Source organism: Sturnus vulgaris, chromosome 8 (genome assembly GCF_052056855.1).
Source record: "Sturnus vulgaris isolate bStuVul1 chromosome 8, bStuVul1.hap1, whole genome shotgun sequence".
In the NCBI taxonomy this organism is placed as follows: domain Eukaryota; kingdom Metazoa; phylum Chordata; class Aves; order Passeriformes; family Sturnidae; genus Sturnus; species Sturnus vulgaris.
Window position 1 is genome coordinate 22,706,337 of NC_142250.1, and position 125,959 is coordinate 22,832,295.

The 125,959-nt window shown below is 39.5% G+C and overlaps 3 protein-coding genes and 1 long non-coding RNA gene across 6 annotated transcripts; 1 reads left to right on the forward strand and 3 right to left on the reverse strand.

Annotated features, from left to right (window-relative positions):
- Positions 1-8,192: 8,192 nt before the first annotated feature.
- Positions 8,193-13,550, reverse strand: HHEX (hematopoietically expressed homeobox). The gene is made up of 4 exons (XM_014875430.2): positions 13,069-13,550; positions 11,282-11,460; positions 11,009-11,059; positions 8,193-9,415 (listed from the first exon to the last, which is right to left on the reverse strand). The coding sequence occupies exons 1-4, from the start codon at positions 13,445-13,447 to the stop codon at positions 9,182-9,184; spliced, it is 843 nt and encodes a 280-aa protein (XP_014730916.1). The 5' UTR covers positions 13,448-13,550; the 3' UTR covers positions 8,193-9,181.
- Positions 13,551-32,212: 18,662 nt separating this feature from the next.
- Positions 32,213-50,590, reverse strand: KIF11 (kinesin family member 11). Its single transcript, XM_014875432.2, has 22 exons — positions 50,436-50,590; positions 47,293-47,425; positions 47,086-47,183; positions 46,926-47,004; positions 46,412-46,597; positions 46,206-46,330; positions 43,577-43,667; positions 43,073-43,315; positions 42,866-42,961; positions 42,317-42,405; positions 41,722-41,809; positions 40,764-40,952; positions 39,396-39,603; positions 38,975-39,147; positions 38,565-38,687; positions 37,415-37,573; positions 36,872-37,011; positions 35,950-36,229; positions 34,605-34,827; positions 34,223-34,365; positions 33,786-33,902; positions 32,213-33,120 (listed from the first exon to the last, which is right to left on the reverse strand). Exons 1-22 carry the CDS (start codon positions 50,513-50,515, stop codon positions 32,998-33,000), a joined length of 3,186 nt encoding a protein of 1,061 aa, XP_014730918.2. The 5' UTR covers positions 50,516-50,590; the 3' UTR covers positions 32,213-32,997.
- A 1,404-nt stretch (positions 50,591-51,994) lies between these two features.
- LOC106852660 (uncharacterized) lies at positions 51,995-57,219 on the reverse strand. Its single transcript, XR_015805162.1, has 2 exons — positions 57,089-57,219; positions 51,995-55,901 (listed from the first exon to the last, which is right to left on the reverse strand). It is a non-coding gene; the product is annotated as an uncharacterized LOC106852660 (long non-coding RNA).
- Positions 57,220-57,290: 71 nt separating this feature from the next.
- Positions 57,291-111,193, forward strand: IDE (insulin degrading enzyme). Of its 3 annotated transcripts, none has more exons than XM_014875352.2 (25): positions 57,291-57,385; positions 65,675-65,859; positions 67,205-67,412; positions 68,223-68,392; positions 70,523-70,645; positions 72,010-72,122; positions 72,531-72,693; positions 73,326-73,418; positions 73,954-74,045; positions 75,613-75,693; positions 77,678-77,781; positions 84,409-84,511; positions 85,453-85,575; positions 86,204-86,286; positions 89,732-89,876; positions 92,468-92,578; positions 93,866-93,986; positions 95,462-95,553; positions 97,804-97,915; positions 98,975-99,142; positions 101,855-102,127; positions 104,129-104,190; positions 105,539-105,611; positions 107,305-107,372; positions 108,517-111,193. In XM_014875352.2, the coding sequence occupies exons 2-25, from the start codon at positions 65,700-65,702 to the stop codon at positions 108,610-108,612; spliced, it is 2,937 nt and encodes a 978-aa protein (XP_014730838.1). In that variant the 5' UTR covers positions 57,291-57,385; positions 65,675-65,699; the 3' UTR covers positions 108,613-111,193. The 3 variants fall into 3 exon arrangements, with proteins under 3 accessions (XP_014730838.1, XP_014730837.1, XP_014730836.1); XM_014875351.2 differs by lacking the exons at positions 57,291-57,385; positions 89,732-89,876 and adding exons at positions 57,537-57,687; positions 90,392-90,536 and having other exon boundaries at positions 108,517-110,457; XM_014875350.2 differs by lacking the exon at positions 57,291-57,385 and adding an exon at positions 57,539-57,687.
- The last annotated feature ends 14,766 nt before the right edge of the window (positions 111,194-125,959 follow it).

A 125,959-nucleotide genomic window follows, 5' to 3' on the forward strand; every position in this document is an offset into this window, starting at 1 on the left:
CCTTGTTACATCATTGCACTAAGAGTAAAACATGTCTAGCTCCTTCCTGAGAGTTCATCAGGTTCATGTGACTCATGTGAAATTGCTTGCAGGAATGAAGAAATTCATCCCAGATTCCTTCTGCATGGAAACCAGCTGCCTTTCTCTGAACTGATTTAAAAACCCAAGTACACAAGGACAGAACCCTTGCCACATAGGTTTTGAAAAAGGCTTCCTACATAACTGTATGCCCTTGACTGATCACTTACCTTTTCTGGGACAGGCATCCTGCAAAATGAAAATGTGTTAACCCGAAAGAATGTGCTCCTGGGATGTTTGGAAACACAAAAAATGCCACTGATTGCTAGCAGTGCTCACATCAGTACTGTGCACACTACAGCATATAGAATCCAGGAGGTGCTATGCAAAATCCTCTTTCAGCAGCTTCCAAAGTAACAAGGAGAGGCCCAGGATGAGTTGTCCTTGCTGCTCTGGAGTCCTCAGAGCATCATCACCTTGTGCTGCCATGCTGGTATCTTCAGCACCTTCAGCATGGGGCTTCTTCCTCCACAGGGATGCCAAATGCTGTCTTAGTTTACATTTATCCTTAAAACAACTTCTGTTACCTGACAGGCACTGAATAATTTCTTGCATTTATGTTTGAAACAGCTTTAATTTTAAAAAATCCTTATTTTCTACTTCTATTTTCCACCCTGTTGATAAGGTTCGAATAGAAAAAAATTTAAAATATTTAGAAGTTCAAGGTTCATTTAAGCAAACGTAAAAACACCTTCTTTGCCCTTACATACCTGGTGCATGGTAGTCGCTCAAAATCTCTCACATGGAGAAAGCTTATTCGGATGCTAAAAATATCACATGTTTACACTTCTTAATCACCATTAGCAAATGATTTTCCTAATGCTTTAGACAATATACTAGCAAAGTGCAGCTGCTTCAGCCAGAATGGTATTTTAGTGATTTTTAAGAACTTAATGAGATCAGGTAATTGACTAGTGAAGCTAAAAATTTTACCTTCAATTAAACAATCAACAGCTCAGTACATCAACATAATCATCTTTGCCCCTCCACCTCTCTGTTATTAAATCAATATGTGGGTAGCAGTTGTCTAAGAAACCACTTCCTCTGTGTTTCTAAACTAGTGTTCAGGACCCATTTTAAAGCATTTATTCAATCTGTCTGGTGTAATTTGCAAATAATGGAAAGTATGTAGTAATGCAGATTCCGTAATCAACTAAGAAAAAATAAGGCCTTAATCCATTTGTTATTTAATGGCATTATTTATCCTACATCTGTTCTGGTGCTACCAACAAATAACTTAATACTTTACATACATTTTAAAGTATCATCGTGTGTGCCTCATTTGTCAGTGCTAGATTATTCCTCATATATATAGGAAATAAGATTGTGAAGGTTGTGTTAATGAATCCTGCCATTGATAGCTCAGGAGATAGTAATGAGGCAAAAGTACCATCTTTGAAAAAAAAAAAAAGCAGAATAACAGAAAATAATTTGGTCAGGAAACCCCTTCCAAGGGTTATATTTCAACAGAGCAGTCTCATTTTGGAGTGGTCGATGATGAATCAATATAAACTGCCCTGCCCAACCACAACTGTGCATATGTGAGATATTTATTACTTCGAGCACAGGGAACTTCTGCTGTCTTGCAAAACACTCTGAAGTTGGCCATTTGCATTGTACCACATACTACTCTCAGAGGAGTTCTGGTGTCATGTCATCCATAGGCCTCCATGGCATAATTCTCTTCTCTAGAAAAGTATTTGTTTCCATGTGCAGGTAGCATATATTTTGCTACATCAAAAATACCAGGTGAAGGTTAAAAAGGGAGAAAAAACTGTACTTTTCTGTGTGATTTTTTTTAATTAAGACATAAATATATTTTAATATATGCTGATATTCACCATCTGCACTTTCTGTGAGTATACCCTGGCCACCCAGACATTCCCAAAAGCTGTGTGTGGGGTAGGGGTAGCTGGTGGAACAAAACAGCACCAAGCATGAACAATATTCATTATGAGAGTAACACAGGCAGAAAATGGGTGTCTTTTATTCAGCTATTGCAGTGTCAGCATTCTCTTCCTGTACCACAGTATGGGAAGTGGTGAACAACACAAAGACTCCCTGCATACACTTCTGACTGAGATTTTCAAAAGCAACTAGAGATCTGATGGGGTTCAGTCCTCCCAACAAAGAGTCACCATAAAGAGAAATGGTTTTTGGGAAGTGCTGTACATCTCCTGCCTGCTACCAGAGGTGAGTTCAGGTGGCAGAGACTGCCAAGAGCTGCCATCTTTGCTGCTGCCACTATTGCTGCTATTCCACTGAATCCAATTAGGATGCTTCACTTGGAGAATGAGGTTGCAGGGAATATTGCGCCACGGAGACAATATTGTACCAGGTGCATTACTGGTGACCAAGCCAATGTCTGTGCGAGCCTCCAGGGTCAAAGCCACAGAAAAGGGTTTAGCTCTGCAGAGCAGACCTAATCCATCTCCTAGGGATTGTACTGACCACTGGTTTATCCCAAAATGTTACTTGGATGGAAAACTTCATTCTGGTCCCTGACAGACTGTCAGATCAGTCTCTGCCCTTTACCCAAAACAATAATTTTCCATTATCTGACAAACTTCAGAAGAAATTTTTGGTTTCCTCCACTGCCTGCATCAGGATGCCATAGGGCTGCAGAGCTACTGTCCCTTCCCATGATTTTTGCCTCTGAGCCCCTGAAGCCTCTACTACTACAGCTCAACTCCCTTGGCTGTTCTCACCCTGACTTATACAGCCCTGTGTTTGTTTTCAGCCAACAGAGCCACTCATTCGCAGTTCCTGCCCACATCTAACTGGCACTGAAATGCTCAGAGATAAATTTAATCTGGTGTCTTACTACCATGGAGCCCAGAATCAACCAATGAAATGTCCTCAATGTGCCAAACTTTCTCTGAACTGCTGGCAGGGCTTCAACATCCACCAGCCAAAATGAACCAAATTCGTGCAGACACCTTTTCCTCAAAGGGTTATCTTCTCTAAACTCCTTACAGCAGCTTGGGCTATTTCCAAGGTACGTTTGGGAAGAATTTCCAGGATAAGTCCCTGGAAAGTAACATCAGCCATCCTTTTGCAGAACTGGGTCCTTCTACAGTTTAGGACTACAACAGGTCTCTCTGATTGACTTTGTGTGCTTTTAGGTTTTTGGCTGTGTAAGAGGGTTCCTTATTGCACAGAGAAGGAAGTGGAAGAACTGATGTATGTAAAGCAAAGTTACTTCTTCCCCTTTTAACCTGTGATTTTTACCCTGATAGTTGCAGTAAATCATTGAGATACAATTGCAGGGTAGTGGGCAGTCCTGACTCATTTTAAAATGGCTCTACCCTCATGTGGGTGTATTCCAGGACAAGAACTGTCAGTATGTCTAGACCAGGACAAAAGATGTGTTTTAAAAGATACTAGCTAACAAGATTTGACTACCATGATTTGAAACTTTGCATAGACAGGACAAGTCAAATGCTAAAAGGTGTTTAAAAGTGTTTGCTCAGTCATTCTAAAAATACAACTTTTATACTTGTCTAGACAATGACAGAATTCTCCTTACAATGGTATGCCCACTGCAACAGGCAAGGAGTGTAATAGCATAGGAAAGGATCAGTAAGAATTTTCTCCACACAGTTCTTCAAAGCAATGGCACAGACTGAAGTGCAGGGAAACCCTGAAGGGTCTGTCTAGACAACAAGGGAAAAGGGATACTTTTTTTCAGTAGATTTAGTTCAGTCAGGAACTCTGTTTTCAAAAGCAAGACCTACTAAGAGCCTACTGATATAATCTGCCAAGTTTTAGCGGGTCATATTCTGGGCTCCTCACTGACTGCAACTCAGCCTGCTAAAATCATGTTAAAAGTTTTGAAGTCTATGTGTCTGTCAGATGGGATTTTTAGTCCTTAAATAAGCTTGATTGAATTAGGTCACCTGGAAACGGCCCCTTCCCTAAGGCTGATGAGATGGCAGCTCATTTTTCATGCCCATTCAATCTTTTAACCCAAATCATTTGCCTAAACTGTACCAACAAATGCAAAGTTCAGTTTGTCTTTAGCGTCAGTATTTCTAGCTGACTGGGAGCACAGATTCATTTCCTACAGGCCACCACAGCAATTTGTTTTGACTTTGACTTTGTTTTCACCAAAATGTATTCAGACAAAACCCTTGATCAAATCTGCTCCTTTAAACAGCTCCTTGAAAATGTCTAGCCCACGTGCTTGCATACATACCCACTCTAACAATTGTCTTGTAAAAAGTCAGCAGATAAATTCTTAGTCATTAATACATATCTTTACACTGGTTTGCTCCTACCAAGCTTACTGGAGAGCAGTAAGAGATATAAGAATATCTCTTTCCTAGAATTGTGCTAGTATCTTTGACATCTTGAACAATACTTTCAGGAAAGAAAAAAAAAAGAATGAAAAATTAAGAAGTCACTATGACAATTCTAAAACAAGCATAAGCACAGCCTCTCAGACTGTTTAATATCAGGTTCTGTTTTGCTATATAAAAAAAAGCAACTCCACAACAACAACAAACCAAAACAAACAGAAACAAAACAAAACAAAACAAAAAAACCCCAACCAAACATACCTATTACTTCTATTTATTATTAAGGCTTAATGACATAGGTGGGTATCAATCTGATAGGAAAAAAGATCTACCTCTCAATTAGTCCCATTAGAGATTACGTCTTTATAACATGGGTGGGTATCTAACATTGACGGGAAAATTAACAATCACCAACTCAATTGAAAGGCTCCACCAAATAATAATTTGCTGGTATAACTCGAAGTGACCAAAGTAACACAGTCTGGATGTGCTTGAGACTCCCAGGGTTTAGCAGTCATTTGTCAATAGCTCTCAGACAACGGAGCTGTGAAATGGAGCCACTTAAGTTAACATGATAAAGCTTTTACACGATTGTGTAAAGTTTTTTTGGCCTTGACACGCACCATCTGAAATATTTTAGAAATACACATTGATTTCCTGTTTTGGGTAAATAGGAATAAGCAAACCTCCCATGCTCAGGAGGCCTGGAGCCGGTCCATGATTCAAAATAAGACAGAGACTCAATTGTCAGCAAAGGCTTTTTGGTAAGCTGCTGTCACCAAAGACCTGGACAAAGCCCTTACTAAGCCCAAACCAGTGCTAAACGTTAATGGGAAGTTGATCTGAATCAGATCAGCATACTCTGACCTGCTGTTCATACTTCTTTCAGGTTTACAGCTCTGTCCGTCTTGAAACTTTCTCATCCGCTAAAATGATGTCTTCAAAAACTAACCTTTTGCATACATACACAGTTAAAAGACAGTAATACCCATGCACAGATTTAATTGTCTGACTGATTTTTTTTTGTCCTCTGAGGAGACATTTAATAGCAGATGTCTTCCAGGCCCAATACCATTTCTTGTCATCCAGTGAACTGAGTGGATGGATAAAACCCCTTTTATCCGATATGACCACAGGAAGGTCCTTTTCAGCGAAAGCAAACCATCAGCAGCCCTGAGTTATTATTTCCTATTATTGTGCAATAGAAGAGGCTCTGGACATTTCAGTGTGAAGGATTAAAGTGATCTGCTTTGCAAACATCGCGTATCCGCCTTCCTCCTCTCCCCGCCTCCGCGGCAGCCCCGCCGGCGGGTCCGAACGCGCAGCCCCACGCGTGTGCCGGCCGGGGGACGGGCTCGGCTTGCCCCGCCCGTGGGCCAGCTGCCTCGCCCGTGGGCCAGCGGGGCGGCTCCGGCCGCTGCCAGGGCTGTCCCTGGCCGGTCCCTGCGGCCGCGCCCCGCCCGGCCGGGACCGCGCATCCCGCGCTGCGCCCGCCGCGGGCCCGGGGACCGCGCTGCGCACGGAGTCAAAGTACACAGCGGCTCGGTCGATAGCCTATTAGGCTAGAAACAGTTCTGCATATCAAAGGCCGACGAACCTAATGACTAAAAATATAAGTACCTGACCCGGAGGATTAATCACACACTGTCAAGCTGAAATTGGTGCAATTCTTCCAATCATTAACGTTTTGCTTACAAAAATGTGCTTTTCTGTTTGTTTTTCTGCTAAATGATAACCATTTTCAAGTTGAATCGGCTGATAAAAAAGTCGAAAACAAGACGGGAGTTGTGCTGGAAAGGTCATACGTGCCAGTTAGGCATGGAATAGCCAACGGGCAAACAAACAGGACAGAGCAGGGTGGCACGGAAGGGGCTCGAAGGTTTTCCCGAACGGTGTAAAGTACTTTGGCTGTTTTTCTCCTGCCAAAGAGAAGCAGAGACTGACCGTGGAGGGACACTCGTCTGCCTCACCGTGGTCATCCCCATGTCCTTCTCCCCCGCGTGGAAAAGAGCTGGAGGAATTAAGGACAGCTACTGTGGGGTTGCTTCTGACCGGCAGCTCGGCAGGCCCCGCCGGTGTGTTTTACCTCCCTAAACCCCCTCCCCGGGTCGGCGGGTGAGCAAGGACATACAGACTGCCCGGCCTGGGTTACAGCGCTGTTTGTCACCTGCCGCGACACCCTGGAAATCCACATCCCTGGCCAGGCGGCTGCAGACGGCGCATCTGCGCTCCCCACCTGCAGGGAGCCGCCAAATCCCTCCCACGGCGGGGAAAGCGCCTGGGCTGGCGAGCCCTGGACCTCGATGTAATACATTGCCCGGGATGCGACCCCGCGTAGTGCCCCGGACAGAGCCCCCGCTCCTCCCATCGCATCGGGCCCGGCTGGCTCCCGGCTTGTCCCGGCAGGGGAACGCCAGCATCAGTCCCGTGCACATGGGTTTGTCCGGGGTCCGCTCCCACGGGCCGCCGGCCGCTGCCCGCCCGTCACGGCCGCTCTGCTCCACGCGTGTTCCCAACCTCACGCGAAAGCACAGCCATAACAGGAAGTCGCTTTGGAGAGTTTCGTGCACCTTGATATGGGTCGGGATAGATAAACAGATAAAGAAAAACAGACGCGGACAGCATCTTCCAGAGGGCTCCCTGCTCTGCTTCCGGCCCTCACAATCCCACCGCAGCTCCTGGGGCTCACGGTGGGCTGTCCCCGTCCCCCTCGGGACTCATATTGGGACCCGCGACGGCAACCCGAAAAAAAAGCCGAAGGATGGAGAAGAGATCTCCTCCTCAGCGCAGCCCCGCTAGGAGTTTTCCGTGCCCGTCCGTCAGCGATTCCCCGCGGGGCGCGCACCGCGCAGGGGCTCGATCCCGGCGCTAAGGCGGAAAGGAACCCCAGGGATGCCCTGGAGCGCCCCGAAGCCCCCTTTGTCACGGGCAGCGTTAAATCAGAGGCCGGTGCCCGCGGTCCCGGGGCCACCGTAAGAGCGGAGCAGGTCGGGGAGCGGCCGGAGCCTGTGCACGGCGGGCACGGGGCACAGAACCTCCCCATCACTTCGCCTTCTCCGGCCCCGCTCATGAGCGCCGTTTTCGAATGAACCACAGTTCAGAAACCTGTCCAGAAAACTCAGTGGATGTTTCTCAAAGAATTAACTCGTTTAGAAGCAACATCTTGTCTGCTCTAAGGGCCATCCTGCCTCGCCAGTCACTTGTTGCTAACAACATTTCTTGGCGCTAGAAGCCTCTGTGACATTTGGCCAGATGTAAATCCCTGTTCCGTGCGCGCTCACTGTGGCACCTGGAGGGGCTGAATACCCATCCAGGATGCCCGTTCCTGGGAACAATTCTCGTACCCCGGGCTCCGTGCTCCTTCCCCAGGTCGACGCAATTTCGGAGAAAGGCCGATGAATAAGCACTGTTGACTCAGGTCGGTCAGCGTGTGCCCCGGCTGGGGTCGATGCCCGGCCCTGAGCAGGCCCTGCCGGCCCCGCTCCTCCTCCAGCCCGCACCCCCTCTCCGGCCCCCCAAGGTCAGGGCGACTCGGGGGTAAACACCCACGCTTCCAGCCTGGGCTTGCCAGCCAGGTTTTCCTCCTCCCGCCACAGTTCCCGTGTGGGCACGGGCAAAACTGAAACACGCGGTGAGAGGCTGAAATACAGCAAAAAATATAGCAGAGAGCCCGCATGAGACTCCTGCACCAAGGGCAGAAAGCTGTGGAGTGGCTCGTGACTGGCACAGTAGCGAGGGAAAAGCCGTTTACAACACACCTGGCAGAGGAGAGGTTTGGGTTTTCTCCTGCCAGTAACTAGATGGCCAGAATGGTGAGTGTTGCAGAGTTTAGGTTTATTTCACAGATATGTCCATCAAAAATTAAATACCAGGTTTTGCCATTTTTTTTAACACTGAACAAATATGTACAAAATATGAACAATGTGAGGTATAAAACCACAAGACTTTTTAAAGAAAACTAGTATGTACAGAAGCAGATAGGCATTATCTTCCCACGGCTGGGTGCCTCACTTATGACCTGCAGCTGATGCCAGTTTCTGTCCTGCAGCAGGGCCCTATCACTCCCTGCATTTTCTCCTCAAATATGAAATCCATAAAAAACAGTGCTAGAGATTTTAAAGGAGAAATTGTTTTTTCCTGCAAGTGGAACCATCCAAACTGTGAGGCAAAATTCTCAAAAATCTGAGAAGGCACATTTCATGTCATACAAGAAGAAAAAGGAATCTGTCTAATAACTCTACCTGACAAACAGAGGGATGTCTCAGTAGAGAGCACCATGGCACATAAAAGGCTGTGAGCATAAGGCACTTCTCGGGATGGTCAAATCCCTCCCTATTTCACAGAACATGTTTCTCTGCTTACAAAGGGCGTTTAAATTAATCTATTTAAAGTACGTTTGTTTACACACATAAAGGGCTTAGTCCTGCAATCCATACTCACTTCCACACTAGTTAGAGTTTTGCCTGATCACCGACAGCAGCTGATTCAGACCCCCTCCACCACCATGAGTACGGACAGGGTGCAGGATTATATTCCAGTTAGAACACTGATTATTGTACAAACATATCTTACAAATAATTAAATACAAACCATGGTCCTTTAACCAAATTCGAGATGCCAAAACTGTACTGCTTGCAGAAAATACATCTTTCTTTCTCTGCTTATTATAAAATTAGTTTGTTTGATGATGCTTTTTTCTTTCAGTGTAACGGTGGAAGTTTTCTCCTGTAGCACAGTATTCTTTCAAACCAGCCCCTGGTAAAGTGCAAGCCGAGTTAGGGTCCGCTCTCTGCATGGGACTGTTAGTGGGCAGCAGTGTAATAGCCTTTATCACCTTCAATGTCCACTTCTTGATCAGAGTCATCAGAGACATCTGACTCCAGGTCCTCCTGTGAGGCTGGCGAAGGTGTGTATTGTGAGCCATCCAGAGACACCTCCTTACCCTTCTGCTCGGGGCTCTGGCAGCTCTCCGGCCTCTGGTCACTGTGACTGTCAGCACCTTCTACTTCTTCTTTTTTGGTGGCCTGGGGGTTCTCCTGCAATGAAAGAATCCTGCTTGGTACAGAACTACAGGCCACAGAGACAGGAGGCCCAGGAATTCCAGCTGTGAGCTGTGCTGTGTGGGAAAAGTTTCTTGTAGGAAAAAGCAGGTGTCCTGCTGCCTCCCTGGGCCTCCTACCTATAAACCTGCCCGAGTGGGACAGGGCCGGGAGAGGGCTCTGATCCCACTCCCTCACAGCCACAGGGGCTGCTGCCGTGAATAAGGCTCCTTGGCGATGGTTATCGCAGCCACTTCAAAAGAGTCGGGAGCTGCTGGAGCCCAGGAATCTCTGAACTTTTGTCTTTAGCAAAGCAAATGTTTATTATGAGTCTACAAACACCGACACACAGCTTCCTCCTGCCCTGATCTTTCTTTAATTACACCCGACAGCAAGAGGAGGGAGGTTGAATTCATCAGTGCCCAAAAGCAAATGCAAAAAAAATTACTAATTAAGCTAAAACTCAACATTAAAACACTCACCACTAAAACCAAACCAAAACCCTGTTTGTGAAGGCATGAGTAGCCCTGTGTTGGCACCTGTCTGGAGAGCCCAGTCCCCTAAGGGGGCATGAAATGCTACTCTAAAGAAAAAGCAGGCAGAGACATGTACCCATGATATAACCGTGCGGGCTTGGAGAAATGGATGTGACTGAATGAAAAGGAGGAAATTACTTAAAATGGCCGAGATTCCAAGCGAGCTCTCTGGACATTGTGGCATGGGTTGGGCCCTAGCCAGCCTCTTGTCAGAATAATAAGACTTCATTAAAAAATCAACTGAAGATTGAGTTAAACTCAGGTGAAGGTCAAAGAACAAATTCATCTAGAGCATGGTACTGTGATAGCTTTCTTTTCTTTTTACTTTTTATTAAAGACTACTTTGCCAGTAAAACATGTGCATCCATGTCACACTTACTGAAGCCAGACTCAGACCAAAATGTTGGAATTTTTCAAAAATACTTGAGCCAAGGGACCTCAGTTTTGCCAAGCCAGGTATAGTCCCTATGTGCCATAAAAAACTCCCAAATAATTACTTGCTTGAGCATGATTTCTAAGGGAAGGGAAACTGCTTTTACTTCTTAGCGTCATACACTATAACTGCTGGTTAAAGGAAAGTAAAAGCTAGTCAATTTTCCATGTGGCTCTTCAAAACAATCCAGGTGTTTGTACCTGCCTTCTCCCGATTTTAACAAATACATCAACTTGTGTTTATTAAGAGAGGGCGTTTTAAAACACCAGTTAATATTCTCCAAAAAAACTGCCAAAGTAATTTACTGACAATTACTTATCTTCTCCACGTTAATTGGCTAAACAACATATGGGTTTACAAAACAATTAGCGTGGAGTTTTAATAGGTGGTGTGTGAAAGACGGGCATAATTGATATAGGAACTGCATTAGAAGCTTTTAACATTAGTGCTGCCTGAACGAGCCCTCATGGATTCCAGCATGACTATTTGTCTTTTTAATCAAGGTGAAGAGGTTAAACAGCCTTTCAGATGACTTCTGCATACAACCTGGAATAGGCGAGCACAGCATAAGATAAGACAATTAAAATACTTATTTCTATAGAAACAGAAACATCTACGTACCTGCTTTAGACGTCTCCATTTGGCTCTGCGATTCTGAAACCAGGTTTTGACCTGAGCAACGACAAGAAAAGGTGTAGGGTAGTCTCGGAGCCAGTAAGTGCCTAGAGCCCTACCCAAGCCACAGGCAAAAAGCAAGAACCTGCCAAGCACCCCTTCCCCGCAGACCCCGAGCCAGCGAGGTCCCCGGGAGCGATGCACCGACAGCAGCTGCACAGCGGGCCTGGAGCGGCCGGGAAGGGGGTGCGGTTCCCCAGGGCGGGGGCACGACCTCACCTGCCTCTCGCTGAGCTGCAGCATCTTGGCCAGGCGCTTCCTCTCCGGCGGGGAGAGGTATTTCTGAGTCTCGAACTTCTTCTCCAACTCGATGGTCTGGTCGTTGGAGAAGCGGACCTGCCCCCCTTTCCTCTTGTGCAGCGGCCGCTGGATGAAGGGGCTCCACAGCAGCGGCTTCCCTACAAAGAGAGGCACCGAGGGTCAGTGACCGACACGCGTGACTGGGGAGCCCCGGCCCTGCCCGGGCCCAGGCCTGGTAGCACGGCGGGTCCAGGGCTCGCTAATTTCCTTCGCCTGATTTTATTTCTCCCAGTTCCTACTCTGATCTTTCCCCTCTCTGATTTTTTCCCCTTCGACAAACAGAGAGACCAGTTAAAGTCACTCCACGGGCTTTGGCAACATTTCCGTCAATGTGTTTCCTGTTGGTCTATCGCGCAAAGAAAGAGACAAAAAAAAAAAAAAAGACCTTCGCTTCCTTCTGCTCTTTCACTGCGATGCCCTAAAGAAACCGTCTCCCTTTCTCTGAGCCAGTGCCCGGGTCCCTGCGGAGAGCGGGGGATATCGCAGGGCTGGGCAGGGGTGATGCGCCAACAGGAGGGCACTGGGCTTCTAGGAAGAAGAGTCCCCGTGTCCCCCACCCTCGGCTGGGGTCTGCCCGCCAGAGGCCGCGGGTGCCCGCCAGGCTCAGCCCCGGGCCGTGGCCGGGTGAGGGGCGAGGCGGGGCAGGCAGCGACACGCCGGGGAAGCAGCCCCGCTGCGGAGCCGCGGCCGCGTCCCGGGGCAGGAGGCTCTGGCCAGTGCTACTGAGTCACGCTGTTTGTCTTTCTGCCTGCACCCTTTGCAATTTGCTGCATTGTTTTTCGAGATTTTGCTTGCGTCAGGCTTTAGTAATTCTGGTGCAAAACAGACTCAAAAAATAGGAAGCAACTGGTTATTTTAGCTGTCATAAAGTCACATCCCACACAGAGGAAATGAACAATATCAGAAAAACGGATCCCGGCTATCAGAAGTCGAGTGTTTCCTGAATTTGTCTGTATTGAGGATGTCGATAAAGTAATCAGCAATGTGCACGACTCCCGGGGAAGAGCCTGCTTCAGGCGGCCAGGAAAACACTTAACAGCTTCTGAAACCAGATTTACTCCTATCGAGAGCTCAAGGTTTCCTGTATGAACGGAAAGGGTCAGCCTCTTTCACTGCACAAATGTGGTGAGTCAGGTCCAGTTTTGCAATCACTAAGAACAAGTGCTGCAGCCCGGGCACGGGTTTCAGCCCCCGCAGAGGGGTCGCTTCCCCGGGCCAAGGGCGCGAAGAAGTCGCCGGGGCCCCCGACCCGACCCGGCCCGGCCCGAACCGACCCGCGAAGGAACCTCGGGGGCCCCAGCGAACGGAGCCGGCCTCCCGACTGTTTTTCAAGTCATCCGCAGGAAAGACTGAGATCTGCCATGCGATCTCCAAGCATAATTAAAACTCCCCACCAAAACCACACGCGACATTACTAAGGACACTCTCAGAGTCACTTGGTTTGAAGGAAAACAAATCTGAGTCACCGCGGCCGCGCACTGTGGTCTCGCTGACAGAGCCGGAGCGCGGCACGTCTTTTAATTTACTGTAAATCAGACGGGGGCCGGAGGGACCCGGGGGAACACAGAGAAGCGGCGAGGCGGCCGGGAAAAGGGACCGATCACTTTCGGGCACTTCCCATTTACCTCTGCCCCGACGGCGGGACGGGGACGGGACGAGAGGTGCGCGGCAGCCGGGGAGAGCGGCGGGGGAGGCACATGGCTTACCCAGGGGGTCCTGCCGGATCAAGGCGTGCGCGTAGTCGCCGACGGCGCGGGGGAAGGAGTAGAGGGGCCCGGCGTAGGCGCCGGTGCCATAGGTGGCGGCGAGGTGGTGGGAGAAGGCCGGGTGGACGGGGGTCGGCTCGTAGATGGGGGTCCGGTACGGGGACACCAGGCTGGTGAAGGAGGAATTGGGCGACGGCAGCGTCGGCGGCGGCGGGGCGGGCAGGGAGTGGGGGGCCGGGGCGGCGGCGGGGCCGCGGCCCAGGATGTCCTCGATGTAGAAGGGCGTGGGGTGCGCGGGCTGGAGCAGCGGCGTGGGCGCGTACAGCGGGACGCCGACGCCCAGGGCCGCCGGCGCCGCGCCCGGTGCCTGGTACTGCATGGCGCGGTCGCCGCCCGCGCACCCCCGCGCCCCCGGCCGCCCCTGCGGAAAGCCGGCCCCGACCGCGGCCGATGGGTGCTGGCACCGCCGCCGCGGGTTTCTCTGGGCTCGGGTTACCCTTCGATAGGTTTCTATTGGCGCGGGGCGGAGCCCGCGTGGTCTCTGTCCCCTTCCTGCCACGGCGCCGTCTGGCCAATGAGCCCGGCCAGGGAAGGGGGAAACCACCCCCCGCCGGCAAACACTGCCCCCGCCTCCCCGAGCGAACTCCCCGCGGCGCCAATCAACCACGGCCGCGGCCCGGGGGAGCCCGGGGCAGCGGGGCGCGCTCTGCCGCCCGCCGGGCCCCGACGGCACAGGGGGCCCGGCGCCTGCCGCAGCGGTTCCCGCTCCTGTGCCCGCGCACGGCACAGGCCCACCCGCTTCTCGGGCTTGCCCGTGGGGGTGCGAGCAGACCCCTGCAGCGTGTCCCTGTCGCGGACCGAGGGAGGAGGCAAGAAGCGGGCGGGCACTCCCCACCCGGCCGCGGGACCTCCCTTTTGGAAAAGGGCGCTCCGCCTGACTGCTTGGACCCGGAACGAGTAGGGGGAGTGCGTGGGAGGCACAGGCTCCTGCCCCGTGCCCAGGACAGCGCCGAGAGCACGGCGTGGCGGAGCAGGAAGTGGCGCCGCACTGCTCGCGTCCCGCCTGGCACCGGGAGGCAGACTGGGGGGCGATGGGGCGGCCGGGGCCGCGCGGGGCTGGGCACTCAGTGCCCGACAGCCCGGGCAGGGAAAGCGGCATGACGGCCCGAGCAGCGCCACCTGGGCTCCGCTGATTAAACTTTTGAAATCCTGCCGGGTGATTCCCCCTGCCCCGCAGCCCCCAGCGAGAGACACGCGCTCCGTCCGGGCGTCGCCGACTCCGCTCCGCGGGGCCGCCCCTCGCCAGCACCGCTGTCCGGACTTGGGCTCGTGGTGGTGGGAGATGTGAGGAATGAGGGACGGGCAGCGACCCCCGCTCTGCCCGCGCCCCTCGAGCACTCGGGGCCTGGCCCCGACGGCAGCGGCGGGCGCAGCCTCTCCCTCTCCGTGCGAGCGGAGGCGGCAGGTGCACCCTGCGTGTCCGCAGACCCCGCCGTGCCCCGTGTTCCTCACACGCCCCCATGCTGACAGCGAGCACGGAAAGCTGTTAAGGAATAGCAGGTGCTGGTATAACTCTGCTGCTTTTTTTTTTTTTTTTTTTTTTTTTTCTTTTTTTTTTTTTTTTAAATAAAAGGTCTCCAGTTCAAACCCACGAAGATCTTAATAACTAAGAGGCTCAGAGCAAGACGAAAGGGTGTTGGTGAAATGAAAAACAAAAAAAGATATATTTTAATAATACAGAGAGGTTGGGTTTTCTTTTTCTTTACATTGTTAACAAATGCCAAAACTCACCTTTAAAGCGTGGTCTTGTGTCTTGTAAATATCAGGTACACGTAAAGCGAGCTGACAGTTTTGATTATTTTTTCTCTGTGTTCAGTCTCCCAGGCATTGCTCTTTCCAAGGGGTTTAGTTAATGTTTTCATCTGGAAGTGTTGGATTTGCAGCTTGATTTACTTAATAAATGTACAGTAAACCGATGACCCGTTGCCCTCTGGAATAACGACGTGCATGATATGAGGCAGCAGAATGGAGGGCCCCCACAATATTTTACAAGCTGTCGATTCAAAATCTTGAGAATAAGTTTATGTGAAAAGAAAAAAAAAATGTTTTGCTGTATTATTGGAAAACAAATAAATAGAGGAAGAGATTATTCTTTTCTGACTTTTATACAAGCAATAGGCCTTGTTAAAAGGAAGTTTTAATGACACAGTTATTACATTCCACTACCACTGCATAATCCCTAACAAGAAAAATGAAGCACTTAATTTTGCAGTTCTACAGAACCACCCCTTTCAAATTCAATTGTTAGACTTCAGCCTTCTTCCTTCTACGGGTTGGAGACTATTAAATCCGCATTCATGAAATGTCACATTTATTGAACTACATAATTTTTTAATATCACTAGTGCAGGTTTTATAGTTGATTTTATTGTTTTTATGGCCATTTGGGGCTCTAAAACCCGGATTTTTTCAATGTTGTCCTTATAATTTTTTTCACACAGTCAGAACTAATAAAATAGAACAGTTGTGACTTTTTAATGCAAGGGGTCTCGGAGTTTCAATATTTTCACTCTGCTGGATACTAAAACTAATAAAAATACATGAGATTTTAATTATTTTCTGGATTAAATAAAACCTTTTCCTTTTCGCTCGGAACATACATTTTGTTTGTAGTTTCTGTTGTGAGGGAGATAATGCAACTTCGGACAAAATACATTATTACCAATATTGTTACAATTAATACAGTTTTGACCGGATTTTACAGTCTAACGGGCATTTAAAGTAAGGTGCTGTAGATCAGGGCAACCAAGACAGTGCTTGAGTGTTTCAATTTTTTTTCTCCAGGTTCCCTCTGGAAAGCTCTCCAATTTATCTGGAAAACCCTGAGCGGGAGGGGGTGGAGGGAGAGGAATAGAGAGAGAAGCCTTGGGAGAGAGAAAATACACGCCTTTCTCGATTAAAAAAGGAATGCTTTCACATTAATTTTCTTGGTATGAACTTGAAACACCACCAAGTTTTCCTGCTAATCTGGGGATTTCTGGAGGGCGGCGGGGCGGGATGCGTGCATCCCCGCACTGGCACGGTCTCAGCCCGAAGGGATCGGCTGGAGAACTCATTATTTTGTGTAATAACTTCGGGGCCCTGTCTTCCCCTTCGCTTTCCGTGAAATCACCCGCCTTCGAGGAGTTCTAAGCTCAAGGAAAAAACAATAATAGAAGTCAAGGCCCCCACTTGCTGCAGGCGGCCCCGCTGCCAGCCCCGACGGCGGTGCCGGGCGGTTCCCGGAGGCTCCGCCGCTGTCGCCCGGGCGCGCTCCTGGCGGGCGGGCAGAGGGAGCGGCTCTGGCCGGAGGAAACCGGGGAGAATGTGCTGCTTCGTGTGTCCCCTCAGCTCGGGGGCTGGCGGGGAGGGGAGGACGGGCTCTCTGGTGGAAGCAGCGGGATCCCGGCTGCCACCGGCCGCCCCGTGTGCGATGCTGCCACGCTGGCCCCGCAGGACGGTGCACCCGGGGCTGTGCTGTAAGCCTGGCCCAGCCTCTCTCATCGGCTGCTGCTTCCCTCCCCTTCCAGCCCTTGTCCTGCGTGGAGCTTTCCCCAAGGGCGGCTCTCCGCAGGTGCCCCGAGCAGCGATGCGGGAAGCCTTTGCCGGAGGAAGCGGCGCCCAGGGGCTCGGCGTGGCTCTGGAGCCTCCCGCCGGTGCCGCGGAGACTCGGCAGCGGCGGCGGGGCCCGGTCCCGCTCGCGGACCGGCTGTGGGTGGTCGGATCTCCGTCTGCCCCAGCCCCGGGGCGGGGAAGCAGCACCGCTTTAATTTAATTTAGCGTTTATGTGTCACCGTGTTCGTGAGCGGCTTTTACGGGGCGGCGGTAACGCCGAACACCTGCACGGCGGCACCGCGGGAGCGCCCGGCGGAGGGTGCTGAGCTCCACCGGCCTGGCCTGGCCTCAGGCCGGTGCGTTAAAATAAAAGAAGAATAATAAAAAATAAAATCAAGAGGAGAATCCCCCCTCAGTGTCAGAAAATCAGGAAATGAAAGCTTCCAAAACCAGCGACACATGCCAGGCGGTATTTCCACCGCACCCATGATTACCTGTGATAAACGCCCCGATAAACAGAATATTCCTGATTCCTGGGGTGATTATATCAGGCAATACATAAACCGGTCAGCAATTTATAGGTGAATGTGTCTGGAATCACAGAACACTTTTCTTTGCCTCATGAATTGTTGTCACTAACATGTACCTAGCTGGTTTCTGCTCTCCAAACAGGGGCTTTCATCTACAATCGCACCCTCTGTGACACTACAGGCTTCGGCAGAGTTACACCAGAGATGGATCATTCCTAGCTGCAGTAACTGCGTTTGGCTGTACAGAATTAGAGGGCAAATCAGTACAACTCCATCTTTTTAACTGCTGGAGCAGACTACCCGCAGTGTCATTCCCTAATGCTACAGAGCACTTTCCAAGAGGATCCAGCCCACAGCCATTCCACCCCTTCCCATGACTGAAAATATTTCAAGACTCTTCTAAGAGAGGTGAGGCTACAGCCTTGAACACCTTCCAAGGAGGAAATAGGAGGGAGTTCACCTCTCTGATTTTCCTAGCATCATGGAAGCCAGATTGCTCCAGACAGAGGCACTGCACGTTTCAGGGTGATGTCAGTAGGTGCTGCCTTCTTCCAAATAACTCATCTGTAAGATATTCACTTCTTTCTTACAACTTCCTCCTCCTCACCATCATGATTTGATTTAATAAATTAATTACAACTGTAATAAACATTAAGGCAAGTCAGTCTTAAAGGCATTCATCAGATATAGCAGAACAAGACAAATCTTGGTTTAAAAAAGGGTGGACAACATATAAACTATTATTCTAGGCAGAGATAGCAGGAGCTTATTGGGTTTTGTTCTACATTGCTATGATTTTGCCGAATTTAAGTCATCCAAGTGAAAAAAAAATTTTCTGAGGTTATCTCCATCATGCTGAGTACGTTTAAGGTTTCAGCAAAATGGGTTTAGCTGTTTCTGAGCATTGGGTTAGAGGGAACCATATTTTTTTCCCCTGGCATTTAGACATCCTTGTCTTGCCCTGAAAACCTGCAGAGTCCCATCACAGGAAAAACTTCAAGAGATGAAAGCAACTGGCAAGAAGTCGGCCAGGGGTTGTCTCTTCAGTTCCTCCTTTGCTCTTTTACTTGGGATTGTGGTTTAGAGTCGGGCAAAATAAAGACCCAAATCTCTGCAGAGAGACACAGACGCCTCAGGAATGTTTAAGCGATTCATTAATGTTAAATGAATCTTTGTGGGTATGAGGGTTGTGCTGCCACCAGCAAGGGCGCTTTTTACTTATGCTGTCACCGGCTCTGATGGAAAAAATAAAAAAGAAAAGCAAGCTACAGGAGAACTTTAATGGTGCTTTTGAGTCTTGTCAGGGATTTCCAAGGCAGCACATGCCAGACCCTCAGGGGAACACATTGCTAAGGTGCTTCCATTTCCTGTAGCCCCCAATATCATTAATATCTCTTCTGGGATACCTTGACTTGCAAAGTGGAATATGCAACATTTATGGCTCTGTGGTAAAAGGAAGGAACACATGGCCCCACATTATAAACATAGTTTAATACCCCTTTCTTTCTGGACTGGGCTGTCTCAGTGATTATCGTGATACAGTATCTCTAAACCAGTTTAATTCAGCTGAAATGTGACATAATTCACCAGAGTTTTCTTCTGAATTGCAATGAGGCATCCTATTAAACTACATAGATTGTAATGTTTTTTGAAATGCACTTTTCTAACCCTTCCTTGGTCTGAAAACTTTCTTATCTAACCATTATGAGAATGGGGTGAACAATGCTATGAAAAACAAAGCAATATATTGTTCCTTATAGGCTTATATTTCCTGCCTATAAGTGCGACTGAAAGCTGCTTGTTTAATTATATTTATTTGGGGTGATGGCAACAGTAACATGTTAAAACTTCTCTATATTTTTATGTGTTGGCTACACACATAAAGATTACGCCCAAAACCATATATAATTCCCAGGGGCTAGATTGCCTCTCACATCTTGCACAATCATTTACGTAAGTGCAAACTGAATCTAAAATGCTGCTAACACAGACTGCTGGCTACTGTACACCCACTCTGTGTTGATATAAATGGCTAAAACAAGACATCAGACAATGGAGAATCTGCCTAAACTACAGTGATGATGACAAAACCTTTTTTTTTTTTATCAGAGCAGTCAGAACACAAATATTATACGTTTCAAAGAGGACTTGTGCTGCAAGATTTTTCACAGTAACAGTTCCAATGAGTCCAAAGTACACACAGCTAAATTTGATGTCAGTAGGAATTAGGTATGAATAGGGAGTGTTACTTAGTTATTTTTGTTAATGTTTTCCAGAGCTTACACATTCACTCTACATTTTTTAGCAAACTTTATCATTTTGGCATCATAAAATCAATCCCTAGATAGATTTTTTTCTATATGGAGCAGACACACACATGCAGTTGCTGTTAATAGTCAAATACAGAAGCTTACAATAACTGTCTAGCTAACTATTAATGGTTGTTTAACAGTGGGGTTAGAAGGATAGATCTGGAATCTGTCCTCATCTGCAAAATGGATTGCTAGACTCTCAGGTGCAGAAACTCTTCAAAGGGCTTAATTTTCACAGGTAGAAGTCAAAATACTTGGGAAGAATTGGCTCTAGAAGGCTGGAGGATTGCCTTAGACACAAATTCAGAACTCGTGCAGTGGATTTGGAGTCCATTGAAGCTGATGATTTTGATAGGCAAATAATTTATTTTTCATTACAGACTCAGAGAATATGCCTTGATGGTTACACATGGAAATATCTCATAAAGTACAATATTAAGTAGCAGAAAGGAAAGGAAGAATAATTTTTCCCTAAGGCAGATGTCTTCCCTTGCCCCTGTGCTGAGGTGTCCCTGTAATGGAAACTGCTTAGCCCAGAAACAACTGACAAAACACAGCAGCATCAGCCACAGGCAGAACCCAGCCCCGAGCCTCTGAGTCCAGAGACCTCATCATTTCAATGACATTGTTAGCTCGTGCCAGAGGTGTCAGGTGAGTTACACAACGAAACTTCCATTTATTATACTACTTCTTATAAAAGCAAAGAAAAAATAAGTTGCTCTTCACATGAAAATAAATATGCCAATAAAAAAAAATCCGTATGTATCTAAAATCTGTATTCAAAAGTTTATAGTACTTTCCAAATAGTTTAAACATCGGATTGACTAACTTTTTGGAACAGCTGCTCTTTCTTAATCCTTCCTTAGTTTGTCCATCTCATAAATTTACCTCATCTCAGTACAGAGGTTGGAAGCTTTAAGTGCAGACATAAAAGTTTTAGTGTTTAGTAGAATCTAAGCCATAGCCCAGATGTTCCCTTGAAGTCAAACCATGACACCAGAGTCAAACCTGCTACTAATCAGGTAGTAGATAGATGCTAAACAAAATTAGATCGATGCTAATCAAAATCTTGATCTCTAACTATACTCTGTTTACGTTAAAATGCTTACTTTAACACCTTACAGCAAAACTAACATGAAAAATGTAAATAACTGTCTGAATAGTATCCTCAGCAGACAGAGACAGGTGACACACAGCTGCTGAGAAGAGGCAGCTGAACTTCAACCCAGACCTTAGTGCTACATCCTCAAAGAGGGACAGCTTGTACTTGTGAAGCTCAGCTGCTGCACAGTAATTCGGAGGCAGATCTACAGTCCACACTTCTGCACCTAACTGCTGGACAGACACGTGCAGGAAATGCCTGGAGAAGGATCCTGCACTAAACTGGGGATCCCCTTCCCCAGCATTGCCAGTGAATCCCCACCATTCCAAAGCAGGTCTGCTTCCAAGGACTCCAAGGCAGCCACAGACAGTGCAGGCTGTGGGGGTCATTTGTACAAAGAGCAATGAGAAATGTTGTGTATATGGGTCACATGCCAATCTACACAGTTCTTCACGTATCAAGGTACAGCCAAAGATACAATCTGTAAAAAAATGGGCTTTAAAAAATATCTTCAGACTCATAGAGCATTTGGAGAGGAGATGCAGAAAGCAGACTGGTCACCCGGACACACTTCAGAGATCCTGTAGATAGTGGGAGAGACCAATAATTACAGCATCATAATTGACCAAAATTATTCCTTGTATAATATTACCAATATGTACTAGAAATTAACTGGAGAAATATCTTCGTTTAGAAGAACAGATTCTACACTGCTCTCTGTATAGCTGTGTGTTTTGATTTTGTGTCATATTTGGGAAATCTATACATTTTTCAGTGATTTCCTTAAGAAAGTAGTGCAAATTAAAGTTTTAGGATTAATTAACGTGATATAAGCAATTAAAACTGAAGGTAGAGTTAGCTCACATCTGTCCTTTGAAGAACATCCACCAGTCTGGGAGGAGCAGGGTGAACCCTTTCTGACTTTTGCCATTACATTACCTTCTAAGAGATTTGTTCTTGAAGAAAAGAGATCTTCAGTCTCTTATGTACTGACCATAAATAAAGGTTTAATTGGACCATGATTAGAGAAACCAGTCAGAGTACTCTACTTTTGCAGATAAATAAGCAATGTAATATTAAAAAGTGTCTAAACTAAGCCCTCTGTATAATTTAATTTCTGTGGCTTGCCAAGTTGTTTTTCTATTGGTTTTGTCTCTTTCACATAACATTGCATTTCCCCTCAGGACTCAATCTATTGGTAGACATCACATTGCTCTTATGTAGCCTTCATAGCACCCATCTGACACCTGTAAAATATTAAACTGTAAGAATGTGTGTTAAAGTCAGTTAGCCAGGATAAGTGTGTTCTACAGATAAATGGGTTTGTTTGGGAGAGAGCACCACAGCCTCTGTCTGTATCACTGAAGGGTAAATTCCTAAAGAGTCAGGATGCTGTAGATAACCATTAAATCACAGAAAGCAGCAGAAGGAAGTCATGTCACCCGCAGTGCACACTCCTCAAACCTGCTGCAGTTGAAACTGTGGCAGTACAATGCCCTTTCAATTTTGCTTATTGCATTTTCTACAGTTTTCTTCATTTTTAGCTCACATACGGGCTTTGAATACTCAAGTCTCACTGTCTGGGGATTTCATGACTGTGAATAGTTTCTTAGAGACTTTAGATAAAGCCCGAACAAGATCAGTCTTTCCATGTCCCTAACTGAGAGCCAGGGATGTGCTTTGTCCAGAGAGAGCCTGAACCAAAGTTCTGCCAGCATTGACAGAGATAGTAATGTGAAGACGACATGAACTGTGCTTCTGTTGCTTTTGGGACATGCAAACAGCACTTGAGCCCCTCTTCACAGTGTGGGCAGTGGCACTGCTGAGTTTGTGGCCACAGTTATCTCTGCTGGGCCAGAGCATCACAACCTGTGTGCTGCAGGCCAGCATTACATGCTGAGACCAGGAACACCCAGGTCAAACCCACGCATGGGGCAAGGCCAGGGATGATAAAGCCTTGTTATTACATTTTCTTTCTGTTATGCCTGTCACTCCTCATACTACTCTCTTGTCCCACACTAACCTAGTTCTCTCATTCCTGCAGGTTTACACTTAAAACATTACTTGACAGTTATTATGTCATCTTACTCCCAAAGTGTTGGTTAGCAACTCTGCTGTCAGCTCTGTGTACTTTTTCTCACCAGGCAGCTCTTCCAAGCACACAGCTACAGTTGGTTCTTCTTCTCTGAACTTCCTCTGGCCTGCCTTCCCGGTAACGAGGTGCAGAGAGCTGCACTCACCTTTTCCAGATGCTATCACACGTCAGTTCCAAGAAGAGACACTCACTTGCTCTTTCCCTGTGGTGTGTTTCCATGAGAGACCCAAATCACATTGACATTTTTAACTGTCGCATCACCTAGAAAATTCAAATGCAAATTCAGAGGCCCTCCTTGCTCAGCACAGCAGTCACCATATTTTTTCTGCCCTAAGAGAGAAGGAAGACCTCGGACCTCATCTTCCTAACAAACATTACTATTTCTGCAGAGACCTTAGATTGTTTTCTAACTTTTCACACTAATCACGTGAATTGGCTTATTTATGACAGGGAGAGGAACGATAGGAAGTATTAACTAACCCTGTACTGGTGGTCAGAGTAAAGCAAAAACAAAGCTGGTTTCCAGTTCTCTGCGCTGAGACTGATTTTCCATTGTCGTTCCACATTATCTTCCCATTTAAGTCTGCTCATGCAATTCTGTTGTGCATCCTGTAATTCTCTTTTCGTGGGTTTAAAACAAACAAAAGGAAGTACTTTTTCACACAGCACATAATTAAATTATGAAACTTGTTGCCATGGGAAGCCCTGGATGCCAAAAGTCTAAATGAGTTCAGAAAAAGAGAAGAGAAATTAATGGAAGATAGGTACATTGATGAGTATTAAACATAGTAGCTTGCTCACAGTGTCAGGAAGCCCTTTCAGAGCTGTTTAATGAAAGCAGGAAAGGATTTTTCTGCTGGTGCCTATTTCTCCCACAGCCTCTTCTGGTCAGTAGCAGGAAGAAGATATTAGAGTTAATGGTCTTAGTAAAGCAGCTCTAGTGCTCCTTTTCTAATGAGATACACAGATGTCAACAGAAGCCTATTAGATTTAAAAAATACAATCTTTAAGCCAAAAATTGACCTCTCTTTGGACGTTTTCATCAGATCTGATAGAGCTGACTTTAATACATGCTGTTTACAGCAAAGTGTCTGACTGAAGTGGGGAATTTAAAAGTTTCATAATGGCTAGATTTTTTTTTGGCCCAGTCAAAAGTTGAATTTTTCAGATGTTACAGTTTGGATCAACCTCACTGGGGACTGATGTCAAGAGGCAACTTGTTATCTGTGCTGTAAAAGTTGTATCTGCTCCTGGAGCTCTCTCCCCTGACTGAACAAATGCTCCCACTGGCCATTGTTGTGCCATCTCTCCTTGTTGACTTTCCTCTGTAATGGCTGGTTTATCAATCCCCCCTCAGACTTCTCAATTTGTCCTGACTGACAAGCAAAATGAACAGAGTTGTATGTGCACACACAGGAAGGAGAAGAGGGCAGACTGGTGAGGATGGAGAGGAGGGAAGGCTGGTGAGGAAGAAGGGGAGGGCAGGCTGGTGAGACAGGGAGTGAGCCCTGACCCTTTGGCTGCCACTCTTGTCTTGGCAAAGAGCCTCACCCCACTGGTTACACCTGTTGCACCAGTCTGTGAGGGAGGGAAAACTGGCCCATAATTTTGATAGCATCATGAGTTGGTTTAATTTCTTGTTCTGCATTTGGCTGCAAAACATGTTGTCTGATTTCATCTGTACTGTTTTGTCATGGAGGTGTCTTTCTTTCATCATTTAGAATGACAATATCTCATTTTGGTCACAGCCTTGTTTCCAAATGTCTCCTGCATTATCTCAGACTATGTGTTACTGGCGAAAAATTCACTTAGGCATGGTAATGAATAGACTGAAATGATTTATTTCTATTGTTGAGAAAACTGTGTTTATCTACATTATGTTGTCAAAATGCACATGATTAAAAGCCAGAAAACAGTCTGTTGGCTGAGGGCCTGCCTTACTTGGAAAGTAATGACAATGCAAGATAATCAAATTCAGAGGCTTAATTTTCTCTTTGTCACCAGAAGCCCCAAAGTATAGAACATTACCTTTGATTTTGAAGAATATTTCAGATCCTTTGGTTGCAGGAAGGAGGTCAGACTGCACAATCTGACTGAATTAGCCACCTGCTACTGTAGCTCCATCCCATAGTACTTTAGCATCTCAATGTTATTGACTCAAATTTCCTAAATTTTGCTATAGTTCATCATCTTGTATGACTCCTGGCAGTATGAACTTGTAGACTCTATGGAAAGAAAGCTTACATTCAAGCAAAGTCTTAGGAGCAGCACTGATTTTTTTCTTTTTGCCTGAGTGGTACTGGGATGGAGAGCATGAACTCCCTGGAGGGATGCAGCAGTGACTACACAACACTGTGCTGCCAAATGAGAAGGAGAGGACTGTGGTTCAGCTACTCTGGACTGGAAACTGGGGGCCTGGACATCTACTTTTGTCACACTATGCTGCTATTGGAGTTCATGTCATCACATCCATGCCTGTTTGTGCACGTTCACCTGCTCCCCAACTTTTAGACTGAATTCTTCTACAGGTATGATGGACATTCAGTGTATCTTGATGGGAAGCTCTTGGCTTTTCCATATTTTAAGCATTAATTAAAACACAAAAGCAGCCCTCTAAATGTTCAAGCCAAAGTCTTAAAAAAAACTATTAAAGCATTGATTAACCCTGCTTTGCTAAAAAGATGCTCCCATGAAAAACTACAGTCAAGCTTTATTTCTGTCTATCAGTTATTAAAGTACCAATCTTCAGTTTTTCCAGTGCCAGTTATTCTTGTATCTGAAGACTGGGGTGCACTGCTCATGCTGCAGAATATTCTCTAAAAATAATAGGTTAAAATAAACAGCCAACTCAAGCCCAAAGGCAAAGAGCTAGTCCAGGACAACAGGCAAGATAATCAGGGAATAACTAACATGGATAATCAGCAAACCATTCAAATGAATTGATTTGGCCCTGGCTGGCGTCCCTGTTTCTGCCTGAAAGCTTCAGTGAAATCTAAATAAGTGGCAGTTATCTTACTGTCTCTTCCTGTTATCTGACTCTAATGACAGCAGAGGAGAGAGGGGAAATCATGTCTTTGAACAGGATCATGGCCTTTCATTTAAAGTAAATACTGCATTAAAATGGAAACTGCCTGAAGAGTAAGTCTGCCTTGGCTTAGTCCTGAGCAGATTAAGTAATGTATTAAAACCAGACAATATCAGTTTCTTGCAATGGCTTCAGCACCTTCACTGCAAATATGCACAGAGAGAATCAGAAAGTGCTATTTATAACGACCTGAAGGTGGCTAAAAGGACAGCGTGAGGTAGCTGTGAAGAGTTAAAATTCAGCCAAGGCATCTGTATTTTATGTTTCAATAAATGCCTTTAACATTAAAAAAATTACAATCGGAAAATTTAAGGGGAGTGATTTTTATCCCAGATTCAGCAATGCACTTGTAGCATCCAAGTTAAAATCGCTGCTTCCTTAGGTTCCCATGCATTTGGTGAGGAGAAGCTCAGGGCACCCAGCAATGAATTGTCCCACGAGGTTCCTGTCTGTCCCCCTGGTGCTGGAGATCAACTATCGAAGGTTCTGACCTGGGTACCTCCATACAAGTGCCTAAATGAACACAGAAATGCTGAATTTGGGCCATACCTCGCTTTGGGAGGAAATCTGGGGACTGAGAGGTGGCTTCACAACAAGAGGACAATGTCCAACAAAGCTTCACCTGGATTGCTGAGCTCCATCAAAATCAACCACAGCCGTGGAAGAGGTGGTGATGATTGAACTCCATCCTCTGTCACACCACACTCTGTAGGGGTTTGAGACTGGACCCCTCAGCACACCAAACACAAGTGGAAATGTTTGCAGCTCCATGGATACAAGAGCAAACTGGTGCATGGGAAGAGGAACGTGAGCTGTGCTTTGACAGCAGCCTTTGCTGGCAGGCCAAGGAGGCAGCTCTCAAAGCATGGCAGCGTGAATTGCCAGCACTCCTGGGTTCCCACCCCTCTCACTCCCACAAGGAATGGGTACTCACTGGTCAGGGGCTGCTCACACAGAGGAATGCCACAGAGAGGAGGAATTTCTCTGTAATACTTGGACCATACAAGATTTGTACTTTCCCTTACAGCAAGAAGAAAAGGCCCAAATTAACTTCCTTAATAATATTATTTTTAATTCCTAAAACCCCCTAGGTGTCAAATTTTATTATAGATCCAACATCTTTTTCAAAAGAGTCTGAATAATTTCATGACAAATACGAGAAATGACAGGATGACATAATATGTTTGTACTTAAAGCTTTAATTTGTTTTATTTTACTTCTATAACTTTAAAAATGTTTTGACCCTGCTTTATTGGAAAGAAAATAAACTAAAAGTGAGGCTTCAACCCAAACAGTTTTTCACAGCAGTAGGCGTAAACTCTGGAAAAAAAAATGAAGGCTAAAAATGTGCAGGGACTATTAAATGTAATGGAAAAAAACCCACCTATCACTTAAGTGAATTTTTGCTGCTAAGGTAGTTTTATGTTTGCTATTCTCAGATACTAACATTTATGATAGTAACCTTTATAAAGTCAATTTAATTATCTTTATCTTTTTACAAATAATAAATTTAGTTGTCCTACAATGAAAATCAATTGTCAACATAAGCTATGGTTAACATCTAATAAAACAGCCCTCTGTAAATCCACGATTAATAAGATTGGCTTCTGTATTAACTAACAGACATCATAAAATTTTCTTCCTTGCAATAATTTGTATATTCAAGGTTCATCCTGCTAGACTGAGTTTCCTAAAATAAACTGTTTGAGTGAATGAACAAAATTTTGGCACCTATCATTATTATATTACAACCATTTAAATATATATCTGTACCTGAATGGTTTCCAAATTAATGTCATATTTTAATTAAGTCAGAGAAGATGGTGGCTATAACAAATGATAAGTGATTCACTTGTTTGTTTCCTTTACCTTCTGAACATAATGACAATACTGCTTAGGTTTTAGTTTGAGCATTAGAGGAAGCTAATTGAAATATGAAAAACCAATTTCCCAAAACAACCTTTACATATGACAAGGATTACTTAAGCTCTTCTGTGTAACCCAAAATGCCCCCAAACCAACAACAAAACAAAACCCACCCCTCCAAAACCAACCAACCAACCAACCAAAAACCACATCAAAAAAACCCCAACTACCAACCCCCAAAAAAACCCAAATTGGAATTTACTCCATTAGAAACATGTTCACAAATCTCTATTTCCAAAACGGGAGCAGTGGTGCTCAGATTGAGCATGAAGCCATGTACCGTGAGACAGAGGATATCTCCTCCCTGCCTGTGATACACACCTCGCCTGGGGACTGGCAAAGTGATAGAGCAGCCACTGCAGGCAGGGCTAAGCTTCAATTGAACTTGGCTCTAGTTTTTAAGTGCAGAACAATAACTTCACACCTATCCTGAAAGATTCCCAAAGTCATTTTATAAAGTAGGGGAAGTAGATGTGCTTGAAGTACCTGTGAAAGAGCATACAAAACTAGGCATGAAAACTACTTCCTCTCTAGCCCAGGCAAACCCTTCAAAAGAACACGGAATCTTTTGTCCAGAGACCTAACAGGACCTTTGATTGTTTCTTGGGTTTTTTAGGCATCATTTTCACTCTCAGTGGAGATTCTGATCCTTCATCTTACTACTTTACTGTAAGTCAAGTGATTGTAGCAGAATTAGCAAGACTGGACTTGTGCAGTGGGAAATCTGTCCTTGGGAAGGCACCAGTCATTATTAATACCTGAATGGAGGAAGAAAAGTATCTTATTGTGTATTTAATCTATTTTTAAAATGCTAAAAAAGCATATGTTAGTTCCTGATAGTTGTTATTTTTTGCTGTACATGTTAATTTGCAAAAAAAAAGAATATACATTTTGTTAAATTAACCTCTGGTAATGAAAATAAAATTCTTTATTGCATTAAAAAAGTAGCTTTAGTACTCTCAACACTCTCAGAATAAAATTATATATATATATATATATATATATATATAGAATACATATATATATATATATGTTGACAAGAACTGGGAAGCTCTGAAAAACTTTTATTGTATACTCTGCTTATTTCATTCCTTTATTTGATCATTTCTAATAAAGGAAACGCACTTATCGAGTTGAAAGTTTTGGTCGTTGTGCCTCGTTCTCTGAAGTACAGTTATTAGGTTATAAATAGACCAAGAGTAACAAATGCATTTCAAGTACAACTAAGGAATTCAAGGGAATATTTATATAGGTTTAATATTTTGGAGAAAAAGAAAGCAATCCAGTTAACTTCCATTATTTTACAAAATTTAACTTTGTGCCACCTGGAAACTGACAGTCCTCTCATAAAGAAAAAACAGAACAATTTTCAGACCTAATATAAAAGAGGCAGATTGTTTCTAACCTCTTCCCTGATGAGAGACTGCTAGACCAAGCATTTGCTCCTTTTAATCCAGCTGTCTGAAGAGCACTTGTTTAGCTTTCTAACCATGGCCTCCTATTGGTAGCTAGACTCTTTTCTAGGAAGCCAAAGAATGCATTAGAAGTATAGAAATATAACTAGAAACATAGAAATGTAAGCATTCACTTCACTGCATTTGCTGTGCTCGTACTTTTAATGATTTCAAGAGTGAGCACGGCAGCACTGCTTGGATGGAGCTTGTGCCCACCCTCCAAGGACAGCCTGCTTTGCTAGGTGGTCTGCACCCTACCTATAGAACCCTGTCACTTAAAGCCTATGAATGCAAAGCATAGCATGATTTATTGCTGTTTAACTTTATATAAAGTAACTGCATGGGTGGGCGTGCAGTTTATAGAGCATTAACCTCTACCATAAAAAGTAGTTTGTAACAGAAAGAAAAAAAATAGTAGTCAAATGGTTGTAAACACTTGCTTAAAATGCATAAATTTTGAAATACATAGTTAACGAATATTCTTCTTTTACTTTTTAATGTTCTCAAACATTAGAACTCTTTTCCCCCTTAAATCTCTTCTTGATGAAAAAGGAAGGTTTACTTTATTTTTCCAGTTCTTCCTAGTTTAATTTTTTTTCTTTTATCACTGCAAAGAGTTAAAGGCTTCCCCTTGTTTTCTCTACCCTTTTAACAGCTAATTGCTGACTGACACCTAACAGAAAAAAGAAAAGCAGTCTAGCAACTCTGTGCCTCCTTAGTCCTCTCTAGCCCCACGCAATTGTTTGATACCTAAAATAAAGGCAGTCATCAATAGCAGCCAGTCACCTCAGTCTTTTTTTCTCTCTTCAAATAAACATTGCATCTCCAACAACTTTGATGCAGCAAGTGCTGCAGCTCCCTGATTTCCAGGAGGAAGCAGGAAGTTTCCTTTCCTCGCTTTCCTCCTGGCTGCTCATTTTTCACTTGAAAAGGAAGCTGGTGACTCAATAGTCTGTGGCCCTCTTAGCATTTCACCCTTTACAAGCATTTAAACTTATTTTTCCGTATTTAATTTCCCAATATTGTATTAATTGTATCTTTGTTGTTAAATCAAGAGCTAAATCATCTCACTTAACCATTAATCCTAACAGCACTTATCAGATTAATTAGAACATGGCCATACACTACAGTCCCAGTCACTAGAACTCTCCCTCATGCTCGGCTGCCTTAAGGCAGTATGGGTGTGACCTGGCTAATTATTCTGTGGAAATGGCTTTGTACTCTTTTTCTAAAGGATGCCTTATACAGGATAAAATCAAACCACCAGTAAGTTAGTCTGGACAGTGCCATTTCTTCCCTCTGGGTTAGATCTGTGGTTACAATGAGTGCACACAAGAAACAACTGTTGCTTTGTTTTCCTTACCCTTCTTTTCTCTGCCATGCATCATACACCAAAACAAATTAGCACAGCTTTCTGCTTTGGGCAATGCCCATGCGGTGGGGAACAGAGCAGGCCATGCTACTAAGGTCTATTGGCACCACAGTAAAGCCCACAGGCACTAGGTCATCTTTTACACAAATCTGGCTCTTCACAAAGAAAGCCCCTACTGAAGCTTGAGTACAGAATTCTCCATATAGAAGCATAAATTCGGTATTAGATTTTGAAACGGTTTTTTGACAGATACTTGAGGAAAAGCTTGGCAAAACCCGTATTTCCAAGTCCTGGTTAGCAGTCATTACCTAAGCTCAGACCAACCTTTAGTGTTAGGGCCATCTAGTGGGAGAGGAGGCAGGGACAGGGAGGCCAGGACATCCCGATTTTTCATCCTATTCATCTGTGGTGTGGCCTCCGGAACAATGATCAGCAGATCACAGCCAGTATTGCACACAAAGGACAACACGACTTTGAGGGCTACTTTAGGAAAAGAGAAAGTGTGAAGTAGCCCTTGAAATTCGTGAAGCTGCTAAGGAAAGCAGGCTGTGCCTACACTGCAGGACCCAAACCACAGTCAAGATAGAGGGTTTCAAAGAGGATAAAGACAGGGGGCACAAAATATGGCATGATTTTGTGGATGCAAGCCTGCTCAGCTATTGTCTATTCCAATTTGCCTGTTCACACTAATTCTTGTCAAATCCACAGCAAAAATGAAGTAGGATGAAAGGCTTGTGCAAGTCTCTCCCACTTGGTTTAGGCTATTCAACACAGCTGTGGGATCAACCCTTGGGGCTGATTTTTATTTAATAAAAGAATTCTTGAACCATTGTGGAAGATTATGCTACTGTCTAGTCAGTGTTAACAGGCATGTGATGCAAGAAAGTGGATCCTAGAGTTTGGAGACTTAAGCCCATTAAGTTTTAGGTGCCAGAATCTGACAATACTCCAAACACACTGAAAAGAGTCTTGCATCTTCCAGTGTTTCAAGTTCCTTACAGCAGAAGAAAGACTCCATATATAAGGTAGGTACCAAAATGATACTGAGTTGCCTCCCACACTTAACCCTAAAAACCTGAAGCAAAGCTGTATTTGTGCTTCTTACTCATTTAAAAGTGAATTAATGCTTTTCCTCCTGCTACTGGAATGTCAGAAAGCAATTAGCTTTGCCCACAGCTGTGAAAGAGGATGAACAACAAGAGGCAAGACAGGTCTTCAGACACAACTGATGAATGGTCTCCCTCATGCTACAGATCAGAGAATCACTGCAAGGGTCACTTCAAATGATGTCCTTCTGGCTCTAGCAGGACTGAAAGTGCTATCTGAATGGTGTCAAGGGTATAACGCATTGACATACTTGGTCAAAGAAATAAATACATGGATCACTGTTTGAAAAAACATCAATGTTGAGCCTGAAAGCTCAATACAGAAAAGTGAACCATCTTCCAAATCATGTTTGGACAATTATCTAAGAATAGCACTTTAATGTAATTAAGGCTGCCTTCCAGTGTCTCTTCCTACTCCCATCATAATCCTATTCATCTACTTCTTTGGCATGTTGCAGCTTGAAGTTTTTCTTCTAATTGCCAGGGGAGAAGCATGAAAAGAACAGTTGGTCAAATGCTCCTGTAGATTACTGGAAATTCACTGTTATTATACAACACAGAATCTGCACTTGTAACCAAGTTTGCATGTTTTAATGTTAAGAACCTTAGAAAAGAAAAAGCTACCAGTTTATGATACAGAACCTGATAAGACATTGTATCCCAATCAACACCTCACATCTGCAAGTTAAGAGGAAGAACAGTGAGATTCAAACAAACAGACAAAAAGCCCAAGACCCAGCAGTAAGATTTCACAGAATGAAGAGGCACTGAAATAAAGCTATTGTCTTTTCTCAAACAAAGGAGAGGACAAGCCTCTTCTGACAGCAGAAGACACGACAGAGCTGATAATGTTTTAGCTAAATTAAACCTGGCACCATAAGAAAGTTAGATAAGTTTGTTTTCCTCTGAGGTGCTTGTACATTTGTTTTCCATGTATTAATTTATTTGAAGTATCACCATAAAAAAGAGAGGAACTGGAATAAAAAGCAGTATAAAACCAGAACACTTATTTACAGCTGATTAAGCATTATGAGTTACCATTTTATGTATAACAAAGCATATTTCTACATTCCTTTCTGGTATCTTAGATCTACCGAGAAACAGAAAATTTCTCACTTGACAACATACATATATATTTAACATAACAGCACCATAATCTGCAGGGGTTTTTTTTTCTTAAAACTTTGCAAGCTGCAACATATAAAAATAGGACTAAGGCATGAGATTGAGCAGGGAAATATTTTGATTCAATTTTGCATCACTATATAGGGACACTGAGAATAACGAAAAAAGTTATGGCTCAGTAAGACAGTAAGATAGAAATATTTAAAAACAGATCTGAAGAGGCTGTATCTTAGTTCAGCAATCTTAAAGGATGCTTAGATTTCTGAAGAAACTCTTCTGTCATATCCTCCATTTTGTTCTCCACTGGAGCTGTAGATTTGTTCTCTTTACCCTTTTTGAGACTTCTTTTGTGCTGGGATTTAAAGAAAATACCCAATGTTAAGAGAATTCAAAGAAATTAAAGACTTCTAGCTCATGTGCAATGCAGTGGTCTAAGAAAAAAAGTTGACATAATTCCTGAAAAAGGTTCCTAATATATTGCATTTACTAAGGAGATTGACTATAGACATACAGAAGCTTAGCAGTTATTTTTAAAGGGTCCACAACAAGAAAATATGCTTTCCCCAGCAGGAAAATCCCCAGACTAATATACCAAGAAGTTTACAAATACATTGGTAGAGCAAAAGGGTCAGAAACAAGTAAGTAAAAAAACCCAACCCCATGAACGCCAATATTTCCGTCAGGCCTCTAAGAAAATACCCCGTGTACTTTCAACTCTGCCATTAACACATCTCTAGCAAATTATGACGATTTTCTTTATTCAAGATAATTTGCTGAGGAGTTTTCAGCTGTCTGCCCAGCTTATCAGAAATCTGCACTATTTTATCCACTATTAACTGCTATCAGAATCTGCTGTTACTTTAGATAATTCTTTGTTAATCTTGTGCTACAGGATTTGAACACATTGTGAGACTACCCTAAAATATAAGAAGTCACTTGAAACTACAGCACATGTTATGCAACAATACTATTTCTTCTCTCAAATACACAGCTATTTTGCTTATTTGTGGAAGTTACCTGGAAAAAAGGAATACCACCATTTGTGTGGCAATATACATTTGTATCCATTAAGAAATTGTCACAAGCAAGGTTTTCCCTGGGTTCTTGCAACTCTCCTTCCTCTTCCAACAGGTCCTAAAACAGAAGTTTTTCAGAAATATGTATTTAATGTCTGTATTTCCTCAATGAATGTATTAAGAGTGATCAGATCTACAAAAGACCTGGAACTTTAATTTCTGAAAAACAGGAATGAAATCTAAATTATTAATATCCTTGCTTATTTTTCAAGAGATTGTTTTTGTCAAAACAACTCAGCACACTTGAGTCCAAGTACACTGTAAACCACAAAGGCTGTAACAACCCTGGGGTTCCAGTCAACTATCCACAAGGAAATGGAAAACCTCAAAGATGTGGAACCCTCATTCAAGAGCCTCAATTGCCATTTATATACATACCTGACCTGCATTATCCTCCACCTCCTTTACCACAGCATCAAAAATTGGTTGCTTTTGCCTTAATTGCTCCAGAATTAGTTCCCGGGGCTCTGTTCTCACAAGTGTGACTGGATAGAAGTAGTCTTTTCTCTGTGGAGTTGTCCCTTTAATGAAAATTATACACTTTTCAGTGTTTGTTTTAATTTCAGATCCCAAATTTTACATCAACTCATTACAGAAATCATGCTTTGTTCAGTCATCATTCTTTACATACATCTTAAAAAAAAAAAAGGTGTAAGGCTGCCTGTTACATTTTATTCCCATTAACCTTCACATACGAATTCTGGAACTCAAATTGTTTTCTGTAAGACCATTCTGTCCTGTCCCCAACCGGCTTAAATACCTGTTGGAACATCCACTTTGAGATCCTCTTGCAGGAAACCATTAACCTGAGTTAGTCCATGCTGTACTTCCTCCTTAAGTGCCTGCTTTTGCTCCACAAGTATCTCCTGATCCACCTTTATCTGATCCAGAAGGCTGTTTAGCACCTTCCCCTCAGCAGCTTTTTGTCTGCCAATGTAGTCAGCAATTTCAGCTATTGATTTATCACAGTTTTCTTCATTTTTCTGAAAAAAAAAGAAAACAACTATAAACACCAAATTAATAGGAAAGGTAAGACTATGGCCTCTTTACTAAGGCGTGGTGCATGATTAGTGACATGACCTGAAACGAAACAACTGAGACCTCAAATTGAGAAGTTTCAGTGCTAGTTTTACACTGTCATTTTGAGAGCTATCTTCAGAAGAGACTCAGTTTCTTAGAAAGTATGATCATTTTAGAAAGCTAGTCACAAGAATAAAAGATGCCACATGGCTCAGATCAGACTCTTGATGCTTCTATGCACAAACCCTGCACAGAATTAGGATATTCAACTGAACATGAACATCCTACAAGTACTAGAATCTTTATGCATTTGTAGGGGAAAGGAAAAAAGTGTTTTCAGTCATTCCCATTGAAATGAAACTCCTGAACTGTTCAGCAGGCACAACAGATACAGAGACATCTTGAGACCACAAATGCTATTAGTTTAGAGTTGGACTTGATTCTTGGGAGATCCCTTGCAACTCAGAATATTCCGTGTGAAGGAAGTTTCTAGTTGAGTTTTTCCTTCTGAAAGTTTGCAAAATATTGGATTTGCCTATCTTACTGCCTATTGCAACAATAAAACAAGGGTGGGATGTGAAATTTGTGAAGGAAATTTTAAAAAAAGAAACCAAGAATGTGAGAGAAATTCTTAGATAAGAGGTCAGAGCTTGTATATACTTCAGAGGAATGCTTTCTCCCATATTGATTTAATCTGACTAATAAAGTAATTCACATCCTCCAGAAAATAGCCTGCATTTGATCACTGTGATCTTCCAAGGACAGTACTGTAGATAAAGCTTTAGAATTAGAGATAAACACTAACCAAGATGATGCAAAATGCTCAGATTACAAGTACAAGTTGCTATATGGCATTAGTCATGACACCATTTTTTGAGGTTATGGGCACTTGAAGTTCAAAGTCTTCCTCTTATTTTAGGCTTTTGATTTCTTCTAATTACACCTTAAACTCAGTAACATGAATCTGCTATCAAAAAAACCCATAGTTTTGTTTTGACTATAACAGAAAACTTTTTTCTCCCTCTACAAATTCTGTTCAAGTTCATCTCAGGATGTTGCATTAAACTACAAATGACTATAGGTACCTTTTGTAAATACTGAAACTGCTGTTTCTCATCCCTGAATGACAATAGCTGCTGATTAGTAAAGTTGACCATCTGAGCAGTTGTAAATTCACCCCATGCATTGGTATCCTGAGACACATTTTTGAGATTGCTGAGAAGGTGTTGACAGTGGTCATTGGATTCTTCCAGCATTGTCTTGTTTTCAGCATTTATGCTCCTGAGCTCTTGAGAGAAATTATCCAGAGATGCAGTAAATTTGCTGTGACTGGAATTAGTACTGCTGACTAGGTCTGTAGTTTTCCTGCAACAATATATTTGTAGGAGTTCAGAGATTTTGAAAGGTAGATTTTAACACAGTATACTTTTAGAAATATGAGACCAGAGCCAGTGAAATAGCACAGTTCTATCAAAACAGTTAATTATAATATTGTTGTTCTACTTACTAAATTCGCAGCACTGGCAGCAGTAGGTTTGCTAAGAAAACAAACAAAACCCCCACCAACCAAAAAAAACCCAAAAGAGAACCAAAAGACCCTAACCACAAATTAAAAACAACTTTAGCAAGACCTTAGTTACTCAGTCTGCAATTGAATGAAACATATTGCAACAGATACATTATTATGCTTCAAGCTAAACATTTATAATATGAAGTTTTGAGAGACACTCCTCAGCATATTGCTCCCAAAGTGATACTTTCTTATCACAACATGCTCAGGAGAGACAAGTTCAAGGGCACGCCTTTTGCTCCCCAATAGCAAACTACTGTTTACTGTGGGGAAAGGCCAACTATGATCTACACTCTGTGTCAGAATCCAGCTCTAACACACAGGCCATGCCCAGCAGGCTTTATAAGCACATAAATATGAAGAGCATCCAGTTTTGACGTTCCCTTCATATATAGTTTATCTGTGTAAGCGTACAGCAAAAAGAATCTGCTCCTTACAGGTGAACATTTTCTTGCACAGCAGTAATGGTGGTCTTCAGGCTTCCATTTTTTGTGAGTACATCAGTTAAGTTCTTCTCAGTCTGCTCAGCAAACAGGTCAAGCTGGCTTTGCAGTGAAGACATCAGTTCAGCTGCACTCTATCAAGAAAATTACCACGAGTTTCACCGTTATTCTGCACTTTTTAACAGTCTTAAAAGGTACTTGAATGCCTGGATTAAAAACGCAGAAAATGCAGAGTTTTGCAATTCTAAAGCAGAAGGTATAATTTTTGTGGAGTGAAGATACAGACACTTGGCTTTTGGAGACATATGTAAATGCACATATACTGGATATACTCACAGCAAAGGAAAGGGGGTTTTGCTACATTCCTACATAAACTACTTAAAGCAGCATAACAACAGCTGACTAGAATTAGGATCAAGTTAATGCCCTCATAACATTTTTTCTGAAACAAGTATAATGGTTTACTACTACATAAGAGTTTAAATCAAAGCAAGCAATCACACTTGGCATTAGGATGTTTTCTTACTCTAAAGATACCTTTCTATGTGCCAACCTCATCATTTCCACTTCTTCTTTTAAACTGTCACAATTTTGCTGGAGCTGAGCAAAGCCACTGGCTGTTTCTTCCTGTATTTTTTTCAGAGTGAGAAAAAGATCTCCAAAGAAGGCATCCATTTCCTTTTTATGGTCCTCCATCTTAAAAAAAGTTTTACTTACAGTTAGATTTTTCTATCTTTATTTAAGAAAGTGGTATTTTTCCCTAGCATAACTGGCATAGAAACAAACTCTCAAACTCTTCCCCAAGGAAATTGTCAAAAGGCATTAATAAGTATTGTGCATAGAAGGCAGAAAGTCACACTTGGACACTTGGAACAATCTAAGGTTTGAGACTGTAACTTAGTGTGGGGGCTATTTCAAACACAAAATTTGACAAGCAAGGTAAACAAAATAGAAAAGTAGACAAGGAACAGCAAGAACTGCTAAGTCATGGACTATCTGCTGTCTAAGTCTGAAAAACCAATAAAAAGCTTCCAGACAAAGGGAGCTGATTACTTATGAGCTGTAATTGACAGGAGGGGAAAATGTTTCAGTAAAAGAAACCAGTCACCAGAAACAAAGACTTATTTTTGACAAAATGGGGAGAAAAAAAATGAAAGAGGCTGCAGTTCTACACAAATATCACAAGATAGACTAGAACTATAACTTGAAGCAAAGGGCTTCAATAAGTCCAGTATTGTTTGCACTTATGGTTGTTAGTAAGATTAAGCATCACATTCCCCAGGAATCAAAGGGACTATAGAAAAAATTTTGTACAGAAGTAGAAAAATTTTGATTAGTAAGACTCGCTTAAGTTGACTTTTTTTTTCAGATCTCTAAAATACAGAGGGAGAGTGTATTAAATGCACCATCAATTATTTGTTACATAAAGATTTAAACATCCATGTTTTACCATTCTACTCTGGCACTTAGGCAGGCAATTGTGCCAATATAGAGAAACAAATTTACCACCCTCAGGAGAGAAAAAAAGTCTGAAAGAGTTAAAAGATAGAATTCATGGGACAAGATAAAGAGGAAAAGGCCAGACAAGAATTGGAAACACTGACATACTGCAGAAAAAGAAAGAACATATCTTTAAATTAAATAAAATAGAAAAGCACAAGGCAAAGAGACAGGTCACGTGCATTACCTGGTTAGTCACAGCAGAATATTTCTTAATGTTACTCTGGAACTGACAGTTTAACCCCAAAACAAATTCTACCACTGGTGTCAAGCTATTTACTGCTCTTCCTAATCCAGTTTGATGCTCCTCCTAGAAAGAGAAAAAAAAGTTAAACCAGAACATGGCTGTTCTTTCATGTACATTTGTAAGAAGCTACTGTGCACATATCCTTGTGCTCTATTATGACAGTATATGCTATATAGCACATTACAGCTTGTGGGGATGACATGGTAGGGGAAGTGGGGAGTGACAATCATCACCAGGTGGTGGAGCAGATACAGGTAAAGAGCATCAGAAAAAATTCTACACATTTACAGAACCCCTTTTGATCAAAACCAGTTTCCAACATTTAAGTAGGAATATGCACGTGTACTAACAATTAATCTCAGCAGCTCCGCTTTACAATCAAGTGATAGATTCTCATGCTGGGTTATTTTTTCAGACATGTGAGAAACTTCAGTAGACACCAATTCTTTAAGAGAGGCAAAAGATGCTGATACAACTGATGCAAGAGTATCTGCTGTAGAAGTACTGGTAGACAGGAGTTCACCTACAAAATAAATCCAGAGTTATAATTTTTTTAAAGCTTCCCTGTAAGATAAGAACTCTCTTTATTACTCATCATCTTATTGCCCCTTATAGGAAGGCTGTGGATCATCCCAGACACATTATTACCAGTGCAACTGTAATTATTATGTCACTTAAATAAAGCCACATTTTTCCTAAAACAAATACATTTTAGGAAGTGGGTTTTGAGATTACTATATGATGAACTACTAATACAGGTATTACACTTACCTATAAAATTTGTGTAAGATGTCAACATCTGTTGCTGCTTCAAACTGTTTTCAGTAATTGAATCTTGTATTTTGCTGAACAATGCATTCATTTGTCCTGCAAATGTATTTTGGACAGCAGCATTGTGCAGATCAACAGCCTTCTTACGGTCCAGTTTGGCATGGAGCCCAGACACATCTCTTGTAGTTTCTTCAACTGTACTTAGTAACTGTAATTTTTAAAGTTATTTCAGTAAGTCTTTAAACAAGAAGTCAAGCACATATTATGTAAGGAAAAGCGACAACAGTTCTGAGTTAAAGAAGGTAAGTATTTCCCTTTATATCATCAAATTACAACTGTTCTGGACCCTGGTGTTATGTCATTTATGATTTTAGAACATGGGAAAAAGTTATCTACTAGAGACAATTTGTTCTGGCTTTAAAATCAAAGCATTAATAAATTACTTCCTCAGTATTTAAGGAAAAAAGGTATCATTTATCCCAGAATAGTAACTGAAAAATACCTGAGCACTTCAACCTTTTCCTGAACAATCTGACAGTAAATAGATTCTTAAATATAGTACCCAAGCAAGAGGTTTCTGGTACTAGTCGTGCTATAAATAATTTAGAATTCATACAAATAGTGGAGTCCTGGTTTGTAGAGCATAAGTAATATCTGTACCTATTTGTCTCAAACACTCCACAACCCACACATAAAAACCAGGCATTCCCTCCTAATCTTACAGGAATCCAAATAGAAAGAAATTGTCATGGTGCCTGAAGATACAAGTTTCATCACTTTGCAGTTTAAATAGCAGGACACTCTCTCTCCCTACCTCAAGTCTGTTTTGATAATTAGGACTAATTTACAAACACATCAAAGTCATACCTAAAAATACAGAGGTGACAGGGCAACATTATTCAAAGCTTTTTACTATTTTTCTTCCCCAATTCATAGAATGGTTTGGGTTGGAAGGGACATTAAAGTCCATTTAGTTCCAAGCCTCCTGCCATGGGCAGGGACATGTTCCACTAGACCAGGTCCTACAGGTAAGTATAATTTACTGGTTTGCAGGACCAGTCATAAGATTTTGAAAGAAAACTACTTATTCTGCAAAGAAACTCATGATAATAGATATTGCAAAGCACTGGAACTCCCATGACAAACTGGCCTGAGGTAAAGTTAGCTCCAGACCAACCAGAGTGTTTAGGAGTCAACTGTCAATACTAGCACAGAGAAAGCCCTGCAATCTCATCCTAGGTTTCCATCTTAAATTCAGGTCTTGTCTCACTCACATCATGCTTTAGCAATAATTGGTTTCCTTGAAAAGCCCATGAAACTCCCAAACAAAGGAAGATGTTTTACAGTAGGTACAAGAACTGTGACAACCTTGCTAGCTGTGCCATGAAGCTTTTGTTCAGTATTTTCCAAAACTGAAACCACATATTCTTCTTCAGCCAGTTGAACTTTGGTTTCTTGCAGATCTTTTTGTGTTTCTTCCAGTTCTTTCTCCTTGATTTGCAAGTCTGTTTTACACTGCTCAAGTTCATTTTTACTGACTCTGAACAGTTCAGTGACCTAAATAGGAAGACAAGTCATCAAAAAGGTAACACCACGTTTTTATAATTTGACAATTTCACATCTCTCAAATTCTGTGACAATGAGAGAAGGCAAATTTATCTAGCAATGTAATTTCAGCTGTAGGACTCAAGTCTAAAACCTAAGCAACAGGTTTGCATAGTCTTTGTAATCACTGAAAAGATCAAGCCAACACTATTCTCACTGTAATAATCGCTCACTTCCCCTCCCAAAATACAAGAGCAAACTACTATTACAGCACAAGGAAAAGAATCCCACTGAACAAACATAAGCAGATAGACTGAAGAGTCAGTAAAGCTGATTACATAAAGGAGTTACATATACCAGCAAATTGATATCTTAAACAACTAGCTCTAATTTTCATGTGATTAGTTAAAAGGAAGCTCATGACCTCTCCCCCCTCATTCTTTGCTCCTAAGCAGATACTTGTTAAGTGAGATGATACCATTTTACAATGGTATCACAGATTTTTTGCTGAAAATTCAGCAGAGCAAATTACAGTAGCAGATATGAAAACAGCTTTAAAAAAAAAATACTGCAACCTGCAATTTCACATGTTATTTCAAATGCCTAACTTCAAGGACTAGGAAGCTTCCATTTTTGACTAACTGGGGAACTTTAAGACCAACAACACAAACAATCTTCTGAGTGTTCTTTCCTCAAACATTTTTCCTCCTTTTGAAAGGAGGAACGAATTTCTTCAAATTTTTTTCACAGATTTAAGCCACAGTTGAAAAACATCACTTACCCTTTTCACTTCTTCCTCCATGACACTGATTTTGTCAATATACTCTGCAATTTGTTCTTCCTGAACCGTCAGCTTTCCATTAAGGGCTCTCAAGGGAGGATTAAAAGAAACAAAGAAATTAGTCAAGAGGCAGTTTCAAGATTTTACACTGCATTTTCAGTAATTTTGAAAAAAAAAAAAGTATTGCTAAATTCTATATGAATAGCAGGTAATTTTCACTTAAGGCAGAAAAGATTTAAAACAAATTTCAGTTGTAAACCTTCTGTGCAAACTAGTTCTATTAAATAAAGTGAAGTGTATCAAGTTTATTGTCCTGTATTAGCTTCCACTGGAAAAAAAAAGTTGCATGTGTAAATCCACATGCTGGGTAATGCTTATAAGTTCCACACATCCATAAATTCCTCAGTGCAAGCCTATTAGGTTTTATCTGCATAAAAATAAATTTTGAAAGAACAAGTTGACCAAACAGTTAAGTTTTCCTAAGTATCTCCAACTTCCTAGATTAAAAATAGATCTGAAAGTATTTCTGTATAAAGATAGGTACCAGTATGTGAGATTTGTTGCTAGTTATTTTATAGAAATTTTGCAGACATACTCATAGTTTTCAACAGAAATATAGACTCCATTTTTCTCTCGAGCAGCAGCAAGGTCTCGCTTCAGACGCTCAATCTCTTCAGTGTATTCCTGCATAAAGAAACCATCACTTGTAAACCCGAAAATTTCTATTTTGGTTTCGATATTCAGCTTAACAGACACTCTCACAAAGGCAGTGCCCTACAGAAGTAGGCAGAGCTACTTTACAATGGCTCTACGCTTGTACTTACTGACAAGTTCCCTTTAATTCAGGCACTTTCCAGGGAAAGTGCAAAATCGCAAATATGTAATACCCACAGTCACAGCTAGTAGCAATAGCTCTCTGTTCAACTTTAGTCTTATGAACAGTTCAAATACCTGCAGGGACCACTGCTGTATCAGTGCAGCTCTAGTTTAAAAAGCATTAGATCAGTAATTACAATCACTTCAGAAAAGCACTGCTACTAGTTACAGCTTCTCCCAGTCATAACTCCTGCACAGCAAAGACTACATTAAACAAAAAGTCATGCCTAACCTGTAACTTCATTTTTTAAGCTATATGTCTAGTTACCTTAATAAGAGCTTTTTTTGTTAGCTTCTGATTAACTTCAGGCTTGTTCATTATGTTCTTTGCTCTATGGGCATATTCCAGTGTACTCAATGTTTCCTGTAAAAAACAGATAAAACACTAGGTCAAGCTGAGGAATTAACTCATTTTTGTATCATTAGCAAAATATATTACTTATTTTAGGAATAGGTTTTCAGACTTTAAATTTACCTCAAGATTTATAGATGCAGGCGAAATTGTGGCAATTATTGATGTTTTTGTCCGTCCTCCAAGAGAATCTTGAAGGATTCTTGTGAGTTTAGATTCCCTGTATGGAATATGAGGGGCTCTTTCCACTAAAGCAGTAATAACTCTTCCTAGTGTCAGCAGAGACTGGTTGATATTTCCAGCTTCACGAGCTCTTTTGTCAACGGCCCCAGATCGACCAATATTTTCACTTCCTGCAAGATCAACCTGAAAGGCAGGTTATGCTTCTGTCTCAAATCACCCTGAACAATGTTTGCCCCAAAGTCTTGCAGAGCACATAAAAGAGCTTACCAGTTTTTTAGGGGACACTAGGGTGACAAATGGGATTGATATTTTTCAGAGTGACAAAAATAATACTTCACATCACTTTATGAAAACAATCATTTTTCCCCTTATCAGGAAAAAACTCTAATAAACTTTTTAGCCATGTAGTAGAATTTATCAATGACATTTAGTTCAAATACTTACCAAATTTAGCTTTCCAATTTTAACAAGCTCTTCTCCATCTATTGTTGTTTCTTTCATATGGATGGTAATTGAAAACACAGAGTGGGAACGGCTGCAAAAGAAACCAGTTTCAGATGTTCCATTAAAGCTAAATACCTAGTTGTTATATTACTGCTGCAAGTTCTGTGCTCTTTATAGAGAACACGTTTAGCCCATGAACTACAGATTACATTTTCAATACACAAAGTTATTCTGCTAAGTATAATTTTGTGTGCATATATATGAATATGGTATTTAAAAATCGGTGATGAAGCAACTGGTTGACATTCGACTTATTCAATCCTATAAATTTTATCTTGTTTCAAGGAAAAAAGAAATGCCTTGGTTTTGCTTACATTTGTGTATTCTCAACTCACAAGCACCTCATGAAAACTGACTTGCAGATTATTTTCAGTCCTTATGCTAGGAACAGTTTCACAGAATGTAATATTAAGGAACATAACTTTCTTTATGCAGGCTAAGAAAACGCAGCAACTAGCTGAATCCAACATTAAAAATTTAGAAGTTCAATTAATTTTTCAATCAAAAATAGTAATACAGATTAAGATCACAGAATCATGCAATGGTTTTATCTGGCTCCATCCCCCCTACCATGGGTAAGGACACCTTCCACTAAACCAGGCTGCTCAAACCCCATCCAACATGGCCTTAGACACTTCTAGGGATGGAGCATTCACAATTTCTCTGGGCAACAGGTTCCAGTGTTTCACCACTCTCATAGTAAAGATGATTTTAGGTTGAGTTTATTCCTTTAGTAAGGTTTTATTACAAGAAGGTGACATATATAGAAAGCCATAGATGTCAAATTACACTAGTCTGATCGTACATAAAACAACACCTCAGGCCCAATAAATGCTCAAAATTCCCTAGAATCTCAGACAAAATGAGTTCTGTGTTCCAGTCAGTGGTAGAAAATACCCATTTCCTTCCACCAGTCAACAGACATGCTCAGTATATCTTGAAATTAAAATACAATACAGGCAGGGTACATTCCTTACTATTGCAACACTGGATCACTACTTGTAATCAGTGATGTTAACTTGTTAGCATTTGCAGCTCAAGAATGTGAAGGCAGTAATAAGAATGCTATTTCTGACCCAGGTGCTCCCATTACATTCTACGACCTGCAACCATATGAAGCAGTCCTTATTGCCATACAATCTTATCCCCAGCTTAGTCTGCGAATTTTACAGAAGCCAGATTTTGAAAAATGAGGGTCTTGTGTTGATCTGTAAAAAGCAGATCTTAGCAGTATTGTGAAATTCCAAACTTCAGTAACAAATCCTAATGTATCATTTTCTACTGTTAGTGCAGAGAGGAAAGGATACTCAAGACTCTTACACCGAGTTTATTTAGTAAATGGGACTGGCCAAAACACCCAACCACATAGGGCCGCTAGAATAAAGACAACCTACCCCTCTGATACAGGTGTATCAACTAAACATCTTTCAAAATTGAAAGGAACCTTCTTTTTGAAAGTGTTGTACAGTATCTACTGCAAGGAGTATCTGTCTCATGCTAGTACATGCAATGTATTTCACTTACGTATCTGCCAGATTTAGGTCTTCTGTTTTCATAGGCATAGAAAGTTTTGAAAAAGTTAACTATGTAACTTTGAGTTATACTTAAACTTCAGTATTCTAGATGTCTAATTAAGAACATTATGATGCTTTTATCTCAGCTAGAATTAGGCGGAATCCCAAGGCTACTGTTCCAAATAGACACTGCATATTTACAAAGGATATATTAATTATAAAGCAGGGAAACAAGAGGAGAAACTTATGTTAAAAACAATGCAGGGAGAAATAGTTCGTCCCTTTTTAATCTGAGAAGCATTCAGATTTTATGATGCTTTGTACTGTTTTTTTGGGGTGGAGCTAGTTTTCTTCACAGTGGCTGGTATGGGGCTGTGTTTTGGATTTGTGCTGCACACAGGGCTGATAAAACAGATGTTGTTGTCAGGGCTTTGCATGCTGTGACACTGGCAAGAAGGTTCAGAGTGCATGGGAAGCTGGGAGGAGACACAGCCAGGACAGGTGACCCCAAATTACCAAAGTGATATTCCAGACCATATGGCATCAGGCTCAGTATATAAAGTGGGGGGAAGAGGGAGGAAATGGGGAGACGACATTTGGAATGATGGCATTTGCCTTCCCAAGTCACCATTACACATGATGGGGCCCTGCTCTCATGGAGATGGATTAACCATGGGAAGCAGTGAATTAATTTCTTGCTTTGCTTGTGTGCACAGCTTTTGCTGTCCCTATTAAACCGTCTTTATCTCAACTCATGAGTTTTCCAGCTTTTACACTTCCAGTTCTCTCCCTGAATCCTGCAGGTAGGGGAGTGAGTGAGCAGCCAGGTAGGCTTGGCTGCTGGCATGATACCCCTTCATACATCCATTGCAATCACCCCACAGCACGTGGTAAGAAAGAAATTTTATCTCTGGCTTTCTAACTCACGTTGACAGTCTGCACTGTGATAGACAATCTCAAGATGATGTCATGTTTGCATTAGCTTCTTACTTCTTCAGTAAGATTTTGTTTAAGAAAGAACAAAACAAGGTTACTGAAATAGGGAAGATTTGTACCTGGAATATGCGTTCATGTAAGTAGCTGCAGTTGTTCTTTTGGCTGCACCCCTTTCCAAGATTTGGTAAACTTGATTTTTGTTGTGTACAGTTACTTCCTCCAAGCCTTTAATAATTACACCCCTCTGTCAGAAAGTAATACATGCTTATTATATGTCTCTCAACAACCCTGAAAGCCTCAAGATAACAAATTCTGTAGCATTAACCTTGTTTCGAGGATCATCAAACATCTGCAGTCTTTCTCCGACATCAGGAGTAGGATTCAGAAGATCAAAAAGCTCCTCATTATAGATTTCCAAAAGAGAGACTTTCACTGAAAATTCCGTACCATTCTCTGTGAGTTTTTCAAATATTTGATGCAATGTACGGGGTATGATACCTGCTAGTGGATCCTATAAATTAAAGATAAACATTTAATTTATAAATATACTGAAAGAGATTTGGAGCTAGGCAGTAGAGTTTCAACTAAATAGCCTGACTGGATATAAACCAGACTAGACCTTCCATATAAAAGTCGCCAAGAGTTGAATGCAAGACATGAAAAATGTAAAGTTGTCCTTTTCATATAAATGAATGAGACTATTTGTCAATCTACAAACATTTAAGCAAAGTCAGCTTCAGAATTTGGAAGGCATCAACTTTTGCTCTTCTTCAGCCTTCTGCAGTTTTCACCTTTGAACTAGAGCACAGACAAGAGAAATCTCAGGAGTGAAAATATACCTCTTCCCAAGTGTATTCTTCATTGGGTGACCGCTCCCCTTCCATTGTGAAGGTCTTACCAGTACCAGTTTGGCCATAGCTGTGAGAATAAAAATAAAAATGTAAACAAGAAACTAAAATACAAATAAAGTTTCCTAATACTAATCACTGGCTTACTTACGCAAACACTGTACAGTTGTAACCCATAATAACTTCATCCAAAATGGGACACACAACACTGCGGTACACATCAATCTGCTTTGCCTGAGCACCAAACACCTATCGACACAAAGACAACACATCTCACTTAGCCATACAATAACGTGTGACACCACACTAAGTACTAGCTTGTTTCTAGAAGTCCCCAGCTTGACAAGCAGTTACCAACCATATCAAACGTGTAAGTCTTCCTTGATAACTTATCTGTCACGCCTCCAGTGCGGACACTGACTTCCTTTCTCGCTTGATCACAGTCTATGACAGCATAGGAGCTTGCTTTAAGTTCAGAGGCATTAAAAGGCCTGAAAGGACAGGAGACAAGAATATTTGATTGAAATCATTGCTATCAAGAACACAAACAGATGAAGCAGTAATGTCAGTCAGTTTAAGGATCTCAAATAGTTTAACTGGGCAAAAAGAACAGAGTTTGTAACTTCATCTGTTTAATAATAGTTTACAAAAAATGCCGCAATTTGGCGGTTTATAGACCCTGTTTCTCCTTTCATACACTGCGAGCCAACTCGGGCATCTGTAGCTTTTCGTTTGTTACATACATATTTTTAACAAGCCTATAACCACTTTCAAGATCATATAGGTGCACACATGGCCAACAGGCATCACAACATGTTCAGTTGCAGGGGGTAGAAGGAAAGCACTTATACATGCAAGTTAATGCAATAGTGAATCAAATGCTGATGACACAACAATCTAAACCGACAAAAATACCAACAGTCCCTACTAACTGCAGGACAGTAATAGCTATAATTATATTTATATATATATACACACACACACACATATATATATATATATACACACACACACATATATATATATATATATATATATATATAATATAACAGTATTGTATAGCTCAGAACCTTTATAATACTGATGCACCTTAATAGTATTTAATAAGACGGACAAAACATCAGATTGTAGGGGTGGGGGGGAAGAAGTTCACATTAATTTAAAGTCAGTCATAGTTAAAAGGTTTAATAGAGGGACAATAAAATTTTTGAACTTTATAGTGAGTATCTTGTTTCACCACTAAGTTAATTCAAACTTGGTGCACACCACTTTCTTAAAGGGACATTTGCCACTATTTCTCCTGAAATGCATGGAAATGCCCTAAAAAACATTAAATCTAATTTTATTCTTCATATCGTAGTGCTACTGCACTGAATGTCAGTGCAGTAATATTTCAAGCAGTCAGCTTGAAAATATAGCTTCTATAATCTTGTACTCCTTAAAATATCTTGACTCTAGAGACACTTTAGATGCTCTTTAAATTATAATGTTAAAGAAAAAAAGACAAACCACAAGAAAATCAGATGCACATGGCACCTCAGGTTTTCTGAACCTTGTGGCTAACATTTCTTCAATATATCACTGAGGCTGAACTGTCAGATTCTAAACAGAGTATAGGATACTTGGGTGCAAGATCGACTGATGACAACAGAGGACGACCAAAAGCTTGTTCACAGGAGCAAGTTACAGCTTCAGTTTTGTGACTTTTAAAGTAACAGAACAATGAACATATCCTGCTGTGTAACCATGTAATACTGAACCATTCCATGGCAGAAGGTACAAGAGCCCACAGCTGTGATATTAGGGGAACAATTTAGCTGGGCTGAAGCAGGAGATCATCAACATCACCACTACACCAGCAGCTGCCTGGTGTGCCATGGAAACCTTTGATCTCGTGTTCATCTCCTCAGGTATGAAGCACATTACGCATATTAATAACACTAATGCATGCATTTTGAGTTTTCAAATTCAAGTTTGACCAAAGCTCAGTAAATGTGTTGCTTGAAAAGATTTTTTAATATGCTCAGACTGATCAACTTTTTGGAATAAATTAGGACACCAAAGAATGCAGCTTATCTGTAAGATAAGGAGAATCCGACTTGATGCAGAAGAAAAAAGAGGTGGAAGAAACATTTACTACTCAAATAAACAGAAGCTACTAAAAAACGAACTCTACAAAGGGCAAGAAAGTTTTTAAAGGTTAGAAACTAACTCTTGACATAGCAATTAGCCTATGAGCTAGAACAAAAGCAGAACATTCCACTGTGGACAGTCCTAATGCTACTTTCAAAGTAAGCATTATGTTTAGTTAAAATAGATACTAATACTTGATAAAGCTATTCCAGAACAAGAGAGATGAAAACAGCTGCTCTTGACAGTATTTAAAATCTAATTGCTTCAATAAACATTCTTTTGCAATAGCCTTGACTCACATCAACACTTTCACCAATCCCACACTTGTTTTGGAAGCTTTATAGTTGTATTGCAAAGATAAGACTAAATTGATTTTAATTTCTGTATTCATTGTGCATCTGTAAAAGCACAACTCGTAAGCTTGAGAGTTTGACTGCAAAAGGCATAAAAACATAATATGTAAACTAGTATTTGCAGATCTGGCTCAAAAAAACCCCAACTTCTAAAGGTGTTTCAAACACTATATATAATGCATTACCAGTATTACAGTTTTAACATATAATGCTTTAAGATTATTTAAGATCTTGTATCAGTAAGCAACTCTTCAAAGCCACTTCAGAATTACAAAGACAACCTAATTTTATGGTATGTGAAAATTATCACTTCATACCAAAAAGCAAATTCATCTCATCAACCAAGACATTTGGTCATTTTAACTTCAGCAGCAGAACCCATTGCTTGTCCCCTGGAAAGCCTGCATCAATGAAGTTATGTGACAGATATATCACAGCGGGCACAACAATTTTAGCTGTTAAAGCTCAGCGACTTCCCACAGGAGCTCACAGAAGGACAAAATACAGCCTGGGTTTTTGTGTTTCTCGAATATCATACCAATTCTACGTAGCTCCTCTTGAGCTTCCTGCGCAGCTTCATACTAGGTGTGCGCTGAACCAAGTTTGGGAATTGCAGCTTTTTGTCTTTTTAAGCTCTAAGAAAGTTCACAACAGCCTCACTTGTGCGGAAGCGCCGCTTCCCTGCAGGGCACACGGAGCCGTCTCAACCGCAGACCGGCACCCGGGACAGGCAACTCCCGGCGCGGTGCCGAGGCCGCTCAGGGGTACGGGCGGCTCCCTCCGGGCAGACAGAGCGATCCCCCGGAGCAGCTATCCGCAGCCGGGTACAGCGGCCCGGCAGAGCCACAGCTGCACAACGCCTGTCACATGGCGGCAGCCTCGGCCAGCCGGCTGTCCGGGGCACCGTGCAGAGAACGTCTGGGCCCGAGTCCCGCAGGCACCAAGGCGGGACCGCCCCGGGTCTCGCCCGCGGACCGGCCCCCAACGCCCGCCCAAAGAAGGGCTCCGCACGTACCTGCACCGCACCACCACTTGGATGTTCTTGCCCTTCTCCTCCTTCTTGGGGCCGCCGCCCAGGGAGCCAAAGGCAGCCATGGCGGGACGAGACCGGGACCGAAGCGCTGCCGTACAGCCAGAACTCGGGCCAGCCGCGCGCGCCGCCGCCAGCGCCGCTTTGAACCGCGCACCGCCCGGCCCGGCCAATCAGCGGCGGCCCCGGGGCACCACGGGACGGATTTCAAATCCTGGGGGTGGCGCGCGCCAGAGCGGCGGTGCTGTCCCATCCGGCCCCGTGAGGTAGGCGGGGGAGAGCGGGCCGCGTTCCCCGAGTCCCTGCGTCACCGGGCCTGCCGAGCAGTGGCGCCCTACCTGATGTCCACCCGTACCTGCCAGTACCGCGAGGGGCCACTGGGACAATGCCTGGCCTCCTCTGCGGCTGTCGCTGACACCCACGGGTCTGAGGGCAGGCAGCCGAATTCCTCGCCTGCCATCAGTCTTCAACACTCACATCGTCCATATAACCCTTTCTCACAGGTCAAGCCCTCCGGTCATCCGTTCTTCTATCCCCCTTAGCTCTCCAGCTGGCCCACCGTCTCTTTAAACATTACGACAAATACGCATACCTCGCCAGTGCCTTGAGGAGTGGAAAAGTTGCATGGCCTATTTAATGCTCAGGTTTCTACTTGCACGGTGGGGCACAGCACTCACCACTCCCAGCAGAGCGCCTGCTGTGCCCTCGGCTGGAGGTGCCCCAGCGCAGGGCGCCAGGCAGACTCTGCTCCTTCTGGCCGTGCCTGCAGAGCCCCGCTCTGCTCCTTCTGTGCCTTAGGCATGCTTAGCTCAGGTAGGTCTCCAGCATAATTCCTCTGTCAGTCTGAATTCCACACCTCACTTTTCACGCATTAACAGGTTGGTATTGCCTTATTGAGTAGTGGGAAAATCCTATGTAAGAATGAAAATAAGTAGTTACAGGGCTCAGGACAAAGCACCACAGGTGCACCACATCCATCCTTTTACTTTGAAACTACATCATGTGAACAACTTTGCCATTTATATCACCCTGGCTTCCCTGTGAGAGCTTCCTCTGAGGCACTATTAGATGCTTTGCTAGGTAGAGATCTATGACAGAATAACAGATGTTCTGGGTAGAGAGAAGAAGCAGATATTAGAGGAGATTCAAATCGCTTGATGTGTTTTGTTAAATCTGTACTGGCTCCTACAGACTGTTACCTATCTGTTACAGCTGACAGCAGTTTGCTCTTGTTCTAGGACCTTTGCAATTTCTGAAATTTAGATTGCCCATCTATAATTTTGCAGGTGTCCACATCCTTTTTCTCCCCTAAAGTTAGCTGCTTTGAATCTTATTATATTTCTTTCTTCCATGAGTTCTTAAAGTTAAGAACAAATTAATCCTAACCCATAGGGCTTGCAGTAATTTTCCTGATAGTGACATGAAGCAACATCCCATTACGCTCCTCTACCATTTACCTGAAGAGTTAGAACAATGTCAGAGCCAACCATACTTACATCAGGCACAAAGAATAAACAACAAACACTAAAAATCACAGTAACATATTTTGCTTCAGCTAAGTAAAGATTTAATCAAGCAGGAAAATAAATATAATCCATGGCAAACATATTGAGACCACTTTTATTATTTGCTTTTTTTGTATTCCATCCATGCTAACAGCAAAAATCACTTGTACTGACAATTGTGTAGTAGCTACTGCTAGACTGAAAAGTCAAATGCAGGTATGCAAATAATCTAAATATTTACCTTTTGCTCTACATTCCTTGATATGGATCACTCAAAAGAAGGCAGCACTGGAACACAAGAGTTCCTCCAACTTCTGCTTGTTTGCTCTTTTCTAGTATGAAAGTCATATTTTTCATCAAAATATAACATCTCTCACAGACACAGAGATCATTAAAACCTGCATTGAAACTATAAGTATTTATTTGATTACTGAAAGTTAAATTTGGCCAATAGCTACCTTTGCTATAGCTGTGGTAAGTGGAAAACATGTATTTCTGGTAATCAAGTTAGCGTAAAAAAGCATAGTTTAATGACTGCAAGTCTGTTTTACAAGGTCAGTTTATAGCATAGGTTGTACATTTTCTTAGACTAGGTAGAGCCTAATGATACTAATACTCTATAAACACAGACTGAGTAATAGGGAGCTAGCATTTCACAAGCAATAAAAATAAATATGAGAATAAGGAAACAAGAATATTTAGGCCACAGTCTTAACAGTTGTTTGGAGAATGACCTTTAAGAAGACAGGTACTTCATCTGTGGCAAATGTTTTATTTTGTTGCAAGAGAGACAAAAACATTACAGAAATCTAAATTTTATAATAATACACACAACAGCAAATGTAACAATTTCAGAAGAGTATTAATCCCCACGTATGGATCAAGAAGAACAATTTTTAACTAAGGCTTGCAAACAAAAAGTCGTTGAATACAATTACATTCACAGACAAAACAAACACTGTTTTCCTAAGGCCTGTATCAGGTCACCTGAGGAATTGTAGGTATGAAGGCCTGAAAAGCAGTAAAATTGTTTACATGGAACATGATTACCTACGAATGAAGACAGGTTATATAAGGTATAATAGTGGAGAGATATAATTAATACAAATTATAAGGTTGGGTGAGACTTCTTCAAGGCTTAGTAACACCTGATTTGATTGCCAATATGCTACACAGTGTATCAACTGTACTGAGCATGTGGAGAGTTAAATATTTAATACTATCAGTGACACAGTAAAAAAATTGCTGATTAATTTTATATTCACTTTAAAGGGGAAATCACCTGCACCTTAGATAAACATAAAGCAAATTCTAGCCTTTGAACAGCCTGACCAGTTGGCCATTAATATTCTAAACTCTGTGTTGTCCACATACAGTAAGTTTAAACAACAAGGACTTACACAGAGTACTGGTATATTTGCAGTTGAGGACAGGGCTCTCCTTCAGTCAAGGTAAAAAGATAACTATGTCACTGTTAAAAGAAAAGAGAAAATGCAATAAAATAACTTCCTTGTTGTTAAAAATTAAGGACTCAAGGCATATAACAGGATTAAAACCAGAACTGGTTTCAACTAACCAAGAAAATACACAGAATAAGAGAGTTCTTCTTTTCAGTGTGTGTGCCAGACCACTGTCCAACACAGACGGTAGCACTTCTACAACTTTTTATAGTCATTGTAATAAAAAATAAGCAGCAACACAGGGGGATGTATGCATTTGTGTGATTAGCTCAGAGTTAAGCTAGTAATTTTCCATACAGTTACCTATTTTCAGTTAAGACGTGCAGCTGGATGACATCCTTTACGTAACAAGAAAAGAAACAATGAATGGGAAAATTGGAAACACACAGACTTGACAGCACTGACTGAAGTAAACAGTAACTGTCTCTTTTGTCTCATTATCTTTTAACTTAATTATTTTATTAATTTAATTTTATTCTTCCAGTATTTTTATACTGGGAACAGCCAATAGACAATCCTTTTCTCATATATGTCTTGTCATGAAATTGCTGCTATTTATTTTGGAGTGGAAATAACAATCATAAGTTACGCTTTTTTTTCAGCTCAAAGCCAGTTTGCTACAAACCTCCATTATATATAAATACAATTTGAATTTTGTCCAGAATTTTATCTACGTGGAAAGGACATGCTTCCATTAGAAGCCTAACAAGATTGTAGTTAAGAGTTTCACTCTTACTGTCTCTCAGCTTTCAGGCCATACAAAAAATACTGGTTTATTCTAAATTATTTTAACCTACCTATTTTGAAGATCACTTTCCCTCACAGTACATTTATGTCACGTATCCTGAAGAGGGATCTCTACACTGCTACTTCCTAAGGTTTTTTCATGCGAATATTTGAATAATTTCCACACTTACTCTAAATTATAAGTAGGCTTATTTGGTCTTTTGGGCAACATTTATTTTTCTAGTAGGGCAGATGAAGAAGGCAGGACCAAAAGCACCATTGTTTACGAGCAATTAAAGTTTCATGGGGAAGAAATCTTAGTTGCAGGACCAGACTGAGAAAGGAATTTCACTGAAAGTCCTCTTTAGTTTTGCTGAGGGTGTCCTATTAAAAATATGTTTAAAACATGGAAAAGACATCCAAAACAGCATATGACTGTAATTTTGGCTAGTATAAATGGACATAGAGAGGGGTCAGAGTATAAGAACACAATCTGATTTGAATAAACACCAGTGTGTCCTGATTTTGGCTGGAATAGAGTAGATTTCTTCTCAGTAGCTGGCACAGTGCTGTGTTGTGGATTCAACACAAGAATAACTTACTCATGTCTTGGTTGTTGCCAAGTCGAGTTATCCTGCATCAGGGACTTTATTGTGTCTCATTCTCTGCTAGTGAGGAGGTGCAGGGGAGAAAAGAAACAGGGAGGGAGCATAGTCAGGACAGGTAACTTAACTGGCCAAAGGGATATTCCCCACCATAAAACTTCATTCCCAGAATATAAACTGGGATTTATATTACCAGTTACCCAGAAGGGCCTGATCGGGCCTGGGGGCAGGATCTGGCATTGGTTAGCAGGTGGTGAGCAATTGTATTATGCATCACTCATCTTTTTCTAATCATTACTACGATTATTTACTATTATTATTATAATTTCTTTTGTTTCAGTTACTAAACTATTCTTATTTCAACCGTCAAGTTCTACTTTTGATTTTCCTCCCCATCACACCAGGATGGGTGGAGGGGAGGAAACTGCTGCATTATCCTTAGTTCCCGGCTGGGGTTAAACCAGAACACACCAGTTACTTTGAATAGCCGCTAAATAAGCTTACAATGGATAAAATAGGTGTAAAGTACAGTAGGCGTGACCTCTATTGCATACCTCTGCTGCACTAGCTATGTTAGATGCATGAGGAGGTGTGATCTTTCATCACATCACAGAAACAGAAGTGCTTGTTTTAGATTCACGTTTTAGCAGACCGCCAGAATCTTCCTGGCACAGTCTACCTTGTTTGCCCAGGATTGCCCCTGTATATACTAGGCAAGATTTAGAGAAAAAGGCAGGATTTATTAGAGCAGCTAAATATAGATCAGACTAGCATTAGCTAAATATATAGTACATTAGGCTAACAAACTCGCTGTCGGGACCCGAAAGAAAGAGTAAAATGCCTGAAACTGTGCAATTCTATAGCATTCACCCCTACGTGACAACTGTATTAACACCAAAGGCAGAAGTATTTCTACTGTATATTCAATTTAACAAAACGACTCCAATTCACAACCTCTTAATCCCTCTGCTCCTGAATGGGAGGAGACAGATTGTGAAGGGGCACTCACCCAGCAGTCCTTCTGTCACACACCATGGGATGAGCCTCTCTGACGCACTGGCAATAGCAACAGGGTGGAATTCAGATTTAACAGCTCACCATCTATTCTGTCCTCTTTCTGTCCAGCTTGGTCTTCACTTTTACATGCACTAGGAACTGGAAAAAACCCAGACTGCCTCAAACTAGAATCCCATGAGGACATTTTCACAGGAGTTAACATACTGTGTTAAAATTAGGCACCCACACAGTTCTAAATCCAAGCAGTTGATTGAGGTGAAAGCTACCAAATGCCTTGCTCCAACCAGGATGAGTTAACTTGAGAGACAGTTCCATGTCTAAACTGAGGCCAGAAGTGTGGGTGTACTTAATGTAGGCAGAAATGTTTTAAACTGGGTAGCTCAGGTAGGGGTAAGAGCATCTCTATAGCAGCACAGACCTCCCTGGAAACCAGCAGATGAACGTCTACCCAAATTCCCTGACAAATTTTCACGATTCCCTGTTGATTCTGCTGACCATATGAAGCAGTGTGTTGCCACTTCTTAACAGCAATTTTAACCAAAGCCGACTAAAGTTTAAAGTTACTTCTGATACCTCTTCAATTCCATCTTTGAGTACAGAAATAACCTTCAGCAACTCTTCTGGCCATGTCTTTCTACCTTTTTATGACAGGAGGGTTCTAGGAATTTCCAGCTGTGAGACACCACCTTTTATAAAAGGCAAGCAGTCGGGAAGCTAAAGTCAGGCATTAAATGTAGCACATTGTTTTTGTCTTACTTTTCTTTCCCTTCATAACTCTGAAAGATAAGACATAGAAAGCATATTACCAGAACTTCAAACAGTGGGGTTTTTTTTTCTGAGGGGATAACAACTTGTAGGTTGTTTTCTGCGGTATTTTTTTTCGGGGGGGTGTTGTGGGGTTTTTTTTTTGTTTTTTTTTGTTGCTGTTTGTTTGTTTTGTTTTTTCAATTTAGAGGTTTGTTTTTTCTTAGAAAGGAATTAATGCAACCAGCCACATCCATTACTTTCCCATAAGGAAATCTACCAAGGAAAAAAAAAAATCGCCCTAGGACCCCAAATCTATGGTTTTATAACAGAAGTTCAACCTTATCCAGCATTTACACCTCGTAAACTCATCCTGCGAGGCGAGTCCTGTGTCCGGCGCGGCCGCAGAGCTCCGCGGCAGGTGAGCAGCAGGCAGCGGGCTCCAACGGGAGCTCCCGAAGGAGGGGGAGCTGCCGGAGGGTGACCTCTCCCTGCCGGACGGAGGATTTTGACACCCGAAATCTCTGCCTCTCAGGACGGCACTGCACCCACCGTGCTCAAATTACGAGGCGTCTAATTACCTTTTGTCTTGGCAGACACCGCCAAGGACGCGGAGCGCGGCCACCAGGAAGCGGGCGGGCCGCGACACGGTCCCTCCGCGGGTGCAGCCCGGAGCCGCCCCGCCACCCTTCGCGCCGCAGCCCCGTCCGCCTCCGCCGGGCGCGGCCCCCCCGCCGCGGCGAGTGTCGCCCCGGCTCCCCGCCCAGACACCCACCCCCTCCACCGCCTCCGCCTCCTCCCAGAGGCCCCCGGCCCCCCTCCCCAGCCGCAGCCCCGGCCCTCCCGGCGGCAGAGGCGGCAGCTCCCGGCACCCCCAGGTACGGGTCCCGCCAGGCCCGGGCGCGGAGGGCGGACGGGACCCCGCGGGCGCCGGGAGGGATTGGCCGGGCGGCGAGGGGAGGCGGGCGGAGAACATGGCGGCGGGGAGCGGCGCGTGCTGAGGCGAGCCGAGCCGGGCCGGGCGGCAGCGGGGAAAGGCCGGTGCTGGCGGCGGGGCCGCCAGGGATATGCGGCAGCGGCTGTTCCCTGTGCTGAGCCGGGCTCTGCCGGGCTGGACGCGCCCCTGGGCCGCCCTGGCCTCGCGCTCTTTCCCTCAGGGCCGGCGGCGCAGCTCTCTCGGGTACGGTGCGAGTGCGGCGGGGCCGGGGCAGGGCCGCGGGTCCCGGGGCCGTGTGACCCGGGGCGAGAGGCCGGAGAGCCCCCGCGATGTTGTGTAAGAGGCGGCGGCGCAGCCGGGAGGGGGCACCTTGTGAGTCCAGGGGAGCGCCCGCCCTGCCCCGAGTGCGGCGGGGAGCCGGGGGAGCTCGGGCCGCGGAGCGGGACTGGCGCCGGAGCCTTCCGGGGAGGCGGTGGGCGAGATGGGGGCGGGGGGCCGTGTGTGCCGAGAAGGCCTGAGCCCTGCCGTGTGTCCTGCCTTGTGTCCTGCTCTGCTGCCCTGCTCTGCTGCCCGGGAGAGCCCGGACTGCCGTGCTCCGGTGTTTGTAGCTGCACTTCCTTTGACAAAGCAGGCTTGGTCATCAGCCGTGCGGCTTTCGTTGCCCGGGGGCCTGCTTTGTTGTTCTCCTTCCTTCTCAAAAAACATTAGTGAATTGTCGCGTTACTTAACTTGCCATGGCAAGTTCTTCTTAAGGCATAATTATGTAAAAAAAAAGGAAAAACTCTTAAAATCTTTACGAAGAGACTGCCATCAGTTGCCCAAACTTGATGGGAGCGGCCTCTTCAGTTTCTGAGGAGTTATCTGGCACTGGCATTGTGCGGGACTTGTTATTGCGTGTCTGTGTTACCGTTGTCACCAACTCCAGTGGGGAGAGCGCAGCTAACCTCGGTCAAGGGAGGAGCGGGCGGGAGGCTTGGCATAACTCACTTTAGAGGCAATTTAAACTGCGTAACGACTCGGTAAAGTTGGTCCGGGAAGGAAGCTAGGGTAAGGGACAAAGGCTAAGTTGTTTTCTTTCTTTCATTAACACTGTATCTGTTACCTTAGTAGCCAAACCTATTTTTAATACCGCACAAGTTAGAGACGTCAAAAGTAGCATCTTTCCGGGGAAAAAAGTGAGTTATGATGACTCATACTGTCGGCGCTCGTGTGTCAAAATTCAGATGCACTGTTACTGTTCATTATTGCTATTTATGCTTCAGAATTGTAAAGGTAATCCACAGTGTATGTTCGAAGCCAATGCTTTTCTCGGGCCGTAGTTTGTCTTGCTAGATTACTCCTCTTTATGCATGTGCATATATGCAGTATTTGTACTTAACTTTATGTATGTGAGTAGGCCTGTTATGTTTTCATACCGCCTACAACCATGATTTAATCATCCATTTAATTTTAATTGTGAATTAGGATTTACATAAATGATAATGAAATGAGACCAGGCATAGTTCTTTCATGTGATGATTTTTTTGAGATGTGAAAACTAAGAATCTTTTTTTGAGTTACATGTTTCCTGTGGTCCATCTCTGTATTTTGTCATGCTTGAACTTTTTCCTTTCGTAGCATTTTAAAAATTCATCTCTATGTCGAGTAGCAAGATAATTTCTCAGTTACAGCTTAACTCCTTTTGATGTACAGCATTAAAATTATCTATTCTAGTTGGGAAGTCCCTAGTAGGATTTCTGTTTCTATGTTTGCCTGCTTTTTTTGCACGCTTTCTCCTTTCTGTCTTCAGTAAGTGTAGGGCTGTGGTTTAATCCCTTGGATGAAATGGTACCTTTGGGAATTGATTGAAGTGTCAAGTATATAACTTACTTTGCACATGAATACAGAAACACTCCCCTCCCTGTTAGATCCAGAAGAAAGAGAGAAGGGACAAGAAGTTCATGACCTCTGGTGTTTCACTGTACTGGAAGGTATTAGGCTCCTAGCTATAGGGGTCATGGCTGGTTATTGTAGAAGTCGTTTACTAAAAATGCAGTCAGACCATTTGAGAAATGGCATGTGGGGTTGGTATTTTGGATGTATTAATTCTATTGTATTAGATGCTTTTATAGTAACTTTAGTGTCTGATCTTTTAACAGCATAGAAATCAAAAAGCTCATAATAAAAATCTAGAGAAATTGCTTTAATCAGTTTTGAGTCTAGTTGTGTATTTATGTATGCGCGATCTGTCAGTGAGTTTCTTTGCTTTCACCTTTTATGATGCCCTTAAGATGCTAAAATATTCTTATCAGATAGCACTGTATGTATATAATAAGGTGATTTTTTTCTGGATCCTGTTTGAAAGTTGCTTCACTACAGCTTTCTATTAAAATCTTGATTTTAGAATGAGTCAGAGCTATAGCTTGCCTGAACAATTGATATGGAAAAGAATGCTGTAGGGCTGAGAGTTTATTTATAATTTTAACAGTAAAACCAGAATTGAATTGTCCAAAATAATAAAAACTAAACTACAAAATAGTTGAACAGCCAGGACTTCATTTGTTGAAACACACCGCTGACTCTTGTAAACTGCTCATTGTTACGGGTTTGTTGCTCATGTCAAAGCTCTAGTGTTAGATAAACAGTTGCTTTTAATGTGGGATTACAGTGCTTTTAATGATTCAGAATTCTAACATTCTCTCTGTTTTTGTTGCTAGATCAGATTTCCTTGCCAGTTCTCTCATCTTTCTGTGAATTTCTTGTTGTTATGCAGTATAACTGAAGTTTTAGTCTCATCTTGTTTTTTGGTTGTTGGTTTTTTGTTTTTTTTTTAAATTCAAACCTCACAAGTTTTTCTTGTTGAGGGTATGAGACAGATGGTAGCATAAAGCATTAAGTGAGTTGGTTTTACAAGGAATTTTGGGCAATCTGATGTGCTACCTGCACATAAAATCTATGAAATACACATCAGAACAAGTTAGAATAAAGCACAGAGGTCTCTCCTGTAGCATCCAGTTTAACATTTCCCCCTGTGTGTGCAGGGCCATGTGCTAGACACCATCACAATCCTGGGGTTGTGGAGCAAGCCCTGCAACTGTAGAGTGATAGAAAAATGTCAGAGGGGGAGGAAGAGAGAATGAGAAGCACTGGTCTGCAAGTATTCAATGAATAAAGCAATTGAATGAATGAGTGCATTTCTTAGGAAAATAAGTAAAATATGCCTAGAAACAGTTGGTCACGTAGCACAGAAACTAGTCTGATCAGTCATGTCCTTAACATGCAATTTGAAAATACTGATGTAAGACAAATTGCTATGCCAGATCTGTGAAAATTTTGATGATGCTATATTTTAAGGACATCTAAAGATTAAAACCAGATAATTTTACTTACCCCCCTCTCCTTCTCCAGGTCTTCCAAGTAATCAAAGGCTTCAAAACCCTTTTGGAATTTTGTAAAATGTTGAAGAAAGAATTGTTAGAGAAAGTGTAATTATTCTATTTCTGGTGAATGTGGTTAGAGCTTACCTTGGAGGCTGTGTTTGGATGAATTGTTTGGGGCAATTTTTGAGGACATAGGAAAAGTAAGCTCAGGTTATTTAGATATTAAAAAAAAAACTTGTTTTCCTTTATTGCTCTGTATAACATCAAATTGGATAATGTCCTGCCTTTTTGTTTGACTTTTTTACCCAGTGCTTTGGAAACTGTGGAGTGGTCAAGTTAAACACTGTAGATGTAGGGCAGTAGATTAGCTTTATGGTGTCTGAGTGTATATCCAATCTCGTTTGGCCAGCACATCATTGTACTTTTCAGGCCAGTTACTCAGCTGGGGCCTGATCTCACGTGTGACACTGCCAGGGCCCTTGTTTTTGCCAAGGTCACACGTGGTGTGGTCTCATTAATGCTTCTGGTAATTCCTGTACCTCGGTGTTACACGCCAGTGTTTGTGCTGTCACGTTGGCACCGCAGCCTGTGGCAGACCAAGTTTTACTGCTGTGATCTAGGAGTTGTGGAAGCAAGAGCATGGCAGGCATCTGCCCTGGCCACCATCGTGAGAAGGGAATTTTCTGAGTCAATTACAGGCTTGGCAAAAAGCTGCAGACTGAGGTTCCGAAAATGCTTTAATTGTAGCGAGACTTTAGAATTTCTTTAAAATGAACTACATAACAAAACCTTATAAATATTCATCGTCTTCAGACTTGCCTGATTTGGCATGATTGGTTGTTCTTAATAACTTGGGAGCACTGATTAAATCATTGTGGGACTTTGTAGTTGGATCTTTTGTGTATGAAGTAGTATGCTGAATTCCTGATTAGCTTAAAAGTGATAAAACATGTTAACATTTTGAGCAGTTCATCTACTTACACAGTCTGTCTGCCTGTCATGCAATCAGAATTATTTAGATCAGTATCAGGAATGTGTTGGGATCTCATACATTCTCCAGCTTCATGACAAGCAAATTCACACAAGATTGATGTTTATGGATGTTGAATCATGAGGTATTTTAAATGTCTAACAGAACTATTGATGAACATGTAACCTGAAAGAATATGGGTAGTCTCCTGAAGAATCGCTCTTGGGTAATGTTCACCTGAATTGATTTAACTTTCCTGCCTACAGTTTAGTCTAAAAAAAACCCAGAAAAACCAGAAAACTCACCATTTTTATTATAATATACAGTTGAATGTTGAAATGTTAAAAGAGTAGGTAGATTGTTGATTGTTTTACTGGTAGCATAATTCTACTGCTGTCATGATCAGAAGTAGGTGCAAGAGACTAAGAGGAGGGGTGCAGACCTGTGCAAGAATGCAGAATTTACTTGGTAGTTGGAAAGCCATGAGCTTGCAACTGAAGAAGTTGGTGAACTCCTCCAGAGTGCTCAGTTTGGTGCTGTCATCCTTGTAAGAGGTGAGAAAACTCTGGCTGTAGCTCTGCAGCACCCGGCCTCCTGCCAAAGCACACAGCGCTTCTTTCACTCCACGCATTGGCAGCTGGAGAAATCTTCATGTAAACCAAGATGGATTAGTAAACAACACAGAACCAATGGTAACTCCTTAGCAGGACAGAAAAGAGGTTCGCACTCAATTAAGGTTTTACTTTACTCTGGGAAATGGTAAGCAATTAGTTACATAAAAGCTTGAAGCAAATGTGAATATTAAGGCAACTGATAGAAAGCAAGCGTCAAAACCTGAGATGGTAACTTGCCTTTCATCTGGAGCAGACCTGTGTACTAGCACTTGACTTCAGTACGTGCATGCTGTCATGACAAAAAAATCTTGAGAAGCACTTTGGAGTTTGTGCCTTGGGGGTCATATTTTTATTAGCTAGTCACATTCTTGCATTGAAGCAACCCTCAGGAGTTTCTGTTAATTGGTTTTCAAATATGGTCCTTTAATTGTTCAAACATTGGACTTAGATTTGACTACACAGGCTAATTTTTAATTAAAGTAACTTTGCTAAAATAACTCTGAGAGATTAAAATAGTGAAGCAGTATCATATATCACTTAATCCCACTCTGTAATACTCTGTTTGCAGGTGAAACCTGGCATCTCCAGAGAGCCTTGCTGGTTCCAAGGGACTGCCTGCCAGGAAATGATTACAAAAATGGAACCTCAAAGAATAGAATATAATTTCACTAGAAGTGCTGTAATTGAAAATTCAGTGCTGGTTTTAACTGATACTTTTCTTGTACAAGTGAAGTAGTTTTGAGGAGGAGGAAGAATATTTCCTATTCATTGAGTAGGAACACGGTTCTCGCTTCAGACATCCCTATTCTTTTTTTCTTTCTACCTTTGTCATCTTTCCACCTGTAATTTTTGAGCCAGTGGATGAATATCCACTGTCATTGTTCCTGCTATTTTGGCTTTACTGGATCTTTCTTCTGTTTTGTGAAAGTAGTGTGGCAATATTTCTTTTAATGTTTTTGTTAGGCTATTAGCTCTGCAATAAACATAGCACCTCCTTTGTGGAAGAATTGTTTTGCTGCTGACCAGCAGCGTCCAGTGCTCACTGTAATGACAGTACAGCAAGTAGCTATAGCACATGGACTTTAGGACAGCTTCTGAACATGGCTTTAGAAACTAAGCTACTTCTCAATAAGTGCAGGATTTTTTATTTTCTTACTTTTTTTAACCTGTGATTAAAAGCAGTTCTATTTTCAGGAAGTGATTTATGGAGTTTTAGGATTCTGGTGTGAAAGAATTGAATGGGGTATTTTTATAAAGCAATTGCACTTACTTAAAAGCTGCACAGGAAAAGAGTCATATGAGGGAATGTTTAGTATTGGGTCTTACAGTTGACTCCTTAAGAAAATGCAATGGTATAAAAGTTCTCTCTAAAGTGAAATTTTTCTTCTTACTTTTGTATTGTAGTAACATATCAGCAGGAGGAGCAGTACTTAAGCAGGAAGGCATTGGTCTTTTCATTTGACGTATTTGCCTTCCAGGAGATTGCATAGTTGATTAGCCCTTGCTTTTATTTGAGTTGTCTGGTACCGTGATTCACTTTGCAGCAGAATAATCACGCAAACCCATTGGAGGTTAGACAATGTTGTATTCACAGTGCCCATTGAAGTAACAGTGAAGGTGGAGGTACAAATTTCAGTCCTTGGTTTGAAGGCTTAATTACTGATGTTGTCCTTTTGTAAATTGTAGGTTTTTTTCCTGTGCTGGAATTTCACTACCAAGCTGGAAGTAGCCTATGAAGGAGGCAGAAGTAGGGAGTCATAATAAAATGAAGTGGAGGTGTACAGCTTCACAAGACATCAATTGAAATCTCACAAGGTTTCATAGCTGCGTAATTTGATGAATCACGTTGAAAAGATGAGTCATCTGAACAAACAGTAAAGTTCTGTGACTTAGTGATGTGTTGTAGAAATAACAAGAAGATACCAGATGATAAGGAAATTGTATAACATTTAAAAAAACCCCACAACTCGAGAAGTTTATAGGATATATGTGTCTTCTGTCAAGCAAGTAGTATCTTATTGATTTAGAATATTCTAGCTGAAAACCAAGGTATAGGTGTTCATTGGCAGACATGGAATCGGGAGCTTAAGGGATGTCTTTGTTCTCCCTAATACTTAGATTTGTCAATCCAACTTGTGTGCAAGTGAAAAACGATTTGGAATAGTTTAGTTACTGATTCTCATATATGAAAAGTATCTTTTCTCATTTAAAAATTTTATACAGTAGCTTAAGTTTAGTAGAGTATTTCTTAAAACTCCAAACGTGTAACATGACGTCTTTTAATTGTTACCATGACTTGTATCAGGGCTGTTGATGCAGAGAAACAGATGTTGTATCTTCATTTTTTTGGTGGAAGAAGGCTCATAGACATTCCAAGCAGGATTAGCCTGAGCACAGGTTAACTAGGGTTAAACTAAAGGATAAATGACCAGCTTAAATGAGAGTGTACACATTTAAATTTAAATTCAGCATTTCAGCTACTGTTTAGTGATTACATTTTACTCCAGTTTTGTTTTTTAAAGTATTTCATAGTGAGAGAACCATATTTTACTAGTTTTTATGTTTCCTTCTAAAATGCATTAAACTGCACATTTTAAAAAGTTACTTCATATTGTTTATAGCTTTTGCTTGGAGACATTCAGATTCTGAATCAGTCACACTTAGTTTCTTAGCATTTCAGAATTATGCCTTTAAAGAAGGGTGTCTTGTAGCATCAGTTAAACTAATGGTAGAAGTTTAAATATGTGAGACAATCTATTCCTGTTTATCATGGCAGTTCTGCAGTCTTTGTATTTTTATGGCACTATTGCAGTGTTACTGTTTCTTGCTTGGGTGTACAAATCCAGTGGTCTGTTAGTAAAATTTTGTTTATTTGACGATCAGAGTTACAACACTTGTAATATAATCAGCAATTCAGATACATGAAATACTTTGCTGAAGTTTGAAAGTATACTTGAGATAGCAGTATATGCTTCATTTAATTTAATTTTTATAATAATTGAATAAGGGGATGACATTTATTAAGTTTGGGTTGTTTAAATTACAGTTAATGTGATACTTGAAGCATTCAATTAAGTGATCTGCATCTTTATTGTGTTTCTTGGTCTTCAAGGTTTCTTTTTTGTTTTAGCAGCAGTATCTTTCAGGATCTAAATTTTGGGCAAGTAGAGTGAATTTTGTGCATAATAGAACTTCTAGCTGTTGATATTGCCCTCTGTTGTCTAACATATTAAAATATTAGCAAGGCTTAAGTGAAAATAATAAGAAATTTATTCTGTTTTCTTTAGGTTTCATAAGGAGACAAACAACAAAATGAACAATCCAGCTATTAAGAGAATAACAAATGAAATTATCAAATCACCCGAGGATAAACGAGAATATCGTGGACTGGAATTGGCAAATGGCATTAAAGCTCTTCTCATTAGTGACCCCACCACAGATAAGTCCTCAGCAGCACTTGATGTCCACATAGGTATTCAATTCATGTTGTGTTCATTATGTCATTAATAAAAATGCTTCAAGTTTTGATATCTTGATGCAAATAAACTGACAGGAGTGGTATGCAGTTGGCAGCCTAGCCTTTTATTGTAATTTATAGTTTGTTTAATTCTTTGACACATCAAGTTGAAAAGTATTAGAGCTAAATGTTCTTACTGTACTCCATGTTTACTCAAGTGTAGCTCAGTCAGTCGAAAGACTGCTTTTAACCATTAAGTTTCATGTTATGAAAGATCTTTTGTAAGCAGAAAAGGGGTGGGTGCAAGTGCAATTATTTCAGACAGCTCCATCTGTCATGTCAGACTTTTTTCTTTTCATGCTGTGTTGTTGATGTGTAGAGGTGAGAAAACGCTGTAGTGATGGAGAAGTTGGAGAGGCACTCCTTAACTTCAGTGGTGCTTATGTGTGCAAACAGGAATTTTCTTCTATCTGAGATATATCCCAAGCTTGTGTAGTTTTTCGGTTGATTGGGAAGTACAGTGCACGTGTTCATAACCCAGACACCCTCTCGCCATGTCTGTAGTTGGGAGCTCTTGCTACTGTTGCTGTTATGGCAGAAGAGAGGGACTTCAAAAACTTGTGGCCTTTTTTGTTCCAGGGATGGCTGTCCCAGATCATTATCTAGTTCAGAGCATCCTGAATGTGGTTTTGTTTAGATCCTGTGACAGTGATAGCCAACTGCACATCCAGTTCGTGCTCATGTGCTGGAGGAGGGGTGTCTGTTGCCTTCACCTCCGCTCTGCCACCGCACATCACTGCACACTCCGAGGCGGGGCTGCTGCTCTCAAACTTCGGCCTTTCTGTCTTCCATTCTTCCAAATCATTGCTGTCTTTTAATCTGTTTGCCTTCACACCTACTAGCTGGTCATCCATAGCTGCTTGTGTTCAGGCAATTACAGGTTATCACTCGTCCTATAAACCACAGGATAAATACCCCTTTAATTATGGTTGGCAATTGCTGCCTCTTAGCACAATGCATTTATTAAAGTCAAGGTATAGATTTCAGAACAGTGTGATTAGCCAGGTCTTTACATATAATGAGTCATGGACTTCAATTGAAAATCATCTGTATAAGGAAGTGCAAGCTGATCTGGAGAGGCAATTTGAGACACTAATTGTTTCAGTTACTAATTCTAGGTTTTAAAATATTGTTTTGAAGATGAAGTTTAGTTGACTGTAGTTGCACAAGTGTCTTCTTACAGCCACAGAATTGATATAATTGCCTGAAACAAGATACTATAATATAGAGTACTTTAAAAGACTTAATGTTTTAGTAGTAACATTTTATTAATGATTACATGAAAATTTTCCTCTTGCAGGATCCTTGTCTGATCCCCCCAACATTGCTGGGCTTAGTCATTTTTGTGAGCATATGCTGTTCCTGGGAACCAAGAAATATCCAAAAGAGAATGAGTACAGCCAATTTCTAAGTGAGCATGCCGGGAGCTCAAATGCTTTCACAAGTGGTGAACATACCAACTATTACTTCGATGTGTCACATGAACATCTAGAAGGTGCACTGGACAGGTAAACATATTTTTTAATATTTATATTTTTGTTACAGAGGTTCTGCTTTAATTTATTAGTGTAAAAGTTCTTTGATAGTTCTATTATTATATTTTAAAAAAAGGTAAAAACCATCTTTTGTTAAAATTGATAACCAGATATTTTTCAGTTCTAAAGTCTTACTCAGATTTTTTTCATCTAGGAGAGTTCTTCACCGAGACTGAATTTTTGAAGTTTAAATGTGTTTACACTGAATATTTTTGGAAATGTGGGACACAGAATACGATCATGAATTTACACATTGTGCAAATACTGGGATGGTGCAATCAAATGCTGTGCTTCCCATGGGATCCTTATTGACAGCAAAACAAGAAGTCTAGAAATATTTAAGGATACTCTTAGTAGAGGGAAATTTCTAAAATCTCTGTTTTATGGGAGCAGACAGAAATTGAAAGGTGTGTTGTCAGTGAGGTAGAGTGAGTTTTCTCTTTGGCTTCTCCCTGGATGTCTGACAAGACTTACTTGATTGGTAAAATTAAGAGCCTCTTGCAGCTAAACCTCAGAATATGAGAAATTTTCACTGTGGGAATTGTGGTGTAAGGCCCTTGACTCTTGTACTACCTTATATGATAAATATGTTGTTGTCTGCATTTATAAACAAAGAAATTGAGAAATAAGGTACTAAATCAGTGTCAAAACTGTTACAGAATTCTTAAGTTCTGCTTAAAAAAATAATGTATTCAGCTGTTTTCAGGAGGTATCAAGCTTTACGCTTTTCTGTTAAAATTTATGTACAGTACTCTTGACTTGAACTAATTTTTTCCTCTTTAGATTTGCCCAGTTTTTCCTGTGCCCCCTGTTTGATGAAAGTTGCAAAGATAGGGAAGTGAATGCCGTTGATTCTGAGCATGAGAAGAATCTGATGAATGATGCCTGGAGGTTATTTCAATTGGAGAAAGCTACTGGAAACCCCAATCATCCCTTCAGTAAATTTGGAACAGGTTTGTCAGAATATTATCTAGTGGAGTTCTGTGTAACATATTATTGTTTATATAAAATTGCTAAAGATAGACTCTAACAATTCTCTTATTTTCTTCTCCATACTTGTTTATTATGGTGCTTTATCACATTTTTCACACTGTAGACCAAACAGAGCTAGACAAAAGCACAGGAGAAAGAGTGATCCAAGACTTTGAGCACAATGATGAAGCAGGCTTTATGATTCTGATAATTACTGCAGTGAGTGCTGTTTTCCACTTACTGGATTTGTCATAATTTGGTGCTGTTAAGTCTTTGTGTATAACAAAATGAACGAATTGCATTTAAATTGTTGTTAGCCACAGGCTTTTTGTTATTTAATATTGCTTTTAGACTAGATGACAGTGACTAGGTCAAATCAGAAAGATCAGCAAAATACTGTGAAAATTACTGAGTAGGAATATAGAAACAAAATCTGAACCATAGAGCACAACAGTAGGAGGTGGATAGACAAAATGATCTTGGACAAATCCCAATCATGCAGCTGTATTTTGTTTTTTTGTTCAGGCTTAATTATTCACAGAATGCTTAGTAACAATTTAAAATAAACACCACAAAACCTCTATTCAAAAAGCATTAAAGTTAAGATACCATAATTCTGGACAAAACCACAAATGTTTGGTGCTTTAGTAGAAGTTTAAATGCTGGGTGGTTTTTTGATAGACATTATTTTCTACATGAATTTATTTTTGAAACCTTCGAAATAACAGGACTGCACTGTTTAATCATTGAGTATAATATGCTCAAAAAAATGGGTTTTGTGGATGGGTCAGTTTGCATTATGAGTAATTGACTCAAATATTTGGTCCAGTATTTGGGAGGCTGGGAGAGCAGATAATGGACTTTAAGGCAGTGGTTTCTTCCTGTCTCTGAAAAGACAAAATATACGTTTACATCTATTGATGGAGAGCATATTTATGGGTCTGGTAGCCACCTGCCATAAGAGCAGGTATTGTTCTGTTGACCAGTAAAGAGAGGCTGGCTGTAAAAGGGAGAACTATAACTCAGTTCCAAAGAGGTAAATTTTAAATTAAAGCCTTGGGACCTGTGCATTAGTAGGCAGGTGTTCAAAGTACATTCTGTAATTTCTGCTACTGAAGACTTTATTTAATTTTTGTGTAGCACACAGAAAACGAAAGTGGAAATTGCAGAAATAAGTTTTGTACAGTTTAAGAACATAGTCTAGCACATATAAGTGAAATGTTTTCTTGACGAGAATAACCAAAATGTGCTCAAATTCAACAGTAAGTCATTTTCCTTTCTCCTTAGATTAATTTCTGATTCTGAAATTAAATTACAGCCTTCCAGTAGGTGTGACTTCTCAGAAGTAGAGCTCAGCTTTGATGGCTTTTATTTACCCAAAGAGATGACAACTGTGATGCATTTGGCATCCTTACTGTTTCCTTTCTCTCAGCTGAGATGTTATTAATCTAGCAGAGATGTTATTAATCTAGCAGAGTACAGGAATTACTCTATTTGGTGCTTCAGGTCACTCCTCATTGCTGTGCATCCTGTTTGGTCAGCAAACCTTCTTACTATTCCTTGTCTGTCCATAGAAACAAGTGCACCCCAGTTTTCTTTTTAAGCGTGTGCATTTTTCCCCAGATACCCCTCGCTGATCTCTCTGAATTAATGCTTGTGATGGTGATTTTTCTCTATCATTACCCTCAGTGTCAAGTAATTTTCCGGGCACTTCTGCACTGGCTAGTGTCCATTTTCCTACATCTTCAGGGTGTCTTCTGACTATTGCTTCCTAATGTCCTCTAGAACTGTAACAGCACAGTTACTGAAGCTTTAACTATATGAGATTTTATTTTAACTTATGTATTGATACTGTGGGGGTAAACAGAGTAGGTTGTCTAGAAATTCACCATTTAATTTGTCTGCAGATGGTGAGGAATATAGACAAAATATTTAAAACATAGGACAGTATTGATCCAGTTTTCTTATTATTCATATTGATTATTTTTTAAATTACTATCCATTCAAAGGAAAGCAGACTGATTAATTTATGTATTTGTTTTTGATCTGTAAGTTCATAAACATTAAATATTGTTAAACGTCAAATATTGTTCATTATTTTTACGTTACAGGGAACAAATTCACGCTGGAAACTAGACCAACTCAAGAAGGAATAGATGTAAGGCAAGAGCTGCTGAAGTTCCATTCTACTTATTATTCATCAAATTTAATGGCTATTTGTGTCTTAGGAAGAGGTGAGTTTGTTCTGTTGGTTGAGTAAGACTTTATATATGTACCTGAAAAAGAGTAAAGGAGGTTCCAACTGCTTAGAACCTTCCAAAGCTGAGATGATAATTTACATAAGTTTGCCAAAAGCTTAATAACAGTGTGTTGAAAATGCTTTTTGAAAATGCTCTGGCAGACTGGTGTCTGTATGGTGTTTCACAGTAATGCTTGGATAGTGAGTACAAATGGAAGAAAACGAGCTTTTTATCTGATCTAAAGCAAGTTCACTGAGGAATTTTACATGGAAACTTTTTCAGTAAGAATCACCTTGGCAACTGTAAATCTGTACTAAAGACAACTGTCCCTGCAAGATTTATTTTGCCGACATGCATAAAAATTGCTGGGTTTTTATGGAATAACATGCATTTCACAAAATTTTAATATCTAGTCAACCCTCTTGGTTTACATTGTTTAGTTAGTTTTTCTCCCTTGCCCAGTTCTGTTAGTGTAGTGAAGGAGCATGCATATTTTGGGCAGGAAAGATTCTATTTTCTCAATCTAACTGGGATTATTTTCTTAACAAGGTAACTGCTTTTAGAAATCTTTCAAGGATTAAGGTTGTACTTTGAGATGTCCAAGAAACTGATATTTTGTTTCTTCTAATGCCCACCCTTGGAAGTCTTTCACTAAAAAAATTGTCAGTTTCTTATGCTTACTCTGAGAATTGCTCCAAAATGCATTTCTTGAGGCAGAAAGCAATTTTAAAGGCAGAATTTCAACAAAAACAGTCTAGGTCAGTGTAGATGAGTTAATCACACATCGCTGTATTCTTTCTGCAAAAGATCTTCTCTCATTCCTGCGAAGTAGTGCAGTCACAGACTGAAACTAGAATGGATGTAAAATTACAAGTGCTTGAACAGGTCACAGGTGTGTGTGTTTTGGGTGCTAAGGACACACTTGAAGTACTGAATATGAACTGAGACTAAAGAAAATTCAAGTTTTGGCAAAGCTACTTTCACTCTAGAAAATTTGCAGCTGTAATTCTATGTCCCTTGAACTTTTTGTGGAATGTTTATTTTTGTAACTGTTCAATATCTGATGTATCTTTCAGTTTTAGCTCAGTTTAATCTATAAAACATAAAGATGTATTTTCAGTTACAGGATTTATTTTAACCATGATTGAAGCCTTCCTTTAATAAGCATGGTGCTTCTCACAGGTTACAGTTCAAAATTTAAATATGAATATTTATTTTCTTTCTGAAATTAAAAATCATAACACCATTAAAACTACTTTTTTATGTAATTCATGACTCTCCCAAAAAATACTAAAAAAAAAAGTTTGTCAGAATCCTTATATAATGACTGTGTTTTTCCTAATGTTTCTTTATTCTAGAATCCTTGGATGAACTGACTTGCTTAGTGGTAAAGTTATTTTCAGAAGTAGAGAATAAAAATGTCCCTATACCAGAGTTTCCTGAACATCCTTTCCAAGAAGAACATCTCCGGGTACGTGAGATACACATCTTCCATCCAGAGTGTGTATTGTAAATGTTATTTTTTATGTTTCAGTAATATATTGAGCACTTCACTACTCTTTTATCAATGTCCCTGTTAAATTCCTATTTCTTCATTGATTTTCCACCCACTTTTCCATGCCTAAGTATAGTTTTGTATAGTTTATAGTAAAGGTTGCACATTTGGTTGTAGTTGTAAGCAACTGTGAGATAATTAATTTTCTTTGTTTGTATCAAGAATGGCTGAAGTGTTGCCCTAATTTTAGATACTTTTGAGATTTGGGAGATGTGTTTATAATGTGTGAGTGTGTGGAGGGAACATGGTACATGCTCCTGAGATGAATACAGTAAAAGAGTTTCCCTTTGTTTATGGGTCTCCTTGTTTTTTTTTTCCCCTCAGCAACTTTACAAAGTCGTACCCATTAAGGATATTAGAAATCTTTATGTCACATTTCCTATACCAGACCTTCAGAAGTACTATAAATCAAACCCTGGCCATTACCTTGGCCATCTGATTGGGCATGAAGGCCCGGGGAGTCTTCTATCAGAGCTTAAAGCTAAAGGTAAGTCTTTCAAGGGTAGAGAATTGAAAAATACTTGATCACACAATTTTTTAAAGTTTAGCTACGTTTCACTTAAAATAGACATCTATATGTTAAAGCTTTCATCTGTTTGAGTAATTTGAACTCTAAGTCATTTTATGCTTTATTTTTGTTTCTGCAGCAGGTAGGAATTAATAGGTAGTTAGTCACTAATAAACAGTCACTCAGGCTGTTATTTCTTGGACCCTCCTTTATGTGCCTTGTTTAGAGAGTTATATGAACTTCAGCAAAATGATCTTGTCTCTATTCTGTCACTAACTTTGAGATTACTGTCAGATCCCTTAATGTCTGGAAGATTACAATGGTGTACCTTTTGCCATTTTACTTTATATCATTCTGTTCCAAACAGAAGTAAATTACCCAGTAATCAAATGATCCTGAGTTTGTCATATCACTCTGAGTAAAAAAATCAGATAGATCTGACTTGTGTTATGTTTAACTTGCCCTGTTGCTGTAGGCATTAAGGAAGTAAAGGAAAACATTTAAATGAATCAAAATGGGTTTTTAAAAAATGATGTTGCTGAAGCATGCAAAAAGTTGCATAAATTGTTATAGTTTTTTTAATGTAATATAGTTTCTTTTTAATGACATAGGATGGGTAAATACTCTTGTTGGAGGCCAGAAGGAAGGTGCTAGAGGCTTCATGTTTTTCATCATAAATGTGGACTTGACAGAAGAAGGACTTTGTAAGTGAAGCACTGTGTCTGTATTCCGTGTTATTGCTGATGTGATGGTTTTGTGTTTGTATCTGAAGAGACTGATTGTTATTATAGCTTGAAAGCCAGTTTATTTTAATTAACTTGTTATTATTCTGTGTTTAGTTCCTCTAAGTATGCTAACACACTTCACGTAAAGAAATCAACTTATTTAAGGTTATATTAAATGTTAATTAAATATTTTAAATAAACTTCTTTAAAAGAAGAACTGTTAATACCTTTGTGTGCTACTTATTCATACTGACCTAAGTTATATTTTAAATCTGTATTTTCACATAAAGACGTGTTCAGTGCAGTTATTGGAATTAGCGGGGAGCATAAACACTTACCATAAATTCATGTCTGAGAAAAGCAAGTTTAACTCCATTGGTGGGATTGCAGATGTTCTTAAAGAGCTTGATTAAAGTGTATCAAAGTGTAATTTAAAAAAAACCCCATATTTATGCTCATTTAATTTCTTCTCTGTGCTTTCTGAGTGAATTACTAAGTATTTTTTTCTTTTCAGTGCACGTTGAAGATATTATTTTGCACATGTTTCAATATATTCAAAAATTACGTACAGAAGGACCTCAAGAATGGGTTTTCCAAGAGTGCAAAGTAAGTAATGGGGGCTGTACCATAGGTACCATATGTGGTGGTTGTCTTTTTACAAACTATTTTTATTATTAGATTATTTGACTTTGTAACTAGCATTTAATAATCACATGGTAATTAAGTTGATTAATTTTTAAGATGCAGCATGAGACAAATGACAATGACATTCAGAATATGTTGTCTTAACGTAGGTGTGAAATGTTCTTACAGAGCTGGGAGTTAGGATAGCATAATGGAGGTGAAGGAAGAAGGATCCTGCTCTGGTCACAAGGATTTTACATAACTTTGCTTAGACTTCACTGAAGAAGGGAGGAAATATTTACTCTGAGGAGTAACATTGAATTGGAAATTGAAATGGCTGCTATTCTTCCCCTGCTTTCATGTGTCAGATTGTGTAGCTGAGATTGTAAAGGCAGTAGGATATTGAATCTGCTGTTTGTTCCCCTCATCTTTTTGAAAAATCAATTAAAGGCTTTTCATGAAGTACTTTGGCAGTACATGTCAGTCTTTGCTGAACTGTTCATGCTTCTTACAAGTCTGGATAGTTCTGTGTGCACAAAACAAAAATGTGAAGTGTCCTATTAGATAGCACTGCTCTTCTCAGTGTCACTATGACACAAATCCAGTTTTATTTATATGTATAGTCTCATTGGTTCAGTACATATGCTTGGGTAAAGTTTTCCTTTTCCTCTCAGCTTTGTTTGATCCAAACTGTTGAGTCTCTCTGAAAGTAGAAATTCTACAGCTGGATTAGCTTTGTTTCATATACTTTGACACTGTATACCTCTGAAAGTAGTCTCAGGTCTTGCTATCCTCTGCTAAAAGTCCCAATGGAGTTGTTTCACTGACAGAGTAAACGCATACAAGGTTTGGAAAAGGCAGTTCCATCCTTCTGTCTCATCCCTGTGCCTTTCCCTTGCTCCTCTTTTCTCAGCCACAGCACTCCCGAGATTGTGGGGTGAGTCAGAGAGCTGGCAAACTAGTATGAAAGGAATCTTTTTGAGTTTACTTCCAGCTGAATTGTTGAGTTAATCAGGCTCTCTGCATGGTTTCATGGAAGGATGGACTGTCCCTTTCACTGGCTTTACAGTCTTAGATCTCTTTATTTCACTCTTGCCATTGTATCCTAAGAATGATGTGTTTTTTTCATGTGGCTGACACAGCAAAAAGAAACACACTTTCTCTGTCTCTAAATTTACTCTTGGCTGACTGAACAAAAGGAAGAGAAAAGGAAGAAAGAGAGGCTTCAGTTCGTTAACATATGACAAACATTGCACCAGAACACTGTGTACTGCTTGGATCAGAGTAGGTGTGATTTCAAATTATCTGGAAATTTAAATAATGAGAGCTGAGGCAGATCTCTTAGTATGATTTGTATAACCCTTCGCATTATGAGACCATCACAAATTGCTTGTGAGTTTGATGCAACTTGAATATTACTGAAAATTGTACAAATTACAGCAAAAGTACTTCCTTTTCTTTAGTTATAAAAAGGAATTGAGTAGCCAGTAATTATTCTTAAAATAGGGTTTAATTTATGCTCTTTAATCATTCATACGTTGTTTTCTAGGATCTAAATGCTGTGGCATTCAGATTTAAAGATAAGGAACGACCACGAGGTTACACATCAAAGCTTGGAGGAATGTTGCATGTAAGTGGAAGAAGTGGTTTTTTGTTTGATTGTTGTTTTTTTTAATCATCATTTAGCAGTGTATTTGATTATCCACTTAATAAATACAGGCACCTGTGAAGGTCCTTTCCACTTCTTGTATGCTGCATAGACCTTAGTTTTGGCAGTCAATAAGTCACATCCTGTTCACTCTACCATTTTACACTTCTGTCCTGGGTAAAACTGATTATACAGTAACTGGAGGTGCTATTTGATCTGTTTCTTATGACATATGTACCTTGCCATTGCATTTGCCTGGTAGCTAAGTGTTCTCTAGGGAAATACTAGACAAATAATATTTTATCGTAAACACTGTGTTCTTTAGTTCAGTGTTGAAATACTGCAGTAAGCAGAAATATTTGTATTAAGATTGCAAATTAAATTTGCTTGACTTTACTGATGTGGTTGCATACTGGTACTGAAAGAATCATCTTGTAGCTTTTACTTGGTCTTTAATACTTCTTGCAAAATTCCCTCATTCTGTGCTAATGGAATATTTGGGGGGGGTTGCTGAGTTTTTTTTTTTCTAGTGAAATTATGCAACTTTTATACATTGCAACTATTCCTCATTGCATAGCTAATATCTGCATCTATTCAGAGAAATTTTTGGTTTCTTTGCAGGAATTGCTGTTATTGGTTGTAGACCTTTAGCCTTCAATCTTTAAAATAATGATTAGTTTTCAAATTGTCTTTCTGTTTGCTAAAAAGCATTAGACTTGGCTGCAAACACATAAATGGATATTTAAAGAGCTCCTGCTTGGCAGGCTGTGTCTTGCTTTTGTTCTGTCAAATGCCTAAAATCTCTAACAAATGGACTTCAACTTTTGAAACAGTCTTTCAGTGGCTTCCATTTGTTGGATCATTTCTGATTACAATTGCTGGCTCCAAAAATCAGGCCAGGAAGTTGCTGGCAGTGTTCTAAAGAGCAGGGTATTGAATCAGGACTATGGTTTTTTGTTTGTTTTTTTGCTTTCTTTTGCTTTGCTTTGCTGTATGAATTGTAGTTTTTGTTCTGCTTTAGTAGTTAAATGAACATCATATTCTGGATCTTTAGCATTCACATTTGAATTTTTAATAACACAGGTTTGGTTCATTGTCCTTGATCTCCACCCCCTCACCGCCCTTTCTCTTTTCCAGAATCCTTTTGTGACTTTCTCTCTGTTCTGGAAGTCATTCCACTGTATTTTTTTGTATAATGTATATAATTCAGAAAGCCATTTTGTAATAATTCTGGTTGAAAAAAATACACTTGTATGGCTAAGTGTAAGTACTTGGTGCTTATGTCACCTGGTAATTTTCCCTTGGTAAACAGGTGTTTATCAAGACAGCTTTTCTGTCGACCACATTAATAATTTTCAGATGAGTTTAGCTTTTTTTTTTCTAGGTTGTCATGTACCTTAAGAGAATTTCAGTTTGATCCTAAAAAAAAAATGTTAGCATTTTGCTTTTAGATATTGAAATATAATTTTCTTTAGATTATTGTAAATAAGAATTGAATTAGAGAATCCTAAAAAAAACTAGGTTTTTTTGTTTCTTTGTTTTATTTTGCTTATTTATGTTTTGTTTTCCCCAAATGCACTCTAGTAGAGTACTTGGTGTTCTTTTATCTTCAGAAATATCCTGCAGGGGTCAGCATTTACCATGTTATTTTTACTTTAATCAAAATACCATTTAAAGGTGGGTGACTTTTATATTGAGACATAAAATATTCTAAGAGAGACGAATGGTAAATATACAATATGTAAAATTGCCTTATACTTGAGAAATATGGTTGCATAATTACAATGCTACTCCCTCTTGTTTCATTTTGAGGGCGATTTTAAAACATCCTATACACTCCTAATTTGAAATTACCAAGGTAATACAGATTTAGTGACCAGAAGTGTTTGCTTTTGTTTCCTCTACTGAACAGGTGCTTTTTCATGCTTAGTTTTGTTTAATTCATCTACATATTCCTTTTTTTTAGTATTATCCTATAGAAGAAGTGTTGGCTGCTGAATATTTGCTTGAAGAATTCAGGCCTGATTTAATAGAGATGGTACTGGATAAATTGAGACCAGAAAATGTTCGGTAAGTTAAACTTTATTTTGACACAAACATTATAAGAAAGCAGATGAACTAATGGAGACACAAAATCTTAACTATCTCTTGCAACTCCAAAGTAAATGTGACTGAAAAATCTTCACTATGTTTCTTTGTATGAGAAGGTCTTAGATCTATGTTAATTTATTTTCAAATGTTGATGTATTTAAATTAATTATTGGATAAAGTCAGATAAAACTTGAATTATGAACTATGTTTGCAAATGTCATGGGGTTCTGGTTTATCTAGGGATATGGAAGTAATGATAGAATAAATGCAGTTGCCTATATCAGCACCAGTAGTTGCCATAGTAATTAATGCCCTTTTAAGAAGGGCCTGTATCTTTGTGTGTGGGTGTGCATCTGTGTGTAATGTGTGTGGGATACTTCAGCTGAATCTTGGCTATGTCAAGAGATCATATTTTGAACAAACAATACTTTAATGAAAATCTCCAATTCTCTTTGTTTCCATATTTTGAATGTATTTTCATGTTACTCTACCACCCAAGTTCTTGAAAATTTAATACTTCTAACATATAAGCTCTGTTTTTAGTAATGAACATAGAGAATGTGAATGTGTAATTACATGCTCTCTGTAGAAAGCTTAACCGAATTCCACATGAATGGGAACTTTTAACTGGTTTTAAAATTGCTTACAAGCAGTAGGCAAACCTGAGCTGATGCTGATTTAGTAAAGAAGCTGCAGATGTTAATGAGATCTGATGTTTATTACAGCTTCACATAACTTTGAAGCACAGCTCTTAACATTGCAAGAAAATAGTCAACATTATCTGATTCATAATGTAAATTGGGTCTTTGTTACTACCCAGAGAACTTCCAGAGCATCTTCTTAAACACTGAAAAATTTCTGGAGGAAATTAGTACAGATACATACATTCATAGATTCTTTAGGTTGTCAGATGCTGTTGGGTGCTACCCACCCCTCACCACTTCTCTGTGTTACTGCAGTTGCTGCCTGTGCCAGCCAGACATTGTGTCCAGCTCAGGACTTCAGTGTGAGACAGCCATAATGAACCTAGTTCAAAAGTCATTAGTGGGAGAAAGGAAAGTGTAGAACAATACTGGTAGAGGGAGAAAATTCAAGTCTGCAGAATGTTGCCAGAAGCATAAGAATAGTGGTGGTGGTTTTCAGAAGAATGTGATGTGTTTTTTTCAGTTACAACAACGTCTATTACAGCAACCATCTATTTCGCAATGTTCTTCTGCTTAGGTAATGTAGGCCCATATCTGCTCTTTGTAATTCTCCATTCCTCTTTGTCCATTGCTGAAATAAAGGGAGCTCGGACAAGAAAAGAGTAAGATGAGCAAGAATCTAATTAGAGAGGGAAAAGTAATTCTAAAAAGATACAGAATTCAGGTATAGCATGCTTGAAATATTAGTAGCCAAAGAAGATAATAGTTTACTATGGTATGTATCTTCCTGTAGTAGTTTTGTAGGGTTACATCAGTCTTCTCCCATCTGACAAAGTGACTTCTGGTAACTGGACGTTTTCTCCATACTTGATAATTGTGGATTAATTTTGTATAAAAACTAGATTTTTTTTCAAGATGGAACATATCTAGAACAAATATGAACTGAAGATGGACTTTAGTATATTAAGCAATTAATAATAGTTTGATCCTTCAGCTAATGGAGATAGGTGTTTCAGAATTGGTCATTAGTAACTTCTGTAGGTCTCTGTAATTGTGGGCTTTAAATGTCATGTAGCTCACCTTGCTTTCTTCCAGCTGGTGCTTTTTGGATGCTCTATGTTATGTTTCATCTTCCTTCAGGACTAATTATGTTGTCTCTTCACTTTATCTGCCTTAAGAAATAGATGTCATTTAATAGAAGAAGAAATATATAATTTTAAATTTTGTAAAAAAAAGGTGCTAAATATTACGAGAAAAAAAGGACTTTCAGAAATGGAATAAACCTGTTTTTATGGCCTCTAAAGTTAACTGTTAAAGAAATTATATGTTGTCTTGTTGCAGAGATTTTACTAGGGCTTAAAGATAACAAAGTTTAAGTGCCCACAGCTATGCTGACAGCTGTCACACTACGGCTTAAATATAAATACAAAGTAGAGACTGTCCAGAGACTGATTAAATGCAGTTCTAGCAGCCAAATACAGCAAAGCAGTGCTATTCTAATGTGGAGGAAATAAGGCTTGCAGGAGGTCTGTGATGATGTAGCTGCAGGCATGATTTGAGTTTGAATGGTGTATGGTCAGAGTAATGGTAACTGATGCTTATTATGTGTGGATTAAGACTGTGTTGGTGTTTGTATTTGCCACAACACTTGTGCATTCACATCTTAGTTCTCCATGTTCAGACTGTTTGTATTCTCAAGAAGTATAGCTTACAAAAAGAAATGCAAAATATCAACCCGGATTTAGGATTCTCAAGTATCATGTTGCTTTTTCCTTCTGCTTTACATGAAAATTTTTTTTCAGTGTAGACTAAAAAGTTACGGTTATGCTTCTGTATAGCTTCTGTAATAATACTGGTAGCTGATTTTTACGGGATTTAAAAGTCAACTTCAGTGGGAATTATTTTTTTTTATTTGAGGCATCAGATATTTAAAGATCTGAGCTAATCAGACTTTTCTACTTTCATTTGACTGAAAGAAAATACTAACTCGTATATAGTACTGTATTCCTCTTAGATTTTAAGCACTTATTCTGTGAAATTAGAAGTAGAATGAAATGAACTGCAGTTTAAAAAATCTTTTACTTAACTAAGACCCTTCTAAGTATAGTATAATAGGGAATATAACTTCATAGAATCTTTTATTTTAAATTGCTAACAGGATACATTATCTTGGGAAAGTAAAACTTACTTAAATATCACTAAAAGTGATTTCATGGTACATTGCAAAGATTCAAGAAAGCCATTGTGAATTTTATTTTCAGTGAGCTCTCTTGAAAGAAAGAGTTGAGATTACAGATGTTAATAAAAACTTTGGTGTTACACTTTTTTTAAAAATTGCATCTATATATCTCCATGGATTTAATGAATTACAAATTCAGTAGCCTGCTCCCTTCTTTTGTCTTTCCTTGAGTAATTTTATATGCTAATGGAAAAACTCTGCACATCTGCTTTAAATATCTGTGTTGTCTGATTATCTACCGTTTACTGATATATACGCTCGTGTTTACCTTTCTGTTCTCCCTATTTATGAAAGAATTATTATGTGCCACATCCTAACTTTGCCTGCTGTTTGGCATTGTTTTCCTGTTTTTATTGATTTTTTTCTTTTTATGTCTTGTGTACATTCTATCTTGAGGTGGTTTAGTTGGCATTGAATTTTTTCTTTGTATTGCAATTTTATTTATAATTTCTTTTTCATTCACCTATACAAAGGACCTCTTGGCATAGCTATATTGTAGTAACAGCATTCAGTGTCTTTTTCAAAAGTATAGTTTTTCAACTATTATTTTCTGAACAAACTTTGAGTTTTAAAAGTATAAAAAAAGTCATACTCACAGATGGTAGTAAGTATACATGAGCTCCCATTTGACTGGCCCATAACAGGAAGTGTTCATATTCTCCTCCCACTCCCACACACAACTTGTTGCATTTAGTGCCATGATTTCCCTAAGAGAGAAACTTTTTAAAATGTAAGTATCATTTTTACTTGTTCGAACTATATTGGGTTTTACCAGCCATCTGTGAAGATAAGGGAATAGACTCGGCATGTGCTGCAATCTTAGCTGAAAAATGTAATTTTCCTATCATTTCCAAGGCATTTTTTCCCTTCAACATCTGCAGAATAAATGCTCTTATTAAAATTTAAGAAGATAGTGACTCACCAGATTAAGCAGCTAAAGAACATTTTCCCCTGGCTAGTAAATGGGCTTTTTTCCTCTACTGATAACAGAAGTGCAGCACTAGTACTGTCCTAGAGGGAAGAAAAATAAAATGAATGCCAAAAATGTTGATAGAGAAATTTCTAACTACTGGAATTTCACAGACTCTCAGCAGAGTTATCTTGGTGCAGTTGGTGATGCTCACTCTGAAGGTAAACATGCTAGAAATATGTGTTTGTTTTTAATTGTGTTGGATCTGAGCAACAATTTTGAAAATCACAATTTGTTCACTTACTTACCCCCACAAATCCTTGGTAGTGACTTTTTTACTGATTGCTGAGAAATAACTTGTGCTTCTGCAGTGGTCAGAGAGCTGCACCCCAGCAGCATCTCTGTGTGTAATTTCCCTTTACTCTGGTTTCTGAGGGGATTTTTATGTGAGGGGCTTTGAGTTGCATGTGTTGCTTCACATGAGTTCTACTGATGGTTGTGAGGGAACTTTTGAACACTTGCTCATCAAAACATTTTTTTTTGCATTTGAATGAGATAAAAGTAATTTCTTCCATTGTTTGACAATACCATAATTTGGAAGACAAAGTTTAAATTAGGTCCAAAAAAAAAGAACAATCCTTTATAAGAATAAATTTGCTTTGACACATTTGTTACTAATGTCACAAATACTAAGTTTTCTAAGTCTGTTACTTTTCCACCTGTAGAACCTTGAGTTTTGTTATGTAAATCTGGAGTATAATAGTTTACAATCTTCTGTGGAAGTACATTCATTTTAAAGCATATGTTCTCTTCCCAAGTAATACTATCCTGTGGATTTCTCACTTGTAGCTTCAATTTACATTTCAGGAGAGTAAAAAACAAGATAGTATTTAGGTATCACATTATAGAAACCGTGGTTGTTTCTGAAAATGGGGACCACAGAAGTTTTCATGTAAAAGAATGTATATACAGACGTAAATAGCATTTATAGTTTGTTGTGTTCCATATCCATGCATGGCTCAAGTCTAAATATACTTTAAGCAGGTCCTATTGAAGATTACCTGATTGCTTGTCTTGCTTTCCCAGTGCATTTCCACACTGTCTTAAAACATGGATGTTGATAGTGCTATACAGCACAACAGAGAAATGAAAAGCAAAAGTAATATTACATGATTGGTGACTTTAGAGATGGATTACAATATATTAAAATACATGCATGGATAGTATTTCTACCTGCTGTGCTTCTCCTCCCCTCTTTTTGTGTCCTGATCTTCATTCCTGTTGGTCTTGTCTTAAGTTTTAATTCTTGGGCAGACAAAATACCTTTTGTTTTGTTTCTGTTGTTGTGGGTATGTTTCTGACAGCTCAAAATGTCAGTAATCATTCCAGTAGTGATTTGGGTTAAAGGGGAAGGCAGGAGGATCTCTTGAAGCAGAACTGCTTGAAGAATTACTATGTTGATTTCCACAGTTTTGTTTTCTATACAGTGAGTAGACAATTATTTTTAGCTCTTGAATTTTACTATGTTCCTGCAGGAAATGTTTGAGTGCTTGGATTGTCACTACTGCTTGAGCATCAGTATGTTGGAAAAGGGTAGGAGGAGGAAATGTTGAATAACAGACATATTCCAACAGTATATTCTAGCCTAAAACATCTTTGTCTTGCTACTTGAACCATATGATTATTGGAATTTCATCAGGATAATTTTTTTCACTTAAGACTCTTCTTTTCTTTCTTCTTATTTATTTACTGCACAAAAAGACCTGGTAGGTTGCTCTGAAATTCTAAGAGACTTTATGGTTTTTGTAGTCTCTTAGCAACTTTGTACCTGTGTTCTGGTTTAACCCCAGCCAGCAGCCAAGCCCGATGCAGCCACTGGCTCACTCACCTACCAGCAGGATCAGGGAGAGAATCAGAAGGGTAAAAGCTGGAACTCATGGGTTGAGATACAAACAGTTCAATAGGGAAGGCAAAAACAAAAAATAAAAGCAAAGCAAGGAATCGATTTGCTGCTTCCCAAGGGCAGGCAGATGTTCAGCCATTTCCAGGAGAGAAGGTAATTGTGCTGCCTTTTTTGACCATTTCAAATTTCTTACAGAAATATCTATTCAGTCTTGAAGCTAGCCACTTCCATTGAATAGTCTTTTGTGTTGTTTTCAATACAATTAAAAGAATTTTCTTGATACCTATCGTGTAGGCTACTAAAAAAATACAAGTTTGTCATTCTCTTTATTTTGGATTTCATCTTTAGGTGTGTTCTTTAGTTCAGGCTGCACCTGGATGATGCTCTTAGTCACACGGTTTAGTTTTAGGTAGTCCTACAAGAAGCAGGGAGTTGAATGTGAAATGATCCTCATGAGTCCCTTTCAACTTGAGGTTATCTGCAGTTCTGTGACACTAGGACTGGAATAAAATTTCTATAATCAGTATTTTCACCTATTTGGATGTTCGTACAGGTGGTATATAAAATGTAACTGCTTCATCAGTTTTCTGGAAGACTGCAAGAACTGTTTTCTGGAACAGCAAGAGTCTTAAAAACAGAAATTGCATGCAGCACTACTGGTGTGTAACCTCAGGTGTAACACTTTAGAAAAACAGCAACATTAAATGACTCTGGCAAGGTGATTTCATGGTTAACCATAGCATGTAGTTCAGTATACTTATACATGCTCTTGTACTGTGTAATTTCTGTAATTGTACTGTTAGCAGAAATAAAGGTATTCTGGTGATGGAGAAGAAACAGTGCTTGGAATAATGTCTCAGTCTTTTCTCAAACACATTAATGCTAAAGTGCTTTGTTGCTTTGTTTTCAGAGTTGCAATAGTTTCCAAATCTTTTGAAGGAAAAACTGATCGAACAGAAGAGTGGTATGGAACACAGTACAAGCAAGAAGCAATTTCTGATGAAGTTATTAAGGCATGTTAAAATTTGTAACATTCTGATATCTGCAAATGAAAGTCAGTGGTAAATTCTTTGTCTAATTTTCCATATAGTTGAAGGGGGAACTGAAATCTGCTGCTCTTTATAGGATGAAAATCATACAACAAGTTTGTTTAATATTAAAGGAAGTAAGAATGTTTTATTAGTTTTTAGATAGCAAATATTTATTACATTGGATGGATATATTTTAATGGTTATAAACCATGTTAAGTATAGGGAATGTTACACTGTTTTTTCTGTAGAAGATCCCTAATATGCAGTGGCTGCTCTATTATATGTTAATGAACTGGTCAGTACTTAGAAAAGGAATTTTTAAAAACTATTATATGTAACTGTTTCTGAAGTTGATTTTTGCAACAAAGAAAGCAAGTATGTTTTGTCAGTTAAATGAGATTGTAAAAATCAAACCTCAAAAAAAGGAGGTGGACGAATCGTTGTTGAAACTTGCTATTTTTCTAATCTTCTTAGAAGAGATGGCTGTAAAATTCACCTTAGGGCTGAATTGGACCTTTTGAGTGTGCTGTGAACAGACATTGCACAGGAACACTTCCTTTACATTGACCATACCTGTGTTCTTGATTAGAATTCTTGGTTAAGTGTTTAGTTTAATATCTTCATTTACAGTTCATAGTAGCAGAAAATATAAGGAATAAACCCACCCTCCTCTCTACTGTAAATTTTTGAAAATTATTTATCTGTCATCCTCTTTCTAAGAGCAATTCATCCTGCTGATAGCCTGCTCCAACTTGTTTTCCCTCTTGCTATTTCTCTCTTGCCTTGTTATCTTAATAATATTTGCACATAAAGTAGTGGAATGCATTTTTAAATCATTTGTTTCAGTGTAAAATAAGTAAGCCTATATATGCTTTAATTAAGCAGAAATTGGAATAACTTGATTGTTTCTCCTATTGATCTAGAAATGGCAAAATGCTGACCTGAATGGGAAATTCAAGCTTCCAATGAAGAATGAGTTTATCCCTACAAACTTTGAGATTTTGCCATTGGAAAAGGATGCAACACAGTACCCTGCCCTTGTCAAGGTAAACTGTATTTGTCCTGTTTGCTGCCTAACCTGGGAAGTTAGAATTTAATTCCTCTGTTTTTTAAAATACAGATCATCTCATATTCCAAAGTATAGTAAACAAAAAAGTACAAAACTTCAGTATTTTGCTACCGAGACAGTAGAAAGTTCATTCTTGCTGAACTTTGGGCTATGGAAATTTGTGTTCCTAGGAAAATGAATCTAGATACAGCTTGAACTCTCTCTGCCCTTTTGAAAGTGTGTCAACAATTGATAAAAATAGCAATAGAACTGTTTATTCAGCAGAAGTGTGACTGCTACTCTTACATTTTTTTGACCACTGTTGAGTAAGTCGAGGGTCTAGGCAAGGCTATTGTTTTGTAACTGTGTATGGAAAACGCCTGTGATTGCACGGAAAAAGTGAGAGAAGTGTCACTTGGTGATCTCAAAATATAGTGAATATATATTCAATATAGTAAATATATCTGTATTCACTATGTCTATTGAATATAGCAATTCAAGCAATATGAATTTAAGGGGGTAATTCTAAGCAGTGATTTGAAGTGGTGAAGAGATGTTTTTAAAGTAGTGCCATATATTGTAGTTAAAAGTCAGATGGCTTAACAAAATATATTTTCTTGGCACAGGACACTGCTATGAGCAAACTATGGTTCAAGCAAGATGACAAATTTTTTTTGCCAAAAGCTTGTCTCAACTTCGAATTTTTCAGGTATGCAATGTTAAATATATTACATAAAGTTGTCTCCACAAGTTTTTTGTTTACTGGGAATCTGCATTTGTGTGGCAGACACTTTCTTGCATATATTGACACTTTGGAGTCTTTGTCCTTACTTTGAATATGTAATAAGGTTTAGAGGTAGGAAGGCACATCTAAAATATGCAGTAATTGAGTAGGAAGAAATTTGATGTGCTCCTTCTATATTAAAAGGAAAAGTTTACCTAAAAATACTCTTAAACCAATTTTTTAATATTTTAATTACTATACCTGAAATATACCTGCCAACAGAACTCTTTACATATTGCAATATCCTTCTTTAAGAATAATTGTGTATTTTTAAATTAATTACTAAATCACAACTATTTTAAGGTGTGTTTTCTTTATGAAATGCTATTCTGGTAATAGTGTTAGGCTCAAATTCTATTTTCATTTGCATAATGCAAATCAGTTTTAAAAGTGCTTAAAATTTTAGAGTTTTACTTAACTGACACCCATAACTGATTGTACTTCTTTTTTGGAAGAGCATTTTCTGTATTATCAGTGAATGTTTGATTCTGACCTCAAGATGTATGATAAAATGATGTAATGTTAATTCTGGTCTTGCATGACTTTCATCATAGGAAGATAATCTTTCTTTTTAAGTGAACATGACAGTGATGGACCTTCTTAATGTTCCTTTCAAGTAACAAATTTCTAACTTTTGAATTAAAAAAATACTGCTGTTTTTAAAGTGCAGCTGTTTCTGTGTTGAACTACTGAAAGCTAGAAAAAATTTAAGGACTCTCCTTTTGCCTAATTAAGTTATTTGGTGATATTGCTGGAAGGTCCACTGTGAGGGCTCATATAGATGGACTATTAAATTCTTGTTTTGAGAGGCTACTTGAAATTTTTCTTGCAGGATATTATACAGAGGTTTTTTTCATTGTGTGTTATGTCTTGGTACCAGTTTTGATACTAGTTGGGGAAAATAGGTTGCCTGGGCATTTTATCTTTTTGCTTTTTGAAACCACAGGCCAGAGGTTACAACTGTTTCAGCTTCGATGTGTCAGGAAATGGAAGATCCATGGGAACTCCCCATCTCTTATTCAGAGAACAATTGCTGTGCTTTGCCTTCTTTTTCATTCTTGATGGCTTTCCCTTCTACTGTGTTTGGCCAAAATCCAAAATAGGATTTTACAGATAGACACTGAGTTTACAATTGTGGAGGTTTATAAAATCAATTCACGTGAACTATAAGTGGTTCAATCTCTAACAGTTTGTGAATGAACAGAAGATAATAATTGGATGTATGTAGAGCACACAAAGGTATGTGTATGCAATACACACAGAATCATAGAATCATTTGTGTTGGAAGTGACCTTTAAAGTCCAGCTCTCCTGCAACAAGCAGGGATATCTTACCTAGATCTGTGGAGATGATATTTCCCAGTTAGATGTGAGCTTTTATCCCACTGAGCCCTTATAAAAAGCCAGAAGTACTTGAGTTTTGCTGACCATTGTAATGGAATGATTTGCCTCTTTCCTCTTAGAAACAGTTCCAGGTGAGAGCTGGCTTTTTTTCTTATGGTTGGGAGCAAGGGTTCTTCCTTTCCCTTAAAATGAGATGGTAATTGTATGTGAGCAGGAGCAAGGAGAGTTTGACAATATTGGGTGCATCGTGTCTAAAAGATATTGTAAGCAGGTTTGTCTAGTTTTGATACTTAAAAAAGGTGCTTGGAGAATGTCTCCATTTGGTCATGCTGATGGTCATTGAAGGAAGTGTTGAAATGTAGAGTGTTTATTCATGAGATTTGATGGAATCACTCCTATATCTCATGGGACCAAGTGAACTGGTGAATAAAGCCACCTTTGAGACAGGGGTATTCATAAAAAGTCTAAGCCTCAGTTCTAGATCAGAATATGAAGCCTGTGCTGCCTTGTAGTGGATTACAAGAGTTTGTTTGCACTGTAGACTGCTTCAGTATGATAAAATAAACTAGGAGGATTTCTTCTGCCTGCAGCCCTGATCAACATGAAGCATAGAAAGAATCCTGGTCCAGATGTTATAGCAGCAATTGCTGTGCAGATAAATTAAGAGGAAGTTGATGAGGTTGGTTTCTCCCTTTATATATAAATTGTGCAGGAACAATATGTGTAAGAACTTCTTGAAATCACCTTGTTCCAAAACTGAAAATCCTTACAGGCATCCTTGTGTAAACATCACAGTAAAAACATCTGACTTGCCCAGCCTAAAAAAGGATGATAAGCTTTTGCATTTGTATGAATTGCAACTTAGGAACTCATAGAGTATCCTTTTTTAAAAGGAAGTGAAACAACCATGTAATGTGGTGATGCTTCGAAAATTCTATAAAGGTAGTTAGCATCTCAGCACTTCAGTGTTGATTCCAGCTATGTCACTTACAACTGTTTGAAAGGGGAAAAGACTAGACTTAACTTTCTTTTTTTAAATGTACCATTAGTGATTGAGATGTTCAACTTATTTCAGTCGAGCAAAAAAAAAGTAAACTAGAAATAAGCATTTGTTTACAAAACTGTCAGTAATAGGAGTCAACTCCCAGAACAGTGTTGTAATAATTGTTTTCTATTTCTCACTTGGGGATTAATGGTCTAGTAGTTGTGATTTTTTTCAAAACTCCCAGTTGGCCTTTGCCAGCTAAGTGAGAATATAGAATTTAAAACGGATGCAGACATATTAATCACTCAAACTGATTAACTCTGTGCACTTCAGAGATTTTAGCAATACAGATAGTACAAATACCTTGTCTTCTCAAGTCCTTAACACAGACAGGTTTTTAACAACTAGCATGATTGAACATGACTTGAGTCTTCGAGTTGCATTTCTCTTTTTGAGAAATTTGTAACAATGTTGTGTGTGATCATGTGCTCCTAATGCAACAGCGGGTTTTGGAGAGTTGTGGCCATTAAAAAAATAACAGAAAAAATTCCAGTAGTAAGACAATGGATATGGCAGACTTCTCTTCTGAGCTGACCTTGGCATGTACTGTGCATTATCACACCACAAATTGTTGATCTCCTAATTTTTGTAATAGGAACTGATAGTGCATGAGTATTAATTAATTTAATGTTCAGTACATGACTTTCCTTTTTGGTCTGTTAAATTATGTTGGTATATTTAGTTTCTTTTACTCCTGGTGAATTCTGACTGTGCAGCCAAGTAAATAAAACATGCCTTGATTTATGATCACAAATAGAATATTTCTGGGATCTTGAATATGTTTAGTCATCAAACCATATGCAAGTTAAGTAACTCTTTTCAGATGTGTTCATATTTGGCTTCAAAATAGGAGTCCTTCAGAATGGGATCCATCAGCATAAAAACACAGAAAATACTCTTTCCTTCAGATCAAGCTTAAAAGGCCAAAAGAAACAGAGAAATAATTTAAACTGCATATTTTACTTTCAACATTTTCTTCCAGCCCATTTGCTTACGTGGATCCCTTGCATTGTAACATGGCCTATTTGTACCTTGAACTACTCAAAGACTCCCTCAACGAGTATGCATATGCAGCAGAGCTAGCTGGCTTGAACTATGATCTCCAAAATACCATCTATGGGATGTATGTAAGTACCCAAATCAAGGAAAAGCTTAGAGCCTTAAAACTACTTCCACTCATCAACATTTTTATATTGATTTGATGGAAGAACTTTTAAATAAAAAATAAAGGCTGTTAGTCCTTTTGATCTTGGTTATTAGCCATCCTTTCTTTGATTGAATTTTAAGTTGAATTTTGTTAAAAGTCTTCAACAGTCTTTTAGTTCACATTAAACAAATTTTCTTTATTTTTATATCATTCATGAAATTAATTCATTTGTAAGATTTCTTCCTCCATTAAAAAAATGCAACCTTAATCCAAGCTTACATATTTATTGGTCAGATATCTACTAAAAACTTTCTGACTGATGGGGTAAAAGACCCCCTTCTCATGCTATTAAATAAATAGTATATTTCTGCTTTCCTGTTCAAGAGCTACTGATCATGAGGCTGCATATACATACTCTTCAGTCATGTTTCTTCATCCATTACCTTGTCACTGCCTGAGGTATCAAAGCATTTCTTTTGTTTTTCTTTTTGTTAGTCGCTACATTTATGCTGATCCTCTCCATTGCAACATGACATACCTGTTTATCAGGTTATTGAAGGATGATTTAAAAGAGTATACATATGCAGCACGCCTCTCAGGTTTGGTCTATGGCATTGCATCAGGAATGAATGCAATACTTGTAAGTAAGAAAAGAACACAGGAGGAAATGAAACAGCTTGGGAGTTGTTGAGCTTGGAGAAAACATTTGACTTCTGCATTTCTAAATGAGATGGTTAATGGTTTTTTTTCCTTGCATATATCTCATGAATTAAAGGCAATGCAAGACTGTATTTTAATCAATACTGAGTGACCTATTTAAGATTGCAGTGTCTTGTGAACGTGTGTAGTGCAGTTGTTGCATTCTGGTTCACATTTTTACTTGCTTGCATGATAATCTGGAAAGTACTATTGCTGGTTTCTGTATAAAAAGATTAACTTTTCTGTTGAATGAATCCTCAACTCTACAGATTCTGTTATAATACTCTAATTCTACTGTAGTGAGCTGTGGAGATGGATTGTGCATGTGTTCATTAGAATGCAATGCTGGATATTTATGGCTCTTTCTTTTGTTTTTATCACGTGCTTTATAATCTGCTGTAATCTGCTGACAATACTTGATAAATTCTGGTATAATGATAAATGCATTATTCTTATTCAGCTTTTCCTATGAGATTTATGATAGGAGAATTTACTAGTCTCTCTTGAAGTTTGTTAAAAGGTTTTGTTAACCACCATTATACACCAGAATGTGTTTTGAAATTTCCTGCAGAAATGTTATTTTCCAAAGCATTTTAGTAGAAGAACATACTGTATATTGTCTATATGAGAGAGTGCTGCATTTGTTTTTTAATCCAACACAAATCTAATTTCCTGGTTGCATTCAACTGACTTACTGCAAACAGTGGTTATCCTCAATTTCAAAGCTTGCTGATGTTTCTATGATTAGGGTTAATTCCTTAAAAAAAAGAAGTGTGTAATTGTCTTCATTTTTAGTCACAGTTATTTTAAATATTATTTGAGATCTTGTAATATTTTCCATATTGTGCAAAGTTTTATAATTAATAGGTGTAACTTATTAGTGACTGTATTGATGCTTTGAGCAAAGGCAGATACTACTCTGAGAAGTCACCTATGGTGATTGTTGAACACTTTGGGTTCCTATGCTAATTTAGGATACCAGCCTTTGTCATAAATCCATTTATGAAAACTTTTTTTTCAAGTTCATTGTTCAGCTATGTTTCAGCAACTGCAGATCAAAAAAATTCTTCCTACTGAGAAGCAGGAATTCTGTATGTTTGTTTGTGTTCTAAAGTTTAGTTTTACTCCTAGCTAAACTGCACAAATCTAATCAAATTCCTTGTTCGAGATACCAAATTTTGAAGCTTTTCCCTGCAAAAAACCTTTTAATTCCTTTTTTTTGTCAGAAGAATTTTCTGTAGCTTGATGAAATAATACAGTAACTTCTAAGTTTTATGTTATTTTTTAAATGAGCAAGTCTATTTCATTTATACTTTTAAAAATATGTATGATCAGGTCAATATATCATTACAATTCCAGGATGACTACCTTGATGTTTCAGCTCAGCAGCATGCTGGTTAGAAAGTGTGCTGCTGTTTATAGCACTCCTTTTTTGTAGTATTCCTTACTTCTACTTAAATACTCTTTGATCAACATAGGTATGAACCATGGGTAAAAGTAAATTGGAGAGAGTATTTTAGAAGGTTGTGAATCCAGACTTTATTACTAAAGTGAGAAACCTAGATTAAAACCGTTTCAGTACTCCAAGACTCAACACTGTAAACATTAAAAATCTGTATTCTGAGTACAGTTTGCTTACACCAACAGAAATTACATTACTTCTGTGCATTTAGAACTCCTGTGCAAATATGCAATATTATATTTGTCAGTTAGTTACCTTTTGGTGGGTAAAGGGATTTAACTTAAGAATGATGAAATGTTCCATAGCGTAAGTATTGAAAAGTGCATTGCTCATTGAATTGTACAAGACTTAGTAATGGTTTTATTCTTTTATCTTCCACATTTAAAGTAACTCATGCACTTCTTCCATAGCTCTCCGTGAAAGGTTATAATGACAAGCAACATATCTTGCTCAAGAAGATCATTGAGAAAATGGCTACTTTTGAGATCGATGAAAAGCGATTTGAAATTATCAAGGAAGCGGTAAGCTGCATGAGAAATTCACATTTTGAAATAATTGAAAATTGAATGCATTCACCTGATAGGAGATCTGAGGGTTGACTATCCATGGAAATAGAAAGTGAACTTCTGCATTAGTGGGACTTCAGATGCTGTTTTCCTTTTTGTGGCTGTGAGTTCCTTGGAGTTGTGTATATAACATTCTTTGGTTAAAAATAACTGGTTCTGGAGTCTTTTTTTAGTCAGTCTTTCTTATGATGTATCAAGGAAGCACAGCTTGCTTTGGTAGGAGTGGAAATCTAACTAGGGAGATGGAAGGGAAAATCTTAACTTTATATCCTGTTTTGCAACTTGGAAAGACTTCAGTAGGACCTAGCCATAAAATAAGTGGAAAATAGATGAAGACGGAAAGGGAATGCTGAAAAAGTTAGCAACATTTCTTTTCCCCAGATTTGTCTTGGCTCCTGGGCCGTGAACCTTTGGTGCAAAGGTAACCTTTAGTACATGCTGATTTCTAGAAGTTACATTAGCTGAGGAGATTGCAATTTTCTCTCCATGTCTAGGCCAAACATATAAGGGAGATACCAACTTCTGGCTTGGGTTTGGAGCAGACAGAAGGATACATCCTCAGCAACCTGAGGCTTGCTATTGGTCACTCATGTGCCCTGAAATGAGTTACTTTTTTCCTGCACTGGAAGTGCTTCCAGCTTGCCAAAACTATTAATTTGTACTTTCCGGTTTCTCTGGTAAAAGAAAGAGGTTTTGCTTATTTTTTAAAAGTGCAGCTGGACTAGAAAGGAGGTTTTTTTGCAGAAGCTCTCCGGTTCTTCTCTCATACCTTCTTTATCCATGCAAAACATGCAGAGAATTTTCCAGATGCTCCAGATTTTGTCTAACCAAGTCAGCCAAAGGAGACGACAGGGAGAAAAAATACATTTTCTATTAGCAGTGTTCCCCCACTCCTAGTCAGTTGTCATAGAATTTAGATCAATGTAAATCAGTTGCTGGCTGGAGCAACTTGATCTAAATTCTTGTTTAACTGCAGTAATTTAATTCTGGACATTAATTTTATGGGCAAGTTTGATTTCATGCACATTTCAACCATCTTAGTGGTTTCTGCTTAACCAAAGGCTCAGAAGCCCACATTATTACTAAGGTCATATAACACAATTTTTTAAGAGTTCTAACACGCAACAGAATGTTCTCAGTATCTGAACCACATCTTTTTGATACAAAGTTGAAAGTACAATGTTAATATATTTAGAACTCTATTTCTCAATTTCTAACTTGAACCTGATTATTTTGGTTTAGTACATGAGATCACTGAACAACTTCAGGGCTGAACAGCCTCACCAGCATGCAATGTATTATCTCCGACTCCTGATGACAGAAGTTGCTTGGACCAAAGATGAATTAAAAGAAGCTCTAGATGGTAATGTTCTGCCACTTTATTACTTTTGTCCTATGTTACTTAACTATTAAGGGTACCTTCTTTTGAGCTCTGCTCACTATTCAAGTGCCAGGCCCGAGCTGATGCTGGTCGTCCTGCACTTGCCCTCCAGTTTCAAGAAAGTAGAGTAGTTCATGGAAAAGGCCTCAAATGGAAAAACTTGCACATAAAAGTTCAGGCAAAACTTCACTAACTTTGGGGGTATATGAATGTACTTAATCAGCATTGGTAAAATCATTTGGCTCTAGTTGGTATCTTACAGGCACATTGGAGTGTATCTGCATTGTACTTCCCCATGTGCAAGCTATTTTGTTTTTTCCATTATCAGAGAATCCTAGTTTATGTTTCTGTAGATAATAAAGAATTGTAGCTAATAAACAAAAAAGATGTACTTTCTGTAGATAATGACAACAATAATAAAGAACATTGTGACTCTTAGCACAAAGTAGGCGCCCCAGTATATGTGAAGGAAAAAGAAATTTCAAATTAAGAGATTTAAGTGATTTTTCAAGTCCAGATGGAGTGGGGTTTTGAGCAGCCAGCCTAGTGGAAGGTGTCCCTGCCCATGGCAGGGGTGTTGGAACTAGATGATCTTTAAGGTCCCTTTCAACCCAAGCCATTCTGTGGTAATTCTATGTTTGTAGTAATAGCTGAAGAACTTTGCCTTACCTGTACTTTATTATTTGCAAACAGTAAAACTGTCCTGGGACAATTTGCAAAATGTCTTGTAATATCTTTTTGAAATACACCAACATTCTTTTCAAAAAAAACACCTAGCTTTTGTATTTGTTTCAGGGGATTGATTCAGAACATATATGCATGAATACCCCATCTAACCATCCTTCCTCTTGCTCCATTGATTCTATATGTTAAACTATATTTTGTACTGTATATGCAAACTGCTTTGTCAGGATAGGCTGGATAGAATGTGTGTGTATGTGTTGTGCATGTGTCCTCTAGGATACATTGCCAAAATATTTTTCTTGTGTACCGTTTGTTCCAAAGTTATTATCAAAACACTGTATTTGGGTTGAGGTTCTTTTATTAGTTTTGATGGTAAATGCACAGAGTCTTTCTGGAGCATTATAAACTACATGCTGCTTGTTTAGTAAATAACTAAGGCTTTTCCTTGGAGCACAACATGAATGATTGCAAGTGTTTTCTCTGGAGAATGAGTGTTTGTTCAGCATGATTGGAAAGGCAGCTTTTTCTTTTCTTTTCTTTTTTTTTTCTTTTTTAATCTGGGTCAAGCCAGCATGTGAATTCTAAGTGAAATAAGCTATATGATGAGTGCTGCTATTTAGACCTGGAAGCATTCCAATGTTGCATTTTTAAAAGAGATTCACATCTTTATAGTGACAGATTTCTCCTCCTCTGAGAAGTGCTCTGTATCTAATGATGACTTAGGCCTTTAAAAATGCATTTGAGTGATTTAACTATGTAAATACCTATTGTAGATGTCACCCTTCCCCGTCTCAAGGCCTTCATAGCACAGCTGTTGTCACGGTTACACATCGAAGCTCTTCTCCATGGCAATATAACAAAACAGGTTGGTCTGATACTTTCTTAATAAAACATTTTTTATTTAAAAGCAGCATAAAAATGGAGCACTAGTTTAATCTTTGCAGATCTTGAAGCAGTTTTGCCAAATGTGATTTCGTAATTTAACTTTATACTTTTTTTTATCTTTATAGGAGTATGAGGGTGTAATTTTTTCCACTTTAGCTTTATTAGGCTAAGTGCTGCCTCGATATTGCTCATGGAAATTTAATAAAAACAACTTAGGATCTAAGTATTTGAAAGTCTATTTTACTTGTCATTACTGTGATCAAGCTCCAGAACGAATGATGTGCTGCAGATCTTGCTTTTTTCATTGAAAACCTTCAGAATAACTAGCAAAGTTTTAAGAATCCAGTATCCTTCCAAGTTAAGTAGTTTGCACATAGCTAAACAGGAATGGTGGACCATAAAAAGCCAAGTGTCAGCTCTCAGGGGAGTAAAAGAAAACATTTGTTTTGTCCTCCATTAAAAGAGTAACAGTTTGTATGGGCATACGAAATCTTAAGAAATACTTGAATATATGTACCAATACAAATTTTAGTACTTTTTTGGTATGTTTTTGCATTCTTTTTTCATAAGGCTTGTTTACAGTATTCTGTGTTAGAACAGTTTACTAGCAGGAGCTGTTTATAGACTCTGCTAGTGACTGCTGAATTTATGGAAGAGAAAGTTAACTTGTAAGGAAGGAAAAAATAAGATGGGAAGGAGCTAATAGCATGGAGAGACAAACTTGTCAAGAATGTCTCTAAAGTACTTGTTAAAAAATTTTATAGAGTGTTCTTCTTGCAGAGAAATTAAAAAATAGCCTCTTTTTCCTTCCTTATTTCTTACATGTTTATATATGAAAGTCAGTTGCTTCTGGAAATAGAACTGATTTCCAGGATGATGCAGTTATGTCAGAGAAGTGTGTTCTTTACCTGGCATAATGGGTGCCTATCCAATCCTACAGCTAAAGAACTGGGAAGGATGTCCTGTTACACCCATAGCTGTGTAATGTTTAGAAATTATCTGCAAACCTTCCTGAATAGATGCAAGTAGAAAAAGCTATCTATCCTTCAGTACCCATGATGTGATAATCACTGATAAAACTCAGCAATTCTAACCTGGACCCAAGAATTGTTTCTAACTAGAATTAAATCAAAATTTACATTGTCTTGTGACACACTTCAATCATGAAAAGAAATTTCGGTGAATCTGGACTTGAAAAATTAGATTTATCCAGCGCTTGAAATTCTGTTTTTTTTTTCTTTAATTTCATGCTAATACTTTTTTTTTTACAATTTCTTTTATTTATTTGTAAGTGGATGAAAAGTAAAGTAATCCTGTTGAGAACATCTGTCTGAGCATTGTTGTCAATATTCTAATATGATGACTTGATTGAAAGAATAGTCTTTTTCTCTAACTTTTTAAACTGTTGTTTTTATACCTCAATATTTTTGTCTTTGATACTGCATGGGGGTTTTGGAGGTGTTGGTAGGGTGTATGTTTATTAAGTTTTCAAACCTTTTGCATGTTTTTGATAAAATCACTTGTGTTGTGAGTTTATGGCAATGCAGAGTGAGAGATTTTAGCTTTCAGCCAAAACTACTTTATAGCAAGTTCCTGTAATTTCCAGTGTGCAGGCTACCAGAACACATAACCCTTAAGAGATGAAGCTGTTGACGTTAAGTCCTTGAATGAAAATAATGACTTCGGATTTTTTTTCACTCTCTGTATATTTTTTAATTGTTACTGTAATCCATCAAATAAAATAAATATTTGGGCAATGAGTCTTAACACCACCAACACATCAATGAAATGCATCCTTGACCACAACCATTTGTTTTCTAAAAATTTTCATCTACTGAAATGCCATTTTGCTTTGCAAACATAATTTGAGGTATCTCATTCTCACTTTGTAATATGAGCATATCAAATGATGGAGGGAAAGTAGGAAAAAAAAATAAAAGCCCATTGAGCCTTAATTCCAGAAGCACTGGCAGGAAGTAGTAGTAGTTAAACACGTAGACAATTTAAACATAAAGAAGACACAAAAAAGCTCTTTCCCCTCATACTCCCACATTCTCTCATCTACTTAACTTCTACTGTATTTGTATTGAATTACAATATCCCTACTTTCTATTTTCTTAATTTTTTCTTTTCTCACAACAGTACCATCAATAATTGCAAAGTCTTACCCTGCTGTTAAATACAGAATAGCTAATGATCATTAAAAATCCTCTTATGTTTTCTCTTCCAGGCTGCATTAGGAATTATGCAGATGGTTGAGGACACTCTCATTGAGCATGCTCATACAAAACCACTCCTTCCCAGTCAGCTAGTTAGGTACAGAGAAGTTCAGCTTCCTGACAGTAAGTTAAATGATTTATTTACGATAATTAAGGCACATTAAATTGAGATTCTTCTTGCTAACAACATTCTAAAATGCATATTACTGTGTTGCTAGGAGTTATTTTGAAGTTAAACTTACTTCAAGTTATTTTGAACTCAAATTCAGAAATACAGTTAGGACATGGTTTTGCTAATAAAATTATGTACTAATACATTGATCTTTCTAGAATATTTGACAATTAATTTGATTTTAATTTGCGTATGTAAATTGGACTTCTTGGGATGACTTGGATGATCTTTTGATGACTGCCAACCCAAAGCCCTTCTATGATCATACAATTCTGCACTTCAGTTCCAAGTCACTTCTTATAATTTATGGAAGTAAGAGCTCTGCCCCACTCTCTGCTGCACATGGTATATACATTTGAACAAACACCATTCTTTGAGCATTTCTGAGTACTAATTCACCATTAAGAATTCCATGTAATGACTCCTTGGAAAAACAAAAAGCTCTTACACAAATAACTTTTTTTCCCTTACACAAATTCTTTTGGTCTTGTAGTGCTTGTATGCTTTTACTTCCATGGTGAAGTGTGGTTTTTTTAAGAAAGGAGGTTCAAAGTATTGCTGGGAGTGGTGACATATGTAGCTATACAGACAAGATAAATTACCCATAGCTGATCGTCTGTGCAAGTTACCAGATACAAAAGAAGTTGTTAGTATTAAATGCTGAATTATTTTTAATGTTCATAATAAATTCTGGCAGATTGTCTCTAGAAACTGTTTACACAGTAGAGGCAATGCAGAATTTCACTGCAGTTCCAAAAATATTTGCTTGAAGAGAGACAGCCAGTTTCAATTTGCTTGCTGAGGTTCCCAAGCGGCAAAATTTTGTTGGTAAAATAATAAATTCTTTTCTTGTCTCATGAAAAGTATGCTCTTAGTGGAAATTCTGCTTTACCAGTCCTAAACCACTTATAATAATTCCATTCCACAAACCTTAGACTATTATCTTTTTAATTGCGAACAGTAAGAATGTACACTTTCATGGACTTCAGTGTTTTAACTTTGTCTTTTAGGAGGTTGGTTTGTATATCAACAGAGAAATGAAGTTCATAACAACTGTGGCATTGAAATATATTACCAGACAGACATGCAGAGCACCTCGGAGAATATGTTTTTGGAGCTCTTTTGCCAGATTATCTCGGAGCCGTGTTTCAATACCCTGCGCACGCAGGAGCAGTTAGGTGAGTTCCCGGGGGCTGGGCTGTGCACACACGAGCTCTCACAGTCACACGAGACCTCAGGAGCTGTTCTCTCCCTGCCTAGTGAATGCCATTTAAAGGGCACTTGGTAAATGTAAATCATCTTAACCGCTGATGACTCAAATGAAATTTTACTGTGCACAGAGTCTAAAATAAGAACAAGCAGGCATGATTTTTATGATGTCTGAAATATCTGAAATCAACTCCAACTCAAAAAAGTACGATCACTGTACAGAAAACCTCATATTAGAATTTACCAAAAGGAGATTGGATCAGTTCTCTAAATTTCTAGATCTTAAAGAATCAGTAGTAGTTTGTTGTTTCCTGCTTGTGATCCTACTTCTAGGTGCACTTCATGATTCATAGAATCCCAGATTCATTTAGGTTGAAAAAGACTTCTAAGATCACCAAGTCCAACTGTTAAATTATAAGCCCTATCTTAGAAATATTGCTGTGTGGATAATGGTAAGCTACTGTGTTGGTGAAAACCTAAACACGTTTCAGGTTTTTTAAGACTATAGCTGTTCACCAATAAGTACAAATAATTGTTATCTGAACCAGTAAGGCTGAAAACTGGTGAGGTTATTCCAGACAGAGTAAGAAAGGGGGACAGAGACTTTGTGTGACAGCTCACATGATTGAAATACTGGTGAGGAGGAGTACAGATTTTCCAAAGGTGAGAAGCAGACAAATATTTCAGTGTGATGACTGCCAGGGATGTCAGGCAAGATTAGGCTTTTCATGAGCAACTAGCAGAACCAGCCATACAATATTCATCATAGGAATTTCAACTATCTATATGCCTGCTGAAAATAGGATAGAACCCAGGTTATTTAACAGGTTTTTGAAATGTGCTGGTGACAGGTTTTGTACAGAAGCTGGAAGTAGCAGCTAAAGAGAGAGGGGGGAACTGAGGTAGAACTGGTTTAGTCCAGCACTTTGTAATTGCCAAATACTAGAGCTCACGAGACTTAGGAGGGGAGACAATAGAAATACGATCAAAATCCAATAAACTTCATGGAATTGTTAGTAAGATTTCTGAGAAAGCTTAGGGAAAAAGAAGTTCAAGAATTAGAAGTTTGCTGAACAGTAGAAGTAGTAACAAGAACTCTTTCAATGAATGGTTAAGCAGTATGAGAAGGTGTAGGAGAAAAGTTGGCAGTGATGGAAAAAAAAGTGTTCAAATTATTAAAATTAGAATGTTCAAATCATCAGAAAATTCAGGATGGCTTAGTTAGTTTTTACTTAAAATGTCAATGTGGCCAAATGACTTCTAAAATAAACACTGATGATCAAAGTTCATTTCTTACTTTTGAACGGGAAAGTAACAGATTAATCTGATTAAATTAGAAGCTTTTAAAAAGTTCAAAATATGATGAACTCTGCATTCTATTCCAGATAATGAAATTAGGAAATCCTGGAATTAGAAGTCTTAAAATGGAAAATTTGTGGATGATAGGGTATTGGAAAGATAGACACAGCTAAATGCTACATGTTTGCTTAAAAAAAGGAAAGAGAAAAGGCAGGGAAATTATAGATCAGTCAGTTCAATTCTAATTCCAGGAAAATATGGAATAAATTTTCAAGCTAGCTCTAAATTCATAGATGGTAACTGAGAGACTGTTACTGGAGTACCTAGGTGGAAGAACTACACATTTGGGTTTTGGAAGGTCATGACTGAAGAATAGAGAATAGTTCATTTAGGAAACAGAGCTCTGCTGTGATCCAGTGTTCCATGGTATATTCATCAAAATTCTGGATGATGGAAGAGTGAGGATACTCACTGAATCTTCAGATAATACTAATTTGGGAGAGGCTGCAAGTGTGTGGGAAGATAGAGTTAGAATTTAAAATTAGTTTGACATTTTAGAAACATGACTTGAATGAAGATAAGATGCAATTTGTTAGGAACAGTTTGGCAGGAACAACCAATGGCACAGATACAAACCAGGAAGCAACTGGCTAGGTAGCAGTTTTGTAGAAAACTCTGCAGGGTACAGTGGATCAGAAGTAGGACATAAATCAGCAGTGTCATGCTGCTGTGTAAAATGCTGGGAAATATAAATGGAAGCATTCAAGATACACTCCCAGTAATATTCCTAAATAGTTCAGATAAAAACTCTGAAATAAAACTGTAAGCAGTTTTGACATGAACATCAGGAAACTGTAAGAAAACTATAAAACAACATTTAAAAGACTGCAATGTGATAGATTTGTTATTAAAAGGGTGGAGGAAGACTGAAGAAAGGATTAGTTGTGCAGATTAGAAAATCATGCAACAAAAAGGAAGGGAATAATACTTTTTATCTAACTGATAAAATGGGAAGCAGTGGTCTTACATTGCAGCAAAGAGAATTCAGATTAGACATTAAAAAATAATAAGTTTCTAATGTTGAGTCTAATGAAGCACTAGAGTACAGCTTTATTTCTGGTAACCTGATCCTGATGACAGAATTGCTTTTGTTTTTTCTTAGTCTGCCTCATCTCCTCCTTCCCCCTCCCCTAAACTGAGTTAAAAATGTTAAATGTTAAAAAAAAAATGCAGTGGCACCTTTTAAAACCTGCATTATTGTATTTATAACACAGAATTAAGTTAGCATAGCATTGCATTCTTGCCAAACATGCCACATTTGGCAAACTCAGCGCTGTGACAAAGGACTTCTTCTAATTTGTGTCTGCTGTTGTTTTGCCAAGGTTACATTGTGTTCAGTGGTCCACGTCGGGCAAATGGCATCCAAGGACTGCGATTTATTATCCAATCTGAAAAGCCACCACACTATTTAGAGAGCAGAGTTGAAGCATTCTTAAAAACTATGGAGAAATGCATAGAAGACATGACAGAAGAGGCCTTCCAGAAACACATCCAAGCTTTAGCAATTCGTCGTCTAGACAAACCAAAGAAGCTGTCTGCAGAATGTGCTAAATACTGGGGAGAAATAATTTCCCAGCAGTATAACTTTGACAGAGGTAAGACAAATAGTAATTCCTTTAAAACAGAATGCTCTAGTTTGGCTGCATTTGTGACTGTTGAGTGTCATATTCATTTGGGAACAACTTTAACTTTTACATAGCCTATACATAATTTACTGTCAATTTCCCTGAGATGCAGTCAGATACACACTGACATTCCTGCCAGTACACACATTTATATGAACCCTGTTTCTCTTTGCATTGTGCAGTTGTTTTGATGGAGTGCTGGCAGAGACAGCAGCAGGTATCTTAACTAACATGCAGTGTGTCTCAGCTTAGAGTGGATTTGAAGAAACACTAATTTTTTTTTGTTTTTTTTAACCTATGATGCATTGAAGGTTATAGGTTTGTAGGAGACCAAATGAGATCCAGCTTCTAGTGTCATTACTGAAAATGGACTGACAATTATTTACTCAGTGGTCCTACATCATATTTAAATTGTATTTTTTAAAACACTTTAAAAATGTATTTTAATTTTTTTTAAATACTGAGATACATTACTAATACAGTTAAACACATTAGTAATACAGTTTCTAGCATTAAAAAACAATCAGTTTAGGTACAGATCAGTTTTTCCTGACATTTTCATGTCTTGACTCTTATTCACAGGTGCAATTTTCTGTCTTCATGCATAATATGCTTCCTCCATAAAACTAATTCTGTATTCTGTGACTTCTCTTCTGCTTTGTGTATTGGCTTTCCATGATAGCAAATACAGTCTTTTTGCTTCACAATGATTCACTGAGCTGTTTAGTAATGAAGAGTTTTGACTTGTCATCTGGCTTGGTCTAGAGACTGACAAGGTTTCATGCCTGAGCATAAGAAGTGGCATGGAAACTTACCACTTCAAGTACTTTTTTCTTTTGTGTCTGATGAAATAGTCTGATTTTTCTCTGCCTTTAGTGTTTATGTTTATACCATAATTGGATCAATATTATCTCTCTGGAATTTCTTACTGCTAAGTGTAGCCATATTTTTCATATCTAAATCCCACTTATTATTTCCCTTGACTTTTATATCTTTAATTCTCCTCTTCCCTAGTAACTAGTAACTTTATATCGTAAATGATTTTAATATTACTAGAATTGTCAAAATCAGAAATTCATATTCCAGCTTTAAGAAGTGGAAGGATTTGTTTGTACATTTTTAATATTACTACTTCTACTGTTTTCTCCAAATCTTACCTAGTTTTCCAAACTAGGTATTGTTGATTTTAATTTCCTCTATATAGAATTCAATATTACCTACAGCCTGCATTACAGGCTTGTTGGCTGCTTGTTCTCTTGCACGTGTTTCTTCCTTGATCTTCTTGCTGATCTTAAGAAAAGCAAGCAGCACACCTACAAGAAACCTTTCTGCTTAAGCAGCAATGATATTAGGTGATTAGTACATGACAGTTTAATTAATATGAAGGAATGTAGCAACTGAAACACGTTGTCCCCAGATACCTTAAAGCTGTGACTACTTCTGAAGGGGTATGTAGGCACCATTCCTTAGCATTTCTGTAAAATTATCCTACTGTGCTGTTACCTAACTGTGAATAAACACCATCTCTAACCAGTCTGCATTAGAAATGTGTAACTGATTTGAAGATAATACACAAGAGTAGGCATATCTATTTTAGCTACTGAGTATCCCACAGTGCAGTCAGTATTCTTCAAACGTGCATTTTTTAGTAAGTCCAATCAAATAGACTTACTATATATTATATATATATAATTATATATTATACTATATATACTTACTATATTATGTATACTTATATATAATTATATATTACACTTAATATATATTATACTTAGAAGTATAATTTTTTGCCAAGGTTCTACTGACACTTTTAGTGAATCAAGTATTAACTTGAAAGATAACAATGAAAAGCTTTTCATTTGCAGTCAATTACAGCGTCTGAATTTGAAAGAAGTATACTTTGTATATGCAGTGTGCTATTAACCAGCTGTGATCTGAAGACTTACACTAATTTGTAGTATTGTTTTGCAGATAACATTGAAGTGGCTTATCTAAAGACCCTGACCAAGGATGACATTATACAGTTCTACAAAGTAAGTTAGTCATTGCAGCTAAAATGTTACTTAGAATGAGATGGAGCTGCAACTGAATCTTATTTGTGCTCTGAAGGGGTACACTGACACCTGTTTGAGGTAGATGGTAAAATGAATGCAGGTATCTTTTATTTCCTGAATATTACTTCGTTTAATAGCAGCTGTAAAAATCGCACAGAATTATAGGGTTTTGTTTTGGTTTTTTCCCTTGCTGGCTCTTATTCTTCTTGTTTCATTTATCTTTTCTTTATGGATATAAAATGTGCTGCTCTATGACCAAGCCTGGCCAAAATTGCACATTTGTTCTTTTATCTTTTTCTCCAACCAATCAGTGATTCAGCTGATTTTATGGGCATGAATTGTGAATGAAACAGATACTTTTAAAGCTTTGTTCACTGTAAATCACTAGGGTTTTTTTCTTCCTCTAATGGTTAGGCAGAGCAAAGGAACAGCATAATGATGCAGTAATTGCACATTTGGATGGATAGCCAATATAAGTGATTGAAATGCATCCCTCTCCTGTCCCTGTCACCCCTCCACCAGTATTAACAAAACCTTGGGAGTCGTTCTTGGTTTTGTAATGTGTAAGAGGTGATGATATTTCACTGTATTGCAAAGTGCTCATGGAGTTTCATTACTTACGGAGCAGCTGGTAGCTCAGGGAGTTCTTTGGAAAATAAGATCGACTTAATGTCTTCAGAATTTATTATTGGATGGGAAGATTCCTGCCCATGAAGAAGCATGAGCATGTGTGTGTCTGTCTTTTTTCCCTCTCTTAGCCAGAGAGGATTGATTAATTTTTCTAATAGTACGATAGCATACATGAAGTTAGTAAATGGAATTTCAGTACTCGTTATTGAATAAATGATAACTTGAACAAGTATGCATATTCTGGCTTTGTAGGAATCTATACTATTTTGCTTATAGCAGTGCTCAATACATGATTATCCAGCGTTCCAGAGCAAACATTGCAGGCTAGATTGGTGAGCTTGTCCAGCTGAATTTAGTGATTGTGTTCAGGGTGATGTGCTTCCCGAAGGCTTCTAGGGATTGAAAATTCTGCAGAGATTTTAGGTTGCATTCCTGATACTATGATAGTTAATGGCTGAATTTCTGTTACTTACAGGTTTTCTGAGTTCCAAGCAATACATTAATTGCTTAATTTGATTGTAAAATAATTCAGGAGTACTGTGTGGATGACTTTTAATAATATTTGAAGGCACATCCCAAAATTCATCCCTCATTTTAAGGCTTAAATTAAAATTCAAATGCTCTTGTTCTTTTTACTATTTTATGATGTCTAAGGAATACTTCCTACACCTTAAGGTCTTGATATTTTTTACTGTAGGTGCTGTTGGCAATAGATGCTCCCAGAAGACACAAGGTATCAGTACATGTCCTTGCAAGGGAAATGGATTCCTGTAAGTATTGTGCTGAATCTAATATTTTATCAATTCCTGTTCCAGTAAGTCATAGTTACAGATAGCCATGTTATATCATACAAATCCACTGTAAGAAAAACTCAGCTTTGGAGAAGATATTTTTCAGAGGAAAAAAGGTGGGGCTTTTTCTGGGTTTACTTCACATGGGTGCTTCAGATTTTCTGTGGATTTTTTTAGACAAGTTTTTCAGCTTATCAGTATTCTGAAGTATATTGATAATAACACAGTATATCCTAAAATACCACATCTGCTTTAAACAAGATATTTTAAAACAAACATTAAACTTTGTAATAGTCCTACAGGGGAAAAATCCCCCAACCAACCCAAAATTAGAATTTGGAGTTATCAATCCAGTGTGAGTATTTTTTTGCCAGACAAGCAATGAAAGTCCACAGCAAGCACCCTCAAAGGGGAAAACAAACAAAACCCAAAACCTCTAGGAATGTCAAACATTTTATTCAAACTTAAGAAGGCCAACTTTTATTTAGGTTTTATTTTGAAGTAAAATCAGTTGTGTGTTCTAAACTGTATTGTTCCATTTTAGAATTCAAGAAGGAACGGGCTAGAAGTGTTTCTGGTTAATATAAATAAACTGAGAGGAAAAACTTCTAAGGTTTTGTTTGCAAATCTTTCACCATTTTATATTTAAATGGTGATTAAATTCCAATATGCATTTGCTTGCAAAGTCAAAAATATTAAAGGTTTTTCTGTAGTACAGAGAGAAGTAGGTACTGCATGCATGTCATGAAACTCCTTTCTGCCTCAGAAGGATTGACTTCTGTGGTAGTGTAGAAATTGTAGCTTTGCAGCTGAGTAAGGAAGGCTGACTTCAAAGCAACTTTCCAGTTTTCATGACTGCTAATTGCTAAATAGAAATACTAAAACTTTTCTTTATCTAGAGAAGACTTCTTAAAGTATAGTAACTGTATTGCTAGATTGGGTATTGTTTGCTTGGAATGGTATCTTCCCAAGACAAGGGTGAGCTTGCAAGACAACAAGTGGTTACTTAGAGAAATTATAACCAGTCCTAAAATAACTCCCCAGTCCTAAATCTTTTAATCTGGCATTTGGACTCTCTTATGCTATAAAAAAAAAAAAGAGATTAGAAATGCAAAAATAAATTTTGGGGTAGTTGGAGTAGGGCATGAATGGTGATAGGCAGGGAATACTTGGGGTTGCTGTCCAGATTTTTGGTACCTCGAGAAACCTCTGCACTTTTATAGGCATGTCCTTATCAAATGATGTGCTGTTCTTGCACTGCTCTTGTTTGTACTCTGGCATTTGCTACTGTTCTCATAATTTGTACTGAGAAGCAGCTTTAAGTATTGATTGATCAACAGATTAGCAATTTTTATTTCTACATTCTCTTTATGTATAAGTAACATTAATAAAAGCCACTGCCTCAACTTATGTTTTCAGATAAAATAATGGATTAATATCGATATTTCTAAAGACGGACATGGAATATAAAAGGTTTATAAGGTTAAATAAGGTTTATAAAACCTTATTTAGTGATACTTAAAATTTAAATATTTAAAATTTAAAATTTTAAATATTTAAATAAAGGTGCTTTTTTTAGATACCTGTCTTATAAGAGAAAACAGTTAATCCGTTAACTAAAAGATAGTCATTAAATTATGGTCCCATAATTAATTTTGCTGATGTTAAATAGGCCCTGTTGTTGGAGAATTTCCATGCCAAAATGATGTGAACCTGGCACCAGCACCACCACTACCACAGGTAAAAAGAAACAACACACAAAATCCTAGCCTGCCCTCTTAATCTAGAGGTTTTGTGCCATTAAATACGAGTTAAAAGGGAAGAAACAGACCTCTGAAAATTCCTGCTGTCATGGGGCTGATGTTTTAGCTCTTTTCTACATGCATTTTCGTTAGTAACTATGGGGATTTTCCTGATTTTTCTTTTTATCCATTTGTCCATTTACTTCTGTTCTTTTTAGTCCTCTGAAATAAAATCTAATAGTAGTAGGAAACTACACTGGGTATCTGCACTATGGAGTAAATACAGATGATTATTGTCTGAAAATACTGGTTGTATATGATCAGATAAATCAGATGTCAAGAGAGAGCTGCATATGCATCAACAAATTTATCATCTTTGTTTAAAAAAACCCAAACAACCCACCAACCCCAAAACAACAACAAAACCAACTACTTGGTCATTGTCATAAAGCCTAAAATATTAATGACATTCCTGTCAATATGTTTAATTATGGAGGAAACAATTTGGCAAATTCTCTTCATACAAGTATTAGAGATTTCAGTGTGGTTGGATAGACAGCACTGGGCCCTTACTGGACCTCTTGAAGGATGGCAGTGTTTGTCCCAACAGGTGATTAACTTTTCACACTGTGGTAGGTCTGTGTTCTTCATCAGACCTTGCAGGTGAAATAATTGCCATGGGTAGAAATTTCTTTATGAATAGTATGGGTATAAGCTATTATGACTGAAATATTAGAAGCTTACTTTGTTACTACATCTAAAAATAATAGTGCATAGAATGGCTATTGTGGTTATGATTTTACTCTGATGTTCAAAGGACAGGTGGAGTGCTCTGAAGTAGAATGAAAATGAAAAGATCAGCTCTGCATTTATTGGAGCTTCTGACGTTATTAGCAATGCAGTTACTGCATTACAGCTGTTTGGAATGATGTAAATATGAAACCAGTTGTTTCATAAGAAATAACATTGTATTTTGGAGGTTCTTGTCATTATGAAGTGTGAATCACTAATGTTGTAGAAAAGAGCAAGGCAGGTGTATTTATATGTAGCTGTAGCACCAGTTAAAATGAAAAGCAAGGAATCTGTCACTTCTCTGATTGAAGATACTGAGCAGACTTTTTCTTGCATGCGCTTCTTTGCAGCCAAGTGTGATTGAAAATATGACAGAATTCAAGCGCAGTCTGCCGCTCTTCCCACTGGTGAAACCACATATCAATTTCATGGCTGCAAAACTGTGAAGAACCCCAATGGATGAAGAAATGCAAATGATCAGTACTGACATGGTTTCAAGGGACTTCGTGATGAACAAAATTATGAAATAGCATTGGGATAAATGGTTCTGTTCATTATGAAAGTCCCAAATTCCTTCTTGGTTCATTTGACATTAGCTGTGTGTTAGGGATAGAGGGTATATAAAAATCAGTTGTGGTCATGTGTCATTTATATTACAGACAACCTGTTAAAAACCAAAATCAACTGAAACAATAATAATACAAACTTGTAGATGCAGTATATTTTTAAAATAACATATCCCTTCAGATTTTCATTTTGATGAAATAACTCTCCAGAGCAAATGAAGTTGCTTGAAATGTGCTTGCTACTCCTGAAAAACACCATTGAGTATCCCAATAATTATCTTATTGGGAGTTGGAGGGGGTGAGATAAGTAAGTCCTTTTTGGGATGGGGTCAACAATTTTTCTTAAAAATAGAGACTTTCACATTTTTTTGAAGTGACGTGTTGAATGATACTTTTTTAATTGATCCTTAATGCAACCAACATATTTTCTATTTAAGTTTTATGAAGACCAGTGGGGCTGAAAAAAAGGAGATTTGACAACACAGTAATAGGTGAGAGAATTGTCTTAATGAGAATAATTGAAGATAAGGGTATGATTTTAATCTTTCTATACAAATTTGGGGACATTTTATATTAAAACTAGTAAAATGCTGGAAACACTCTATTAGTGTGTCTTATTTTTGTTACCAGAAGTGTTGTCCCAGTCTCTTGATACTGTCAACATCCTGTTCAGTTTTACAGCATTACTGTGAACTGTCAATTTGGTATATCAAATACTTTATTTGGTGTCATTTTTTGTTTTCAGTTGCGTATGTGCTAATGGAGAACTCAGTCTGTTTTGCCTCACCTGTTATGTTTGGTCTCAGTCCAGCAAAGCACTCATTAATGCAAATAACTTTAAACACACACTAGTTCTTTACTCAAGAACAGTTGCATGTCAAATAGGGGCTCTCTAATGAGTCAGATATATCATTATTTTGATACATCTGTGGGTCCTTCTTGTCCTTCAGGAAGGTGTTTGGGACAGTGCAGTGCTGGGGTAGCAGTGCTGCAGCACAGCCTGTGCTTCAGGTTACATCACAAAGGGTTTGCTCTGCTTCTGGGAAGAAGGCTGTGCAGAACTCAGAAGGAGCAAGAACTGCTGAAATAATGTTTATATATAGATATATATATATATATTCCATAATTTAGTAAAATGATAGAACAAGATAAGGTGTCTCGTCCTCACCAACGTTACTGACTTCTGCAGAGTGGTCTTGTGCTTGGGACAGCACCCAAATTGGAAAAGGCAAGGTAGGAGCATTAAGTTCTCCTGCCTCTGTAATATATAAGAGATGGCAGTAACTCAGAGAGGAGGGAGTATGTAAAGCAGTGAGGATATAAAACCTGCTCATCAGAGGTGTTAGTGAGAATTTGCTTCTTACTAAAAGAGCCTGAAAGTAATGCCCTGATGTGACAGGCATGTGTGTCAAACATCAGAATCCTGGTATAGTCAGTAGGGCTGTTCTGGGATTGAATCTGTGTTGGTTCTTACATTGGCTCTGAGGCCAAATTAAATGAATGCTTGACAGGGCAGGGGCCTTCAGTTGGGTTTATTGGAGAGTCTCTTCTAACTGAATAAATATGGTGCATTTAGAAGTTGTTTAAAAGGTTCACGGTACATGTTTCAGTATCTTTTTAATAAATTTGATGAGAGTTTGTGATGTAACCTGTTGCCAAGGAAGGCCACTAGCATCTTTTTTAGCCTGATGAAGAGATAAAAAAATAAATACAGTCTAAACAAAACCAGTCAAGATGTCTCTGCTCACATTTTTCATGGATCCTTCACATGAGGCTTGTTGCCCTCTTGCATTTCACTTTTGTTTATAGTTTTCCTTTAGTAAAGGTATTTGTATTATATATATTAAAAGTTTTGACAACATATTATAAAAATATATATTTTGGGATTTAGTATTTAAACATACCACTCTTATGGTAAATACAATGAAATGGCTCCAATTGTGTGTAAAAAAAAAAAATATATATATATATATTCATGGAAGTACTCTCAACTCTTAACAGATGATATAAATAAATTGGAATAGCAGTGTATCTAACACAAGCTTACAAATCATGTTTTCCAGAGGACAAAATTTATACCTTCAAAGTTCTGTGACTGGATGTGAAAACCCATGTAGTTTTCCAACAACTCTCAATTGCTTTTAAGTGTTCTCCAGCATTTTACAGTTTCTGAGTTTGATATAGCAGTAAATTTTGATAAACTCAGGCATACTAATGGGTTCATTTTAATGGATCCAAAGCTGCAGTGTCTACAAGCAATAAAGAACTACCTAGAATACACTGTAATTCAATTTTAGTGCTTGTTAATTAGTTTATGTAAGAAACCATAAATTATTATTACATAACTGTAATTTTTGCAAGTGCTATTTTAAGCAGTTGATGTGGAATTGGGTGCATGTGACACAGCCAGTATGACAGAGTGCTAGAGTTATTCTGTTTACAATAAACAATCTGAATTTAATGTTTGGAGTTCTTAATTTGTTTCATTTTAATTTTTGCATACTGGTAATGTTACATCTATCAGTCTCGTGCATGTTTTTTATTAGGTGTTAAATGTGATTTTCCACTATCCAGTTGGACTAGTTAGGCCAAACAGCATTGCTGCAGAAGTGCTCCCAGGCACTTCTCAGGAAGTTTCAGAGGCCTTCCCCGTGTGGTATCCCACACCTCTTAGTTAGATCAGCTTCTGTTACCCTCTAAGTGTATGAAAATTTAGTAATATAAAGGTAGAAATATTTGCACAAGACAGAATTTTAATTATCAAATCTGAAACTGTAAATTTAGGGCATGGCTGCAGCCAGACTGAATCTTGCCTACTGCAGCTTTACAGTGTTGCTTCTGAGAAATTACTTTGCCTGGTCATTTTCTTTGGTCTATGCACACCAAAAGACTTATGTTTCAAAAGGTTAGGAGTGTGTGATTGTTAAAGTAGTAAATCATGTCAGCTCTGACAGCATAAAGATACAAGTTGGCAGGCGTTCCTGCTCTTCTGAGGGGGCTCCTTGAAGTAATACTGACACTGAGCAGCATTGAGAGAGACAGGTTTTGTCCTTGGCATTGGGAAGAGTGGCTGGTATCTCAGGGGAGAAAGAGAATGCCAACAACCCAGCTGAAAATTACTTTTCCCCAACATTAGGGCTTTGTCCAATCCCAGTTGTTAGGGGTTGGTATAAATCTTGACTTAGTGACTTTACTGTCTTTCAAAAAATCAAGTTATCCAAATCTACTTTAACTAATACTATTAGCCATAAGAAATGCTTGAGCTTGTTCAGATGATTTAAGCGCTTGGATGTGAGCAGCCCTTATTGATGATGTGTTCCACAGTGTAATCGTAGCATCTGGAGAAAGTGTCACACCTTTTTAACTTCATTTATTGTTATCTAGCTCTTGGTTTAAAACAGGATCAGCAGAATTTTACTTTGCCTTTTCTCTCCTAGTTAACAGTTATTATGCTTTTACTGTAGGTCTGCTGTGAAGTGAGAAACCATTATCTTCTATATTTTCCTACATTTTACCCATGTTTTTTCAGTATGTGACCATTGATCTGACACAGTCACTCACAGTAGCACTGGGGCCTTTGCACAAGCTCATATGTAACATGATATTCAAATCCAGCTCTGAAATACTTGGTTTGCAAGTCAGTTTTTAATATTGTTGCTAATACAAGGCACCTCTGGGTATTTTAAAGGCAGAGGAGATCAGAAAGTCAGGGCCCTTTTGTACGTTGTAATTTTAAAAGAAGCCTGGCCTATGTAGATTCTGCTGAAAGGCTTTTATTTGAAACATTTATATTTACCATTCAAAGAATGTAGGTTACAGTATGTGCTGGGGGTAGAATATAATGGAAATAGTGGATGAAATTTGAATTGCAGTTCAAACGAACAAAGTATATAAGGCCAAAGGCCCAGGAGATTGTCACAATTAAATCAATTTATTTGAATTCAAGCATCTAAACAGAATTTAGGAGTGAAAATATTTATGGCTTTCTAAATTAACATTTCTAAGCCCAAGTGCAGCATTAAAGGATGTAGACATCACACTCAGGAATATTTGCCCGTGTTAATTTTTAAGACTGTCTTTAGTGGTGCAGTGCAAAATGCCCAATTAAATTCCTTGACTGTACAATGGATGGGGGAAGATACACAGCTCCAAGTGCAAGGAAATGACCAGGCTTAGCCTTTGGGAAACTCCAGAGGGAGGCATCCAAGTTTAATTCCTACATCTTTCTGAGGGTTTGCCACCACTTCACTAGGTGTTAGATGTGTTTCCTCCTGCATCAGATTTCTATTACAGATTTTCACTGTCTGCTCAGCTTCCTTTTCAAAAAGGGAAGCAAGGAATTGTGGTACTTGCCCAGTGACTACCAAAGGCATGTAAAATTTCACTGGAGCAGCAGCTGGAACTCAGGACCCTTTCCAGCCCTCCCCTCCACCCACACACAGAACTGTGTGTCCTGTGGTACATGTGGGCTCAAACACACATCTGCTCTGGTGGGGAACACTTACAGAGTCAGCACAGGTCCCACAGAGGGGAATGAGGAGGTCCTCAGCCTGTGTTAGGAACCTGGAAAGTGGGAAGAACAGGCTAGGGAAGACCCTAATAGAAAATGGAAATAAACTTCATGTTTTGGTAACTTCAACTAACCACTATACACTGTGTTGTGTATAGAAGAGCATATGATTTATATGAAGTCTGTTGTAAAGGATGGACTCCTGTGATGGGAGAGAAAAAGAAGAAGAGCTATTTGTGAATTCCAGGCAGATGTAGGAGACCAATACTAATACATTTTACATGGTTAAGGCTACGTAATTTCAGAGCATGTGCAAAAATGGTATTGTGGGGTATTGAATGTAGAAAATCTGGGTGTGCAAATGTCAGTGAGGCAGACCCTCTGAAGATGTAAATTTAATATGTGATGCCTTTTAGAGATCTTAGAAATTTCCTGAATAGTACTTAAAGTGGTGCACTTGACAAAGCAATGTTGGAACTGGTTTAAAACACCAGAAGTACATAAACATTTCACAGAAATAGTGCTAAAAAATGGCTCACAGTCTTTTTTAAACTTTCCAACTGGCTTTGGAATGAAGTAAGTTTAGCAGGACAGATTTCAACCCAAATGATTATTTGTACATGTATGTGAAAGCCAGGGAAGTTCACAAGCTTAGAGCCCATCAATGCTCTGGAGTCAGTGAGCTGTCAAAAAGTTCAACACCACCTCACTTTATCCCACTACCATTACAGTAACTTTCAGTCTGCTAAAAGTTCTGCAGGGCCAGAGGAATAGAAGTGTTTTTAACAACCAGTTTTTTAAAACCCATTACTCCAAGTGAAGTTACTTGTTTTGACTAGGAGATATCCATATCATTCACTGGCACATACCAGTTAAGGGGGAAGTTTCAAAAGTCTGAAAAAAACCTATGCAAATAATTCTGTTCACAGATTATTGCCAGATAAGATTGTAGGAAGAGAAAGTAATAGTGACAATTCTGCAGCATTAAATGTATTTTAGGAACACAGGAATCTGTATGTATAACTGGATCTGTCATCTCCACAAGCTGATTGTTTAGTTCTGCTACTCTGTGTGTCACCTTCAAAGGCAGAGATGGCCACTGCTCACCTTGCCTTGTGTGACACCTCCGTGGCCAAGGTGAGGTGAGCAGACACTGCCATTGTCACACCAGCCCAAAGTGTCACTGGTGTCCCTTTAGCACAGGCACACACTGTGTGCAGGCAGCATGCGTGTGCCCTAGGATACTTTTCTGTAATTAGAGCTTATCTTCTAATCCTGGAAAGCTTTACCCATGAAATTAAACAAAGATGGCACCTACAGTATGTCCAAGCCTGGAGAGCCACCCTGGACTGCTGCTGGAGCTCAGCAAAGTGGGAGATTTAAGCAAGTCCAACTATTGCAGAAATCATTTGAAAGCAGGTGCTACTCAACTGCAGCAGGAGACATCTGCTGATGTATGCACAACATGATTCTATAGCTGAGAATAAGCTAAGAAAAATGTACCTTATGCAGCCTTTTCCTGGAAGTAGGAAGAGTAGAATATTTAAGAATGGAATAGCTTGTAGGCTCTGTGTAACTTGAAGAATGCATATATAAGGAATTGCTTGTAGTTTGGATTGTCCACTTGAATTTAAATGTCAGTAATTGTTAGTTTAAAGATACTATGAATGTGAAAATGCAAAAGATTGTATTAAGCTCAATGTATACAAAGTGTAAGTGTGAGCTGGGGTGCTCGCCCACACTGTGAGCCTCTTCATAAAAGTAACGTTGAAATGGAAGATAATGCATATAAGTTGCATGCCATTTTGCACTTCTTGTCTGATAATCATGTCTGTTTGTCATGTCATTGTGTAAAAATTATAAATTCCTGGGAAAAGGAGTCGTGTTACTGTGTGAACTACCAATGCACAACTGTGGCGCTGTACAGCTAATAATACATGTTAGGCTTTTTTTAAATGGTGAATTGAGTAATTTAGAGCGAAGACAAGACCTTAATTTTAGGACAACTTGTAGTGCCTAAATAGTCCTAAGTTTCTTTGAAAGCAACAGAATAAAATTATCACAATTTCTCATTGACGTTATTCAGCTCTACATTCTTTACCCAACAGACACCAAAAAATAAAGGCAGTTGAGATAATTGATAACTAAATCCTTTAGCTGGCCTGACAGCTGGAGTGAATGTGTTGCCTTGTAGTATATTGATAGCCCTCGATTATGAAATATGTACATCTTAGCAATGGTTTTGGTATAAACTCTTGGCTAGTAATTTAAGATAATCTTAAATACTTTTGGAATAGCTGATAATCCTGGAAGTCTTGTAACATTCATATTTTTGTTTTGATTTGAGATCCACATACAGGATAGAAATACTGCACTAATATCTATGTAGATAGATGCAATATTTCTTGGATAGAAATAATAGAGTCCCATAGTTTCATAGATTGTTGGACTGAGCTTTAATTTGGCGATGGTGTCACCGAGATCTGTGACAGAGATGTGTTACAAAGATGCCAGAGGAGCTGCTTTGCTAATCCCCTCGGATTAGCACTATACACCATGCAAGTAAAACAATAATGCCTGTCTACTATTGTGAAGTATGCATTTCTAGTGTAATGAATCTGGCACTTTTTCTTAAGGTGAAGTAAATAATATACCTTCTCAAAACTTTGTGGAAAGATTTAATAGATCTGGTTGTCCAGCAGCTCAGCAGAGGCAATTATTCAGAAAATGGACTGCAACTCAAAATCAAAGCCGAGTGTCGATTTATGTGTATGATAAATAAAACTATAAGAGATAGCACAGTCAGTAAACTTGAACTATTCTACTTAGGCTGGTGGTAATTTCTGAACGTGCACTGAATGTGCTGAGGTGCCCCCAACAGCTATACCAGAAATGTCCTGGCAGCACCGTGCACAGTCCCAGGGCTCTGGTATTGCAGGAGAGAGTGCCCAGTTTGGGGAGCTGTAATGAGAATGGAGAGCAGTACCCACAGACCCACAGCAGCTCGGCAATATTTGTGATGTTTCTTCCTGGTGCTGAAAGTAGGAATGGCCAAAGCTATCAGGAGAGGAGAGGGATCCTGCCTTTATTGGCCCCTTGCAATCTCAGCTGCTTTGGGCAAGCTGTAAAGTTCTGCTCTTGAGCAGCAACTACATCAAATCAAATCTCCTTATTCAACAGGTCTTTCCTTTGGTCTGATTTAATGTTACATGTAATACCTTTTTCTTGTCAAAAAGGAAGTTGAATTATATCTCCTCTTTTGTAGTATTTATAGTGCATTAATTCGTGCTATTTCCAACCAGTTACCTGTGCCTGCAGGTGACAGATGTGCATAAGTATTTGAAATTGCTTTCACATCTAGTTCTTCACCTTTGAAATAAACAACAGAACTGTGTGTTTTATTTATGGTGATGCAAAAGAGCAAAAGACCTGAAGTTTGAATTTTTGGGTCACTTGTTGAGTCTTTAGAGCTGGCATTTCCCAAAATATTTTTGAAAGTCAAATAGAAGTGACTTATTGGACAGTAAATTTTGAACTCTTGAACACTGCGCCATTTTTATAGTAATAAATAAAGTAGCAGAACTGTAGACTGAAACTTTCAGAGGAATGTTCAAGTTCATGATGTAGTCGTACATATTCAATAATTACTTCCTGCTGATTGACCAGGCTATGGTAAGGGAAGACCATGAAAGGAGGAGTTAATTTTTGGGGGGGTTGGGGTTTTTTTTTGTTAGATTTTCTTACCTGTTTCAAAGTTCAAAATATGCTATGCAAGAAAATAAGTAAAATTTAGTATCTTAATTTTTAGAAAGTGTAAAGTTTTTAACAGGTATATTTTAATTTTTTAATGAGAAGCTTAATTTTCTTTGCTTGGAAAACAGCATATACTTCGGAGTAAAAATGTCAGCCTAAATGATTTACCATGAAACAAGAAGCTTTTGTGGTACCTTTTTTCACACTGTAATTAAAATTCTTCTTGGTGCTATACGATACAAGGTTTGCTGTTCTTCCCTGTAACAATGTGAAGAGTTGTGCATCTCACCATTGTGCATGAAAATTATTTCCTTCATTTCGCTGAGGAAAATCGTGTTTGTACGATTCTACAGAAAAAAATCCAAACGGAACTTTAAATGCTTAATCAGAGTTAATAAACCACGTGTAAATCGCAGAACTAGTCCCGGTGTGTATTTTCGAAGGGGCAGGACGGCCGTGACGTCCTTGTCTCCAGCACTCCGGCGCCGCCCGGGCCCTTCACGGGCCCTTCACGGGGCCTTTCCAAGGCTTTGCCAGGCCGGGCCCGCGGGGCTGCGCCGGCTCTGCCGTCCCCTCACGCCGAGGGGCCCGGGGGGCAGCTCCGTTTGTCCGCCGCCCCTGCTCTTCAGGGCTGCGGGGTGCCCGTGAGTTACCGGGGAGGCAGCACCGAGCGCGGCCCGGCCCTGCCCTCCCCGCGCCCTTCCCTGAGGGCAGAAGGGAAGCGGGCCGGGCCATGGCGCCGGCGCTGCCATCACCGTGCGCCCGCCTCGCACTCAGCCCCCGGGGAGGCTGTGCCGGGACACTGCTGGGCACTGCGCCAGCTGCTGCTGCTGCAGGGACACGCATGGAATCAACAGCAGTTCCGCCGGAGCAGGTTTGAGGGACAGTGGCGCACTGGGGGCTGAGAAAACAGAATGGCTCTGGTCTGTCCCGGCATTTGGCATAATGGGGCTTTGATGGTAACGTGCTCGTAGCACAGACTGGGAGGTGTAATTAATTGCCCGGTGTTCAAGCGAGAGAAAAAGGTCAATGTGGGACAGCTTTCCTGCAGAGGTGCCTGGTGGCACCACGCGCGCTATCTCGGGGGACAGCCCGTGAGGGCAGCACGCGTGTGGCCGGGCGATAAGAGCCCCGTGCGGCACGGACAGCAGCCAAGGGCCGGCTCCAGCCCCGCATGGTGACACACACCCCTGTGTTTTCTCCCCGACCATCCCCTCCTTGTCTCCGACCCACGTCCTGCTCCTCTGGCCAGACTCAGTCCTCATCTCGTCACCCATTTGTCACCTGCCTCCTTTAGCCCATGTGTGACCAACATCATCTGCAGCTCCCGGGCTCTGTCACAGATTAACGCCCACCAGCCCTCAGGCACTTCTCTCGATGATTTCGCAGTCCTCACCCTCTTTGTCCTTCCTTCATTACACGTGTTGCTGAAGCCACATTTTATCTTTTGCCTTGCAGTAGGATGGGGAAAGCAGGGAAGTCACCAAGAGCTGTGGAGGACAGCCTTTTTGCTTTCAGATCCAGCCATACAGCACTGCAGGTGGCCATAAGGTGCTAAGATCCATCTCTTTTCTTAATGTGGCCCTTAAAAAATTCCAAATCCTTAGGAAATTGCAGTTCAGTTTCATTCAATCTCACCTAAGCAGCTTCAACATTCAAATTTTCAGGGTGTTTGGAAGATTCCTCATACAATTCACAAAACACACCATCTCAATCTGAAATTCTCCCTACCACTAATTTTCAATTCCCTGCTTCAAACTGTAAGACTGTCAGAAATCTGCTACCATTTCAATAAACTATAAGAGAAGAAACCTTCCATAATTGCTTACTGGGGTCACACAGCGTGGTGTTTGAAGCTCAGTACTTATCTTAGTTGTATTAGAGGAATTACCAGGCAACCAAGTGGTGATAACAGCATTTCTGTGTCAGGTGGAAGTAAAGGAAGAGGAAGAGGAGGAGACATATCCTGGCAGAGCTCTGTAACTTAAGGCTGACATACCTTTGAATGGAATGGATCCTGCACATGTGCCTTCCCAAAGTCCGTAGGAGCAGCCTCCTCTTGGCTCAAGACTTAGCAATGGGGGAACTGTGAGAATGTGTGCAGGCACGTGAGTGCTGAGGGGAGAGGAGCAGAATGAGCCTTAGGACAGAGCACAAGTAGAGAAATTGGCAGCAGTGTCCCATGAACTGCACACTTTGCCCAGTGAAAAAAGAACAGAATTAGAGAGCCCCAGGCCCCTTCCTCTGTGCTCTGCCGTGCAGCAGGACCTTCCTTTTCCCCCTGGGTCAGACTTTTCTGCTGGGTGTGAGCATCCCTGGGCTGCACCTGCTGTGGTGACTGGCTAATACATCTGCTTGGAAGAGATGCCTGGTTCACACATTGAAAGGATAAACTGCTTATCCTGTTTTCTGTAATTCTGTCACAGAGAGCAAAAGCTCATCTGACTGGTTTAACTTAAGGGTAAATACAAGGCAATGTGGTTGAAGGAGATAGAAAATGGAGAAGGGACTCTGAATCAGCTGATTTGTATTTAAAGGCTTTATTCTGCTTGCTCTCTCTTTCTAAAAATATTTTTTCTGGTTTGGAGAAATAATATATAAATGATACCCTGGCAAGAAGTGCATAAAATCTGACAGATGAATAAATTGCACTCTCCAGAGCTGTAAGCTTGAAAAGAACATTGCAGAGATAATGAATGTTCTTGGCTTGAAAGAAATCCTGTCCATTAGAAACATACCTCTCTGAAGATTGATCTGAACTTTGGAGCTTTCAGCTCTTTCAGATTTGAAAAAAATTGACTTATTTAATTTCCCATTCACCAAAATTGAATAACACTGCAGTTGGTGATTTAAAATGTTGTTGAATTAATTATGACATTTTGTTAAATTCCCTTTTGTCTTTCCTTTGTCCGTTTTTTATTTCAAAGGCCTCAGTAATAGGCAAAGTGTATCACCCCAGTAGAGATGAGAGATGAGTCAGAGATTTGTCAGCTTGAATGGCCTTAGACCTGCACTTATCCCTGCTGACTACCCAGATGCAAGTTTGAAGTGATGTTACTTGCATCTTAAAGAGCAAGACTGAGAAAGCACAAGCTTCCTTGCTCAGCTTTGTTCTGACCTTCTCTGCTACAGCCTCTCATGACAAACAGGTCAGATTCACACTCACAGAGCTGTAATAAATAATCTAAATCTGGCAGCAAAGGAAAAAGTGAGAAGGGCTGAGTCTGAAGGGTGGTTTCATGAGTGACTGCATCAGTCTCATGGCTGTATCAGGAGGATCAGGTGTGTATCTGCATCCTCCTTTCCAGCCTCACATTACTGGGCCTCAGTCAGGAGTTGGGAATGGGTAACTCAAACAACTCCTACCACGAAGGACAGTGCAAATCATTAGTACCCTGACTCAGCTTGAACCATGCCCCTGCACATGCAGATTTATGGGAAGTCTAATATGATGTTGCAAAAGAAAAGTATGAAAGAAAAAGTATGAAAAGAGTAGATTAATCTGTTGTTCCAGCATCTTTCTTCATTCACTTTTAAATTCAACCTTGTAAATCTGAAGTCTCCTTAAATTTTAAAGTAGCAGTTACATAAATAACAGCATTAGCCATGAATGTGCAGCCTATTTGCAATCCTGAACACAAATATGGCACAGATTTCTATGACTTAGCAATATGAGAGTAAAATCTGTACACAAACAGCTGCCTTTGAAGCTGGACTAGGTGGCTGCCTGAGTCAGCCAGGCCTTAGACAGACAGACAGACAGACTGTGGTGCCAGCCCCTGCCCTTCCCACCCACCACCTGAGCTCCAGTGCAGCAAATTTGTCAAAGCTACATCAAATATTAATGCTTCTGACCACAGGCATTGTTCAGACCACACTGACCCTTTCATATGATCTGCCTCATACCCACACTGCAAAGCAAATGTGCTACCCATACTGAAACAAGAAAGATTGCAGCCATGACTTAGAGAATACATGGTAGGAAAGGAAACTACAGCTGTGCTGATGAGAGGCCAGTCGAAGCCTTTTAGGATGTCATACTTTGGTTTGCAACATTTCAAATTTCAGCTGAAGACAAATTTCTCTGTTGTTTTTCTGTATCATATAGCTAATTTTTGTGTCATCCCTGCAATTTTATTGCTCTGTAATTTACAGCAAGCTATTTATGGGCCTAAAATAGCTGTCAGCTTGGAGAAAGGACACAGTTTCTCTTGTATGTAATGGGGGTTAGAAGACTGTTAGAAGGTTCCTGTCCCAAAATGGATAGCAGTCCATGGATGCCTGTACAGGAAAGGTGGAAGATTTGTTTCTTACTCTGTTTTCTTGCTATCTCCTATTGAACAGTCCAATTTTAATTTCAGGATTCTATATTCTCTTTCTGTTTTAGGTATGTTATGTTGTATACTCATATCATCAATGCACCTAGTATTATAGTTGATTATTATTTTTAATTTTGATCATGATTACTGCTGTATAAATTTCCCTGAGACACCGTTCTTCATTTAAAAGGGCAAATACATGTTTTGCTACTCCACTCATCTGCATTTTGGTGCAGTGGAGCAAAATTGATTTCTGAGAAATGGGCTCTGCATATTTTTGTATATCCTTTTAACACTTTGTTAATTTGAAGCATCTTTTGATGAGATAGCATATCAAGAGGCTAAACAGTAATTACCTCCCACAAATCACTTATCCTTGGTAGAATAAGCCACCAGTGTTTGGTGGCAACCCCTTCATGTTGAAACAGAATGATGCATTTATGAGGTACAATCCGAAGATAGCTGCTATCAAGACAAGACTTCACAAACCTGGAATGCGAGTTTAAAACAAAATTAATTCATATTTTGGGCTTATAGAAAAAGGTGAAGGCCAGAAAAAACATCTATTGAAAAGAAATAGTGCATGCTCATCACCTTGAGGCTTGCAGGCAGATTCAAAAAATCTCAGCCCAACAGCAGGTGCCCACATAAGGGGAAAAAGAGATCTTCCATTAGGACTCAGTCCTCAGTCTAACAACATCCTGCTGGCTTTTGAGAGAGGAGTTATCCCTGGAACACTGCATTTGCATTGTGTCTGCTAACGTCAAAGCTTAGCCCAGGACAAAAACATGAATTTAGCAGAAGTACTAATTCAGATAAGTACAGGCTCAGCTGTTGCTAAATTGGCAATTATAACTAGATAGTCTCTGCTCCCCTGCCATCATCGTTGTCGGTGCTGAAGTGTTGTCTCAGTTCAGTGAGTATTCTATTTTCTAAGCTCTCATTTGTCTTCTGTTTGACAGCTTACAGTGATTTTGTTTAGCTGTACTGATGAACTGCTGTCAATGGAAAAAACTCCAACCACCAGAGGCATACGAGGATTAGCCAAAATGTACAATTCCTACACAGTTGGAAAATGGGGAGATTAACTATAAAAGGACTGAACCAGAATATGAGATCAGATCATCTTCTCAGATACTGCATGTGTTCAGGATTGCAAATCCATATCCAACTATCTTTATCTCTGACCTTTTAAAATAAGTTTTCAGCACAACTGCAGCTACTGGCAGGAGCAGCAGAAGCCAGAAAAAGAAAACAGTGCTGGCAAGTCCAGCATTTTACCTGCTAGGGAGCTAGATCTGCTTTCAGCTGGTGCAGAATGTTGAATTCCAGCATCTGCTCTAGGCTTACATTGCTGTGATAAGCACGGATAATCTTGTTCTAGACATTAGATGAAATCTGAATCTTTTTTCCAAGCAGTTGGTACAGTTCCAGAATCCTGCCACAACTCTTATTTCTATCTTTTGTTACTCTGCACACTCTGAGGCCAACCTGGCCTGTGTAAAGCTGTACTGTGGTCTGTCTGCACTGGTGTCAGAGCCTTATAGTGCACCACTAGAGGATTTTAAAAATATTTTACCTTCTGGGAAAAAAGAGGCCATGAAGCTTGTTCCATAGGTCAGATTACTCTTAGCCCCATTCAAAGCAAGTCAAACAAAGCAGTTTGCATTTTGGTTGTGCCCTCCCAGTACAGCCGTGGCACCCTGTGCCCTTTATGCCTCTGACTCCTGGGCAGTCTGGCTACAGGACACGGGCACTGCTGGGCACTGCAAGTGCTTCCTGGGGAGGCAGCTGAGCCCAAAGGCTGGAGCATCAGGGTCTCACCCAAAAGATTCCCAACAGCATCCAGCAATCATGTGGAAAGCAGTAGTGGGCAAGGTGCAGTAGAATTTGAAGCATGAAGTGGCATATCCATCCATGGCTGATACAGTCACACAGTTACTGTTTGTGCATCTGCTTGTCCAGGAGCCACCACTCCTGAGCTGTGTAACTGCACCTCAAACCAGCTGAAATTTAATCTGCAACAACATCCAGCTGTGACAGATTTGTCAGAGGTGCTGGACGAACCTGTCCTCTGTGATCGAGAGCTTATATTGACAGGTGCTTGCTCTGTTTGTATAGATGGAAAAGGGCATTTGTAGGACTTCTGGGACTGAAAAACCAGCTTGTGCAGCTAAAGGGGCCCTGCAGTCACTGCCTGTAGCACCTCATACACTTGAGTCACCTGCAGATTTTGTCTCAAGTGGCTCTTCCCAAGCTCCTGCTGTGTAGCAGAACTGCTTCCTCCAGCCAGCCAGACCCACAAAAGTGACAGGAGCAGAGCTGCAAGGGCAGCATGGCCAAGGCACTTGGCTCCCACTCTGGGTCTGGCATCAGTTTTGAACAAAAAGGCAGGGTTTATGTGTGTGTGAGCATGGGTGTCGTGGTTTATCTAATACTAAATGTTAATTTTTAAATAATTAAATGTTAATTTTTTAAAATGCAAGTAGATTTTAAAAGACAAAATTAACTATGTACACTACTTAAGACAGCACCAAATTCACCTGTTAATACTATTAGAATTTAATTTCATTGTACAGTCTCTTCATCCTTCTGCTTCCTTACCTACTGGACAGGGAATATTAAGAGTTACTGTATTTTGATGGTAATTACTATTCAGTTCCTCTATAAGTCAACTAGTAAAAAAAGATCCTTGACTTTCAAAAAAGGGTTGTTACAGAAAAAAGAAAACATATTTTGAAGCCATCTAATTACATCTCAAAAATACAATCATAAGAAAAGAATTTGCTTTTAGAATACAGGAAATGTTACAATGCAAAAATACACTTCTGGAGCCTGCCTACCATGAGCCATATAATTGTGTTGTATATTTGACTTATCCTAGTTACGTTTCAGAACATTTATTTGCTTTTTGACTGGAGCAGAACTGCCACATGCTGATCAATTCAGCTTGCTTATGCCTTTTGTGCTTCTCCTGGGGTGTGAAATATGACAAGCCTTGTTCTTTTAAAAACAGACTAGCACCAAACCAAAACTAAAAACCACCATCCAAGCTACACATCGTGGCTGATGCAGAAATACTCTTTCTCCTGGTCATGTTCACAGGTCTGCCAATGTGTTTTAACATTGGCTCAGTGGATGCCATTCATAAGATGCAAGAAAGGATTACATGGCTTCCCAGATGATGATTATGCAGCTGCCAAAAGGGATGAATTCATCTTAAGCACTACTTTTTAAAATGCTTTGTTAATTTACTCGTGAGGACTATCCAGATGCAGCTGATTACCTGGTAATGAGACTTCTAAAGCTGACAGTTAACAGGCTTTTGAAGGTGTCCAGCTTACTATACAGAATGAATTTTTATTACTTTTTTAAGCTCTTCACATGTGGATGCCATAAATGGATGTACTCCTCAATAATGAGACAGTCTAAGGGAGGTTTATGGGAGGTAATTAATGTGGTAACAAGACAAAATAAGATAACCATGAAAGACACCTTCTGCTTGTCAGCTGGTGGTTTGCAAATAGTTACTTATGTAACATCTGAATGCCAGATGCAAGAAATAAGGACTGGGCCATCTTTTGAAATAAGCTATTAACACCAGTTACTACACGCATCTCCCAGTTTTGGGAGGCACTCTTGTTTCCATTTCCAGGAACATTCTGTAATTACATTATGTGCAAGGCAGAGGTTTATCCCCATCTTGGTACTGGGCTGAAAAGACCCAGGCACAGAGGGCTCAGTGCTACAGACCACATGGTGCTGCCCCTTGCAGGGGATGCACTCAAGACTCACACCCTGTGCTCTGTGCTGCTCAGATTTTTGAAGAGAAAAGATGATCTCCCTGACATGTGGGGCAACTTCTGTTGCTAGAGTCATCTCTAAAATGTCTCCCCAGATGCTACTAGTAAAGCTGGTTTAGTTTTTCTTGGTCCTAATCTGTAGATTAGGGCAAAATATTTCTGTGGGCTGCTAATAATTCTACTCTTAAGTGTTACATAAAGGGATTTCAGCACACTGTGTGTATCGTTTAGCTCAGCAAGAACTGAAATGCTGGAGGAATGTTACAGAATATCTACAATCACTGACTACCCAAAGGCTCAGGAAACACACTCCGGTTTTTTGTCATTTGGCATACACTATCCCTGTGTAAATGTTGTAACTGTATTTTATAAAAACAAAATAAATGGATATAATGAATCTTAGCACTTTTGAGCCCCTTTAGAAAGGAAAAATAAAAAAATCTCTGTTTAAAAAGGATCTAGAGCTGAAAAAAGAAGTGGAAGCACCCATACTTTTGAAATAACTTGTGAATTTACTCTTTAATTTTGTCTGCATTTTAATTCATCTTTGAGATGAAATGGGAAAAGCGGCCTAATTATTAGTAATGTGCTATGTAGCAGAGATTCCATAGCACAATTCTGTGTCTGCAGTAGGAGATGGGGCTTGATAATGGGGGAAGGTCATTTGTAGTCCCCAGGATAGAATTTAGGCTAAGTGGAAAGCACTTTCCTTTTCATTTAAAAACATGCTGGGGTAGAAAACCCTGCTCTTAAAAGATGCCATTTGCTTTTTCAAAAGAAACCAACATGAGAACAGAAAAAGAAATTGCTTCATATGTAAAAGGTACCAATAAAAATTTTAA

Bases quoted from the DNA above. Each gene is read 5' to 3' on its own strand.
- HHEX (XM_014875430.2), bottom strand. From the start codon at position 13,447: ATGCAGTACCAGGCACCGGGCGCGGCGCCGGCGGCCCTGGGCGTCGGC. The intron at 11,461-13,068 runs GTAAGCCATGTG...CTCTCTTTGTAG, and splicing joins GATCCGGCAGGACCCCCTGG to GGAAGCCGCTGCTGTGGAGC. The intron at 11,060-11,281 runs GTGAGGTCGTGC...GTCGTTGCTCAG, and splicing joins TGCAGCTCAGCGAGAGGCAG to GTCAAAACCTGGTTTCAGAA.
- KIF11 (XM_014875432.2), bottom strand. From the start codon at position 50,515: ATGGCTGCCTTTGGCTCCCTGGGCGGCGGCCCCAAGAAGGAGGAGAAG. The intron at 34,366-34,604 runs GTATTTAAGCCG...TTTTCATTAAAG, and splicing joins CAAAGTGGATGTTCCAACAG to GGACAACTCCACAGAGAAAA. The intron at 33,903-34,222 runs GTATGTATATAA...CTTCTGTTTTAG, and splicing joins TGGAGGATAATGCAGGTCAG to GACCTGTTGGAAGAGGAAGG.
- IDE (XM_014875351.2), top strand. From the start codon at position 57,575: ATGCGGCAGCGGCTGTTCCCTGTGCTGAGCCGGGCTCTGCCGGGCTGG. The intron at 68,393-70,522 runs GTTTGTCAGAAT...TTTACGTTACAG, and splicing joins CTTCAGTAAATTTGGAACAG to GGAACAAATTCACGCTGGAA. The intron at 102,128-104,128 runs GTAAGACAAATA...ATTGTTTTGCAG, and splicing joins GCAGTATAACTTTGACAGAG to ATAACATTGAAGTGGCTTAT.